The 102,692-nt window shown below is 36.2% G+C and overlaps 2 protein-coding genes across 13 annotated transcripts; both read left to right on the plus strand.

Annotated features, from left to right (window-relative positions):
* Positions 1-4,519: 4,519 nt before the first annotated feature.
* STEAP2 (STEAP2 metalloreductase) lies at positions 4,520-28,445 on the plus strand. Its single transcript, XM_065939865.1, has 5 exons — positions 4,520-4,727; positions 17,874-18,398; positions 20,813-21,340; positions 24,284-24,448; positions 26,530-28,445. Exons 2-5 carry the CDS (start codon positions 17,907-17,909, stop codon positions 26,815-26,817), a joined length of 1,473 nt encoding a protein of 490 aa, XP_065795937.1. The 5' UTR covers positions 4,520-4,727; positions 17,874-17,906; the 3' UTR covers positions 26,818-28,445.
* A 10,251-nt stretch (positions 28,446-38,696) lies between these two features.
* On the plus strand, positions 38,697-96,571 carry CFAP69 (cilia and flagella associated protein 69). 12 transcript variants are annotated; one of them, XM_065939852.1, is made up of 23 exons: positions 38,697-38,995; positions 47,462-47,521; positions 48,982-49,047; positions 51,588-51,697; positions 54,226-54,302; positions 57,000-57,098; positions 60,090-60,239; positions 60,341-60,518; positions 62,181-62,304; positions 66,810-66,858; positions 66,955-67,076; positions 69,838-70,054; positions 72,831-72,995; positions 76,047-76,165; positions 77,828-77,946; positions 84,411-84,492; positions 88,602-88,794; positions 89,867-90,004; positions 90,572-90,648; positions 92,125-92,322; positions 93,968-94,054; positions 95,343-95,447; positions 95,942-96,566. In XM_065939852.1, the coding sequence occupies exons 1-23, from the start codon at positions 38,876-38,878 to the stop codon at positions 96,110-96,112; spliced, it is 2,826 nt and encodes a 941-aa protein (XP_065795924.1). In that variant the 5' UTR covers positions 38,697-38,875; the 3' UTR covers positions 96,113-96,566. The 12 variants fall into 12 exon arrangements, with proteins under 12 accessions (XP_065795924.1, XP_065795927.1, XP_065795925.1 ...); XM_065939854.1 differs by lacking the exon at positions 38,697-38,995 and adding an exon at positions 39,896-40,169 and having other exon boundaries at positions 95,942-96,564; XM_065939855.1 differs by lacking the exon at positions 72,831-72,995 and having other exon boundaries at positions 95,942-96,571.
* Positions 96,572-102,692: the final 6,121 nt, after the last annotated feature.

Raw genomic sequence — 102,692 nt, forward strand, 5'->3', positions numbered from 1 at the left:
ATAGAGAAAAAAAGCCCAAGTTTATTCTATACTAATGATTCTCAAATTTGAGTAAAGTATGAACCCCTTTTTTAAAAAAAAGAAGGGAGAAAAACTCTCAATGGCCACATTATTGACTTAAGTTTCTTTTTTAAAAAACTACATGATTATAGTTTGTATCATATTTCAATTATATATTTGTATTATAGTTCAAATGCAAAACTTTATGTAAAATTCTTAGGATTAGAACATATGCATAACTGAAACCAAAACAAATGTGCAAGTTTGTTAAATAATATCTAACACATATACTAGTTAATGGATAATAGCCACTTTATATGTAGCAATTCATTTAACACCCACAAGAACTCTATAAGGTTGGAGACTATTACACTCATTTAATAGATGAGAAATCAAGATATAGCCGGTCAGTGGGGACCTGGGTTTCACAATTAATTATGAAAAATGATATTGTTGGACAGATATTAAATTGCTGCTTGCAAATTGAGTGTGATACTGACTGTACCTCTGTAGATCTTCTGGGTTTAACATACTTAAAATGAGCACTTGAAAATATACAGGTACCCCAATGTTCATAGCAACATTATTTACAATTGCTAAGACATGGAAGCAACTTAAGTGTTCATCAATAGATGAATGAATAAAGAAGAAATGGTATATATACTGTATGTACAGACAGAGAAATACTACTCAGCCATAAAAAAAGAATGAAATTTTGCATTCACAACATGATGGACTTGGAGGGCATTATGCTAAGTGAAATAAGTCAAAGAAAGAAAGACAAATTCTGTATGATATACGTGGAATCTAAAACATACAAGAAACTAGTGAGTATAACAAAAAAGAAGCAGAGTCATGGATAAAGAGAACAAACTAGTGATTACCAGTGGGGAGAGGGGAGGAGAGGGGCAACATAGGGGTAGGGCTTAAAAGGTACGAAGTATTAGGTATAAAATAAGCTACAAGGATATATTGTACAACACAGAGAACAAAGCCAATATTTTATAATAACTGTAATGGAATATAATTTTTAAAAATTATGAGTCACTATATTGTATACCTATAACTTATGTAAAATAAATTTTTAATTAAAATGAGTTGGAGAGTGACTAATTTCTCCCATCCCTTTTTTCTCTTCTGTCAGTTGTCAACTACATCTTGAAAAAGCACAAATTAATGTTATTTGGTCTTCACTTGAAGAGAATGTCTTTTTAGAAACTAAGTCCACAGATACATTTCAATTCATTTGTCCATTTTATACTTGGATTATTGTCTTTTTATTGCTCTGCTCTAAGATCTCTCATTAGACTTTGACAGGGTGATATTGCTGGGCACCAATGCCATGACAAATGCCAAAAAACATGCATTCTGAAATTGCATACTTGTACTCGGTTACAAAGTGGTCATCTATGAGATCCAGAATAAAATCTGCTTTTACTGAAATTTTGTAGATAACTAAAAATATACATTTTAAATGTTTAATAAAATACTGATATCAGAAATACTCCTCCCACTTACTATAGCAAAGAGCAAATTTTTCAGAGGTTAAGGCAGTATTAATTGCAGTAGCAAAAGAATAAAAAAATGTATTTTTCTAAAGCTCAGGGTAAAGAAAACATTTCTATACTAATATTATGGACTATAGCAATTAAAAATTATAAGCATCTGGACTATATTGATGTATGCAAAGTCATTCATGAAACAATGTTAGCCACAAAATATGTCTTAAACATATATACACTCATATATTCTAATAGATTTATAAATGTGTCTACATCATTTGTCTTCAGACAAAATCTATGAAACATATTCTTATAAATCTACCAAAATTTATTAATGTACTTATAAATGTATATAATTTTATTTTCAATCTATTTCAAATGTACTATCTATAAATTTATTAAAGTACATGAATATGCATAGACAAAAAATGTAAGGTAATGTTAACAGAATTTTATGTTTATTGGTTTCAGAGAGCAGTGTTTCACAAAAATGGTGCTATTTCATTAATATTCAGTCCTCAAAAAAGTTTGGGAATTTGTTGGGGAGAAGTAAAGGAAATGTCTTTTAGGTAGAAATTCTCAGAGCCTTTAATCCAATAATTTGCATTGTGAATCTCTAAAATAAAGAAGTTCATCATATTATTTATCTGTTATTATCTGTTATTTTAGTCTGTTATTTTCATCATGATTTACATTTATTTTACTTGTGTAAACAAATTTGTGTAAATCTCATTTGTACTTGTTCACTAATTTATTGTCCCCAAACCATCAATTCTAATGGGACAGGTAAGTATGTCTGTTCTTCACCATTCTCCAAGTGCCTTAGCCAGGGCACACAGCAGGAGCTCAATAATCACTTTTGTAGTGAATGTATTACTTGGAAGAGCATTTTGAGGGACTAGAGCTTGAAATTGCATACTTTGGAAATGACCACTCTAAAGTTATTTATTTGCATAATAACTTCAAAGAAAATACTGTGTGAACATCTTTAGGCCATTAGAAATCCATTTAATAACTTATGGCTGTGTACTTCAGTGGAATTCATTACTACTTCATGGAGCTAAACGGATTTCTCAGAGAGCACGTCATGACCTGGAAAAATCTTGCGAAATCATTTTTATAGTCTGCAACTCCAAATGACAACTGTAGTAAAAATGACAGTAACCGTGGAAGAAGAAGTTGAAAGGAATCATGTTTGCATCAATACCAGCAATTCTGGGGAACACATCTGGTGACATGAGATTTTCCATCGAGAATGTCTTATTTTAATAGTTCAAGTAGACATGTCTTCTGGAAATTGCAAATTACTGACTCATTGGTTCTCTTTTAGGATAAGTGATTTCACATATAACTTGTTTTTTTGAATAGTTCAAATCCATGTTAAGACAGCTATTAAAAATATATAAAATATATGTCTTACCTACTTGTTTGATACAATAACTTATAGTTTAGGATACTTAAAAATCCTTTGTTTTTAATAACCCTTGTAGAAGTTATATGATGCTATTGTATATTTTAAGAACATGGGAAAGCTAAACACTTCATCAACTACTAAGTTTCATGAATTTCCTCTACCTGCCCTATAGAAGTGTTAAAAATACGAATTTCATTATTTCAGAGTAGTGTTGAAAAAAATAATAAAAATTGATACGAAATTTAATTATTTTTTTCCCATTTACCTACGTGGAAAGAATTTTACCAGTTGCCAGTGCCACCACATCATGACACATCATTAACGGGTAACTCATGCCTAAACTTTTGAACTTAATATTTGGCTGTGGGGGAGGGGGCACATGTTAAGTCAAACAAAGAATGTATTTCCAAAGCAGCATTTGCAAAGGTTGATCCCAGTATAGACTGCAAAGGGGAAAGTGCAGTGCCCAATAATCGATCCAAGACCTGCTTCAAGAGTTTTCCCCCCTAGTTAATAAAACACCGGAAGAGATTATTTTTTAAACTTAAATTTGCTGAAATGGGGGTTTACTGATGTATGAAAACTAATTCCCCAAATTTGAGAATCTTCAGTAAATCGATGTGATATTTGAGAATAAAGATCTCTTGCTTCTGCCTGCATCTTCGGCACAAAAGATGAAGGATACCTGGCTATTTGGCAATCTGCGGGGTTGGGGGTGGGGGATGGTATTTACATAATCCTCAAACCAAAGGTAGCCTTACCGCTCAGGAATCCTCTGAACACTCAAGGCCATTGTGGCCTAGGCAGTTAAGTGGCTTTCCCAGGAACCCAGGTATCCTATCTCACCTGCGTTCCCCGCCCCCCCACTCCCGACCTAACCTTCTTTTTCTCCTCCACCAAGCTCAAGCACCACCAGCTAGAGTGAAGGTCAAAGCTAACAAACTGCCACGTGGTCCGCCAGCTCTGAGGGTTCCTAGCCCAGGGAGTTGTTAAATGTTGTTCATGAAAGGGCATTTCTGAACATTTTATTCCAAGGACACAGTCAAGCCAAAAGATGATTTGGGTGGGTAAAGGTGAGGGAAAGAACACGTACAGCATAAAAAGCGCAGTTTCTTGGAGACTTGTCAGGTACTGGAGTGGGGAGAGCGGGGGTGTAATTAAAAGCAAAGTCTAGACTGGAAAAGGCGGCTGTACAGCACACAAGCAATGGAGGAGAAAAGTGGGCTCAACTGTTCTAAGCGCCTTCAAAATGAATCCTGGCGGAGCCCTGCAGGGAAGCTCAGGCCACGGGTGGATACTCAGCGGCTCCCAGGAGGTGCAGAGGGAGGGGGAAGCGCCAAGCTGGAACCGTACAGCCGGCACTCCCCGCCGCTCTGCTTGCACTTCTTGATGGCCCACGTACTCCCGGGCTCTCCCCAGATCTTCCCCTCACCCTCTCCCAGCTCTCCGACTCCTCCCCCGCCGCCTCAGCTCTCCAGCCTAGCCCGCTAGGCGTCCCCGGTACCGCTCCGCGCTCTGCGCGCTCCCTGCGCGCAGCCCCTAGCGGTGGGTCTTGCGAGGCCGGCCTCCGCGCGCCTCCCTTACTTCTCCCTCCCTCCCTCCCTCCCTCCTCCTCGTGCTCCCCAGCCCTGCGCGATCCAGCTTGGGGAGGCGGGGAAGCTGCCCGAGCGCGACCGCAGCTGCAGCCACCCTGCAAGCCGCTAGCCGGAGGCACGGTCCCTAGGCCCTAGAGCCCGGGGAGGCCCCCGGGGAATCGGCACTGCTGGCGAGAGCTGCGAGGCCCGCCCCTGCCCGGCGCGGAGGGCGCGGAGGTGAGTCTTTCAGGGAGAGCGCTAGACGCGGTGGCGGCTGCAGAGTTGGGGGTCAAGATGCGGTCGGTGCCAAGCGCTGCATGCCTCTTTCCCAGGATTCTGCGGAGTCGGCTTTGAGCTTCTGGGGTTCCTGATCGCCTGCTACCTTGAGGCAGGAACAGAGGGAGTCTGTTCCACGGATTCCGTCCCCTACTTCCCGAGCTCCCAGAAAGTCCTGGGGTTGGTTGGGCCCAAGAGAAAGGAGGCGAGGAGGGACACTGTCCCAGGTAGGATGTGGCCCAAGGGAACGAAGGGAAAGGACGGACAGGTTACCTTCGCCTGCCTGATACTCTTCTAGCCACTTTAGGTTCTTGCAGCGTGTTTCACTGAAGATCCGGCAGCGCTGCTTTGCGAACGTGTATATCTTTCTAGTAGTCATTTTGTTTATTACCCAATGATGTGGCCGTGGTGTGTTTAGGCCATTATGTGTTACAAAGTAATTGGCCTCTTCTTTGAGTGACCTAAATTATCTAAGCCCTGTATTCATCCACAGCCAAAACTTGTTGAAAATTATGGCCTAAAAATCTCGCTCTTAAAATAGAGCAGAGAGATAAAGAGAATTTTTGTCGAGAGATTTCCAATTATTATCTTCCTTACTGCCTTGGAGAAGGATTGGTGTCAGTTTTTGCTCCTCAGGCAGTGCATTTTTTAGATAGAAAAACTTATTCCAGGTCATGGTTAATTATCACCCATCACCTTGAAAGTGGGAGAAGTAGAATTTCAACTCCTGCCCCACCCCCACTCTCTTGACTTTGATTGGATTCTAGTCCTGCTAACAACCCCCGCGCTGGGAACCTTTTTAGTTCTCTGCAAACCACATCCCCGCCACACCCACACACTTTTTTCACCTATATTATTTCTTCGCCGTGTTGATCTCCATTTATTTATTTTTTCTTTAAGTCTTTTATTGTTTTTTAGTCTGCAGCTGTCTCTCTTTGTCTCTTCAGAAGAAAAATACCCATCCTAGAGATTTTGCAGGATATTTAGAAACATAATTTGAAACAGTTTCTTTGTCTTAGCTAGTCAGACTGGGGGTGGGGATGTGTGAGGGGGTAGGGGATGGAGAGGTGTTGAGGGAGTGAGACAATATCAGTAATGATGAATTGAACAAATTGTTCAGAAAGGAAATGAAAGGCTATATATCCAGGTCACTGTGTATTATCTAGTGACACGGAAAACAGACTTATAGTGAGTGAGCATAATTATATTTTAGTACTGCAGTTTCAGTGAAGAACACATTCAGGGCATCGGGGAGATGCATTTATTCTGTGTTCAGTCAGTAACCATGACATTGACTTAACTGTGACATTGATATATCACACACTTTGGGCCTGTGGGCTTGCTGCCTTCATCAGCAAAATGAGGGATCTTATCTGGAGACCTATTACATCTCTTTTGTCCATGACATTTTTGGATGCATTTGACAAGGAAGAATATTTATCGTGTTCTTATGTACTATGTGTCAGAGACTGTGGAGGGAGTGATGGACAAGACAAACATGGTTCTACCCTCAGGGAGCTGATTTTCTGGCCAGGAAAATAGTAATGAGTAAAGAATAATTCCATAAGAAAGGAAACTTAACAGGGGTTCAAAACAAAACAAAATTGGAGTGAATCGTTTTACTGAAGAGATATGATAGCCTGTTCATAGGATGGGAAAGTGATTGGTCCTTTCTACTTCAAGAAAAGGGTTCTGAGACTGGAACATAGGAACAGTCATACAGGATGATAGTCCATTCAGAGCCTTCAGTTCAGGTTCATTTAGGTCAGAAAGGTGTGTGAGTGAGGGCTGAGTTGTGTCCAACTCTTTATGGCCCCATGGACTATAGCCTGCCAGGCTCCTCTGTCCATGGAATTTTCCAGGCAAGAATAGTGGAGTGGATTTCCATTTTCTTCTCCAGGGGATCTTCCTGACCCAGGGATTGAACCCATGTCTGCTGAATTGGCAGGCAGATTCTTGACCACTACCACCGCCACCTGGGAAACCTGTAGGTCAGAAGGTGACTGTAGTTCAAAATGCAACACGAGGCCATTGATTTTTGAGGTGAAAGATATCATCTGATCTACATTTTAAGACAATCTTAGCTGCTACCTGGAGAATGGTTTGGAAATAAGAGAGACCCATTAGAAAATGTCTGGAGAGTTCAGGTGAAAGATGAGAGAGATTTGGATTAAGCTGGTGTCATTGGAGAGAGATTTTTAAGAAATACTTAGGAAAACAGAAGTTGGTGTTGGGTTTTACGTTAGGGGTGAGGGAAAGCAAGGACCTGAAGTTCACTTCTAGGTTTCTGGCTTGACCAAATGATGGGTGTGTGTGCTTAGTTGCTCGGTGTTGTCTGACTCTTTGCAGCCCCATGGACTGTAACCTGCCAGGCTCCTCTGTCCATGGGGTTTTCTAGGCAAGGATACTAGAGTGGGTAACCAGTCCCTTCTCTAGGGGATTTTCCTGACCCAGGGATCGAACCCACGTATCCTGCTTTGCAGGATTCTTTACCACCTCAGCTACCAGGGAAGCCCAAATGGTGGGTAATGATATCATTTACTGAGGGGAGAAAATTTGGATGAATGTGAATAGATCTGAGTAGAAAAAGCTGTTTCATTTTGAACCTGTTGAGATGTCTCTGAGGAGATCATAACAAAAGCTGCTTGGAAGGAGAAAAGGGATGGTGTCCAGGCCAGAAATGGACAGACTGTCCTTTGATAGGTGAGATTGATAATGGTGAATTTAAGGTGAGCTGAGTTTTCAGATTTTTCTTTAGTAGCTTTCACCAGCTTGAGTACAGATAACAGTAAAAATGGATAGCTGGGTTCTTCCACAACTAGAGATTTGCCAAGTGGATGTGATGGAAAGGAACTATAACAGAATACCACTGCCTGGGTAGCTTAAACCACAGACATTTATTTCTCACAGTTCTGGAGGCTGGCAAGTCCCAGATCAAGACACCAGAAGATTCACTCTGGTAGGAACCCACTTCCTGGTTCATAGACTTTCTCTGTGACCTCATACGGCAGACGGGAAAAGAGAGCTCCCTGGGCTCTATTTTATCCTCTTGATAAGGGCTCCACCCTTGTGACCTAATCCCCTCCCAAAGGCTGTGCATACTAACACTCTCACATTGGGAGTTAGGATTTCGACATATAAATAGTTTGGGTAGGGTAATAAACATTTAGTGTGTAACAAGAGTCCCATCTTTTTAAGTGAGTAATGATAAATACACATTGTGAAATCTAGGATGGATAAACCAGTAGAGTGAGAAAATAGTAAACAGATTAGATTTCTCAGGAATTCCTATCTGGAATTATCAGTATGAGTATTTGACTAAATTATTGGAAGGCCAAGAGATAGTGCTTGGAGATATCTGAGGTGAGGTGGAGGCAAAGATTCATTGCCTTAGATGAAGGGAATGAAGCCATGAGACTGAATGGTTCATCCATTTGAATGATGAAGTGGTGGACATGACAACTGGTGGGGTAGAGAGGAATACTGTTAGTATTGGGGGCCAAAGTCACTAGTAATAATGAATAAGCCAGAAATCAGTAGATGATAACAGTGATCATAGGGAGAGGATGTTTAATTTTGCCGTGAGCTTCAGAGGAGCTTGGGGTTTGCAGGACAGAAGAGGAAAGGTTCAGTGTAGCCTGCAAAGTAAAAAATATACCAACCTCATTGCCTGGTCCCAGAAGATTACCTTTTCTTGGTAACACATGCAAATCAGCAGGCTTTGAAAGTCATCAAGACCTCTGAGAACAACAGTCCTCTCAGAGTTATTATCATCCAGCAATTAATGTTCTAGATGTTTGTGAAACAAATGTGGTTCTGTTTTATAAAATTAATGTAGCACAACAGCTGCCATTCAGCCAGAGGAATATCAAGGAAACTCCATCTAAATTGAAAATCTTAGGAGGTGATGTATCTGAGTGTAATAGAATTCTCTTAGCTTGATAATATACTTCAGGTGGAAGCAGTGACAAATTTCTTCTTCTTGGGCTCTAAAATCACTGGATGGTGACCACAGCCAGAAATTAGAAGACAGTTGCTTCTTGGAAGGAAAGCTATGACAAACCTAGACAGTGTATTAAAAAGCAAAGACATTACCTTGCCAACAAAGGTCTGTATAGTCAAGGCTGTGGTTTTTCCAGTAATCATGTATCGATGTGAGAGTTGGACCATAAAGAAGGTTGAGCACCGAGAATTGATGCTTTTGAACTGTGGTGCTAGAGAAGACTCTTGAGAGTCCCTTGGATAGCAAGGAGATCAAACCAGTCAATCCTAAAGGAAATCAACCCTGAATACTCATTGGAAGGACTGATGCTAAAGCTCCAGTACTTTGGCTACCTGATGTGAACAACTGACTCCCTGGAAAAGAGCCTGATGCTGGGAAAGACTGAAGGAAGAAGGAGAAGAGGACGACAGAGGATGAGGTGGTTGGATGGCCGATTGATCACCGATTCAATGGACATGAACTTGGCCAACCTCCAGGAGGTGATGAGGGAAAGGGAAGCCTGGTGTGCTACAGTCCATGGGGTCGCAAAGAGTCGGACATTACTTGGCAACTAAACAACAACAACATACTTCAGGGGTTAAATGCATACATCAAGTCAAAGGTCCACTCAGGAAAACTATGACCTTGAAATTTCAAGGAACCTATGTACTACTTAAATCATACTGTTAAATAAAGCTCACAAATTTGAAGTGTCATAGTGTTAAATATAAGCTAGCAATTCCCATTATTATATAGCTATTAGTCTTAGAAACAAAAGAATTTTAGGTTAGAAAGGACTGCAGAGCCAAGTACAACTTCTTTGTTTTAACAAAGGAAACTGAAATTCATAATAACAAGATGATTTCAGAAGCCTAGGCCTATTCTTTCTCCTTGACACCACACAAACAAAACTTTCTATAAATGCCATAGGCTTCTCATTTATTTAGCCTGTATCTCCTGTAATTAAGATCAAAAGAAAAGGTAGAGAAACTCTAGAGCCGTGCTAGTCCAAGTCTGGCCGATGAACAAGGACCACGTGTATCACCTGGGGGCTTGGGAGAAAGGCAGGCTCTCAAGTCTCCTCCAGACGTAGAGAATCAGAATGTGCACTGTAGCAAGATCCTCAGGTGATCCTGCCCACATTAAAGCTTGATAATCGGTCCACCTGGAAACCCTTGTCTGCTCATGATGCCTGAAGAATTGAGGAGAGAAACCCCTAGTCAGACAGAAGAGACACTCTTCCTGGAACACTCTGAAATTTAAATATTATGAAATAACAGGAACAAAGTACGCTGTGCGGTGGGATGACACATTTTAAGGAATGGCACAGTCCTTTCCAAAAAATGAAGAGAGGAAATTGCAAAATAGTGAGTGGACCTTCTGAGACAGCTGAGAGCCTGCAAGGGAAAGGGCTGCATTCTCCAGCTTCCAGCATCCAGGGGCCGCTGTTAGTCTCTTGCTAGGGTTACTTTTATTGGAGAAGGAAATGGCAACCCACCCCAGTATTCTTGCCTGGAGAATCCCAGGGACAGAGGAGACTGGTGGGCTGCCATCTATGGGGTCGCACAGAGTCGGACACGAAGTGACTTAGCAGCAGCAGGGTTACTTTTCATTATTACAACAACAATGTGAAAAGAAATGTAACTGAGCATCACAAAGCCATGTCTGTTATCTCCAAATACCCAAATGAGTATGTGGTTGAATCCTGCCTCTTTTAGTATAGTTGTTGTCAATCTTGGCTGCGAATTAAAGCACCTGAGGATATCGTTTAAAATCCTGATGAAAAAAACCTCTTAAAAAATTCAGGCTGAAACTTAGACTAATTAAATAAAAATCTGGGGTTCAGGGGTGGTGGTGACTGGGTATCACTATGTGGTAAAGCTCCTCAGGTCACTGGAGGGTGCAGCTGGAGTTGAGAACCACAGCTTTAGAAGGTTGTTCTCCATTGTGGAAAGAGGCAGTTCTGAGACTGAGATTCTGCCTCTCCACTTAAGCCAGGTAATAGGTGCCTCTATTATACCCGTACAGTATCGAGCAGAATCAGCAAAAGTCAGGCCACAATCTGTTGTGTGAAAGCCAGTGGGATGTTTAGGACATTGCAGGAATAAGGATTTTTTTTAAAGAAGCATATACTAGTTTAAAAAAAAAAACAGGCATATGCTCTCAGCAAGTTTTTATTAAAATTTGAGTAATAACAGTTATTGCTGGTGGGAATGTTCTAAAACTCAATTGTTGTGATAGTTACATAACTTTAAATATACTGAAAATCATTAATTTATACATTTTAAATGGGTAGATTTCATAATATGTAAATTACATCTCCATAAAGCTTTTTTTTAGTTGCTATATATGCTTCAATATTTATAATTTCATCATATTGTTTAGAAGACCAAGAAGCCAGTACTTGTTTACTGTCACTGAAGTGTTAATACCTAGCTGAATGCCTGGTGGGTCAGGCTCAATAAGACACTGGATAGGGGAATGGTTGGGGATGGATGGTGAGTATTCTTATGACCTTTGGCTGTGGACAGGTTTCTAAATTGATGTCAAAAATAAATAAATAAGTAAATAAATTGATGTCAGTCATCAGAGATCCCTACAGTTCACAGCACCCAGTGGACACTGGTGCCTTTTCTAACCTGTTTATGTTATGGCATTGAAAGGGGAAATGGGTTTGTGTAGAGGCTAGAGTGCTAGGCCTTTCATAGAAGATTATTTATTTGTAAGTTGCTACAACATAGGAAAACTTGTATTTGCTAGCCAGTAAACATAGGTGTGGGCTTCTCTGGTGGCTCAGTCGGTAAAGAATCTGCCTGTAATTCAGGAGACCCAGCTCTCATCCCTGAGTCGGAAAGATCCCCTGGAGAAGGAAATGGCAACCCACTCCACTCTTCTTGCCTGGAAAATCCCATGAACAGAGGAGCTTGGCGGGCTACAGCCCATGGGGTCACAAGAGTTCGAAACGACTTAGTGACTAAACCACCACCACCAAACATAGGTGTCCTTATCTCAAAGTATAATCTGCAACAAGTTATAAAATGGAGAGATTATATCAGCCATGATCTACCCTGCTATTCCCAGCTTCATTTGGGAATATGACGTACCCCCTTGTAATTCAGTTTGCATTGCTATGACAGTCCAGGTATGCACAAGATCCCTGACTCTGCTTGATGTAACAGGCTTCTTATAAGGTGGATGGAAGGATGTATATAGCATCTTCTGTGGCCTAAACATAGAGGAAAAGTGGGTGGGTGGGGAGGTCTTAGACAGATGTTGTTGCTTTAATTTATTGAAGAAGATCCTAAAATATTTTTATCAACTCAAGTTGTCGGACAATACATTTTTAAAATTGAATTTCTAGACTAACCTAAATTTAACCAGCAAGCTTTTTTGTTTAAAATGTTCCTACCATGAATTAGACTGCTTTCTTACCCTAGTAATTTCAACATAATAAACATATAAAGCTCTGTTTTGGTGATTTAGGACCTAGAAATATCATAAAATCATACCCATATAAAGGTGTATATTGAATACATACTGAGCCTAGGAAATATTTTGGGAGTTACCTGTAATTTTTAATATCTCATTAAAATTCAGGTTCTTTGAAAAGTCTGAAAGGCGTGGAGTTAGTTAAGCTTTTGCTATAGTGCTATTATATTTCTTTTCTGAAAATTCTTCAGTTGGTTCTAGAAAACATGAACACAAAAAGACACTCAGATCCAAGTATGAAATATTAATGAATCATTTGTAATTACCATAGTTTATAAACAGAATTTCAAAGAATAAATCTGCATAGTTTTAATAAAATTACCATTTCATAATTTTAAGAGAATGATTTTTAAATGAGGATGCATACAAATTACCCAAGAGTTTCAGCTGAAAGAATTTAATAATCTGAGTTAAGTGGATTTTAATATTCAAATGGTGAATAGTGGTTGGACTGCATTACATTAGGGCAGTTATTCTCAAACTTTGATGTGCATCAAAACCACCTGAGGACTTTTTATAACAGATTGCAGCGCTCCACCCCCAGGGTTTCTGATTTAGGAGGTCTGGAATAGTGCCTAAGAATTCACATTTCTAACCAGTTCCCAGTACTGCTGATACTGCTGGTTCAGGGACCATACTTGGACAACTGCTGTATTAAGAAATCACATTCTGATTTTTCAAGCAGAATTGTTGCTTCTGCGCTTGTCTAAAGGACTTACAAATTTCTTCCAAAAAATGAAAGCCTAAAAAAAAAAGATCCCACCTCTTCCCTCAAATACATTTTTTATTGTTATAAACAGTTGAAAGTGAAACTGAAAATTGCTCAGTAGTGTCCGACTCTTTGAGACCCCATGGACTATACAGTCCATTGAATTCTCCAGACCAGAATACTGGAGTGGGTAGCCTTTCCCTTCTCCAGAGGATCTTCCCAACCCAGGGATCAAACCCAGGTCTCCCACATTATAGGTGGATTCTTTTTTTTTTTTTTTTTGCAGGTGGATTCTTTACCGGCTGAACCACAAGGGAAGCCCATAAACAGTTGGGTTTTATGTTTATTTAAATACTGAGAGACTGTAGAGGTTAATTTTTTGCAACCCAAAGATTATGATAGTAAAATCTCTAGTTACATAAAATTAGATGGGGATATTTGATACATCATCTGAGGGTTAAGCAGACATCTCCAGCAGCAGGGAACTTGTCCAGGGTGCTTTCACCCCTCTCCCCAGAAAGGTTTTCTCTCCAAAAGGCTTAAGGAGCACTTTTATATAAGAGTTTCCAGTAAAATAAAAAGGAGGGGAGAGGATCTATATAGGACTGCCAACTCACACAACTTTTATCACTATCCTTTTATGAAAAACAGACATTTTGACCCCTAAAGTTAGTTAAGATATACTCTCAGAGGAAAGGACAATTTGACAAATTGAATAATTTTATGGAAAACTCCCTATTGTATCCATATACTTTTTAATTGCTGTTGACCAGTGATAGCTTCATATTTGGGAGACAGTGCCCTAGTGCCTTGAAAGTAAGGCCACAGAAAGCCAAATTTAATTTTGGGTCCTTGAGGTTTTAAGTTAGAATGAACCTGTAGTGTACCTCCCTTGAAACATTCTGTGTAATTCTGAGATTATTTTGCAGGTACAATTCATATATATAGAATGCTTTGAGGTAAGGAGACGCTATGTGACACTTTTCTCTCACTGATTTTCTAGAATAACTATGCTCTGGTCATACTATCTAATTCTTAATTATATGCTGATATGAGTTTGTTTTTCTTTCTCTTTAATCCAAGTATATCTTGTCTTTTCTTAAATGGAATATAAACTTAAGTGTAAGCACTGTGCTTCTCTTCTTTATCTCTTCTGTGCAAAGTACACAGTGGCCTGAATAAATTGATGCTGGACCACGGAAAAACAGATCTTTAGATTATAGTTGCATCACTCCTTGTCAGTGGAAATGTACCATGTAAGGTATCTATGACTCTTACTTTGTAAATAGGTAAACCTTTTTCAGCTGTTAACATTATTCACTTCTTATAACCCCATTAAAAAAAATATTTATTTATTTCGCTGCACAGGATCTTAATTGTGGCATGTGGGATCTAGTTCCCTGACCAGGGATCAAACCCAGGGCTCCTGCATTGGGAGCTCAGAGTCTGAGCCACTGGACCAAGAAAAGTCCCTTATAACCCCATTTTTTTATGGACATCACAGTTGTAAACTTCAGCTCAGCTGTTAACTAAGTGATCCAAAATGATGGCTTACAGAATTGAAAGGAGATTCATGAGATTTTTACTCTAGTGTCTCAGCACCCATAGTTTGTGCAGAGAAGGTGCTTTTTAGGTCTATGCACAGATGAGTTCCACAAGACCCACACATACTTCTTGCCTCTTTTTTCCTCCCCTCTAGAAGCAATATATACCTTCACGGTGTTTGCAGTGCTCCCACAGAAAACAGGTTGCTACCTGGGGGTTCTTTAAGAATTACCCAGCAATCAATCATGTTTTTTTTAATAGTATTAATAAAGTTAGGTCTTTAGTTGGTTTTGATCTAAAATTTGGATTTACTGATGATTGATTGATTAATAGCTATTAATCCAAACTATATAGCTTTGTCATTGTTGTTCAATTAGTTATAAGTCATGTCCAACTCTTTGCAACTCCATGGACTACAGCATACCAGGTCTCCCTGTCCCTCAATTTCTCCCAGAGTTTGCCCACTTTATAGCTTTGGATTTACCTAAGACTATCTGAGCTATGATTCATACTTTATTTAGAGTTAGTATTTCTTTTGGAGAATAAAACTAATGGGTGACTTTTGGTGATCTTGATAGTTTTAAGATATCCCATACAATGTTTGCACTGCAGTGTTAGAATTAGCAGAGGTCAAAGGCCTTATATGTGAAGCTGAGTTGTGTTAACTACAAAGTGCACTGTCTTTGATAAACTGCTAAAGTTTTCTAAGCCTTTGTTTCCTCATCTTTAAGATGGGCGTAGTATGTACTTCACAGCCATCTGAGAATTAAATAAGGTAATATATGTGAAAATATTGCAAACTACGAAATAGTATGTGCCATTATCATATGCTTACAGCAGTATACAAATAATCCATCTCTCAAATCCATTAAAAGTTTTTTTTTCTTATGAATGTTTTTACATTACTTAAAACTCTGATGAGAAGAGTCTCATTTATTAGACCAACTTCTATTTATAGGCATAGTCATACTATTAAAGGGTTCAGTTAAAACTTGCCATTAGAAATACAATATGAATAAGGCCCAGACATGTTAGGACAGAGTCATCTATTAATATGTATAAGATACATGGTATTATGAGGTTCCCAGAGATGACATTATTAGGCCCTAATGTATTTTTACTTGCTCACATTCTGATTTACAGAAAGGGTTTGAACTTACTTTGTAAAATAAGCAGATCAGTGATACTGTTTTTATTTTTGCTTTCATTTAAAAAGGTCTTGATCATCATGATTCTTGGATTTAAAGATTTTGCAATTCTTATATTTTGGGAGATGCTACGATCTCTACTCAGAAGAACTTGAAACTGGGATATAGGAAACTTGGTTTCCTGTGTGAGACTCTAGTAACTCTCTTTACCCTTAGATAATATATATGACTAGGGGTAGGTCAGTCAGTTCACCTTGAATTGTTTAATGAAATGAGCATTGATTTAATTACTTCTGGTTTCTTTAACTGCTTCTGATTCTCTAAATACCAGGAATATCTCTCAGAGGATGCTGACAGTTTTGTACCAACTTGGTGCCTCTGACACCCCCCCACCCCCGCTTTTCAGGGTGTGTGGGATCACCCCAAGGGAAAGCAAATGCTAACTTGAAAAGTGTGAAATGAAACATGTAATAGATTTAAAAATAGTGAGTTTTCCCCTTTCCCAGGACCCAAGTTAGAAATTGATATGTCTAGGTAATGCTAAGGAACAATGACATGGCTGAAGAAGGAGAATATACTAATATGAACACAACCATCTCTCTTCTACCTTGCCTCTGCCCCCATATCTTTCTTTAATTCCTTACAGGCACCCAAATGACATATACCTTGCTAGATTGCCTGGGTTCTAATCCTGGCTCTTCTAGTTTCTCTTTTGTGACCTTGTACAAATTATTTTCTGCATGTATCAGTTTCTTCATCTGCAAAATGGGCATGACAATATTAGTACCTGTCTCATAGGGTGGTTGTGAGGATGCAGTCAGTTAATCTGTAAAGCACAGAGCTGGCACGCAGTGTATGCTATCAGGTAATGTTATGTATGTATCAGGTAATGTTATTATCTTTCTAAAGATTAATTTACTGATATATTTGGAGTCATTGAACATGTTCCATTTCTAGGGTAAAAAGTTGAATTTTCCTGGCTCTAGTAATTTGAAATTCCAGTTACTAAAAACCAGAAAAACATGTTTTTTTAAAAAACATTCCACCTGTTCCTGTAAAATCCATTAAGTTCTCTGAAGAGATCCACATCTGCTATTAGTATAAAAGAAATTGAACATTGCAGATAAAATGGAAGAGTGTTTTTCATTCAGACCCAACAGTGACACTGATTCATGGCCATCTGACTTGTATTCTTGAGCAAGTTACTACAAATATGAACTTTCCAGGTGTTAGTCACTAAGAAAAGAATTTGACAGATTTTCTTCTGGAAAAAAATATTCAAGGCAACTGATGCAAGAAAGGAAGAAAAAGATTTCATAAGTATTGTGTAATTTAAGACCATAAACATATCACTAACCCCCTTTATACGGGAAAACTTTCTCAATGATAAGTTAATGAGACATAAGGTGGATGATAGAAGTCTATAGTATTTAATTAATTCTTTATTATATTTTGATGGCTACTTTTCTGAAAACGGTAAACCCCAGATTTCATTTTTTTTAGTAGCTGATTTAGCTTATTCTCATTTAATAATAAAGCTCTTACTAGCTACTTACTAGCTACTGAGGTAATCCCAAATGACTTTAGACAGTTTGGGGTTATAAATGGTTCTTTGGGTTTTACTATTGTTTGTCTGTCTTCTCTTGTCTCATGCGCTATGATGAATCATCACAGTCCTTCTTTACCTCTACTGGCATTTCTGACTTTGCTGCCTCTGGTCTGCTGAGAAACTGAATTTTCACACTGGTTGCAACTCTGTTTTTTAAAAAGTTCTCCCTTGCTGAAAACTTCACTCTCTTTCCTTTTGTGCTCTAGAGCCTTGCTGTTCAAAGAGGGGCCCCACAGACCAGCAACATTGGCATCACCTTATTAAAAATGCAGAATCTTGGACCTCACTCTAGACTTACTGAATCAGAATCTGCGTTTTAACAAGATTCTCAGATGATTCAAATGCACATTAAAATTGGAGAAGCTCCAATTTAGCACATCAACTTTGTGACAGTTCATTTTTCTATTCAACTTTGTGACTTCATTTTTCTATTCAACTTTTTGACAGTTCATTTTCCTATTTCGAGATCCATTTCTGGCTTACAAATTGTGTTTTGTGGTGTTTGATGTTATATAGTTTGCCAGATTGTTTTACCTCTAGAAACAGGGATGTTGTTATAACATCTAGAAGTGTATTCATGTTTAGTAATAAGTAATTGATGAGTGCTTTATTTTCTCTCCCCTAGGATATTCCTGGTGAACTTGGAAGAGTCCATATCATGGAATCAATCTCCATGATGGGAAGCCCCAAGAGTCTTAGTGAAACGTTTTTGCCTAATGGGATAAATGGTATCAAAGATGCAAGAAAGGTCACTGTGGGTGTAATCGGAAGTGGGGATTTTGCCAAATCCCTGACCATTCGACTTATTAGATGTGGCTATCATGTGGTAATAGGAAGCAGAAATCCTAAGTTTGCTTCTGAATTTTTTCCTCATGTAGTAGATGTCACTCACCATGAAGATGCTCTAATAAAAACAAATATAATATTTGTTGCTATACATAGAGAACATTATACCTCCCTGTGGGACCTGAGACATCTGCTTGTGGGTAAAATCCTGATTGATGTGAGCAATAATATGAAGGTAAACCAATACCCAGAATCCAATGCGGAATATTTGGCTTCATTATTCCCGGACTCCTTGATTGTGAAAGGATTTAATGTTATCTCAGCTTGGGCACTTCAGTTAGGACCTAAGGATGCCAGCCGGCAGGTATGTATTTTTACATTTTATTCTTATTTAGCTGGTATTTTATACTTAGGTAGACAAATACATACCTAAAAAATGAATTTTGGTGCTCTCCCATGATTATCATATTGAAAACTATGTGTGAGCTCCTGAAGATTTGTGTTCTAACCTTGTAAGGACATATTTCTATCCTCAAAATGATGTAAAAAGCTGAGAAAATAACTTAAACTTTCCTATCATAATCAGCTAATTGAAGAAAAAGACAAGATTTGTAGATGAATAATGGGCCGTCTCCTTGCTTCCTCAAAAATTAAAACAATCTCAAACATGTCTTTTTTCTTTGCCTCTCTTCCTCCCACCCTTTCTTCCTTCCTCCTCCTTTCTTTGCAAACAAAAAGATGTAAACAGTGTTTGCCTATTTGGTAAACAGTGTTCCAGCTCTGCTTTTATAAGTAAACACATAGAGTAGTGCACCTTAAAAATCTTTCAAAAGTGTAGTTATGCATTATATTGGAGCAAGACGATAAAATACTTTTATTATTTTTGCCCATAAAGACAGTTGATTAGATGTCTTAGAAAATAAATTCGAGTATTTACATCTCTGTATGCTGCATATCATGCTTCCCTGGTGGCTGAGCAGTAAAGAATCTGCGTGAAATGCAGGAGACACCAAAGACATGGTTTCGAACCCTGGGTGGGGAAGATCCCCTGGAGAATAGCATGGCAACCCACTCCAGTATTCTTGTGTGGAGAATCCCCATGGACAGAGGAGCCTGGCGGGCTATAGTCCATGGGGTCGCACAGAGTCAGACATGACTGAGTAAAGTACAGCACAGCACAGCGTGCTGCACATGAGCGCCATGATAACTGTTTATTTTCAGGTGTTTAATTTGGAAGACCTAGTAAAAGAATACAGACTTTCCTACAGACTGTTCTGAAGCCTTTTTTTCTTTTGCATATCCACCAAGGTTTAGCAATGGATCAAATCAAGTAAGAGATAAACCAGAATTTAATCCTTTGCCCATATTAGTGATAATTTTAATATTCAACAAGATAAATTATGGAACAAGAGATTCTTCAATGTGAAATACAGAGAGTTTCATCTGTATCTTGTGTCTTTACATATGTTTGATTTATTCTTTTAGGTAAATTATAAAGTTTTTTAATTGTTAGTGTTTTTCCCCAATGAATTAAATAAAAAAGTTTAATTCACCATTGTCACACCTGTAATAAACTGAGAATGCTTTTCCTTATTTCTTTGATATATATCTCTCTACCTTCACTGTTCCATTTTAGAAGTTCTAACAATATAGACTTTTTCATTTATATGGCTAATGTTAGATAAAATTAATAATCCTAAGAAGTCTACATTCTTTCCATTATATAATTAGGTTTAGCAGGCAAGAATTTCAATGTGGTCTGTTCCAGAGCACGTATATAAACATCTTTAAGGATATATTTAGGAATTTGTTTTCCTTGAACATCACTCAGAGATTTTACAGCAAACTTTTTCTAACACTAATCCAGGTTCACTCCAACATGAACTTGGTGTTCAACAAATATTTGTTGCCTTCTCAACCATATTACAATATATGAGAGCATTTGGTAGCTTGAAAGCCCACCCTCACCCCTAGTGATCTCGATCACATCAAACAGCAGTTACTTTTACTATTTAAATTAACTAAACCTAATAATGCCGTTTCCCCCCCACTAAATATATTATCCTCATTTAAAGATGAAAGAATTTCATAATTCTGACCAATGAAGTAATACACCTGAGATTATCCATAGTTTTGGTGAATTGGTTTCTAAACCAGAAGGTAAATTTTATAAATAGTATAGCATCATAACATAATTTAGAAAATTTTAGTTGCAAATTCAACCATCTCATTCAGTATGCTCATTCAGCATCTTTTCCCTTGCTGAACAGTCTTAAAGGGCATTGCTTGCAATCACTCTGCTTGGCAGAATCACTGCAGTCCTAGAGCTAAGCTGTCCACCAAAGCCTGGAGAACCAGCCCCAGCCCACGCCCTGCAGGAGTGTGGGAGCTGGATGGGGGAAGGGCATGGCCAGCAGCTTGAATTTCACCTAGACTACTGAAGAGAAGACCTTACCTTATCTGTTCAGAAGCACGTGGTTTAGAAATCTTTCCTCCTGCCTTCCTTCCCCTGAGGACTTGGTCCCAGGTTCACGCTAGATTTTTCTGCATTTTCATTTCATATCATCGAAGCTAGCAAGGACTTTGTTGTGTTTTTACAACACTATCTTAACCTATAAATAAATAGATTAATAAGTTAACAAATGCTTTATCACCTTAGTTTTTTGTATCACTCCAGGTCATCATATGTGATGCTCCATGAATTAAATGGAGCATGTGATTGTTACCATTTTTATAAGCAACAATAGTAATGATGAGTCTTCTGGTTTTTTCCCACAGGTTTATATATGCAGCAATAATATTCAAGCTCGACAACAGGTTATTGAACTTGCCCGTCAATTGAATTTCATTCCCGTTGACTTGGGATCATTATCATCCGCCAGGGAGATTGAAAATTTACCCCTGCGACTGTTTACTCTCTGGAGAGGGCCAGTGGTGGTAGCCGTAAGCCTGGCCACATTTTTCTTTCTTTATTCTTTTGTCAGAGATGTGATTCATCCCTATGCTAGAAACCAGCAGAGTGACTTTTACAAGATTCCTATTGAGATTGTGAATAAGACCTTGCCCATAGTTGCCATTACTTTGCTGTCCCTGGTCTACCTGGCAGGTCTCCTGGCAGCTGCTTATCAGCTTTATTATGGCACCAAGTATAGGAGATTCCCACCGTGGCTGGAGACCTGGTTACAGTGTAGAAAACAGCTTGGATTATTAAGCTTTTTCTTCGCTTCGGTCCATGTTGCCTACAGCCTCTGCTTACCAATGAGAAGGTCAGAGAGATACTTGTTTCTCAACATGGCTTATCAGCAGGTATGGAGCATGTTTGATATTTATCTGATGCTAGTAAAATACTTGATTAGTATAAGTTATAAAAACTAACATTTAAAATAGTGTAAAACTTTACCTACTTTGTAATAGAAATGTTGGTATATTTAGGGAGGGGAAAGAATTATTCTTTAAACAAGGTTTTTGCATAAGAATTATATGGCTAATTCAGAATAATTTATAGTTAAAGCTTCTGTCATCCCTTTCTCTGCAGAATAAAAGCAGAGAAGTGAAGAGTTGGGTTTTATTTTCCTTTTTTGTTACAACTGCAGTGATTACTTTCAGCATCAGTTAATTATTTTATAATTGGCCATGTTCCGTGAAATAATAAGGCAGCTTGGCAGCTTTTAGTAAGCACATACAATAAAATTAAGCCTAGTGAAAATATAAAAAAGAATAGCAAGTCGGGATTGCTGGGTTTTGTTATCAAAAAGCAAGAAAGGTACTAGTTCCTCAGGTGAAGCTTTTCTAACACTTAACTCTTAAAGAAAATCTCAGGGAGAGCCTCGTGGAATTGGCTTGATGATGGCATAGACTATGATTTTCCTCAACAATTTCCATTCAGTAAATATCAGGGGTTTCATTGAAGCTCTTTGATGTAGCATTTTTCACTGAAGCTCTTTGATGTAGCATTTTTCAGTGAAACTTGAGCACAGTATACCAAACAAACGTGTAAGAGCTTTTGCATTTTATAAGGAAACAAAGCATTATGGTCCAAGTGTGTAGCATCCAGTAATTACACTTGTTTCAACAATAAAACCTAAAATAATTTGAAAAAAAAATTACTAGATTGATGTTCTTTAAGCCATTTTCTCTAAAAACCACTTCACTTAAATGAATGGTAAAGCTTTAATATCTACTCTACCAGCTTCCTCACCTCCTTCAAGTCTTCAAATTTGTTGACACAAATAGTAAACAATCAATAATCAGATGAGAAGAGAGTTTTATTCACACCAAGCTGGACTATAACCTGGGAAACAACCTCTCAGGAGCTCTGAGGGGACTGCTCTGAAGCGGCAGGGAAGGAGCCAGAATGTATATGAATTTTTTAGCTAGGAAATAAGTGTGGTCAAGCATACATCCTTGATAAAGGATTACTTCTAATCACAAAGAACAGATATTTCAAGTTAATAATTTCAGTGTTTTTCTATGTATTGGAAGATGCAGGAATCTGGGGTCATTGAAATTCTCCCAGAGGTATGCATCTTAACTATCTAGGGGCCTATATTTCATAGCCCAGAAAGCCTCATCCTTCTGTTTTCCTCCTGAATTCTCCTCATGGCCCATTGTGAACTGACAGTGAATTGTGATTAAACCCTTTGTAAAACTTGATGGTGGGCAGCATTCTTTTTTCATGGTAAAGCTGATGTACATTGTATGTTTGTACATAAGACAGGTTGTTCTTAGTTATAAAGTTCAAACCAAATCACATATGAGCCAGAATGACTTCCCCATACCTCAGAATGTGAAATTTTTTTCCTTCAAGTCCTTATCTCCTCAGCGAGGCCTTCACTGGACACTGTTTTACATTCTGCCACATGCTTCTGACTCAACCCTGGTACTCCCAGCCTCTCCTACTCCCCCTGCTGTACCTTCTCTTTGTTCAATAGTATTTTCCACCTTCTAACACACTTTGTATGCTTTATTTACTGTTCTCTGCCTTCTCTCATCAGAATGTAAGTTCACAAGAGGAGGACTCTGTCCATTTTGCTCACTGATATATGCCTAATGCCTGGAATTGTGCCTGACACATTGTAGACACTCAAAAAACATACTCATGGAATGAAGTGGTGAATTGGGAGGGCAGGCGTTAATAGATAGATACAGGTTGTAGTCTCCGGGTATACTGGGATATGCTGTTATTCTGTATTGTTGTATAGACACCAAATAAGATAGTAAGAACATTTTCTCTACAGAGGAGCTCTGTGGCTTCTTTCAGAATGTTGGTATTGATTGCTTCAGTGAACTAGTGGCTAAGAAATAGCTTTTCTCTCTTTTTTTCTAAACTCAGGTGTGGTTACCTTGTATGGTTCAGGTATGGTTACCTGAACTAAACTTCAGTTTGGTTACCTGGAAGTGGACAAAAAGTCAAGTTAGTTAGTTAAGTTGGAACCTGTTTTCCTTGAATAGATCAAAGTTTCAACCCAAGGAATCCAAACCTTGATTTGTACTCTAATTATATTGTTTGCATGTAAACAGACAATTCTAAAAGTAGTTCCTATGCAGAATCCGACGTATTCAGAGTTAAAGTCTGGCTTGATTATATGTGCATTATCAATGTAAGGGGAAGACATTTGGAAAAGTACTGAATGAGGCAACTAGACAGTTGAAAAGTATACTAATGAGGTCATTCAAGTAGATAAATATTTGTGCTCCGTTCGGCTTTATCCTCAGGGCAATTTCAGCTTCCTGGGGAAAAGAAGGTAAGAAGAAAGAGGCAAATCAACATAAATATTCTATGAGAAGGAAGGCACAAAGTTTAGAAGACCCCTGCTTGGATTCTAAGTTGAACTAGAATTGTCTAGTTGAACATTCAACCAAGTTGAAACCAACTTTTAAAAATACCGGAAAATTAACTGCCACTACTTCTTTAGCCTCCCTCTGGAACCAAACACTTAGTATTTCAGTGTTGGGACTCCAGAGTCCATGTCAGCACAATGTATTACAAATGTGTCAACTACCCTTATCACACATGGGTGAGGAAGGAAAGGACCTTAGTCCTCTTTTTGTTTAACTCTCTCTTCTCTTTCCCACACACCTGGAACAAATACCATCCAGTAATAGACTCTCCATAACAGTTCATTAAATTGAATTAGTGCAACTTAAATATGTCTGTATATGACGTATTCTTAGGCCAAGAGTGAACTCTGTGCTGAATCAGTTAATGTTCTACCAAACAAAGGAAATTCACATTTGCTTTCTTGTTAGGTTCATGCAAATATTGAAAACTCTTGGAATGAGGAAGAAGTCTGGAGAATTGAAATGTATATTTCCTTTGGCATAATGAGCCTTGGCTTACTTTCCCTCCTGGCAGTCACCTCTATCCCTTCAGTGAGCAATGCTTTAAACTGGAGGGAATTCAGTTTCATTCAGGTACATGGTGTTTGTTTGGTGAGGGGATGGGTGGTACAGAATTTTAATTACAGTTAAGTACAGTTAAATTTTAAATGTGTTCCTTATGAAAGAATGCCTCTGGGACTGCTGTTTATGCAAGTAGCTCGTGAAATATATGCTGCTAGAGGCCAGTTTAGGACCATTCTGATTTAGTTAGTAAAAGACCAGTACAGGACTTTACTGGAAGGTTTTGATAGCACTGCCTACTATGTTATAGATAAAGGTTATTTTAAAAAGGAATAGAAAGTGGAAGGTGAGTCAGCTTAGATCAAATTTAATACCAAAGTCAATTTGTTATTGGCCAACTCAATGGAGACTTAATTTATATTCTGAGTCATCTTAATCTGTCTAGAAAAGTTTCATTAGTTGTAATTCAAGTGGAGAGAAGCTCAGTCTCAATATTTTAAAGGAAATGTGTATATATACACAAACATAAGCAATAACAAAACTACGTTAATGGATTATGGCAAGCAACCAGCCTTATGAATCTTGTTAGTATATATATTTGGCACATCAGTTGTATACATATGTATATGAGGGATTTCAAAATAACATTTGTTGTATGATAAGTTAAACATTCACTTTCTCTAGTAATAGCTATTTAATGAACTTGCATATTTTAAAAATATGTAATTCAAATTTAGACCCTACCTAAATTATCATAAAACCAGTATTGGCTGTATCCAAATGGTTTATAGCACAATATGCAGATGAGTGGCATCTGGTGGTACACTAACTTTTGGTTGTTTTGGGGTTTTGTTTTTTGCCTATTTGCTTGTGTATTTTTTTTTTAAGTGGTCTAAAAACCTCATTCAGAATAAGGGCCTATCCCTCATCTAAATTAATTTTTCGTTTTTGAGGGAAATAAAATGTGAATATTTTCCCAACTGCTAGTTTAATACCACCTGAAAAGAAATATAAGGCCCTCTGATAAAAGGTGCTTGACAGGTGCAAAGTATCATGATAAATTTAGATGAGTAATTACAAGCAGAACAATTTTCTGCTAGAGTTAATCCTTCCCCAGTGAAGTTAGACATTACATTATTATGCTGATAGTGTGCTACATTTTGTGTAACATAGACCATTTCTCAAATAAGCAGTTAAATATAATATAGGGAACCCAAAATGCTGAACTTCTTGATTTTTAAACTGTAAACTTTTTAACAAAATACTCTAAAATCCATGGCTGATTCATGTCAATGTATGGCAAAAACCACTACAATATTGTAAAGTAATTAGCCTCCAACTAATAAAAATAAATGAAAAAATAAAAATAAAAACAAACAAACAAAAAAACCCACAAAATACTCTAGCAATCTCATTCAATATGGTCAGTAAAACCATTTGAAATGCTTTTTATGTTACACATTAATACTATAAGATTTTTCATATTTATCTTCAAGTTATATGTGTGTATACCTATAAGAATGCTCAGCATTTAATTATATACATGTGTATATATGTATACATGTATTACATATATAATATACATTTTAAAAAGTATACACAACTGGTAGAAATGTGGATAACCTTTAAAAGAAAGTTTTCCAGTTTTTATCAGTATCCTTAAGGAAAAGCCAGATGTTTTGACCAGTAATCCCACTATTAGAAATCAATTCTAAGGAACTAAACCAAAATATAGAAAAGGGCTTAAAGTGACATATAATAGTTGAAGAAGGTAAAAAACAGTAAATGATCAACAAAAAGGAATGGTTAGGTAAATTATAGCATATCCATTCAGTAGAATACCTTTTAAATTAAACTCATATTTTCATGTTTAATAACATGAGGAAAGGTTCTAGATGTGATAAATAATCAGAATATTAGAATATAAGCAATGTGGCCTTATTTGTGTAAAACGAAGTGTGCATATAAATGTGTAAGAAATATATGAAAATATTAAAATTGTTTAATTCAGTAGATAACAAAGAGTAACTAAATAATTTAAGATAAAGTTGTGTTTTCAAAATATAAACATAGTATATCTGGATGGATTAATTCATGAGTTTGAATAATTTTGCTTCTTATTCTGTTTCTCTTTCTTCTTCCCCTGTCCCAAGTCTACCCTTGGATATGTAGCTCTGCTCATAAGTACTTTCCATGTTTTGATTTATGGATGGAAACGAGCTTTTGAAGAAGAGTACTACAGGTTTTATACACCACCAAACTTTGTTCTTGCTCTTGTTTTGCCCTCAATTGTAATTCTGGGTAAGATTGTTTTACTCTTTCCATGTATAAGCCAAAAGCTAAAGAGAATTAAAAAGGGCTGGGAAAAGAGCCAATTTCTAGAAGAAGGTATTGGAGGAGCAGTTCCTCATCTCTCACCAGAGAGGGTTACAGTAATGTGATGATAAATGGTGCTCCCTGCTGCTATATGAAGTTCTCCTCATGCCATTATTTTTATGACTTCCTTTATCTTCACTTGCAAGTGCACTGTCAAACTGCTGTGGGCTGAAACCTGTTCAATGAGATCTCAACTGAATTAATGGTAGAATTTTCTTTAAATTTGTTTTCCCTAATGTCACATTTTGCTAATATGAACTTTTATAGTCAATTTATGTTGAAATATAGGTATGTTTTGTTTTGTACAATTGTAATGCTATTGTTATTTTAATAAACTTTATTCCATAATCAGGCAGAAATATTTGTAGTTAATAGTGTAGCTACAACATAATATTAAAAAAAAAAACTGTGCAAACCAGCAGAACTTTAAGTTTTAATATAATGTGATGGATATTTTTTCCTGAAGCTTAAGTAAGGTTCTAATTATTATTCAGCTTAAGAAATAGAAATGCATAACATACATTATTTTTAAGAAAGGACACATTAGGTTAGCATCTAGGTAAGGGTATATGTTAATATCCCTATATTTCTTTCATAAGATAGGGTTTGAACCAATGTGATTTGTGAGCAAACACAAATTAAAGAGACAAACTGAACTTAAAATTATATTTAAAACGTGTTGTAGACGTGAAATATATACTGATAATGTGTACCTCATGAAAAGTTTTATTCTTTATCTTGTTACAGAGCAGTTTTATTTGCATATTAATATACTGGAGGGAGAAGACAGTAATATATGGCCTCCAAAGTTGATTTTTCTAATTTAGTAACAATCCTTGGAATCATATAGTTATTTTTAGTTAGAGGGAAAGCATTAAGTTTACATACAAGTAGTTGTTTATCAGCTGATTTTTTCTGTTGTACCTTAGCCAGTCATATTCTGAGTGATATAGGATTTTACTGACATTCACTAAGGGATTATAACATGCCAGGCACTGTTCTAAGCACTTTACTTATATTTTCCCATACAGTACTTAAACAACAACCCCTTGACAGAGGTGGTTATTATCCTCATTTTACATATAAGGTTACTGGATGGAGGATAGAAAAGTTAGGTAATTTGCTCAAGGTCATGCCAGAGCTAGTATTCAGGTCCAGGCAGTCACATTTCAGAGGCTGTGGTTTTAGCCACTAGGCTGTGTGGCCCCTGCCCCATCCCCATGCATTCCAATCTAGATGTTTCCTCTTTGGTATAAAGGCACTGACATTCTTTACAGTGCAGTCATGGGTGTCAAAAGATATGTGAAGATATAATTGTAAATTTATCCTTGCCTGGGGATATAATTCACACTTACCCTAGGAAAGAACCTTGCCTGGGACAGGACCCTAGAGATCGATGGCAGTCCATACACCTCTGTATGCAGTAAGGGACTCCAGTAGAGGTAGGACCGTAGTAGTAACTAACAGCGGAGGTCCTACAGAGTCTTAAAAAGTCCCTGTAGATTTGGTCATCTCTTTCTCTCTCTTGAGATGTCCTCCTGCCTGCTCAGCCATTCGTTAGGGAGCAGTTTGCAAGTATGAAGGATATTTAGATGAGTGGGTTAATTATGAATCTGCTCTAAAGACATAGACTCATACAAATTATTCATGAAATTTTTCAGTTCTGACATTCCACATTAAAAATTGCATTTTGTTCATACTTTGGTTAGAAAGTCCTACATTTTCCCCCCATTTGCTCTTTCTTCATTAAAATAGAAAGTTTCAGACAAGATACAATGATATGTATTCCTCTTCCTGAAATTCTCACATTTTAAAACTTACCCAGTAAGGTTCTACTGAAACCAGCTGCCAAAAAGAAAAGGACTTTTAGTCAGTAGAAGCTACCTTTCCCACCAATGGCTCGCTCCCTACCACCATATCATGTCAGTTTGGTAAACTGCTCATGTTTCTCTGATGTTCTCTTCTTGGTGAATTTTAGTAACTTGTACTTTTTAATTGAGCTTTTCATTTTAATTGTAGCCTTTCTGTCTTGATAATCATTTACCTGTTAGTTCTCAGCAGGGATTCAGTTGGGTGATAACTTCAAGGTAATACCTATAAACTATATAGTGGACTTGTGAAATTAACTACATATTTGTAATTATTTCTTGTCCCTTCAGTTCCACTCCCTTTAAGCCCACACTTTCACCAGTTAATGTGAAAATACAGTGAAATATTTTTAAAACTTAGATTACTATTGAAGTATATTTATATTGTTGCATGTATATATTAATTAGCTAATAAGATTAAAGTATCACTGTTACAGATAAATGGGGCCTTTGAAAATATGAAAAAGCGAAGTTTATGAAGTGTATATACGATGTAAAAGTTGTTTGGAATGGTAATATCTTCTTTTCAGTACTACAAAGTTGACATAATTATGAAGTTTTAGAATAAATATAATATGTGTGTGTTCAGCCACTAAGCCATGTCCGTCTCTTTGCAACCCCATGGACTGTAGCCTGCCAGGCTCCTCTGTTCATGAGATTTCCCAGGCAAGACTACTGGAGTGGGTTACCATTTCCTTCTCCAAGGGATCTTTCCAACCCATGGATCCAACATTGGCAGGTGGATTCTTTACCACCTGATCCACCTGATCCACCTGATCCACCAGGGAAGCCCAAGCGTAATATGTTCATTATAATTCTAAATGTTTAAAAGCTTTTCTCAAAGTGGAAAAATACTGACTTTTAATTGCTTTACTTAAATAACTTTTAACTGCTTTATTTTACTATTTCCTACCTGATTACTTTTCTTAATTATCATTTCTCATAATCATTCTTTAGAAATCATGACTCTGACCTCAGAAGTATGACTGAATTTTGCTCTTGATAGATGTGAGAAAGTAGTGGAAACTTTAAAGTAGAAGGCTTGTTTTTCCTAAATTATATTTTGAGAAGTGTCCCTGAGAAAATTATAAGAATGTAGAAAATATATATCTAGTTGTGAAAGTGAAAGTTGCTCAGTTGTCTCTGACTCTTTGCAACCCCATGGACTATGGAGCCCATGAAATTCTCTAGACCAGAACACTGGAGTGGGTAGCTTTCCCTTCTCCGGGGGATCGTCCCAACCCAGGTATTGAATTCTTTACCAGCTGAGCCACATGGGAAACCCTAGTTTTAATCCTATGCAAAATAATTAATTTTTTTCCTAAAAGGAAATTAATTTTTGGGCTGAATCATGCTACCTAGCTTTTATGCGCAGATTTCATATGTCTCCTCTATTAAGGATATTTAAAATCATGTTTAAATAGGAATGTATTCATGTTAGCATATATTTTTCAAAGCATATATGGAAATTAGCCTAGATTGTCCACAGGTAGAGATTTTTATTTAAATTTTGAAGTATTTTAAAGTATGAATAAATTATATTTATAGGTATTTATCAAAGATAATTATTTTGTGCTACATATGGGATTGGTTAATGCGCTCCAATGTTAAACTACCTGATTATATTTCTTATAAATTAGCATAATTTTGAGTTGATTAAGGGGTTTTACTTTCAAAATTAATTTGCTAATAGTAGCCTAATATGTATTCACCCTTACAGTGAAATTATGAAAATTATTTGTGTAAAAGGGCTTTCGAGAATATATCATATCCAATTTTTTAATTGTTTATCTCTTATTAATGTGATAGAATCTTAATTATTTTTAATTGCCTTTTGCCATTAAACTGTTTCATAAAAAATTCTGTACATAGAGGTTCCCCCTGCCAAAAAAGTTTTTATTTGTGAAATTTAAAGTTTCTTATGTGATGTTTTAAACAAAGTGCCATCAGTGTAATTCATAAGTATTTCTTTAGGAATACTATGAACACTGAACCTGTGTTGGTCTATAAAATCTGTTTTGAAAGAAGTATTTAAACAGCCTAAAATGTTGCATTGAAATTATTTTGTAAGTTCATGACTTAAAGTATTGTAACACATGGTATAATAACCTGAGCCTGGTGTTAAGATTTATATTTGTGATGTGTTGTCATGAAAATGAGCTGCTTCACACTCCGGTGTTCATAAGCCACTAAAGCAAATTCTGATACATATTCAGTATGTGTAATTGCTCTAAATGAAACTGTAATAATTTTCGTTGGAAACAATTTGTTCATACTTTTGAACAGTGAGTTTTATAGGAACTAATAGGTTCTTCGATTTTGTTTTAAGCAAACCTCTAAAGTGCTAATATTCAGAGATTCTGTCAATATGTTACCAAAAAACCTTTAGTTTAGCTGAATACATGTACACACCATAGTCCCCCCCACAATGGTTTCATTCTCTGTGATTTCAGTTACTTACAATCAACCATGGTCTGAAAAGATTAGATGGAAAATTCTGAAAATAAACAGTTCATAACTTTTAAATTGTGTGCCATCCTGAATAGCATGGTGAGATCTTGGGTGTTCCCACTCCAGCTGGCCTAGGATGTGAATCAGCCCTTTGTTCACCATGTCCTTCCCCTTAGTTACTTGGTAGCTGTCTTGGTTATCAGATTGGCTGTTGTGGTATTGCAGTGCATGTAATTCTTATTTTACTTAATAATGGCCCTGGAGTACAAGAGTAATGACGCTAGGAATTCAGATATGTCAAAGGGAAGTTGTAAAGTGTCCCCTCTAAGTGAAATGGTGAAAGTTTTTGACTTAATAAGGAAAGAAAAAAAATTGTATCCTGAGATTGCTAGGATATATGGTAAGAATGAATCTCCTATCTATGAAATTGTGAAGAAGGAAAAAGAAATTCATGCTAGTTTTACATTGCACTTCATACTATGAAAGTTATATAGTGTGTGACAAGTGCTTAGTTAAGATGGAAAAGATATTATATACAATAAGAGATTTTGAGAGAGACTACATTCACATAACTTTTGCTATAATATTTTGTTATAATCTTTCTATTTTATTATTTGTATTTTGTTGTACTCTCTTACTGTGCCTAATTTATAAATTAAACTCTCTCACAGGTATGTGTGTATAGGGGGGAAAAAAAACAGTATAATATATAGAGTATGGTACTATTAGTGGCTTCAGGCATCCACTGGGGGGTCTTGAAACATCTCCTGTGGATAAGGGGAGGACTACTGAACAGATATATATATATTTTTTAACTTCCCAAATCATTGGATTAACATCATGCAGTCATCCAAAATTGTCTCCCTGTGTCTAGTTACCCTACTTTAAAAGCTGCTGTCCATCACATTGCTCAACAGCCCTCACAGTTAAGTCTTCATTTGTGACTGAGTGTGGACCAGTGAGATGTAGAGGTGCAAATAAGTGAATTCTTAGAAGTCTCTTCAAAGAAAGCAGCATGTGTTCCTTTATCTTATTCCTCTGTCTTGCTGCCAGATCTCTAATATAAAAGGAACTCTTGCAAATATTCAAGAAGGCCAAGGCCAAACCCTAAGGAGGGCATGTTAGAAATTAAAAAGGTCTTGACTGCTTCACTACTTCAACTGCCTTTTCCTGTATTTAAGCCATTGTAAATTTGGGTTTCTTTATATGAAATCAAAATTAATACATCCTGGCCTTCAGTTCTTTATTACAATACCGTATAACACTGTTTGAATAAACTAGATTGCAATAATTCTTATGTTTAAAAGTTTGTAAAGGATAGTGTGCAGTTCACATTAGAACTGATTTTCCATTGTTAATTAATGATACTCATTTTCCTGCCTTTATCTTTCATTGAGTATTTTGTATCTGCTTAGAAAATAGTCTTCTTTATAATTGTAATAGATATTTGCTAAAACTCCATAATCTCCAAAATACTGTTATCAAATTATATGCCATGTTTTTATATCATTCTCATAGATCTGCCTTATAAATATATAAATAAAAACCTACTATTTAATGTGATTTAGTTTCTTTTTTGAAATGTTATGTACAAACGGAGTTTTGTTTCTTACTGAATAATCATTCCAGTATTTGATGGAAGCCATCTATACTTTTCTGACTGTTTCTTTTTAGAAGCGTCCAGAAAGCATTCACATAATTGTTTTGGGTTTGGGGGGAGTTTTGTTTGTTTTTATCAAAGCAGACATTTAGAAAAACATCCATCTAATGAGATGGTATTCTTAAAAGTAATTCACTTCACTAGCATTTTTTAAGTATCTTTAAACTAGGACTGAACGCAGTATTCAAGCTATATTCTATAAGTTCCTGATTTCAGGAACTCTGTCTTACTGCTATATTCCTTTGTTGTTGTTCTGTCACTCAGTCGTGTCCTACTCTTTGTGATCCCATGGACTGTAGCACATTAAGCTTCCCTGTCTTTCACCATCTCCTGGAGTTTGCTCAAACTCATGTCCCTTTTGTCAGTGATGCCATCCAACCATCTCATCCTCTGTCATCCCCTTCTCCTGTCTTCAGTCTTTCCCAGCATCAGGGTCTTTTTTAATGACCCTGATGGTCAAAGTACTGGAACTTCAGCTTCAGCATCAGTCCTTCCAATGAATATTCAGTGTTGATTTCCTTTAGGACTGACTGGTTTGATCTCTTTGCATTCCAAGGGACTCTCAGTTTGAAAGCATCAGTTCTAAGCACTTGGCCTTCTTTATGGTCCAACTCTCACATCCATACATGACTACTGGAAAAACCATAGCTTTGACTATATGGACCTCTGTTTGCAACTGTATTTCTAGTGTCTAGTAAAACATGGTCCTGCAGAAACCAATGAGATAGTATGACTTGCCTCACTTTTACAGAAAATTATGTTATTTATCAGCCCATATCTGCGCAGCCATGCCTGCATCCTCCTGCCCATACCCTCCCCATCACCATCTCAACTTCCTATTTTGCCTCCTGGCCAGTGGTTAGAGCTGCCCTGTGGGCCCAGAGAGGAGTCATTGCTATTGCTGCCACTGCCACCATCACTGTTGTACTGATCTTCGTGCCTGTGCACAGGCTCTGTGGAGGCTCTGGCTTCCCCTGCAGCTGCCTGAAAATGTGTGGGTATTAATATCCTGAGAGTAGGGTTCAGAGAAAATACAGGACACTCAATCAAGTTTGAATTGCAGAGAAACAACAAATAAGTGTAATTCTGTTACAAATACTGCATGGGTTTTCACCTTTAAATCTGGCCACCCTACTTCAAGGATGAACTTTGATCAGAGTTGCAGCATAAGAGGGTGCTAGTAGGTAAATTCTCCCTTCATTTCCCCAGATGAACTGTTCCAAAGTTCAGTAATTCATAAGGCCTCCATGAAAATATCCTAAAAGACTGAGCACTTATTAATAACTCCATTGTTCCAAAGCTATGGCAGCTCAGTAACACCTATATTTGTACATCCTCCCACGGCCTGCCTCACTTCCATCTTTTCCTTCTTTCTGCTTAGCAGAGGCAGTGCCCCCCCCCCCCGCCCCCCGCCACCACCAACTGGCAGAAGGGGAAGGTTTCTTGTTTGTGGAAGACTCTAGGGAACCTAGGCTAGCACAGTAATTTTGGTAGTAGATTCTTCAAATGGAAAATAAAATATGATGATTTTCCCAAAGTCAGGCATAGGGCTCTGGCAGACTCAAAATCCAGATTGGTTGAGAACCTTGAGTGGATACATCTCCCAGGGATGGATTCACATTGATAAATTGTTAATTGTGAATAAAATAAATTTATTCACAATGATAAATTCACAGTGATAGATTGTTAAGTCAGAAATATCTGAGAAATATCTGGACTTCCCTGGTGGCTCAAATGGTAAAGAATCTGCCTACAGTGCAAGAGACATGGATTTGATCCCTGGGTTGGGAAGATCACCTGGAGAAGGGAATGTCTATGCACTCCAGTATTCTTGCCTGGAGAATTCCATAGACAGAGGAGCCATTGAGAAATATCAATGTCCTAAAGGCAAAGAAACCGGTATTGCCTCAACTAAGCACATTCTACTCTTTAATCTGTTTTTTATAAGAAGTCTAATTATAGTCCAAAGGATGTCGGGATCAATTACAGGCTAAATTATATCCCCCTAAAATTCACATTGAAGTCCTAACCCCTGGTATCTCAGAATGACTACATTTGGAGAAAGGGTCTTTAAAGAAGTAATTAAGGTAAAATGAGGTCATAGTGGTGAGCCCTAATCCAACATGATTGGTGTCCTTTTAAGAACAGTAAGAAGAATAGATAAAGATACAGAGGGAAGACCATGTGATGACAAAGGGAGAAGCCAAGGAGAAAGTCCTCATAATGAAACCAATCTTGGACACCTTGATCTTGGACTTCTAGCTTCCAGACTGGGAGGAAATAAAATTTCTGTTGCATGAGCCACTCAGTTTGCAGTATTGGTTCCCACAGCCTTCAAAGACTAAAACATGGTTCATAGAATCAGAACAAGTCAAGTTAGTTACAGAATTTGGGTAATTAATGTCACTGGAATTTGTTTGTCCAATTAGTCCTACCCCACAACAAAGACAGTTCTCTCCTGGGGTTACTATAACCTCCCACCATGTAAACACAATAAATAGCTTTTAGTTCTCAAGGTTCAAGAAAATTTTCAGTTCATGGAACTATGAACTGGAACTATGTCATGGAGCTTTCATCAGATAAAAGTTGCTCTTTATAAATTAATTCATTTATTACCATTTACTTCGATGCTCCACTAAACATGAATAGCTCTTGCAGCTTCCTATTTAAAAATCACTTGCAATTTGGATTATTAGTACACTTCATTAGAATGGTTGACAACGGAACAATGGTTGACTTTGTCTTTATGTTCCATGTACTTAGTATCAAATTTAATGATTCTGTTAGAAGGAGGTAATTACTTTTGTTTCTTTTTTATGCTTTGTTTCTACAACACTCAACTTGAAAGATTTTTTAAAACACTAAAATAGATTAAATTTCAGCTTTTATGTATTTTTTTCTGTTACATAATTCCCCTACAGGGGACTATAACCACACTTCCCATGTGCTATAAAATTTTTCTGTTTAAAATAAATTACTCTCAGAAACAAATAATACTTGTGTGAACATTTAGAACATTTGGCACTAGGTTATTGACTACCAGATTCATATATAATCTAAAATGTTAATTAGAAACATTCTTAATTCATGCTAGTGAATAATTAAAATTTTACTAAATATTGTTAATTAGGGTGCAAACAAGTATCAAGAAAAAATCAGAAGAATATTTATTTCCTAATAATACATTTAAGTTAAAAATATATTTAGCTTTCAATGTTACTTTTAAAAGTGGTGCATAGTTCAATAAATTATTAAAACTTGTAGTTAATCTTTAAGTCTACAGCAGCTTTTAAGAAATTATAATTTGTAATTCAACAGAAATGTTAAATTCTGCTGAACTGTTACCAGATTGAAGTATTTTTATTCTCTATGTATGTCATCTCTCATGCATTTCTCTACTATTAATTTATCTTTTTGCTGAAATAATTTACCATTTCAATAGCTAGCCATTTAACCCCACATCCTTCTGTGTTCTGCTGTCATAAAAATGTCTTTTGTGTTCTTACCAGTTTTTAAAAATCGATACTAAAGAAGGATCAATGGGACTTCCCTGGCAGTCCAGTGGTTAAGACTCTGCTTCCAGTGCAGGTGTTAAGGATGCTGGGGGTGGTTAGGGTACAATGTGGAGTTAGGGACATTGACCCTGACTTGCATGAAAACCCAGGGGTAACATTACAGTTAACCCTCTGTATCCAAGGTTCCATATCCATGGATTAAATCCACCAGATTGGGACTATAGTCTGTATTTATTGAAAAAAATCTGCATGTGAGTGGACCCCACAGTTCAAACCTGTGTTCTTCAAGGGTCAACTGTACATGCAATCCCTTGAGCCCTACCCCGACTTACTAAAGCAGACCCTGGAGATGGGACTCAAAGTCTTTTAATTAGCTCTCCAGATGATTCTCATGCACATCAAGTTTTGAGAAATACTTCTCTAGACACTATGCTGAGGGCTTGGGGTGTAAAAACCTGGGTAAGTAACTCTCCTTGTTTTAAAAAATCTCAGTCTAGCAAGGAGTCTGCTGAGCCAGTAAATACCATTAAATGTGTGGAGAGTACAAAAACAGAATGACAGACAAAGCAGCACCTAAAATAGCAGACTATATAGAGAAGGTTTCCTAGAAAAGGTCACATGAACTGAGTTTCATAAGGAGTTAGACATTGGAGGACAGTCACGGGTACAAAAGATACAAAGGTAATGCAGGAGGAATTTTGGCACCTGTGTAAAAGTAAAGTAATTCAGTCAATATGGCTTGAGCATGGGGTGATTGAGGATTCTATTCTGATTGCTTCTCACCTGTCAAAAGATAAAAATCATTAAAGAAAAAAAAATTACAGTTAGATCTATTAACTTCCCAGTAATGGACTCACTGATGGAGAAAAGTCAAAAGTTTTTAAGTGCTAGAAAGGGGGAGTTCATGGGATTTGTACTAATTAAGGATGGGAAACTGCTACTCTGGATATGGGACAGAATGAATATATAGGTTGGTACACAACTGGTTAAAATAAAACAAAAATCCTATTGTCCGTTTGTTAGTCTTCAGTTAAGTCCAGTGAAAAGAGTCTGACTTCCCAGGGCCATTGCGGTTTGTGGGCTCTTATCACCTTCAGTCTATTGTGGTAAATCACAAAAGTCAGTTGACATCTCCTAGGTAAGCTCTACTTTAAGTGGAAAATTTTCCTTGGCAATCCCTTCTCTTCATCCTTCCTCATCTTGAGATGCCAGGATGAACACACAGAGGATCGCAAGTTGTTGGGTTATCAGCTTTCCAACCACCGTCTTAAGTTTTGGTGCCATTCTCACAGGATTCCACTCTGTTTATCCAAGTGGTTTCAGTCTCCTCTTGATGTAGTGTATTTACACAGTAATTAAGGTTATGTTAACAATACACTTGACACACCCTTTGCACTTTCTCGGGTTAATAGCAACCTTAGACCTACTGAACTACCTCTAGGTGTAAGGCCTGAGAGGAACTCTAAAAGCACCAATGAGTAGCTGTAAAGATTTAAAAAAAAAAAAAAAAAAGAATGCTGAAAACAGAGCTAGGGAGTTTCAAGAAAGGGTGAGTGGTCAACAGTGTAAAATACTATAGACAAGTATACACCAAGATGAGGACATGAAAATGTACACAGTCTTTGACCACAAGTGGTGGTAACCTCAGTAAGGGCAATTTCCGAGGACCAGGGTTAAACAGAATTGAGGAAACAGGGACTGGAAGCGTGCAGTACTCTTTCAAAGAAACTTGATTTCTTTGGCTGTGACTCACATCAAGTGCTGCCAACCCCAACCTAGGTTTTTCATTTCTATTTGTAGAGCCAGAAATGTCATATAGATCATCTTGCTTATTATATGCCAAGCACCACTTTACAAAACCATCATCTGATTCAGTCCTCTCACAGCAATCCTATTGATGAGAAAAGTGAAAATTTTATGAGAAAAGTGGAGTTTCCAGAGGTTAACTTGCTCTAAAATCAACGGTTTGACTCGAAAGCCTTCCAGCATTGTATACAATGCTTTGGTGCTCACTAAAGTACAGAAGAGGTAAACGGCTAGGGAATGTAGGTAATACTGGTCTCTTCTTAGGGATGAGATACACTTCTCAGCTTCCAATATTAGCATTCTATCATTCATCATTCCTGCATCCCACATCCATCCCTCATTCCTCCACCAGCCCATTCTTGTTTTAAGAAAGCCCAGAGCAAACTACAAAGATTGAGACACACAGCCGCAAAGATTAACACTCCACTGTTACCTACCGAGGTATTCGCCCCTCTTACCTCTGGAACGCTGGCAAACCTAGCCACTCCAGAGTTTAGGGTGTAGATAAGGGTTTGGGGTAGTTTGGATCCTCCGGCTTCCGTAGGAGCCCTTTGGGCAGCTTCTGGCTCCGCCCCTAGCAACGCTTTAGCTTGTTAGCAACCTGCTAGCCTGAAAGCGGCAAGGTGTGCGGGTGGGCTGCAGGGGCGGAATGCGAGTGACGTCGCGGCAGCTGAGGCCACGGCCGGACCCCGGGACTTTTCGCGACTCTAGCCGCTCTTAAGCGGCTTTCACTTTTTGGTGGCAGCCTCTTTCGGTCTCGCGGCTGCGGGCACAGTGTAAGAAGGAAGGAGACGCACCCATCCCTCGTTCCGCAGCCACGGCCATGTCCACAGCGGAGGCCTCGGAAACCGCCGAGGCCCGGGATCCCAGCGGCAGGATCAAGATCAGCAGCCCTCGCCAAATCCCGATAGTCGGAGTGGTGACGGAGGATGAGGAAGTGCAGGTATGGCCAGGTGTCTGTGCTTTGGAGGGTGTCAAGGAGTGGGCGGGGGTTGAAATCTGGGGGCGGGGATGATGCCTGGGGGCAGTGAGAGCGGAAGTGGGGGCCCGAGTGGAAACCAGGGCAGCCCACGGGACGCAGGTTCCAAGGGCAAAGCTGGTCCTTCGAACTGCGCTGCCTGCGAGGGGAGTTGGTTGTCGTCAACCAACCTGTCTGGGGACTTGTGTCTCGAGGTCCTCCTGGGTCCTCCCGGAGCGTCCCAGTAAATTGAGTAGCCGAGGTTTGGAGAAGGCTTTGAAAAGTGCGAGGCTACGAAAGGCCTGAGAGGGAGGGAAACATTCTTAGCGAAAATTTGATTTGCATTGGGCTTTTATATGTAGAACCCTGTTATCGCGTGCTGTTCTTGACACAGGGGTAAATCCTCACGTGTTTGAATTTGCTGCTACCAAAACCTGCATCTGGAGGGGAGGAAAATACTATTAAAATTAGAAATTAAACAACATTTTCATATAAAATTGGATTCTGGTTTGGGAGGGCGTTGGAGAGAATTGGGATTGAATAGAATTGATTCTATTGTGCTTGTATTTTTTGGTTTTTAGTTACTTTTTGTCATACAAAACTAATTCTAATTTCTGTTGAGAAATTTCACTTCAGAACCCTGTGGATCTGTAGCAGGGGTCTTTAGAAACTCCAAGGTGTTTTTTTCATACTAGAGTTCCATTGCTTCTCCCCAGAGAGCCACGATCAAGCCCTATGTTAATGTGAATTCTACAGAGGAATCCTGCCCTACCTCCTCACACTGATGATGTGGGGCCACTCTGGGAATTCCTGTTGAGGCCTCATAGGCTCAGGCTGCGTCAGGAACCCTGTCTCCTGTGTCCACATCCTGGAGCCTTGAAGAGTTCCTTAGGAACGGTTGGTTGACTGGGGACCTCTGCTGTGGTGGGAATAGGGTTGCACCCTCTGAAGATGGACAGACATTTAACTCATGGAGCAGCAACACTTTTGCATGAAGAGGAGCAGGTGTTGAGGGAATTTACCTAATCGATTTTGTGGAAGTAGTGCAGTCCAGGCAGGAAGAAGAATTTTGAGGAGCAACAGATGTCCCTTCACTCCCAAGGCTGCAGAGGGGCTCAACACTACCACTGTTCTCCCAGGCACCTGGCAAAGCTGAGAAGTAGGTGAATTTGGCATCTGATGGCTCTCATTCCTTCTTTACTTGGTATTACAAAAGGGGGTGGGGTGCAAAGTTATAGGAGGCAGGCAACTGTGGGTTAAAAAGGAGAAAAAGGGGGAAATACTTTTAACAGACTATTGCCAGTCAAGTAATGCAGAACAAGCATACCTGTGTATATATGTGTATATTTTCTCCCTTCCCTTTCCCTTTCTTTTTTTCTTTTTCTTTCATTACTACCTCTTCTTACAGGGCGTAGGATTCTCCTCCAGGTAGAAATCAGTTTGTATTGATTAAAGTTCCTACCCTGTTAATAACTGCTTCAAAAAGGCAGTTTCTACCAAAAGAAATGAAATTGAATAAAGACTTTAAAGCTGAGAGAAATGGTCACTCAGCCTTCTTGGTTTTTGTTTGTGGTTACTCTTACAGATGAGGGCCCTACAACCATGAGAAGCTACCACGAGTCACTTAGTTTCTTTACTGGGAGAGAAGTCTAGTGCTCTTTTTGCCATTAAAAATGATAACCTTTTAGACCTCTACCTTGGAACTCTAAATGTTTACAGTCTTTTCAAATCATTCCATATTTGCAACCTGCAAATGACAGAACAGTATATCCTAGTTGCCAAAAGTGAGAGGCTAGAGTTTATCTCAGTTCATTAAGCCAGCTTCATCATATACTTGAGAAATCACAAATTGTTCACCTATTGTCTAGGTTCCATTTATTTTAACATTGTTTTTTTCATTATAAAGAATCAGAAGCCCTTTGGAACAAGTGATTATTCAAGGTTTAACATGCATTTGGAGCACCTGGGGAACTTATTAAACTATTTTTTTCTGATTCTGTAGGTCTCGGGTGGAGCCCTGGATTCTACTTTTCTAACAAGTTTTCAGGTGGTGCCTGAAAACTTGTACTGGTTGAAGGATCCCATTTCCCACTCAGCAATACTTTGAGTATCATAGCTGAAGTATGGTATGAACAGTGTGACAGTTTCAGAACAGCCAACTCCTGGAAAGCAACAGGAAATGATTTCATGTGGATTGGATTATAAATCAAAGTAAACAGTAACAACAACAAAAATTCCAATCCTCCCCTTGCCAGGTCAGAAGATGTGGTACCAAATGGGGCTTTAAAATAACTACTTGCTCTCCTTTCCTGCCACCAGAGTCCCTCAGTCAATCCTGGATTAATGTCAGATCCTTTGGGTCGCACCTCTTTCTCTCTTCCCTTCTGTTCTCCACAAACACCACTTTATCATCCTTCTTCCTCCCTCTGAGTTCCACCTGTTCTTTCTTTCAGGCTTCCACAGTAGCTCTTTATTGCTTCCCTCATCTAATATCATTACACTGACCAGATCACTCAACTCTCTAGGCCTGTTCCCGTTTTTATAAAGTGAGCCTGTACTAGATGAGTGTTCCCCAAACTTGGGTGATCATCACAGTCATCTAAGGAGCTTTTTTAAAAATGTACAAAGCTGAGTACTGTAGAGTTTCTCAATCATAATCCCCAGTGTGGAGCCTGGGACTCTTAAAAACCTCCCTCAAATGATTTTAGCCTCGAAACCTCTGAACTCGATGTATGTAAAGTCTTTGCCGTCCTATGCGTCAGGTCTTCTGTCTGCAAGGTTTCCTAACGCACAGCCTGTACTTTATCTCTGCCATGCCGTCTGCCCAGTGCCACCTCTGTGAGGGCAGAAACCTTCTCTGTTGTTTTTTCTGCAGTGTCCCCCGTTATCCCCCAGTAGCAACCAGCACAACACCTGGTACACAGGAGGGGATATTAACTCTATGTGGACTGAATGCCCTCCCCTGATTTTGGAATTTAAATCTTACCCTACCTTCAGGTCCTACCTCTCCGCCATAAATTATCCCCAATAGGAAGCACTTCCCATTCATTTTCACACTTACAGACCCTCTTCTCATGAGTGGGTATAGTCCCCAGCCTGAATCACACAGTTTCTTACCTAATGATCTCTTGTTTTATATTTGTTACTATTTCATTTGTCTTGTTTTGTCTCACCCATTAGCGTATGGGTTCCTTAAGTGTAGGACATATATCTTAATACTTACACGTCCTTCCCCACTCAACTCTGAAGTCAGTGTATATATTTAAATCTTCCTAAGTAGCTTACAAATTCTGTGTTCCAGCCACATTGGCTCCCTGGCTTCCCCTCAACCATGCCAGCTGTACTGGGCCCAAGGGTCTTTGCAATCGCTGTGACCACTGCCTGGAAGTTTTCCCCTTGATATCCACGGCTTGTTACCTTACCTCCTTCATGACTGTAGTGAAATGTTACCCACTCTCCTCTTTTGCTGACAATTGCTTGAGCATCTCAGCACCGTTTACTCCCATTTCTCCAGAGCATTATCACCTTGCAGTACACTGTATAACTTACTGTCTCCCCCAAACCATATCACTTCCTTATGGAAGCAGAAATTTTGTTTTATTCAATACCATGTCTTTAGCACTTAGAACAATATCTAACACAGCAGAGGCACACAATAATATTTGTAGGTTAAATACATTATTGTAAACAGTTGACTTGAATGGGTATCATGGCTGAACTTCCTTGCCCAAATTTGTTTTCCTTCTGAGAGCCTCTGAGAACTTACACAATTTGTTGGTTGAGGTCATACCCTGCCACTATCTATAATTCTGCCATGTACTGTGTACTTAAAGTGGCCTATCCCTGTTGTGGAGTAATTGCTAGAAGTAATCTCTGGGTCAACTGAGGTGTCAGACAAAGAACTAAGGTGCAAAGAACCAGTGTTTCTGCATCAAACAGCTCTGCTAGCCCATACAGTTACTATGTGACCTTAATAAGTTAGATCTCAGTTTCAACAACAGGGATAATGATGCTACCTTCATATTGTAGATTTGAGATATGTTAATTAACATATAAAGTACCAGACACATAAATGGACCATAATAAATGTTAGTTCTTTCCCTATAACTAGGTATCAAATAAGCAGGATTTTCCCCCTTTGAAATGTTCATTGGTAAAGTGGGAAAATAAGTTCATCTTATGACTTGAAGTAAGTGGACGTATAATTTCCTTCAAAGCAGTTAATTAAATGAGCTTTTGATCTTAAAAGATTTTGTTAAATGTTTTTATAATTTCTCCATAAAATCTTATGATGACAATAACAGCAGTTATTTTTATATTTACATTTTTACATTCTCTTTTGCTGCTACATTCTGCTTGTGTGATCTCATTTACCTAATCTCTCCCAATTATTACTTTAAGCCTGTAATTTAGAAATCTCTGCCCCAAATTTAACTCATCTCCAGCCTCAACACAAGCCTCTTCCTCTAGTGTCCCTGTTTCAACAAATGGTGCTACCATTTATGTCATTCCTCAAGCCAGTCAGTCATCCTTACCTTTTCCTTCTCTTTCCTGCCAAATCAAATCACTCATTAGGACCTGATGATCCTGCCTCCTTGATGCTTTTCATTCCACTCATTGTTGTGTATCCTAGTGGCCACTGCTTTAGTCAATGCCTGAAGTCACAGACTAGTCTCCCACCTCCAGTCTAGATCTTTCCAGATCAGTCTGTACTCAGCAGACAGAATTATCTCTTTATTGTTACATTCCTCTGGTTAAAACCTGTGGAAATCAACAAAGATCACCCTAATGAGAATGAACACCGACTGTTTATACAGAGCTTACTGTAGAAAGAGAGTCAGCCAGCATTACTTACATTAGGCAGAGACTCCAAGGGAAGCTTCACTGTGATAAAAGGGAGGCTTCTGCTTTGCTCTTGTTGTTGACTGCATGATTGATTTGAGAAGCATACTTGACTTTTTCTGGTTGGCCCTGAGTGGCAGATGGGGTCAAAAAATAGGGAATGTGATGATCATTGGCCAAATACTGACTTTTCTGAGCCAACAGCTGCAGAGGTTGTGGTTTGACTCCCTAGGTTGCTTGCTGCAGAGGTTGGAGGATAGAGTTCTATTACCAAGTAAAATCTGGCCATTGCCTATTTTATCCAGTCTCTCAAACCATTCAATATCTTCTGATGAGCCTTATCATAGTATATACAAGACCACCTGTAAACTGGAGTTAATAGTATCTACCTCACAGAATTCAGTTAGTAAATTAATTTAAAGAGCTTACAATTGTACCATCATTCTTATTATCACTAAGATTAGTATTCACGATTTGACCTATGCTTACCTTATCAGCAGCATCTGTAGCTTCTATCCCTTGCACTATCCTCTCCTACCGTATGACTCACCAATCCTCCAAATGCCATGTTATTCTTGTCTCCAGGCCTTAACACATGCTACTCCCTTTGCTCCCTCTCAAACCTTCAGTTGATCTCACAAATCCTATTCAATCTCACTCTGCCTTCAGATTGCTTCTTTCAAAATCTCTCCCAGATTCCCACCCCTCCTCCCCATGCCATTCTGTCCCTCTCTGTATAGTTCTGGAATGCACCTCTCAGCATTCATGAACCATTTTGTAGCATGTTATCTATATTACCTATATCTCATCCCAGATTGATAGGTGCTTGAAGTCAGGGCACATGTGTTCCTCACAACTACCATTTCTGAAATGTAGAAGCTACTTATAAATATTTATAAAAGGAAGAAAAGGCTAAGGGAAGGAGGGAGAAATCTTAAAAATATAACATTTGCCATGCAAATAAAAGACCAAGTAACATGAAGTGATAAGATAAATTTAAGATAATATAAGAAAAAAAAATAACATAAGATAAATCTATGCCTTAATCTTTACCACTCTTCTTTCTTAAAAATGTTATACCTTGGAGAAGGAAATGGCAACCCACTCCAGTATTCTTGCCTGGAAAAGTACATGGACAGAGGAGCCTGGTGGGCTGAAGTCCATGGGATTACATGACTGAGCATGTGTGCACGAGGGTGGAGGGAGATGGGTTGGTAGCAATAAAGTGGTTGAACTAAAAAAAAAAAAATGTTATACCTGGTCATTTGCAGGGGGGAAATTCTGATAATAATACAGATTTTAAAAAGAAAATTCTGCACTGACATTTCATTTCAGTATCTTTTCCAACCCACAAAACTGATATTGCAAAAAATCAGAAAATAAAAATTCACTGTACATTTTTATTTTTCTGAGAACACAGGGAGAAAAAAGGACAACTGAGGTGGTGGCAGATGGCACTGTTAAAACCCCAAATCTTAAAAGGCAAAATTCTATTTATCAAAAAAATTGTAACAGTAAATTTAATAATTTAAGCAATTTAATAGTAAGATGTAACACTGTTAATAATAATCATAATACCTAGGATAAATAAGTGTACAGTAAATCCTTTTTGGTAATTTTTAAAGTAAAAATCATATTGAGTAAACTCAGGGACTTATTCTGCAGACAAAGTTAGAACACTTAACTGAAAATTGTATTTGAATGATATTTCTGAAGATCAGAACATATTAGTTTGTAATTGTGAAAGGAAAGGAAATTCTAGACCTAAGAGGCAATGAAACAATGACTATGTAGAAATATGGAAATGTATGTATACAGACTTAAAAAACAGAATATAAGATGGTGTTAACAGTAAGTGAAATTATGTTAAGTATTTATATGTGGGAAAAAAAACAGAAAATAAAATATAAATATATAAAACAGAAAATAGTATATAAAAATAACAAGATGTATTTTGATGATAAGAATGGAGGCAACACATGAACTGTGTCTCAAAGGACCTGTGAGAATTAACCAAGGAAACGGATAGGATCGTAACAACAATGAAAACAGAGGAGAGGTGAAGGGCATTAGTGGAGTCATTGAAAGATTTAGACGTGTTGTGTTCAGATTTGAGTGTTATTGTTCTGACCAGAAGGTAGAGGACAGTATTGAAGGGTGCAAGGCTGCAGGTAGGGAGAACAAATAGCAGGAAACCTTCACAACTGAGTGAGAAATAAGAACTGAATAAATCATTAAGATGGAATGGGCCAACTACCATAAAACTCTTAGAGGAAAACATAGGCAGAACGCTCTTTGACATACATCACAACAAGATCTTTTTCGATCCACCACCTAAAGTAATGAAAATAAAAATAAACAAATGGGACCTAATTAAACTTAAAATCTTCTGCATAGCAAAAGAAACCATAAACAAAACAAAAAGACAACCCTTAGAATGGGAGAAAATACTTGCAAACAAAGCAACTGACAAGGAATTAATCTCCAAAATATACAAACAGCTCATGCAGCTCAACATCAATAAACAACCCAATCAAAAAATGGGTGGAAGATCTAAATAGACATTTCCCAAAGATGACAAAAAAAAAAAAAAAAAAAAAAACACATGCAAAGATGCTCAACATCAGTAATTATTAGAGAAATGCAAATCAAAAGCTACAATGAGGTATCATCTCACACCAGTCAGAATGGCCATCATCAAAAAATCGATAAACAGTAAATGCTGGAGAAAAGATAACCCTCTTATTCTATTGATGGGAATGTCAATTGGTACAGCCACTATGGAGAACAGTATGGAGGTTCCCTAAAAAACTCAAATAGAGCTACCATATGAGCCAGAAATCCCACTCCCAGGCATATATCCTCAGAAACCCATAATTTGAAAGGATGTAGCACCCCAATGTTTATGGCAGCACTGTTTACAACAGGCAGGCAGGACACGGAAGCAACCTAAATGTCCATTGACAGATGAATGGATAAAAAAAATGTGGTACATATATACAATGGAATATTACTCAGCCATAAAAGGAACAAAACAATGCCATCATTGTAAAGCAACTCTATTCCAATAAAAAAATTTTTTTAAATGATGGAGTGGGCTCAATAAATCTATAATATGTGAACTCTGTAGAACTTGGCGCCGTTCCTGTTTTCTGATATGGGTGATGTAAGACTGCTGGGAGAAAGGATACCTAGTTCAGGAAGGTGCTCTCCTACCTGTAGTTTAGAAGCTAGTCTTAGGTATATCTGCATAGGCCAACTCAGTGTATACGATGTGTATGCATGAGATGTATAGTATGTATGAAATCATTTTATTTCTCAAGAGATGGAAGTGCTATTATTCCAGATGCTCTCTTGGGCCTTTTGGAACTGTTGAAATTTAAAGACATTGAGACTGTAAGATAATACCAAAATTCAAGAGAGTTTTTTTTTTTAACTCCAGAATTTATTTACTCCTATAAGTCTCAGGTGCTTTTCATTCTCCCCTCACTCTGTTTTTGTCATAAGGTATTTTTAAGTTGCCAAGAGATAATACCATATGAAAATAATGTGTTTGATGTGATTTCTTGATTCTCCTGATATAGAATACTGTGAATTGTGTGTTTTTAGGGTGCCTTCAAGTCTATGGACCTAAATCGTGTCATCAGACTCTTCGAAGAGACTGGTAAAGTAAGCTTTTGGAGAAAATTTCTCCATTTCACTTAGAAACTGTGATTTCCCTAAAAGGTAATATGTACTCCCCTAAATATAAGTCCCATTCCTCCTTTTGTTGACAACACTTCACACAGTATATGTCTTCTGTTGAAGAACTGTTTAAATTTAGTATGAATATATTTAACTTGGTAGGTACATATATACAAATATAATATATACATATATTATGTGGGTGAATATAAACAGAAATCATAAGAGTAGATTTGACTCATCTAGCCTTTTTTCATGCTTATTACCAAGTAGGATCTGGGTGCAAAGGTAGGAAACATGTATCATGATATAAAAATTTTCTGATATGAAATTAGGATATATGCATACTCATACACAGTCATAAGTAATTTATTTTGAGAGAACTCTCATACAGAATGTAATGGAAATAAAGACACAAGACTGAAAACTGAGAGTTTAGGCTTTGGCAGAAAGGATAATAAATGCATATGCATAAATGTTTATAGGACACTCTGCTGATGTTACTCAAGAATTGACTGAATGCCTAAAAAGTCATTATACACTAGAAAATTACTACAGGATAAAGACTGCATGCTTTCAGTTTGTGGGAAATGGGCTGACCATGGTTTCAAAACAATGTCCTGTGATTAACAGGTGCAAAAATTTAGTCATTGTCTTAACATTTTTTAGTCTCTACACTTTTACATAGAAAGAAGAAAAAACACAATAAAAATAATGCCTTTATAAGAACAATTTCTTTTGTTGGCTTTGATTGTTATGATAGTTATTTTTAATTGTGAATATATCTACAGTTTTTTAAAAAAGGAAACCCAACTACATAGAGTTCCTAATAGCTTGTTAATTAAGGGTAGCCAAAATATATGTGTGTGTGTGTGTGTGTGTGTGTGTGTGTGTGTGTGTGTGTATCTTTTGTTTAAATTGACTGAGATGTTTAGTTTGAGCCATTACATTATGCGTATTTTAGGTTAAAAATACAATTTCTGGAGTCAGATGGTCAAATCTGACTTCATATATCATACATATTAGCTGTATGATTTGGGATAATTAGTGTTTCAGCTGAGTTTCCTGTTCCAAAAAAGAAGGGTAATAAAAATACCCTCCTAATAAGGTTATTTTGAAGATTAATGAAATGATATCTATATATATTGCCTAAATAGTATTTGGCATAGAAAAATGCTCAACATACTTCAAGTATTATTAATATTTCTGGAAACAGTTACTGCTTTTATACTAATCTAGTTTTGATTTGCAATTTCCTATTTGAATATAAATTATAGTTTATTTTTACCTTCACTATTTTAGGAAACATTTTATAATGCTTACATTATAATATAGTAATTTAAGAATTACTTGATAATGTGTCTACTTTCTTCTTACATCAAGGGAAAATTTAAAAAATCTCAACAGAATAACGCAAAAGAACTAAAATAGATAATTTGTTTTAGGATGATTTGGAAGAAAGACAACTTAAATCTGTCAAGAAATTGGTGCAGTGTTATCAAAATGGATTTGTATCCTTTACTTATATGTGTATGTTTGTTTCCTTTATCCTAAAATGGAAGGCTTTTTATTAGGAAACATGTTTCCCATTGCTGCTATAACAAATTCACAGACTCAGTGCCTTAAAACCACATGAATTTTTTGTTTGATAGTCTGGAAGTCTCACTGGGCTCAAGGAGAGGTGTTGGCAGGGCTGGCTCCTTCTGAAGGCTCTAGGGGAGACGCCAGTCCTTGCCTCTGCCAGCTTCTAGAGGCAGCCAGCATTCCTTGGCTTCCTGGGCCCTTCCCAAGAGGTAGCGAGGGAGCACCCCCTCACCTCTACTCGTGTCATCACTTCTCTGACCCTCTCCTGCCTCTCCTTTCCTTACAAGGACCCTGCGGTTGTATTTGGCCTACCTGTATAATCGTGGATAACTTTCCCATCTCAAGGCTTTTAATCACATCAGAAAATTCCTTTTGCCATATAGTAAGAAAGGTAACATTCGTAAGTTCTAGGGGTTAGGATGTAGATATCATTGCTGCTGCTGCTGCTGCTAAGTCACTTCAGTCATGTACCACTCTGTGCGACACCATAGACGGCAGCCAACCAGGCTCCCCTGTCCCTGGGATTCTCCAGGTAAGAACGCTGGAGTGGGTTGCCATTTCCTTCTCCAATGCATGAAAGTGAAAAGTGAAAGTGAAGTCGCTCAGTCATGTCCGACTCTTTGCGACCCCATGAACTGCAGCTTACCAGGCTCCTCGTCCATGGAATTTTCCAGGCAAGAGTACTGGAGTGGGTTGCCATTGCCTTCTCCTGAGATATCATTGAACAGGCCATTATTCTGTTTACCACAGAAAATATCTAACATTTTATGTCTTTTACAAAATTATATTTTTACCAGAGAATATAAAGTGGAAGAAACAGTATAATGCAATATTAACTGTATAGTGTCAGTTTCTATAGACACAGAGAGACAGTGGATATAGTTAGGAGGGCCAAGTAAAAGTCTTGTTTCCACCAATTTACTTGAGTATTTGCACTGTTGATAGACTTTTAAATTTTTTCATCCTTATGAAATAGGGATAATAGCTCCTCATGAGGTCATAAGGAAGACTAGATAACACACCAGCATTGCTTGATAATCGTCAAAACATTCTATAAATGTGTTATTCCCAATGAATATACCACCATGATTAGAATATGTAGAGACCAGTGTGTTTCAAAACTATGTGTGATTAAGAACCAGTTTGCTGCTGGGAGTTGTTTTCTTTTTTAACCTTTGCATATACATGCTATTGTAAAATGCAACAGAATTGTCACAGGAAACTCACTTTCTGTAGTTATTTTTCCATAGACCGGTAACATACAGTTCCAGAACTGGCATGTCCCCAACCACAGTTACAGTAGTATTGATCTAAATAAACTTTTAACAGTTGTCCAACCAGGTTTAAAGAAGATACCAGTCTCCAATTTAGCTTGTTTAATATTTCAAAACATCTTAAGCCTACCATTTAGGGAAATGTGCCTTATAATTTTATCTGACTCTTTTCTCACCTTATTTTAGCCTTGTTTTATAGGGATTTGTTTGGTCAGTCAGTTACTGAGGGCTTATGGATATCAAGCATTGTTTACTGGTAGCCAAGAAAGTCTACTAGCAAGTTGATTCCTTTTCCTATCTTAACCTGCTAACTCAACACCTCCATTGTTTTTTCTTCTTCAGGCCAGAGAGTTGGTGGCAAATGGCTCTGTTTCTGAATGTCTTTAGTAGTCTGACTTTAGACATTATAAAACTTAAAGCAAAGATAGGTTAGAGATGTATGTTAGTCATTTCCCTAGGAAGTTAATTGAAGTTTGTATTTCTAATACATCCAGCTCACCTGTCTTTTTCAGAGAAGCTCCTAGAAAGAGACTAGAAGTGATCATATTCAGTCAAGAAGTGCAAGTCACAGTTACCATGTCCCCTTAACTATTAAAAAAAAATTGAAATTTGTTTATGTACCAATTGGGTTTTTTAAATAGATAAAATAAAAGTTGCTTTTACCTGAAGATTTAGAGAGGGTACATTTTGCTTTCATAAACTAGTCTTAAATAAAATTTCAACCAATATAAACCTTATAAACAAGAAAAGGCAACTGAGTAATGTTAGTAAAATAATGCAGGAAAGTAAGGTAGGTTTGGGTTGCTTATTCCTGAGCAATGTATGTTTTGTATTTGGGTGGAGATGAAGGAGATAATTGAGCCATTAAGTTATTTTTTTTCAAAGTGTTATTACTCATTGCCAATAGTTATTACTCAACTGAGTATGTGATACAGTAGTTGGTAATCAGATTCTAAAGATGTGGTGAGAAACGAAAAATATTTTGAATAAGAGGTTACTAAGACAAAAATTAAATAATATTCCTTAAAAAAATGGTTCTGTTTTTCTCTACACTTCAAAATTAGTGTAATTAAAATAGGGTCAACCATATTTAACAGAATAGATGGAAGTTCTATAGACTTTCTTGATAGAAATACCATAAAGAATATGTTAATAAAAATCTTAATTTTATTTCTTAACTAAAAATATTAAAGCCCCTAAGGGATTTAGCACAGATATTTAAAATTCTGAATCTATGCGCAGAAAAAATTAAAACACAGCCCCATTTTATAGAACCTGCATATAATATCATAAAATTATGTGGGTAAGTTTTTAAACTTTATTTTACATTAGCATGCATGCAGTATTTTGTGTTTTATCTTACAAAGATATTATGCATTATGGTGTAGCACAGCAATATAGAACTCAGGAAGCTTCACTTGATCACTTGGTTCCAGCAACTGATATCTCAAAGGTAGTCCACTTTACTGTAGTCTGAGATTGCTGGCCACAAGAACTTACTGTAAGTATAATAAAATATTTTCTCATAATAAGTTACCTCAAGTGAATTAAAAATGTGAAATGTAAATAAGAAGTTATAGTATTTTTAGAGAATCCTTGAGAAAATTTATGGATAATACAAATTTCTGTCTAGTTTCTTTTCTGTCTCTTTGAAAAATTTGACTGTCAAAGATATGAGAGTCAAAATGTTTTATTTGATCTTCCAAATTTGAATAAAGAATGATTTATCACCAAATTATTTTGGGGATTTTTTTTTTAATGTAAATTAGAGATCAGAATTATAAAATTTATATATTCCATCCTCTGTACTATTGTTTCAACAACCATTTGGGGGAACAGCCATATAGTTGCTAATCAAGATGTATATTAAAATACTTATTCCCAGTTTTCAATATAATCGGTAGAGAAAATTTCTTTAAAAAGAGATAAACTTTTTGACAATTGAACCTTCTAAACTTTTCTACCAATTTTAACTTTAAAAAGTGAGTTTCTTTTAATTATAAATAATAGTATTTATACATAGTAAGTATATCTCTCACTTTTAGATTTAGTAGCAGTAATATTTGCAATTTTGTTACTAAGTTCATTTAAGTGTTTTGATATCTGAACAAATGATTGAAATAATTTATTGAATGTCCTTACCATGCCTTTTTAATGGAGTCCATGGAAAATAAAGAAATAAATTATTGCTCTGATGCTCTCAAGGAACTGTAATACACTAATTGGAAATTATTTTTATATTGATGTGAGATAATATTATGTAAAATAGTTCCAGCTTTTGAGGCCATGCAATCTTAGAATACCGTGTTCACAAGCATTACTTACAATATCAGTGTTCCTAGAGCACTCCACCAATAATTAGTTCTCTAGGAAAGCTGTGACTGAATGTTTCATTGCATAATATGAGAAATCTTTAGAAATGCACTCTTCACTTATCTTCATAATTAGTTCATAATTGTCCACATTATTTATTTTTTAAAAATTTCCTAATTTCTCCTTTTATCGTGCATTTTCCCATACCATACCCTCACTTGATTCCCTTTTCAAGTCATTTTGGGGATATAAAAACACTGAAAATTTAAAAAGTAAAAACAAGCCCTTCTGTTTTGGTCTCTAAGTAATTCATTTTTCTCAGTGCATCAGAAGCATAATGCTTACTTTTCTTCATAATCTTTTTGGTGGGAATCTCTTCTGATGCTTTATCCTTTAGGTTGTTTCCTTTAGTAATAAAAGGAAAAAAATATGACAAGAAGAATTCATTTTAGAGTTTTTCACTTTAGAGACTCAACAATGAGCTGGGTGACAAGTAATAAATTACTTCAAATGAAAAATTCTAGAAATGAAACCTAGAAATACTAGAAAGGAACCTTGACATTTACAAAATTTTCCTTTTCATAGCTTGACCTTGAAATATCTTTTAATTCTAATTGGCCTATATATATATATATATATACACCCATATGTGATAATTCCCAGTGCTGTTTTTCAACCCCTTGGTTAATTTTTCTTGAAAAACATGATTTAAAAGTACTATATGTAAGATACATTAAATATCTTTAAATAGCATATAAAGTTCAAACTTGGAACTCCTGAAGTACTGAAATAGTTGATATTTTTTATTTAGGAAGTTACTTTTATCTCTCCTCTGACAGACTAATGACATAGGTTCAAGTGCCCTATCTTTTCTGATTTGTGAATAAATAAATTATTTTCAAATAACTTTGGTTGTATTAGTTGTGAAATATGATTCTAATGTAATTAATATTTGTTAAATTGAATTCTTTAGTGTCTCAAAAAGTATATTTGTTATTTTGTGGATGGTAACTAATCCAATTAATAAGGAAAAAGTCACTAACCCTTAAGAACAAATAGACCATTGATATATTAACTGGAGTTTAAAAATTTCAGGGAAAAAAACCCTAAGCAGCCTTTAAGCTATAGGTAAAACTAGACCTGTGATTTGTATCAGCTTTTCTAGTGTATTCCTAATTTTGATAGAAGTACGGGTATAGTATTATCTTACCCTCAGAGAGGAAAGAGGATTCTTAAGTTTTGTATTTATGTAGTATTGCAAGATGGCTTTCTTAACTCTTGCCTTTTATGTCCATCTCTCTTCATTTTTATAAACTGATTTTATTTTGTTTTATTTTATTTTGGTCAGCTGGTTAGAAAAACAAAATTTTTTTAGTAGTTTATTCTCCAGGACTAAAGAAACAGGATATTTATCCTCATTTAATCTTTAGAAGAGAAATTTTCCTCTTATTTTGCAAATGATTCTTCAGTGAAGGACTTCATTAAACATAATTCATATATTCTTCATTCTTATTGAAGCTTGCCATTTTTGAAAAAGAAAGCATCAGATGAAATAACATATGCTGAAGATACTGCTAATTCAGTTGGACTTTTGGGTGAGTTAAGATGATTGGACCACTGACAAGAAGGAAATCTCTCTCTCACTGAGTTTCACTAAGAACACTCCTTCTCTTTTCTTGTTTTCTGGTTGGAGATTAATCATACTGTGCTTGGTGATATTTTTTGTGTTATCTTCCACTTGGGTGTTTCATGATACCATCAGGATTTTTTTGTTCCTTAATTATAAGGACTGGCAGATACTTCTTTGTGCTTATATGTCTTGATGTTATGTATTTAGTTTGTTGAAATGTTTAACATTTTTTTTAAAAATCAGAAGTACGTGTTCCTCTCAGTAATTAGAGAAATGTTTTCATCTTTGAACTCTAATAACTGCTTGAATCTAATTGATTGCTGGAATTGACTGAGGGCCCGATTATTCATTAAATAATTTAAAATCATAAAATGCTGGAATATTGGGAACTTTAATATAATATACATAAAGATGCCTGTATTTTGTATACAAAAATATAAAAAAAAAATCACAGGCAGATTTTATATTTGGGCTTATTGTTCAATTTTCTAGAGAAAGAAAATAATATCTTAGAAATGAGATCAAACACTGTGGCTCCTTGAATCAGCCTCTGAGTCATGACATCATGTTCCCAAAACAAATCCTAAATTAAATTTATGCTTATTTAGTTTTTGTTTGTATAGTAGAAGTAAAATAAATACAAATTAAAAATAAGTATTTACTGTATATTTATGTTCCTAGCATTATATTCCATATTGAAAGATGACAGAAACTAGCATAGTAAAGTACTAGTATCATTTAAAATTTTTAACATAGACACTAACACTTTTATGTCTAAATAAAGTTTCATAGTCTTTATCTGTAGATACTTTGGGAGAAATTATTGTGGTCTACAGTGGGTGAGGAAGGAAATTAGAATAAACATGCGGAGTTAGATAAGATGACCTCAAGGAACAGGCAGGTTGGAAACTAATGGGAAACTTTAATTCTGTGAATCTCTATCATCAATAGAAATTTACAGTGAGAAGCCACCCTGGAAATAGGATATGATACTATTAATGGATAAAATGTGTAGATTTGGTTGATAGCATTTAAAAAAATCTCTGTTGCCCTTATTACTTTTAAATATGCATTTGTATAGCAAATACATAGCCCTTTCTTACTGTGTCAGTTTGCTGTTTGTTGAATGCCTGCCCACAGAGCATGTTATTGCCTCATTTGAGGGCAATATGAACTCTTAGCTAAAATATGAACTCCTTTCACTGATTACTTATGATAAGAACTGCCATTCTGTCCTTTATTAATTGCTGGAAATATGAGTTGAAACTAAAATAATTGTAGTACAAAATTTTGAAAAAAGGATATTCATTTTTACTAGTAATTTCCAGTTTCTACTATGTGCTATTTATAAAAGTGAATAATATTACTTTTTCTCCTAAATAATAGATATTTTTCCACTTAACAGCAGGATTCTGGAAACATAAAGGGAAAAGTTGGTACTCTGCCCTGAGATTGTAAAACAGGAAACCGTGAAAGATGATCTGAATTTACGGGAACTAAAATGATAGTAAAACAGACAAGAAACCTTAGCATTTCCCGTAAACTTGGTTTGGCTAGTTTTGTTGGAAAAGTTTATTTGTTTCTGTTGCCTAATTTGTTTCAAAACATAGTTTTCAACCACAAAGGAGAGTACAGAAAAATTAAGAAAATAATCTCAAGCCTGTCTTTTTCTTTTTTTCCCCCGTGTTTTTGCAGATAGATTCTCCTAAAGCTAGGCGGTTTCCTTCATGCTCCCTCCTCCCGTCCACTTGCTTACCCACTCACTGACTACCCTCAGAGATAAACATTATGCAAGAACTAATGCAAAACACAGATCTTCAAGGGGCATCTAATTATCTCTTTCCCTCAGAGAATCCAAGCAGATCTTTTTCCGTCCTGAAGCTGATACTCCTGACTGCAGTTGTTCACAGGTGCCCAGAAGGCATGGATCATTTTCAGAATCCCACTGATCATTCTCAGATTCTCTTAGGAATCATACTTAGAGGATTTCACCAGAGCAAATGCAATCCAGTTTGAAGTATAAGCTGAAGCCAATTCAGAAGGTGTTTAGATATGACTGAAAAGGAATCTTCCCTATCCTCCATCCCCGCCACAATAACTTGAACATAAAATTATTACCAGCAGGACAAAGAATGCCTAGAAACACTATCCCCCAGTCTGTCAATAAACTGAGGGGGCAGAACTCAGCTGGAACTTTTCTAAGCAAAAGATACATTATTAGAGGCAATAGATTACTGACTCTCTAGCTAGGGAGGAAAACTCTCAGCCCTTTTCTCAGGCTAACTCATTTAATTCTCACAGCAATCTTTAAAGTAGTAACTATTTCTATACCAATTTATGGGATGAGAAAACTGAGGCACAAGTTTATACAGGTAGTAAGTGGTCAAGCAGGATTTAATCTTAGGCAATCTTGTTCTAACTGCTAATTACTATTCTTTTCTTCTTGGAAAGGAAAGGCTGAGTTGATTGTTGGCCAAGTGGTACAAGGATAGATAGAGTGTTTTGTGTGTATGTTTGTATGTGTGTATGTATTTAAAATTACATGATCCAGTTTGAATCTCTGATGATATTTTAATAATCATGTTACTAATACTTTATCCTTAAAACTGTAAATAAACATATGTCATTGTTATTAAATAGCATTCATTCATCTTTCTGACAGGTGACTTAATGAAAATACCAAATTCTGAATTGAGGATTCAAATTTGTAAGTGTATTATTGACTTTTATCATGCAGAACCACCAAAAAAGCATATTACAGGTAAAGTTTTCAATGCTGTTTCAGTAATAACTTATGTCTTTATAAAACAGAGCATTCTCATTTCTCTTTGAACTTGTAAAGACAGAGTGGGGATCATAAATGCAACACAACAAAAACAGGCTCTTTTGGCAGTCTCAAGCTCTTCAGTCATTTTAAACAAAAAAATTATATAACTTTTCTCAACTTTAGATATTTATTCTGATGCTAAATATTTATAACAGAATTTTTAAGGTTAAACCCAAACTAGTTTAATTATAATTATTACTATTAATGTCATTTAATACTGTTGATAATATTATTATTCTCTAACATTTATAGTGTTAGATCCCTAAAGCTAGTAACATTCTCCACCACTTCTGGAAAAAGAATTCTGCATGTTACAGCTAAGGGATCTTAATATATAATGATAAAATGAGTCACACTGAAATGGGTAATATCAAGATAGGGGGCACTTGCAATATGGAGGATATAATGTTACTTTAGGTTATATTTCCTACATTCATAGTTTCCATAATTTATAATCAATCTAGGAAAGGAGAGAAGATATAAAATACATTTTAAAGTTCTCTGTTCCTTAAGATAGGTGAAAATAAGACTCTGGTAGGAAAAAAAAAAGATTACTTATAAATAGGGGAAAATGGGAAGACAGCTGAAGTGAAGAAATGAGTAGAGAGATTAACTGTCAGATTTGAGCTATCCATGAGATAAACAGGAGGAAGTGTTTGATAGATAGTAGACCCTGAATACTAACAGAAAAACAGGTTTAGAATTCACCCAAATAGAGATGAAAATTGAAACCATCTGGATGCTTGAGTTTTTCCAGGAGATAAAACACATAAATCAGAAAGGACCAAGAATAACAGTGTGGAGAGGGCCCATACTGAGATCCAGGGGAGAAAACGATCCAAAGAAATTGGCAGTGACAGAAGGTTCAAAGTGGAGGATGAAAAGCAAAACATTGTCATGTCTTATATGCCAGTGGATAAAATATTTGATGAAGGAAGCAGTAGTCCTAGTGTCAAATACTGTAGAGGCTTCTGTAATGGAAGAGTCAAAGTACCAATTGATGTGATATCTGGAAAACTCTAGTACATCTTTGGTGGAACTATTCCCGTAAATAGAACAGATACAAGATCAGAGAATGAGAGGACTGTGAGATAGAGGCAGTGAATGCAGACTTACACATTAAGATCAGATGGAGAAGAAAAAGAAGGAAGATGCAGAACAACTCCACTGGTAGCAAAATCAAAGAAGATTCTTGGCTTTGTTCATGATTTTTAGGATAGGAGAAAACTTCATTTTCCCCTATAAGCAGAGGAACAAGAAGCTAGTATTTGGAAAATGAAGAAATTCCCAAAGCATGAGAGGATGGAATTAAGAGTACAAGCATAAGGTTAACCTAGGCAATATATACACTGTCTTTTTAAGATAGAAAAAAAAAGGGGGGGAAACAAATGATGTATAAGGTAAGACAGAGGAGTTAAGGTGCAGAGAAGTGAGGCTGATCTTAATTTAACTAGGCTCTGAATATTGGAAACCTTAGGCAGTGATCTCAGTAGCTGTCATGCAGTTGGCTTCAGGTGATGGCATGGCTGGATATCTCGGACCACAGCTGAAAAGTCATCAGTAGGGCAACTGTATGAGACATATCCCTGGGGACAGGAATCGGGTTCATGAGCCTTAATACTACAATATCCTTCTATATAAATGTAAACTATATAAAGATACAGTAAGCATTAAGTGCAGGCATGCAACCAGGCTATTATGCAAATAAAACCATGATTTGGGAAAATATTTTATAGAATGAGAAAAGGCTTACAATAAAATGTTTAGTGGCTACAATTGAATATAAAATTCTACATATAGTGTATTGTTAAAATTATATGATACATTAAAAATATCAGTACTGTAAGAAATGTACCAGAATGTTAAGGTTGTTATCTCTGAATGATGAAATTATGCAACTTTTGGTTTCCTCTTTAGACTTTTTATACACCTAAAGTGAGTCAATAGGGCATACCATAGAGAACCCATCACAGGAAAGGACAGGGCCATGTCTAGGGCTAAAGATCAAATTCATAAAGATGAAATAACAGACATCTCAGAACCATGGCAAAGATCTAGTTGGTCTCAAAAGTAAAGAAATCAGGGAGATAGGTAGTATATCACTACAAGAGAAAATAGCTGCATCTCAAGTGAACAGGTACCCTCTGCTGTATATTTAATTTCTCTCGAGTTGAGAGATTGTTGGGCAACCACCCGTGCAGCTGTATCAAAGGAGAGGTGGTAGTGTTTCTCATGGGAGTTATTATCACCAAAACTCATGCTTCCTTAAAATACCATTATATTTCACTAGCATTTATCAGAATAGCATTATATTTTCATTGCCAAATTACATCACCAAGTTGCATAATTGTGGTCCCTTGAAAGCACTAAAGTCGTGCATTGACTTGAATATGAATATATTTAGTATTTGTAATCATGCCATTTTCATTTATGGAAAGGTATATCTAGACACAAGAAATAATGTTCATTTTAGCATTTAAGATATGTCTCCAAAACTGTGGTCCTATTTCAAATTCTACACTAGGGATCAGCAAACTATGGATCCAGAGCCAAAACCAGCCCTCTGTAAATAAACTTTCATTGGAACACAGCCATGCCCACTTATTTTTATACAGTTTATACCTGCTTTTGTGTTCTGGTAGCAGTGTTGAATATTTGAGAGAGAAACCTTATAGGCTACAAAACCTAAGATACTTGTTACCTGGCCTATTATGGAATAAGTTTGCCTACCCTGTGCTATACCATTTTAAAATGCCATATCAGTTCAGTTCAGTTGCTCAGTTGTGTCCAACCCTTTGCCATATACTTTTAAAAAATTTTTGTTGCCGTTGTTGCTGTTTAGTGATAAATTACTCATTCCTTTGTTTAATGTAGATGATTTCTATGTGAAATAGTTGCACATATTTATTCACTAATTGTTGTTAGGTTACCAGCAGGCTAGTTCCTCATATAAGATTAAAATGGCTGAAGTTGGAGGACTGGCAAAAACAATGGTTCAGTCATTGGAGTTGCTTGAAAATCAACTTGTTGAGAAACTTTGGGTACTTAAAGCTCTGCAACATCTCTCAACTTCTGGTTTGTATATTATGTACATAACTGAACACTTCATTCTCAACTATTTTTGTTTTTATCTAATAATGTTGAGTCTATAAAACAATTTTAGAATTTATTTTCAGAAATTAATTGTACTTTAATGGTGAAAGCACAAGCAGCCAGTGGAATCTGTGCTCACCTCAATGACCCAGATCCCTCTGGACAACTTTTATTTCGTTCATCTGAAATACTTTGGAACTTACTGGAAAAATCTTCAAAAGAAGAAATCATACAACAGCTTAGTAACTTGAAATGTTTGCTGTAAGTATATAGGGTTAGATAGGAATGTTTTTAGCCTTAAAATGATAGCTGGTGCATAACTAAACTCTTCATTTAAATTTGTGTTCAATTAGGTTTTTGATTCATATGATGGCTATGTATCAGGACTTTTTTTTGTACCATGGTATAAATATATTTGCATAATAACAAGTCTTTTCTTTCTATGTGGAAGACATTTAAAGTAGCTTGCTAACAAATGTAAATGGTGTCCTTGAGTATATATAAAGTAAAATTAGATATTTAAAAGGACTATCTCATTTGTACATTTAGTAAACCTGTTTTTGAGTATTTACTCTCTTCCAGATATTGCAGTAAGCATTAGCAATAAAATGAGTGAGACTTTAAGTTACTTAATAATTTATTTATCAAATAATTACTGTCTGCTCTGTGCCAAGTTCAGTACTAGGCTGTGGAAGTAAAACTAGAAACAGTATAGAGATGGTCTCTGCTTTCATGGCACTTGTATTATGTTAAGAGAGACAGACAAGTAAATAGGCAACTAAAAGAGAGCATACTAAACATTATGAAGGAGAATTATTGCAAGGTTCTTCATGTTCTCCAGAAGAGGGTAGATCAGTGCATTTTTCTTTGCAAGTGACAGAACCCCCAACTCAATTGATTTAAACCAAATAGGACATTTATGAGCTCATGTAACTACGGAGTCAAGGATAAAACTGATTTCATGTGTAGCTGTATTCAAGGCTCAGCAAATATCAGGACTTGGGCCCTCTTCATCTCTCTTCACTGTTTTCCAGTGTGTTGGCTTAAGTCTCAAGATCCATTTGGTTAGCTCAAAGAAGTCTAGGATCACACCATCACAACCCAAACCAAGCAGAAGAGAAGCTATTCAAAAGCTCAAAGAAAATTTTTCTGAGTTCCTGCTAACCTGGTGCTGGCCATATGCCCATTCCAGAGTGAATTACTAGTGACAGAAAGAAGGAATGCTCTAACTAGCTTCCTTTTAGTTAAAGACAGCATCACAAGACCAAAAGTCGGGAAAGAGTGACTGCCTAAATAAGACTAAGGATATTGTTATCATAAGAAGAGCAAGGAGGTCCTAAAAGATAAAGTGACAAATGCCCGTTGTACAGGAAACCTAACCCATAATTGGAGAGTTAATGAACACTTCATAACAAACTCTAATCTGGTATCTGAATGCTAAATGTGAGTTAGCAACACAAGAATTTTGTATGTAGACAGCACCCTAGACAGAGGAATAGAAGTGAAAGCAGAATTTAGCAAAATTGAAAAATTTAAAGAAATTCAACATAGAGCAGAAAATACAGGGTAGAATAGTGAAAGATGAAGCTAATAATGTTAGCAGGGATCACAGCATGGAAGGCCTGATAAGTCGTGGTAAAGAGGTAGGACTTTATCCTGAGAACAAAGGAAAAAGCCCTTAAGTAATTTTAGAAAAAAGAATGATGTAACTGAATCTTTATTTTAGAAAAGTCGCTTTGACCACCATTTATAGACTCGATTGAGAGATTCTTATTTGCTCCCTCAGTGAATTACAGGTAGATTTGGAAAGAGAAAAGATTAGAAATATTTTGAAATGAATAAAAAAGGGAGATTTTGGTGGGAAATACTTAAGGAGTATTTCTGTAGAAATATAGCTTTAAAGATATGATTTTATTTTTTTAGGGCTTTGAAGGAAGTATTTAAAAATCTGTTTATAAGAGGCGTTAGTCATTATGATCGTCAGCTTAGAAACGACATATTAGTGATCACAACAATTATATCTCAAAATCCTGGGGCACCAATGATTGTAAGTATAAATCAAATTGCATTTTAATTTTAACTGTGGAAGCGATGGGTGTAGGGGGGAGGAAGGAGTCCTAAACTGTGTTGTAACATTTATGTGAAAATGAAAGTCACTCCGACTCTTTGTGATCCCATGAACTGTCCATGAAATTCTCTAGGCCAGAATACTGGAGTGGGTAGCCTTTCCCTTTTTCAGGGGATCTTCCCAACATTTATGTACTTTGTTGTAATACCAGGTTATAATATCATTATGGTCACCAGTATACTTGCACTCTGCCAATTCTTCTTTTTATCCCTTTGGACAGTTGAGATCTTCCTCGTGTACTATAATTTACTCACGTATTTACTATTCATGATGTTTTTCATCTCTTCCTGATGATATGAATTTCTAACTGTTATCATTTCTTTCACCCAAAGAATTTCCTTCACCATTCCTTGTGATGCAGATCTGATGACTGCTAGCAACAAATTTTCTTAGCTTCTTGTATCTTAGACTAGCTTTAATTAACTTTAATTCTTGACATCTGTGTTCACAAAATATGGAATTCTAGATTGCAATTTTTATTCTGTTTTAGCACTTTAAAGATATCATTCCACTGTGTTCTGGCCCCCATTGTTTTCTATAAGAAGCAGTCATTATTTCAAATTGCTGTTCTATGTAAAGTATTTTTGGTTTTCAGCAGTTTTACTATAATGTGCCAAGATGTGATTTTTCTCTGTATTTACCCTGTTTGAGATTCATACATCTTCCTGAATATGTTACTGTTGTTCAGTAGCTTAGTTGTGTCTGACTTTGTGACTCCATGGACTGCAGCACACCAGGGTTCCCTGTCCTTCACCATCTCCTGGAGTTTGCCCAAACTCATGTCCATTGAGTTGGTGATGCCATCCAACCATCTTATCCTCTGTTACCCCCTGCTCCTCTTGCCTTCAATCTTTCCCAGTGTCAGGGTCTTTTCCAATGAGATGGCTCTTGGCATCAGGTGGCCAAAGTATTGGAGCTTCAGCTTCAGTATCAGTCCTTCCAATGAATATTCAGGGTTGATTTCCTTTAAATTTACTTATTAACTTTGATTTAAATTTCCTGAATATGTAAATTTAAGGAAAAACCAGTGATTCAATGGCTCAGATGCTAAAGAATCTGCCTGCCATGCAGGAGACCCAGGTTCAATCTCTGGGTTGGGAAGATCCCCTGAAGAAGAGAATGGCTACCCATTCTAGTATTCTTGCCTGGCGAATTCCATGAACAGAGGAGCCTGGAGGATTACAGTCTGTGGGTCTCAAAGAGTCGACACGACTGAGCAGCTAACACTTTCACTTTCACCTGGAGAATTTGGGACCACAATTCTTTAAATATTTGTCCAACCTGCTTCTCTCTCTCCTGTCCTTCTGAAACTGATTATAGTTATGTTTGATTTGTTTGATATTATCCCACAGGTTGCCTGTGATTGCCTCTGTCTTCTGGTTCTTCAAACCACTAAGATTACAGGTTTACCCTGAATTTTAGCATCTCTTTAAGGTGCAAACTAGGGCCTGGCCTCAGTCTAAAAGTCATTTTTTCATTCATTACCTATATAGCTTCCTAGTCAAGGCTGCAATATGTATGTGGACCTATGTTTCTGTGGAAGCCCTTGGTCAGCCAACAAACTATCATTAACATCCTTGTAAACACTTGGGTGAATTCCATGAATGTGAATCAACAGATATAACATCTTCACATTTTAAAGAACATGTGGATATATCTCTGGGCTTTCTATTGTGTTCCATTGATCTATATCAGTACCATATATACCATATATACTGTATACCATATATACAGTACCATTGTGCCAGTACCATACTGTCTTGATGACTGTGGCTTTGTAGTAGAGCCTGAAGTCAGGCAGGTTGATTGCTCCAGTTCCATTCTTCTTTCTCAAGATTGCTTTGGCTATTCGAGGTTTTTTGTATTTCCATACAAATTGTGAAATTACTTGTTCTAGTTCTGTGAAGAATACTGTTGGTAGCTTGATAGGGATTGCATTGAATCTATAGATTACTTTGGGTAATATACTCATTTTCACAATATTGATTCTTCCAATCCATGAAAATGGTATATTTCTCCATCTATTTGTGTCCTCTTTGATTTCTTTCATCAGTGTTTTATAGTTTTCTATGTACAGGTCTTTTGTTTCTTTAGGTAGATATACTCCCAAGTATTTTATTCTTTTTGTTGCAATGGTGAATGGTATTGTTTCCTTAATTTCGCTTTCTGTTTTCTCATTGTTAGTGTATAGGAATGCAAGGGATTTCTGTGTGTTAATTTTATATCCTGCAAGTTTACTATATTCATTGATTAGCTCTAGTAATTTTCTGGTGGCGTCTTTAGGGTTTTCTATGTAGAGGATCATGTCATCTGCAAACAGTGAGAGTTTCACTTCTTTTCCTATCTGGATTCCTTTTATTTCTTTTTCTGCTCTGATTGCTGTGGCCAAAACTTCCAAAACTGGTCAACCACTTGTAAAAGAATGAAACTAGAACACTTTCTAACACCTTACACAAAAATAAACTCAAAATGAATTAAAGATCTAAATGTAAGACCAGAAACTATAAAACTCCTAGAGGAGAACATAGGCAAAACACTCTCCAACATAAATCACAGCAAGATCCTCTATGATCCACCTCCCAGAATATTGGAAATAAAAGCAAAAATAAACAAATGGGACCTAATTAAACTTAAAAGCTTTTGCACAAGAAAGGAAACTATAAGCAAGGTGAAAAGACAGCCTTCAGAATGGGAGAAAATAATAGCAAATGAAGAAACAGACAAAGGATTAATCTCAAAAATATATAAGCAACTCCTGCAGCTCAATTCCAGAAAAATAAATGACCCAATCAAAAAATGGGCCAAAGATCAAAACAGACATTTTTCCAAAGAAGACATTCAGATGGCTAACAAACACATGAAAAGATGCTCAACATCACTCATTATCAGAGAAATGCAAATCAAAACCTCAATGAGGTACCATTAGACACCAGTCAGAATGGCTGCTATTCAAAAGTCTACAAGCAATAAGTGCTGGAGAGGGTGTGGAGAAAAGGTAATCCTCTTACACTGTTGGTGGGAATGCAAACTAGGGCAGCCACTATGGAGAACAGTGTGGAGATTCCTTAAAAAACTGGAAATAGAACTGCCATATGACCCAGCAATCCCACTCCTGGGCATACACACCGAGGAAACCAGATCTGAAAGAGACACGTGTACCCCAATGTTCATCGCAGCACTGTTTATAATAGCCAGGACATGGAAGCAACTTAGATGCCCATCAGCAGAAGAATGGATAAGGAAGCTGTGTTACATATACACTATGGAATATTACTCAGCCATTAAAAAGAATTCATTTGAATCAGTTCTAATGAGATGGATGAAACTGGAGCCCATTATACAGAGTGAAGTAAGCCAGAAAGATAAACACCAATACAGTATACTAATGCATATATATGGAATTTTAAAAGATGATAACGATAACCCTATATGCAAAACAGAAGAAGAGACACAGATGTACAGAACAGACTTTTAGACTCTGTGGGAGAAGGTGAGGGTGGGATGTTCTGAGAGAACAGCATTGAAACAAATATACCATCAAGGGTGAAACAGATCACCAGCCCAGGTTGGATGCATGAGACAAGTGCTCAGGGCTGGTGCACTGGGAAGACCCAGAGGGATGGGATGGAGAGGGAGGCGGGAGGGGGGATTGGGATGGGGAACACATGTAAATCCATGACTGATTCATGTCAATGTATGGCAAAAACCACTACAATATTGTAAAGTAATTAGCCTCCAACTAATAAAAATAAATGGAAAAAAAAAATTTTAAATATGGATCTTAAAGTAGTAGGAATATATAGTTGCAAGCTCAAAAGCCCAAAGTTTGTCTTATAAATTCTTCCTAATGTACATATTAGGTAGATATTCCTAGAATATCTCTGACAGGAATGAGTTCCCTCATGCTGAAATGTCTGCAGTTCTCGTCATTCTTCAGGGCTTTTCGGGTTAAATAGGAATTGTTTATTTTCTCTTGACCAAACCTTTCATATAGGAGAGTGGTTGATGTCAGGATGGGGAACTGGGGGGTGTTAAGAAGAAAAGCTGTGAAAATAACTATTTTATTTCCTTCTTTTGTTAATTGAAGCTATGGATAATGAATTACATAAGTAACTTGTAGAAATACATATTTAGGTTCCTAACAAATTTTAAACAGCATCTTATAAAATATTCTTAGAATAATTAAAAATGTTTCTTAGGACATACAAAATTAAGTTTAATATTAAATAAATTACAGGTATATCCAGCTATATGTTTTTATTTTCTTGCTTTCATCCCTTCCTATTATTAGTGCTTTATGAATTCAAGTCAATGACAAGGAGAATGTGACAAATATACTTAAATATTAGGTAAATATGGGCATCTGTAACCTAACTTCCATATAATTAATTCATCCATCTGTTTCTTTTGTGCATTTTTATTAGGAGTCTGGCTTTACCAGGGATTTGATATTATTTGCAACATTTAATGAAGGTAACAAACATAAAACTTTCGAGTTATAATTATCTTAATATGTCTTATACATCATTTCAGCTTTTATTTTCCTTTTCTTTTTTTTCTCCCTCACAGTTAAAAGTCAAAATCCTTTGGTAAAAGGTGTTAAGGTTTCTAATTCCTATGAAGATTTTGAGTTGAAGAAATTGCTATTCAATATAATTGTGATCCTATGTAAAGATTTATCTACTATACAGGTAAAAAGTAATCAAAGCAAAAATTAAAATTGTCTCACTTTGTAGTATAATTTTTTTAAAGTCACAACTGCAAATCTTTCATCAGCCCATATGTTTACCTTCAGTTCAGTTCAGTCGCTCAGTCGTGTCTGACTCTTTGCGACCCCATGAGCTGAAGCATGCCAGGCCTCCCTGTCCATCACCAACTCCTGGAGCCCACCCAAACTCATGTCCATTGAGTTGGTGATGCCATCCAACCATCTCATCCTCTGTCGCCCCTTCTCCTGCCCTCAATCTTCCCTAGCATCAGGATATTTTCCAATGAGTCAGCTCTTTGCATGAGGTGGCCAAAGTAGTGGAGTTTCAGCTTCAGCATCAGTCCTTCCAATGAACAGCCAGGACTCATCTCTTTTAGGATGGACTGGTTGGATCTCCTCGCAGTCCAAGGTACTCTCAAGAGTCTTCTCCAACACCACAGTTCAAAAGCATCAATTCTTTGGTGCCCACCTTTCTTCACCATCCAACTCTCACATCCATACATGACCAATGGAAAAACCATAGCCTTGACTAGACGGACCTTTGCTGGCAAAGTAATGTCTCCGCTTTTTAATATGCTATCTAGGTTGGTCATAACTTTCCTTCCAAGGAGTAAGCGTCTTTTAATTTCATGGCTGCAATCACCATCTGCAGTGATTTTGGAGCCCCCCAAAATAAAGTCTGACACTGTTTCCACTGTCTCCCCATCTATTTCCCATGAAGTGATGGAACCAGATGCCATGATCTTAGTTTTCTGAATGTTGAGCTTTAAGCCAACTTTTTCATTCTCCTCTTTTACTTTCATTAAGAGGCTCTTTAGTTCTTCTTCACTTTCTGCCATAAGGGTGGTGTCATCTGCATATCTGAGATTATTGATATTTCTCCCGGCAATCTTGATTCCAGCTTGTGCTTCTTCCAGCCCAGCATTTCTCCTGATGTACTCTGCATAGAAGTTAAATAAGCAGGGTGGCAATATACAGCCTTGACATACTCCTTTTCCTATTTGGAACCAGTCTGTTGTTCCATGTCCAGTTCTGACTGTTGCTTGGTCACCTGCATATAGGTTTTTTAAGAGGCAGGTCAGGTGGTCTGGTATTCCCATCTCTTTCAGAATTTTCCACAGTTTATTGTGATCCACACAGTCAAAGGCTTTGGCATAGTCAATAATGCAGAAATAGATGTTTTTCTGGAACTCTTGCTTTTTCGATGATCCAGCGGATGTTGGCAATTTGATATCTGGTTCCTCTGCCTTTTCTAAAACCAACTTGAACATCTGGAAGTTCACGGTTCACGTATTGCTGAAGCCTGGCTTGGAGAATTTTGAGCATTACTTTACTAGCGTGTGGGATAAGTGCAATTGTGCGGTAGTTTGAGCTTATAGTATGGTGATTAAGGCTTCAGTCAGGTAGACTCAAGTTTCTTTGCTTTCTAGTAATGTGATCTTGATTAAGCAATTTAGCTTCTCTAAATTCCAGTAACCTCAATTTCAAAATGGAAAAGATACCTATCTCATAAAATTATTATGAGGATTAAAATAGCTAAGAAAAATTTTTGGTAATGCCACTTTGAGGAATATACCAAAAAATGCTCAGGAAAAAGCCTTTCTTTACAATTAATTTCTTTACAACTTAATTATTCATATCAAAAGCATGTACTCTGTAGAACCTAAATGTATTTTCTGAAATGCCATATAGAAACTTAATAGAATGTGTTTTATTATTACAATGGAGTATCATATAACCATTTTAATGACAGTTACAGGGTCAAATGGCACAGAGACTGTGGTAAATTACTTAAAGCACAGATGTAAGCAATGGAATCAGTCCATTGTTTTCCTGTCATATGTTTGTGTTTGTGGCTCAGTAGTGGTAGTGATAATGAATATGTGTACTATTACAGTTCACAGATTATTTCAAAAAAGTTATTCGTTTAATATAGCAATGCTAGAACTAATAGTTATTTTTGCTTTCTCAGTTCTAAATCTTGTGCTCTTTCCATGTGGAATAATATAAATTTCAGAAAAATTCATAGATGCTGTTGTGAAAATGTCTTTGTAGGATAATGCCAGATGAAAAGAAAGTTGAATAGAATATAGCACATGGTGTGTTACTATCTTATGAACCATAAATATGTATCAATCAGAATCAACTATAATATTAACTTGATTGTGTCATATTATCATAGCATTGTACTTTTTATTGAAATCATGGATTCAGTACAAACTAAATAGAGTATTTATGTACGTTCTGTTACCTGTGCTTAAAAATTAGCCACAGTCATGATCATAATTTCAGACAAAATTGATTTCTTGAAGTGTACAGTTTCTTAAAGTATACAGCTCAAATATACAATTGAATTTCTAAAATGTTTCTTTTTTAGGAAAGCAAGGAAGGCAGAAATAACCACCAGCTTATTTGCCCCAAATTTTTGACTCTTGTGGTTTTATCATAAGCAGGAGCTAAACTGCATATATAAGTAATATAGATTTAAAAATTACTACTTATTATGTATTATTGTCAGCCATAGAGTGCATAGCCCAGAAAGGGGAATCATAGTGAACTGTTGTTATTATTGAGTTTGGTTTTTGGTTTTTTAGTTTTTGGTACTTAACATAGCTTGGAATCTTTAGGAAGGAAATATTTTGAAATCATCAGTAACACATCAAACTGGAAATCTGTTATTAAATTTCCTTAGATTAAATTGTTTTAATTATGTTTCTAACATAGTACTTTTGCCTTTCTCATAGCTATTAATTGATGGCAAAATTATTTTGGCTTTGTTTACCTATGTTAAAAAGCCTGAGAAACACAAAATACTTGAATGGTCTGCAGCACAGTATGAAGAACTACAGCTGCATGCAATTGCCACTTTGTCATCAGTGGCTCCTTTTTTAATAGACGAGTACATGTTCTATACGGGAAATGCTCGAGTCCTTGAATTTCTAACATGGTGTGACAATGATGGTAAGTGGGCTTTCAGATTCCTGTCAAAATTTCAGTTTACATATTTCAACTGAATAAAAGTGAAAGTGAAGTCGCTCAACCATGTCCAACTCTTTGCAACCCTATGGATAGTAGCCCGCCAGGCTCCTCTGTCCTTGGAATTTTCCAGGCAAGAATACTGGAATGGGTTGCCATTTCCTTCTCCAGCGGATTTTCCCGACCCAGGGATAGAACTTGGGTTTCCCACGTTGTGGGAAGACTCTTTACCATCTGAGCCACGAGGAAATCCTTCAACTGAATGGTGGTATACAAAAAGAAATACAATTAAAAGGAGAACTAAAAATGTTGATCTGACCTTCAGTGATTTTATATATTTAGATGATGTTTTAAGAAAAAAGTCTGAGATTTCATTTAGAATCAGACATTAGTAAATGTTAGCTATACCTGATGCTTACCTTTCAGTAAAAGAAATCATTCATTTAAACTGATTTAAATTTTTTGACCTATCCAATAATTATAACAAGTCCTATAATATTGTAATTAGTCATTCAACAAATATTTATTGAATGCCTCCTAGTTACCATATATTGTTTTATCTGCTAAAGAAACATTTATGTTCAAAATAATAAAATCCTACCTTCATGGAGCTTCAAATCTAGATCTCTAGCCACAGGTTGTCTGCTAAATTAACAGAGCCATGATTTATATGACTACTTCATTTCAATTCTCATAATTCTTAGAAGGGAAATAAATATATTCTTTAAAAAATTATAAGGAAGATACTGCATTCTTTTCTGGTAGTAACTTTGCTTTGGAAATAATTTTACATGGCACATTTTCATTAGGTCAGGAATAGCACTAATTTATCAATGAGGGAGAGAAAACAATGACTTATTTTTTTCTCTAGCTTTTAATATGATGAGTTATTAAATTTAGTCATGTTAAATTCAGTTCAGTTCAGTCACTCAGTTGTGTCCGACTCTTTGTGACCCCATGAACTGCAGCATGCCAGACCTCCCTGTCCATCATCAACTCCCAAAGTTTGAGTCAGTGATGTCCATTGAGTCAGTGATGCCATCCAACCATCTCATCCTCTGTCATCCCCTTCTCCTCCTGCCCTCAATCTTTCCTGCACTTTAAATAAAACAATTCTCCTGCATCTCCTTTATATCATTTATGTTTATAGAAATCTATAAGACCAAAAAAAAGGTAATGCTGCTTAACCAAAGGAAGCCTGATGGCTAACAGTTATTGAGTACCTACTGTGAGGTAGGCCTTAACCCTTTCAACAATATTAAATCATTTAGGCCTCAAAACAAATCTAGGAGTTATAGGTTCTGTTATTAGCCTGGTAGGTCAGTGGTTAGAACTTAGTCGGAAGAGTTCAGTAACTTGTCCCTTTCACATAGTAAGTAGCAGAGCCAGGATTTAATACAGGGAGTCTGGTCCCAGAACCCACATTTTTAAACCTATACACAATACTGAGAACAGTACTTTGAACTTTTTTTTCTAGCACGAAACAAAAAGATACCTCTAAAAGAGCCTTTCTAAGAATGCATATTATATCCAAGAAAGAGGACTTCTCTTGTTACTTATCAAGACTGACCATAAAGCTATAGTAATTAAAATTATATTGTACTAGGCTTGGAATAGACCAGTGAAATGGAATATATGGGAGGTGGGCATTATCAGAGATGATATTGCCAATCAATGAGAAAAAAATAGTGCTCGGGCAGTCGGCGCTCTGTGAAAAAAGTAAAGATTAGATTCTTTTAACTTGTTTTAAAAAATCAATTGCAAAATGAACTAAAACCCTAAATGTGAAACACTGTAAAAATCTTAGAAGAAAATATGGGAGATTATCTCTATGATAACAGGGTGAAAAATGATTTTTTTAAAAAACAGAACTTAAAGTATTTATAAGATTATAAAAGATTATTAAATGTATCAATTACTGTAAAATAGAAATATCTGTGTGACAGAATGACAGAATCTGAATAAGATAACAATCTACTAATTGAGAGAAGATATTTATTCACCCCTCTGACTGATAAACAATTGGAATTCAGGCTCATAAAGAACTCATAAATATCAAAAGGAAAATAACTCAGTAGGGTAGACAAAGAATAAGGTTTGCCAAGAAGATTCTTCAAAATATTTGGAGAAAATCTCAAATTAAAAAAAAAAAATTAAAAGACATTCAACCCCATTGCACTACAGAGGAAATGTAATTGCTCTGCAAATTAAGATAACAGTGAACTACCATTTCACATTTAATAGATCAAGGAAAAAAATCTATTTCTTAAACATTGTATTCATATAACCACTTTGGGAAACAATCTGACAACTTGAGTAGAACTCCATGTGGGTGTACACTACAGGATTCTGGTGTCACAGGCAAAACACTTCTTTGTGGGAACAAGAGGACATGAACTAGAATGTTCATCTTAGCAGTTTGTACTAGTGAACAGATAAACTGTTATTTATAATGTGGATGTGGAAAACAGTTAAAACTGAGTGATCTAGATCTACTTGTAACCATGTGAATAATTTTAAAAACATAATGTTGCATTAATAACAAATGACAAAAATACATGCAATAATGATACATTTGAGTAAAATTCAAAAACATGTATTTGTATACAGGAAATAGAGGAAGGGAATCGAATCACATTTACTTCTCTAAAAAGAAAAACCCTGAAGTATGACAAAATTTTACCATCTCTTTAAACTTATATAGACAGAAATGATGTCTAAATTTCTTGATGTAAACTAAACTATTAATATTTTTCTACAGATTCCTTCTTTAGTCATGGTAACAGTTTTCATGGTGCAGGTGGCCGTGGCAACAAGTTTGCCCAGATGCGTTACAGTTTAAGACTCTTGAGAGCCATGGTCTACCTTGAGAATGATACTATAAACAAGGATCTGTGTGAAAAGGGAGCAATTCAGCAACTAATAGGTAAAACATAACATGTTCCTGTCCTGTGAAAGTAGGATTCTTATAAATTAGAAATTTTGTTTGAAATGGTTTTCTATACATTTATTTTGTCTGATAGCTGACAAACTCCTGATTTTTGTTTCATACTATGGATATAAACTAGCTTGTCTTTACTGAAACACCATGATTACTTATCCTTTAAACATTTATTTAATTCAGATATGGTTTCATTTAGGATTATCTTTATCCTTTTTTTAATGGACTATTGTTATGTTTCATTCTTTTAGTAGTAAGATCACCACTTTTTGGCCAGGCCTTTTGGAGTCATTTTAAAAGAGGACAGCATTACACTTTGCAGTGCATTTGACATACCAGAACACTGGTACACTGGTGTATTCAGAAATTTACATATTCTTTCTGGTGTGAAATATCAGGATATCCTTAATTTTTAAATTAGAGTTGACAATGCTAAGTCACTTTATCCCCCAAATTCATACATGTGCACTCAAAATTGAGTTCAAAATTGAGCTCTCAAAAAATTGAGAACCCCTAGAGTTAAAACTTTATGCCTTTTATTATTAAAAAAAAAATAAATAGTTCTCTGGCCCTAACCTTTCCTGACTTTGAGAAGTAAGAGTTATATTAGTCATATTCATGTTCAGTGATTGCCACATGGGTAAGTGATATAATTTGCTGGATGTCAGTTTATTATAAATGCTTACTTAAAAACTTTCTTGTCTGTTAAGACAAGTGCCCACTCTTCCATCAGTAGTGAATTAGGGTGAAAGTGAAAGTGAAAGTCGTTCAGTCATGTCTGACTCTTTGTGACCCCATGAACTATAGAGTCCATGGAATTCTCCAGGCCAGAACACTGGAGTGGGTAGCTGTTCCCTTCTCCAGGGGATCTTCCCAACCCAGGAATCGAACCCAGGTCTCCTGCATTGCAGACAAATTCTTTACCAGCTGAGTCACCAGGGAAGTCTGGATAGGGGTGGTACCCTCTAACAATAATACAAATAAACAAAATGAAGATATTGAAAAAAGGGCTAGGCAAAAACATTCACTTTATTGATGAGTTTACTTAGGATGATCAAACCTGAAAGTAGATTTTATCTCTTCTGTGCACATTTCATTATGCAGAACTCAGTGTTAAGGCCCTAGCCTAACAGGATGAATACAGTTTTCCATATATCCAGGAAGAAGTCTTAATCTTACCTGGGTGGCAAGAGGGGAAGGAAAAGCAAATAACAAGGGTTCTTTTCTTCTTAGGACCTCATCCCTTTAACTTGAAAGAAATTGATCTTTATTATGTGAGTAGCTAGAGGTAGGGATCGCCTCTTACTGAGTCTAACAGAGGGCTCCGTAGTAGTAATAAACTCAGCAAATAGTAATTGCATTGTAAACGCAAATGTTTATACACCTGTTGTCTAGGCACTGATGTCATAAATATGTATAGAGCAGAACTCTCAGGACCTCCCTTAATGGAAACAAAAGGAAAGATATATGTCATAGAAAGATAGTATGAGTTACCCTGCACCATCAGTAAATCACCTAGTGAGTAATACAGAGAGTAAATGCCACAGAGTAGTTTTCAAGGCTGGGCAATCTTAACAGGAAACTTTATGACTTAAAGTGTGAAGGTAAGGCTGTTTCAAGAGGGAAAAAGAGAAAGAAATGGTCTTTCACACAAGGGGACAGCATGAGCAAAAACATGAAGCCAAAATATACATGATGGTGTGTTCAGAGCTAGTTTAAGTGGAGTCAAAGTTTTATGAAGATAAATAATATGAGATAAAGTTAATTGTTTAGTCAGACGCCAAGCTAGAAAGAGTATTGAATGGCAGATAATAATAGAGTTTGAACTTCATCCACTTTAAGCACGGGGAGCTATTAGTAGTTTGGATTAGGGAAGTTATATATACAATGCTATTTTGGAAAGAGGCAAAAGGAAAGAAATATATCTAATGATTTAAAATAGGACACGGAGAGGGTAAATGTAGGGAGTTAAAGGATAAATATTAAGAAAATAATTCAGTATTAACATAACTTTTATTACAGATAACAGGGAAAGTGACATACCTGTACACAGATAGGAAGAAGAGGAGTTAATCTAGAGAAGAGAAGCCGACCTGAGGCAAGCCAAGCTGGGTTTCTAGACGGTGTCCTAATGAGAGAGCATAGGCCTCTGTCCATGGCATACCTTTGCCCTGGCCTCCAGCACACTCAGCTCGCCTTCCTAGACTCTGATCCTTCACCTGTAATTCAGTGTAACAGGACCAAGAACTGTCCCTTCAGGGACAACTATGGAAATAGGCTATGGTTTCCATGGCCCTTTTACTTTGAAATATAGCTCCACACCTTGCTGTTAATGCTAATTCCCTTTGATTCCCTTTAAGTGAAGAAAAGTGACTTTTGTTCCTTATATAAAGTTTAAAGGAGAAGTCCTTTTCTGAAGCAAAATGTTCTTGTGAATGACATTCCATCAGTGTAAAGTGACTGTTTTCAAGTTTTTTAAAATTTTGATTGGAAGCAAGGAAGAACTTTTAAAGGACACAAGAATATTGCTACCTAAGTTGTCAAAAATGCCTTCAGGTAGACATAAGTAGACAACACAGAAAGAAGTAACAGAAAAAGAAAACATACTTAGGGCACTCTTCCACCTTTACTTAAAATTGACCCTGTTAATCATAAGGAAAAGAAGAGATGAGGCAAGCTAAGATCGGTATTTTGGTCATATATTTGCAAAGGCATGTGTCTTTGCCTCATGAAACTGCATATTTTTAAACAGTTTTGTTTTCTTGGTGAAGTATCAGGTTGTAAAAGGCTGCTTTTAATGATATTCAAATAATTATGTACTAGAAATTCGATATATATCAGAATATTGATTGTATTAAGAGCTCAAAGAATCCATTTATCATCTGTCTACAGCTTCTAGGAAATCATGCAATGAAAATTACCCTTTTAAAAATAGTTCTTCTAGTTGAAATTTTATAAGAATTTCAGAACAGTAATTGATCAAAATAAAAATACAGTGTTCAGTAACTTTACATTCTTTAACTTTCTTCAAATCAGGAATCTTTAAAAATACAATAAGCAAGTATAATGATAAGGAAGAGGCCATTCTTCTGGAAATTCAGTCTGATATTTTACTTATTTTATCTGGTCTTTGTGAATATCATATTCCTGGGAAGGTATGTATGCCTGTGAATCAAAGTTTTGTTCAGATCTTTCAATCACATGACATTAGGAACTATTTCTTAGTAAATGTCCATAAATGTTGGTGTTTCTTAATCTTATGAAGATTTAATATTCTTTTTATAATTAGAGTATAATTACATAAAGTATATAGATCTTAAGTATATAGTTTGATTTTGACAAATGTTATCTTTTTAACCAGTATCCCAATTAATATATAGAATTTTTTCTCTCTATAATACTTCCACGCTGCTTAACAGCCATGCCCCTACTTGCCTCTAGGCAACCCACTGTTCTGATTTCTATCTTCATAAATTAGTTTTGCCTATTCTTTAACTTTATATGAATAGAATCACATAATTACCTACCTTATTATTTCTGGTTTTTGTCACCCAGCACCATGTTTCTGAAATATATCCATGTTGTTGCATGTATCAATAATTCATTCCTTTTTATTGCTGAATAGTATTTCATTGTATACCAAAATTTGTTTCTCTATCCTTTGGTGATAAGCGCTTGGGCTGATTCCATTTGGGACTACTGTCTTTAAAGCTTTAATTAAGGTTGCTGTACTAGTCTTTTTGTGGGAAAAAATGCTTTCATTTCTCTTTGGTAAATACCTGGGAGTGCAACTGATGAATCATAAGCTAGGTGTTATGTTTTGAAGTAACTGGCAAATAGTTCTTCAAAGTAGCTGTACCATTATAAATGCTATTTTGTGTTTAAACTGGGTTCATACCTAAAACTAAAAGTTAAAAAAGAGTTTAATTCCTTTTGATCTTTTTAATGCCTTAGAAAACTCTGAGTCTCAGAGATTAATAACTTACATAATAATACAGATTTGGAAAGATAAAAATTAAAAATTATGAAGGCTTCAATACAGTGATTTGAGGGAGAAGCAAAAAGAACAGTAAATACATACTTAGCTCCAAGCTTTGGTGAAACTTCTTATATTCTATCATCTTGTGCCTATGTTCTTCTGGAAAATACTCATAGTCTTGCTTACTGGGACCCAGAATAGAATAACAGGACTATAAGAAAGGTACTTAGTATGGGACAAATATTAACTGGTAATAACTTTATATAAATTATTAAACGTTTTAACTGCTATTGATTATTTCTGTCTTGGAAACATTAGAAAATCTTCCATAATAGAATTTTAACCCCTTAAATTAGTTGTTGCTATCTGGTATTTATCTTACATTATGTTAGACTACATTCACTACAGTGTGAAAAAAAAAACCATGGGACAAGTCTTATGGTTTGTTTTTTTTTGTAAAGAAAGAGAAAGAGGAAAAATATAAATGGGCATTAAGTTGGCATATTGATTGGTATCCTCTCTTAAAAAATAATCAACTTTACAATAATTTGCCTTAAGTTCCTGAGAAAAGTGAGTAAAAATTTGAAAACAAAACAAAACTGTATTACTGTACTATTTTCCTTGTTGAGATAATCCCATGGACAGAGGACTCTTGTGGGCTACAGTCCATAGGGTCACAAAGAGTTGTTCATGACTGAGCAACTGAGCATGCACATATACACTATTTTCTTAACAATGTTGTATTTTCCTAGTTGAAAAGTTTTATGGGACAGGATGAAATGGGAAATAAAATGATTATTTGTTTATTTCAAGAAATAATTGTAAATAAATCTCTTAGGAAATTTTTGGAACTGGAGGAGTGGATATAATTCTTCATGTAATGAAAACAGACCCCAAGAAGTTACAGAGTGGATTAGGCTATAATATACTTCTTTATAGTACATTGGACAGCATCTGGTGAGTATGGCTGTACCCACAGTAAAAGAAAATTACCTCTCTAGCTATGTATCCGTTTTCTTCCCTTAAAACTGCAGAAGAAATACAAGCCTTTTTGTTTTCAATAGTCCAAAAATGACACTTACAAGTATACCTTAGAAAGTAGTCTTGTCCATCACTCAAATATAAAAACCATTCTTGTATCTAAACTTAGATCCTTATATTTGTGATTTGAATGCTTTTCATTTTGGCCTGGCCTGGGAAAACACAAGCATCTACTGTTACTCATATAGTATTCTTCATATCCTTTTGAAGGATATGAAGACTCCTGAATTCCTCATTCATCTTATCTTAAAGAGTTGAAAACCAATTGATTAGGTATTTCCTAGTCAAAATTATTTCCCAAAAAGTTTAGCATTCCAAAGGGCAAATCATAAATAAACTGCTTTTTTTAACATCAATTTATGAAATTTTGTCTTGGGGGAAATTACTTGAGTTTCATATATCATTAACACTTAATACATTTCTTTTGTTCTATTTGGGTGGAATTCATGAGAGTCACTCCACACACATTTGTTTAAGAAAAAAAATAAAAAAAAACCCTCATGACTAGAGACCTAATAGATGTATGTAGATCATTCTACCAATAACAGCAGAAAACACATTTTTAAAATCACTGTAATATTGTGATTTATAATTTAAAAATTTATATTTGGTCCATTTCTAGTACAGAACTCCCCAAACCCTTGTAATTTCTTAGTAAGAGCAATGGGAACATCTTTTGTTACAATATTTGGTCTTTTCTTTTTAGTTCCTATAATACTTTCATAGTAATAAAGATGAAGGTAGTATCTTTCTTTATTCATAACAAGCCACTTTCAACTACATCTGAATTTATGGTACTAAGGTGATTTTTGGAAAGCCCCTAGATAAACACAGGATGGGAGCCTGGTTGCCAAGGAACTAACTATATAGTTACTTAAAGATTGTAACTTTCAGCTCCACCCTCAACCTCTAGGGAGGGGAGAGAGACTGAAAATTGAGTTTAATCACCAATGGCCACTGATTTAATCAGTTATACCTACACAACGAAGTCTCCATAAAAATCCTAAACTATGAGATTGAGGAACTTCCAGGTCAGTGAACACATGGAGTTGCTGAGAGGGGCATGGAAGCTCCAGGCCCTTTGCCTATATACTTTGTCTTGTTGATCTCTTCCATCACTCTGTTCCCAAGTTATATTATTTTACAGTAAACTGGTAATAAGTAAGCTATTTCCTGAGTTCTGTGAGCTACTCTACATCTGGTTGGTCAGAAGCACAGGTGACGACCTGGACTAGAATCTAATTTTGGGGGCAGGAAAGCAGCATAATCTTGTGGGACTGAGCTCTTAACCTGTTAGACTGGATGCTAACTCTAGGTAGTAGTTTCAGAATTGAATTGAATTGGAGGATACCCAGTTGATGTCCACTGCAAATTGAAGAATTGTTTGGTATAGAAAAAACCTACACATTTGGTGGCCATTAGTGAAGTATTTAGAGTAGTTTTGAGAAGAGACACGGAGATTTTTGTTTGTTTGTTTTACAAGCACATGTGGTGCATTCTCTAGGGTAAGTCATATACAAGGTCACAAAACAAGCCTAGACAAATTTAAGAAAATGGAAATCATTCTTTTCTGACTACAACTGAGTTCAACTAGCAATAACAAAAGGAAACCAGAAAAATTCACAAAAGCATGGAAATCAAACAACACACTTTAGTATAATCATTGGGTCGAAGACAAAAACAAAAAGGAAACCAGAAGATTTCTCAGGGCAAACTAAAATGAAAGCACAACATACCTAAACTATTAATAGAAATATACAATCTACCAAGACTGAATCAAGAAACCCTGCACAGATCAATAACAATAAAGAGATTGAATCCATAATCAAAAACCTCCCAACCAAAAAAGTTCAGGTCTGGAGAGCTTTGCATTTTTATCAAAAATTTAAAGAATTAATACTAGTCCCTTTTAAACTCTTCCAACAGATAGGAGAATAAAGAACATTTCAAAACTCATTTTTTGAGGCCAGCATCAACGTAATACCACAACCAGACAAAGACATCATAGAGAACCGGGAGATCCCTGGCATCCAGGGGTTAGGACTTGGTGCTCTCACTGTCATGAACCTGGGTTCTAGTCCCTTGTGGTGAAACTAATATCCTGCAAGTCAACCAGTGTGGCCAAAGAAAGAACTACAGACCAAAATCCCTGATGAACATGGAAACAAAAATGCTCTGGAAAATATTGGACTGAATCCAACAGCATATTAAAAGGATTATACACCATGACCAAGTGGAACTTATCCCTGGAAAACAAGAATAGTTCAATATATTCATATTAGTCAATGTGATACACCACATTAATGGAATGAAGGACAAAAATCACACAATTATCTCAATGTATGCAGAAAAAGCATTTGACAAAATTCAACACCATTTGATGGTTAAAAACGCTTAGTAAATTAGGTAGTGAAGGAATTTACCTCAACACAATAAAAGCTTTATGAAAAAGTCACAACTAATATCACACTGAATGGTGAAAAGCCAAAAACTTTTTCTCTAAGATCAGTACAAGGCAAGGATGCCCACTCTTACCACTTTTACTCAACATAGTACCGTAAGTTCTACTTGGAGCAGTTAGGCAAGAAAAAGAAAAGAAAGTATCCAAATCAGAAAAAAAGGGTACAGTTTGCATCTGTTTGCAGATTACATTGATCTTATATGTAGAAAACACTAAAGACTCCACCAAAAGACGGTTAGAACTAATAAATGAATTCATTAAAGTTGCAGGATACAAAATTAACATACAAAACTACTGCATTTCTATATACCAGTAATGAACTATACAATAAAGAGGAAATTACAATCACATTTGTAATTTCTAAGAATAAAGTTCTTAGAAATAAACATAAACAAGGGGTGAAAGACATAGTGGTACAATCACTATGGCAAGCGATATGGAGGTTCCTCAAAAAATGAAAAATAGAACTACCATATGATCCAGTAATCTCACTTCTGGGAATATATCCTAAAGTATTGAAATCAGTATCTTGAAGAGATAGCTTCATCCTGTGTTCTATACTGCGTTGTTCACTGTAAATATTCACTATTCACAATAGTAAAGATACAGAAACAACACAAATGTCCATTAGATGAATGAAGAAAATGTGTTATGCACATGCAGTGGAATATTACTCAGCTTTAAAAAAGAAGGAAATCCTACCATTTGCAACAACATTGGATACATTATGCTAAGTGAAATGTCATTCACAGAAGGATGCCTCATACATAATTTCTCTTAAACACAGCATCTAAAATAGGCAAAAGTGTAAAAATAGATAATAGTATGTAGTATGATGTAGTATGTAGAATGATGAAGTGAGGGAGGCATGATGTGTTGTTCAGTGGATATAAAATTACAGTCATACAAAATCAGTAAGTTCCAGAGATCAGATCTGCAGTACAACACATTGCTTATAGATCTACTCTAGAATATAGTGGCTACAGTTAAGGTAAGAAGTTGTATACTTAAACATTTGTTAAGTGAGTAGATCTCATATGTTCAATGGTCTTATTCCCACCCCACCAAAAAACACCACCAACAAAAACCCACAAAGGGATATAAGGAAACTTTAATAGGTGATGAATGTTTTTATTACCTGGATTGTGGTGATTGCAACACAAGTATTTGCATATGTCCAAACTCACCAAATTATATACAGAAACTATATACAGATTAAAAATTCCAATTATACTGCAATAAACATGAGGGTGGTAGGGAAACTCTGATGAATATTACTTTCCATAGGATAAAGTAACTAGATTTATTCCCTAGAAATTCTCTCGTTTTACACAGAGCTATAATACTCAGCTTTCTTCCAGATAAACATGGGCAATGGAGCTAATCAACTATCTGGTTTCTTCTTTACTACAGAGAAGAGAAGGATATAGTGGTAACATGATAACCTGATCTTTAGTTTCAACAGCAAAGTCTTATTGACCAAAGTGCTGTATTAAGCATAGTAAAAAGTTCAGACGTGAATATTGAGTACCATCCTTGCTATATGCCAATACTTGGGATTCAGTGGTTACTGTGGGAAATGATTTGATGTTTTATCCCTTTTTTATTTGATATCTCATAATTATACTAAGATAAAGATAAATGGCTTTATCTGTGTATTTTACTAGAGCACAACTTCAAATACCTTTGTATAAATTAGTAATAAATAAGTTGGACATGAGTTTTAGCAAACTGGGAGATAGTAAAGGACAGAGAAGCCTGGTGTACTGCAGTTCTTGGGGACGCAGAGTTGGACACAACTTAGAGACTGAACAACAGTAACAACAAATTTCAGTGTTTAATTGGTAATAAAAGCCGTCAGATCTTTTTCCTTTTCTTAGAAACTTAAATGGGAGAAGTTCTCATCTATTCCTTTGGATCATGAAAGGACTTTAAATATTATCAAACACTTATAGTTCTATTGAGATATCATATTTCCCCTTCATTCTGTTTACATGAATCATCACATTGTATTTCTTGAATAAGCCTGACTTGGTTATGGTGTGTTATTTCCTTTTTTTTTTTTTATGTTGCTAGATTCAATTAGCAAATATTTTTAGATTTGGGGGAAAGAATATCATGTTAATGTTAAGTTTAATATTTCTTTTTTATTAATATTCCCTGAATGGTTTTGGAATCTAGTTTGACCTCAGAAAACAAGTTTGGAAGTATTCCTTCATTTTATTTTCTCTAGAAAGAGTTTGCATAAGATTGTTTTTATGTCTTTCTTAAGTAATTCATGGAATTCACCAATTAAGTTGTCTATGCCTGGAGTTTTCTTTGTAGAAAGATTCTAAAGTATAGGTTTCATTTCTTTAATGTGTATATATCTGTTAAGATTTTCTACTCATGCATAGGTTCTGATGTCTTTTTATAGGGACTTAGTTATTTTGTCTAAATTTTTGTTATTTCCTGCTATGTGAGTGTTTATAATATCCTCTTAGTATTTTTAATGTCTGCAGGATATAAAGTGATGCCTTCTTTTCCTTTCTTGGTATTAGTCATTTCTGCCTTCTCTCTTTTTTCTTTTTCCTTTTTTTTTTTTTTTTTTTTATTAGTTGGAGGTCTCTCTTTTTTCTTGATGGGTTTCACCAGGGTTGATCAATATCGATATTATTAGTATTTTTAAAGAATCAATTTGTGTGCATCATTGTTTCTATATTATTTTGTTTTTCTATTTAATTAATTTTGTGGAATTTTTTTTCATTCAATTTCATCTTTTCTATTTCTTGAGATAGATGCTAGGATCATAGATTTTTCAACTATTTTTCTGCTCTAAAATATCCATCTAAGGCTGTAAATTCACCTGTAAAGCCAATGAGTTTCCATATTCTCTTATCATTAAATTCAAACTGTTTTCCAGTTTTCATTGTGATTTTCTTTTCAATCTTTGGGAAATTTATATTATTTAATTTCTGAACATAGAAGGATGTTCTATTTTTTTCTGTTATTATTACAATAATGCTATGAATTAAAGAGGCAAAAGACGCCATGATCGGTGTGAGAGAGTTACTACCTCAAAAGTGGGAACAAAATAAGTGTGATTCATACCCATAGGTGGTAAAACTTGAAAGTACATGAGTGAAAGAGGCCAAGCTGATGGCCTTTATGTACCAACTCTCACAACCACCACCACACACAACTACCATTGCAAACAGCCAGCAGAAACAGGTCTCTCTTTTTTTTTTTGCAAGAGGGAGCCATGTTAAATAATTATCATATTATTGCTGAATCATAGATAAATAAATAAATACCATGTTAAATAGAAAAGAGATTTAGATTGACCCCAGCAGGCTTGCCATTCCTGGGAAGACTAGAGGGCGATTGGGCTCAATTTACCACTACCACCAGCAGTGGCTTGTTCAGCCCATGTCTATTGCACCCCAGGAAGACAGTGAAAGGAGCGCTGGCAGCAACTTCAGTCCCTCACTCCATGTGAGCTGCACAGGTTTAGAGCTGTGCTGCAGGCACTTCAGCAAATAATCTCATGCCAAGATAAGATGTAATTAAAAACAATAAATAAAGCAAGTATTTCAGGTATGACAGCACTGTAAAAGACAGTAAATGAATAAAGCTTGAAGAAATAGTTAATAGAGCAACCAGAGGAGACCTTTAGGAATAATTAATATTGGGAAAACAAAGGAGAATATTGCATCACAGAAAACAGGCAGTAATGAAAAACAATTGAGATTAGTTTTTAAATAGTTGAAATTAAACTACACTGGCAAAGTCTCTTCAAATTTCAGTTTTTCAGCAAAGAAACTGATTTGAGAGAATGAAGAAAAATATTCTTTTAAAAGATATCTTTGATAGAAATAAACTCGCAAATTGAATCTAACAATAAAGCCTTGTTAAGTTATTACCTTCCTTTTTATTTAAGGTGCTGCATTTTGGGATGTTACCCCTCAGAGGATTACTTTCTTGAAAAAGAAGGCATATTTCTCCTTTTGGATTTATTAGCAGTAAGTATAATAACTGTTTAACAAAAATTAAATATGTCTTTATTAGCTCTTTCCAAACTGAGTATCACAAAACACTACCCTGTGATTAAATGTGCCCCCAAATAGTGTTTAAATGTTTGTTTTAAACAAAAATCAAAAAAAAAAAAATAAACAAAAATCCCTCCTGGAGTTCCATAATGTGCATTGGCATAATAAAGAGTCTGAAAATTCCTTCAGTGAAGAAATTGGTTTACTTAGATGAATTTTCCCAAACACATGACAGCAGGGAATTTGTTTTATGTGGATTTTTCCCCACAAAATTAAAGAAACAGCTAGACTACTTCAAAATCAATAATCATTTACTAATAACCTCTAGCTTTACAAACAAGGAAAGATCAACATTAAAAAAAAAACTGTATGATTTGTAGGTAATGTGAAGACTCTAGTGTGTCATAGAACGATCAGAAAGGCAGATGAGAAGAATGGCAAAGACTCATTTATCCTTACAGTAATCCCCTCCTAGCCTCAATTCTAAGTGGGTCCATAGTTAAGATGATAAAAAAGAAAAGGTATACTTTTGTTTCAGTAAAACTCAGAGATATTCTCATGCAGAATTCTAGGTATGTCACTGCCTGTGATTGCCACCATTCTTGATATTATTAACAGAATAACGAACCTACTTTAACTTAGCAAAGATACTAAAGTTATTTGTGTCCTTTCAGCTCTCTGAAAGAAAATTAGTTGACACTAGAAATGAGAGCAAAATTAGATGACACACAGCACACTCATCTCTCTGAAAAAAAAAATTAGCTGACACTAGAGATCATAGCAAGCTCATTAGATATAAAACACTACAAACAAAAAATAAGTAAATAATAATTACAAAAATAAAAATAACCCACCTTGAATGAGTCATAAGCAGAAACCCTTTGAAAGTTCAGAAAATTGAGCATAATGGAGGATGTATGCACAGCTCTACTTAGGCAATCCTAAATGACATATATCTCACCATGTTTCTCTGACTAGAGTATATCTAGAAGCACATGGCCAGTGTCAGGGAATTCTCAAAGCTACAGAATTAATTTGGCATATCTTCCTGGAATGTGGCTTCTACTTAATATTTGGAAGTGAGGAATGATATTATGCACATATATATATTAAGTAATTAAATTTTATTTTAACATTATATAGAAGACTTAAAAGACATTTCTTACTTGTATTCATTCTCCTTCACCATTAGGGTTTCTGGATGGAAAGACATGAAGACTGGTAGGAGAAGCCATATAGTACAGTGATTGTGAGCACAGACTGGAATCAGTCTAATTGAGGCCTCCGGGAATTGTTAGCTGTGTAACTTTGACAAATTATTTAACTTCTCTGTCACCAATTTTTCATCTATAAAATAGAGATAATAGTATTATTTACCTCATGCACTGTTGCTAGGATTGTATGAGTAATTATGCACATGTGTGTATACATATACATGCAGTGGTTTGAATAGTTCCCAACATATTTTTGCTGTGTTTTCTTGAATGTAATTATTAGATTGTCCTTAATGTGTATTAAACCAACCAAGCTAATTATAAATTACAAATATACTTGAATGAAGTTTCTATATAAACTTCAACCATTGACATTTGCCTCCCTCCTAAAAGTGAAGTATGTGGTGGTAGTTTTAGTTGTTAAGACATATCTGACTCTTGTAACTTCATGGACTATAGCCCACCAGGCTCTTCTGTCCATGAGATTTCCCAGGCAAGATTACTGGTGTGGGTTACTATTTTCTTCTCCAGAGAATCTTCCCAATCCAGGGATCGAACCCATGTCTCCTACATTGCAAGTAGATTCTTTACTGCTGAGCCATCAGGGATTCCCAAAGTGAAGTAGAGGAATAATTGATTGAGGATTGTGCTTAATACAATCTGTTAAAATATTTATTCAGTGTGTAATAATAACTGCTCATAAAGGTTAAATATTACTGAGAATTTACCATGTGACAGTGTGTGTGTTTGTTGCTCACTCAGTCATGTCTGACTCTTTGCAACCCTATGAACTGTAGTCCTCCAGGCTTCTCAGTCCATGAAATTCTTCAGGCAAGAATACTGGAATGGGTTGCCATGCCCTTCTCCAGGGGATCTTTCCAACCCAAAGACTGAACCCAGGTCTCCTGCATTGCAGGCAGATTCTTTACTGTCTGAGCAGCCTCATATAACTCATGCGTGCGTGTGTGCTAAGTTTCTTCAATTGTGTCTGACTCTTTGCGACCCTATGGGCTGTAGCCCTCCCGTCTACTCTTGTCCATGGGATTCTCCAGGCAAGAATACTGGAGTGGGTTACCATGCCCTCCTCCAGAGGATCTTCCCAACCCAGTGATTGAACCCGTGTCTCCTGTAGCTCCTGCACTGCAGGAGGACTCTTCACTGCTGAACCACCAGGGAAACCCCATTTAAGTTATAATAACTCTCTAAAGCAGGTAATATTATCCATAATTTAATCAAACAGGAAACTGATAATGTTTATAATTCAGACAACATGTTACATGTTTCTTTTGCCATAGTCTATTATCAGTACACTGTAAGAGTTTCTCAACCAAAAATGAAGCCATGACTGTGTGGACACCTTTGCTCTATTTGAACTTCTCGCAAGCTGGAATCAAGATTGCTGGGAGAAATATCAATAATCTCAGATATGCAGATGACACCACCCTTATGGCAAAAAGTGAAGAAGAACGAAAAAGCCTCTTGATGAAAGTGAAAGAGGAGAGTGAAAAAATTGGCTTAGCTCAACATTCAGAAAACTAAGATCGTGGCATCTGGTCTCATCACTTCATGGGAAATAGATGGGGAAACAGTGGAAACAGTGTCAGACTTTATTTTGGGGGGCTCCAAAATCACTGCAGATGGTGATTGCAGCCATGAAATTAAAAGACGCTTACTCCTTGGAAGGAAAGTTATGACCAACCTAGATAGCATATTAAAAAGCAAAGACATTACTCTGCCAACAAAAGTCCGTCTAGTCAAGGCTATGGTTTTTCCAGTGGTCATGTATGGATGTGAGAGTTGCACTGTGAAGAAAGGTGAGCACCGAAGAATTGATGCTTTTGAATTGTGATGTTGGAGAAGACTCTTGAGAGTCCCTTGGACTGCAAGGAGATCCAACCAGTCCATCCTAAAGCAGATCAGTCCTGGGTGTTCATTGGAAGAACTAATGCTGAAGTTGAAACTCCAATACTTTGGCCACCTCATGCAAAAAGTCGACTCACTGGGAAAGACCCTGATGCTGGGAGGGATTAGGGGCAGGAGGAGAAGGGGACGACAGAGGATGAGATGGTTGGATGGCATCACCGACTCGATGGACATGTGTTTGAGTAAACTCCGGGAGTTTGTGATGGACAGGGAGGCCTGGCGTGCTGTGATTCATGGGGTTGCAAAGAGTCGGACATGACTGAGCGACTGAACTGAACTGAACTAATACCTAAATTTTAGTTTGCTGAAAACTATTTGTAGAAAAACAGGAAATATGCTTAATAAGATAATTTTTCTTAAGTGCTGATATACTCTTTAATGGTTTCTGAGTTTCAAACTACAAAATTATACTTCATTTTGATTTATTTTCACATGTGACTGCCACTTGGAGTTACCATCAGTTAGTCTCTTAATAACAATGAGGTTACAGCGAGGATGTCTTAAACTTTAATAAACCAGGTAAATTGTAAAGATCCTATAATTGCAGTCTGTGTATAGCACAAATGACCTTGCTCCACTTAATTTCAATATTTCTTTTTCCTATTCAACTAAATCAATGACATTTTGGTTCATGATGTGTTTATGACTTCATCAGAATTATATCCAATCTTTTTATTTCTATTTTTTAAAAGTCCCTATTGTTTGAAAATGAACTCATTACAGTGGTATCTATTTTAACAGGAGATGGTCACAGATCATACTTAAGAGTCTTAATTTTATAAGGCAATCATTTAGGAAAAAACCTACTGATTAACACAAATATTTCTCTCTTTTTTAAAAATATTTCTCTTTTTAAAGACAATAATTCTTAAAATTTTTATTTTTTATTTAAAAATATTTATTTATTTATTGCAACATTTTTCTTTTTCTGTTTCCTTGCAAAAGTTGAACCAAAAAAAATTCTGCAATCTAATACTTGGAATAATGGTTGAATTTTGTGATAATCCCAAAACTGCGGCTCATGTCAATGCTTGGCGAGGGAAGAAGGACCAGACAGCTGCTAGTCTTTTAATTAAATTGTGGAGAAAGGAAGAAAAAGAACTAGGAGTAAAACGTGATAAATATGGGAAGATTGTTGGTAAGTGTATTTGTATTTGTTTGTAGAAATAATTAGATCCGTATTTTTAAGAAGAGACATTAGGAAAGTATGGGGACGTCTACCTCTTTGTTTGAAGTTCTTTTCACAGGGGTCTGCAGAAGTTGCTATCATAAATTATGAATGATTGAAAGAAAACTGAGTAAATTAGTAGCAGGTTCATGTTTTTATAGAATATTTTCAGGAAATGGTATTTGATTGTATTCTTTAACTTGAAAAAAGAAACTTAACAGGACTTCCTAAAGAACTTTCTTTGAGTTATCTGCTTTTGTATATTCAGTATATTCAGTAATATTTCATTTACCAATAAAATTTGAGATATAAGTAGAGTGCTTAAGAACAATTTTTATAGTATTTTGTACATTTCTGTTGATTCTTATTTATAGTTTACTTTTTATGTAAAGGAGGAAACTTTTCTAAATAAAAATAAACTGATGGTCATAAATTTAAATGACTAGACTCTAAATTAATGAAGTTTATAGTACCAGAATTTATGTTTCATTTATCTATTCTATAGTGCTATATTACATTTTCTAAACCTCTTATGATTCTTATTATAATTTCATATGTTAGTATTGTTTATTTTTAAGTGAAAATACTTCCCCTTTAACTCCTGGTAATTTCTCTCTTCAATCCATTTTTATTGTATTCTAACTTCTAACCCATAACATTATAAAATAGTTTTTATATTTATACGATAACATATAGAAACCAAAAGCAAACAGGAGATTAAATCATTGTTAAACTGACATGTTCAGTTTCTGAATCTCAAAATTAGAAAAGTTTTTTATGTGAAAGTTTCACTTCTAAAAAGGTAATTTTGTGAAATTTTTATACTTTACATAAATAGTAAAAAAATTAAAATTTTCCAACAGAATGGGGAAAAATTGCTGATTAGTTATGCTTTTAAAAGAGAAATCATGTATCAGGCAGTACTGTATTCTGTTACAATATTTTTGTATATTTTATGATGTCTAAACTAAAATCTTAAAATTGTTAATTTACTATAATTTTTATCTGTCCTCTCTATATTTTTATGATATCCAATGATTAGATACAAAGAAACCTCTATTTACTAGTTTCCAAGAAGAGCAAAAAATCATACCACTGCCTGCTAACTGCCCAACTGTTGCAGTTATGGATGTTGCTGAGAATATCAGAGCAAAAATTTATGCTGTGTTGGGTAAACTAGGTAAGAAGTCAAATTCTAAAGTGTCTCTATTTCTTTGCTGAGTGTTGTGAATTGATTTCACTTTGGAGTCCATTTTTCAAACATGATGAAAAAAAGTCCCTTTATATAGACAAATGCATATTCTATTGTTATCACAATGCACCAGCTGCCCCCTTGAGCTCTGGATTTGGGGGAAGGCATCAGTATTTTTTAAGCTCCCCAGGCAATTCCAGAGTACAGTCAGGATCAAAGACAGTTAGTTTAGATGAATAGACTTAAATACTAGAATTCTGAATCACCTGAGGACTTAACTTCGCTTCTTATTAAGAAAAAAGTCCTCACTCTTCAGACTATAAAAGTACAGTATCATGGTCTGACCACAGCACAGAAAGTGTTCCTCTTTTAATGACTACATGAGGATGACCTGGCAGAGGTTTGTTACAGAAGGAAGTCAGAAGTTCACAGAAGTAACATTTTCATGAATCAGGATGAAATCAAAAGGAATCATTTGCATTTTTATGATAGATATATGCCTTTTAGAATTACTTGCTCTGTTAAAGTAATTCTCTCTTTATAAACTTTGTTTAGATTTTGAAAATTTACCTGGCTTATCTGCTGAAGATTTTGTCACTCTATGTATCATACATAGATATCTTGATTTTAAAGTGAGTATCTTCTTAGCCTTGTTATTAAAATCTAGTATGCAAGTCATCAGTTGGAAAAGATCTATTCATATTTGTGAGCAATAATTCACATACTATGTAGCTTTTATTTTTCATTTTACATCTGATACTATTCAAGGAGCATACAGTTAATTGATTGGGTATTTCCATGGGATAAGATTTCATCCAACTTTTAGTTTATAAAGGAAGATAGACATTACTGACATAGAAGCCTAACAGAATCTTTAAAATATAATTTCTTCTCTTTAAGAGGGTATTTAGAGCTAGAATTGGGACTTCCCTGGTGGTCCAGTGGTTAAGAATCTACCGGTCAATGCAAGGGACACGGGTTCGATCCCTGGTCCGGGAAGATCCCACATGCCACAGGGCAGCTAAGCCCGGTGCTGCAACTACTGAGCCTGTGCGCTAGAGTGAGCCTGTGCTTTGCAACAGGACAAGCCACTGCAATGATAAGCCTGTGCACGGCAATGAAGAGTAGCCCTAGCTCTTAGCAACTAGAGCCCACATGCAGCAACGAAGACTCAGTGCAGTCAAAAGTTTAAAAAATTATTTTTTAAAAAAGAGCTAGAATTGAATGAATTATTACTTATTAAAATAAATTATTAATACTTACTAAAGTGTTGTTTTGTCATTACATTATTCAATGGTCAAATATCAATTAATAGTCCTGGGTTGCTTACTTTGCTGGTTATATACTTTTTGGTAAATAAATGCCTTTGAACTTTTAGGAAAGTCTTTTCAAGTAAACATTCTCTTCTAATATTAGTACTATGTATTGAATGCTGTAAATGAAGAAATCTCTATTTAAAAAGGGAAAACAAGGCTTAATTTTACCCATATCCTGGATGCATATCTTTTTCCTCTAAATTTAAACATACTCAAATGCAGTAATTTCCATATATCCCAGTATATGAGGTGGAGCTACAGCATGATGAAATCAACATATTAAGAGTTTTAGGTCAAGTATTACCTTAGCTAGAAGATGAGGGACAAGGCCCTATTTCTCAGGTGACTAGGTACCAAGATTCCAGAAATCTCCATCTTCACTGTTCTACAAATTCATCTTGACTCAGCCTTCAAATAGGGCTTTAGGAAAGAAAACATCAGTACTTCAGGAGGATGAGAGTAAAGCAACAATTTGTGCAGCTGTGAAAACAGTGACTATAAAGGAGAGAGCAGTGATGATGGCAATGAACTACACTTAAATAGTAGAGCCTTCTCTGTGAATACTTATCATTGAAAAACATTAGGTAAGTGATTCCTGAATACTCAAATGTAACTGTTGCCCCAGATCATTCCCAATGCCACTTACTCCCAAAGAGTAAGCTAGGAAAAGCTGGTTTAGTAAGTGTTAACTTTGGAATGATCTCTCAAATACATTTTAGGTTACCTAAATGTGTATCATTTATTTTTGGTTAATTTAACTTTTTAAAACTTTTTAAAACTTTGCTATAACAGATTGGAGAAATATGGAATGAAATATATGAAGAAATAAAATTAGAAAAGCTAAGACCAGTTACCACAGACAAAAAAATTTTGGAATCTATTACAGCAGCATCAGAAAATATTGGAAAGATGGTTGTTTCTCTGCAAAGTGAGATGATTGAAAGCCAAGCACGCCAAGATGTGCAAAATGAACAAAAAGTATATGCAAAAGTAAGCCAAAATAATTTCACTGTATAAACTAATTGGAATTATCCCTAAGGTGTATTTGCCTTACTTGTGAATGCTTCAGCACTTAAGAGTCATTTTGTGATTTTCTTTTATAGTTACTTTCTGTGTCTTTGTACAGACTGAAAGAAAACATGGAGTGAATAGCTTGAAATTCAACTACTGTACTCAATGCTGGTCTATGACATAATTTTATTTCTAAAGGCTTACATTTCCATTTTTGAAATGTCAGAGTTTCAAAAACTGTGGTCTATTTAAGTTCACACATTTAGAAAATTCCGACAAACGGTGTATCTCTGTGACTGTAGGTTTAATCTCAACGAGAAAGTCGGCCTTTGTCCCTCGCTCTGTGACAGGCCCTCATTAGTATGCCAACCATAGGCACATCTCCTCACCTCAGTGCCAGATCACATGCTATGAGCCCTCTGTAAATGCACTCTCTGACTTTAGCTAGTCAGAAAAAGCCTGTTGGGAAAATATAAGCCATTTTTCCCCAAAGCTTTACACAGGTGAGAAACAACACATCTGAAGTTTTTGAGCAAATAGATTAAGTGACCAAGTGAACTTGTCCACCAATGCTGAGATGATATAGACTCTCCATTGCTGCTTGGTGATCCTTTATGACTAAAGTAAAATATTTAGACCTCTTAAAGGTGATTTCCAAAAGTGTTTTTCTATTGCCTGATCTACTATTAAATGTTTATATTTTCAGTCTAGTGGAACTTAGCATCCATCTACAAATTCTGCTCCATCTTAAGATACCTCCCTTCTTAAAACTTTTATTTGTTGGAGAGTTTTTATTGCAAGGATGCTGCCATTTAAGCCATTCCTTTGATCTTTAGTGGGGTACCCCTGTTGGAAGTTCTGCTTCTCATTAGTTCTATTGAGTGGCAGTATTCTGCTGTGTGGACTAGCTATTGCTGATTTGCTGATTATCGTTGATTTGTTATCATGGCTCTGACCCCACTTATTTTTTAGCAGTTGTTTAATTAAATACTCTTAGGTTCATAACTTAGGCTTAATTATATACTATATACCAACCAAGGGCATGTGTTTTCTGATTATATATTTAGTGGAGAGTCTGTTGAGAACCATAGTCTTTGTAGTTTGTCAGTAGTATTTCCCTAGACTGTAACTCCACAACAAACTCAGCACTCACAAAATTGCTTATCTTGCTGAAGTCATAAATTAGAAGATGCTTCACCAATATAATCTTGCCTAAACTATTATCAGTGGCAGCAGAAATCTCTTTATTTTCTCCTGTGAATTTGCTGTTGGGTCATTTATGTAACTTGCTCTGGATTATACTCTGTTTTTGCAAGTAATACTTATTTAAAACAGTCTTGCTGAGAACAATTATTGTTATTCTCATATTTTATATTTTTATAACAACAGTTTTTCATTACATTTCATCGGAAGCAGTTCAAACCTTGGCTATATAGTGAGGAAAGGATTTTTTTTTTTCATTTTAAGACTTTCGTTATTTAAGTTGTTAAACTCTAATCTTTTTGCTAGTTGGCCTTAAAATTTATGTTGGCAAAAACTAGCTCTTTCTTCAAAATAGAGGTGTTCAAGCCCTTTGGTATCGTTTCATAGAAACTGGAACTCTTAATTATCTTTCTCATTTCAGATACAAGCCACACACAAGCAAAGAGAATTGGCTAATAAATCATGGGAAAATTTCTTGGCCAGAACATCAAATGCTAAAACTTTAAAGGTAGGATTTTTTAAATATTATGATATCCACAACAAACAGAATTTTTCAGGGAAATATTCATTCACCTTTTTCTGTTGATCTTTCTGTGGGATACATACACTGTTGATCCTCATTTGCAGCTTAGGATGATAACTGAAACTAAGCGTTTTTCACAGTTTCAGAAGATACCACTGAGTTTCATTTGACTTAGCAGGGTGAAACAAGGATGGTGTTCCTGGTTTGCATAAAAGAGATGAGAGTTAGTCAGGAATAAGCAGAAGTGTGCTCCTGCTTTCCATTCTGAGCCTTCTTATTCACTGATCCTTTCTGTAAGAAGCAGAGAGAAGGACACAAAAAACAACTGTCCATATTGCCCTCTCGATCAAGGATGTTTTCCCTGTGGCCACCACAAGAAGCATTAAAGCTTAAATAGGAATTTGATATAAACACCCCTTTGGGAAAATGTGATAACCTGCTTCAGCAATAAGCTTGAAAGTAATCTAAAAAGTTTATAATGTTAATTGTTCACTTGAGATATGTAAGAACACCATAGAGTTCCAAAATCTCATTACTTTTTTCCAACTTTTCCATTTGTGCTTGGGATACACTTTTACATAATGTTATAATTTTTCCTCTAAATATGAAATCATTAAATGATATATTAGCCCACGAAAATAGTGGAACCATATTAAGATGGCAAAACCAAAATTAAGAACAAGCTTATTCAAGATACCATGTCTACCCCTTCTCATGAAAAGTTCTTCCCAATGATATTTACAAAATAGCCCCATAACTACCTGTACTCTTAAGGAAGAGTTTATGAAAACCCTTCCACACAGATCAGTTGTTACCTAGGATTTCACCTGTTCTAGTGCCTCAACTATTGAATTTGAAGGTAGCTACAGCAAATTATATAGTTTGCATTATTCTGAACTCTTGAAACATTTAAGTGTACTGGATTAGTATTTGTACAAAATAATTTGAAAACATGCTTCATCTATTGTAAATTTAGTAGTTTATTCAACCATGTGCAAAAAATTGAGCCTGATTTCTTTAGGAACTACTTTATCCCTTGGTCATATAGTGCCAGTACCTCTGGAAATCTCAGCAATATTTTTAGTTGTTTCCTGCAATGTGCAAAGGATATAACTTTCTAATAACTATTTTCTTAGCCCAAGTGAATAAATGCTGGATCTAGTGCTAATAAATTATAAACCAGACACAAATATATTTTGTATACTTCTTTGTAAGTACCATAGTTAATGCTTTAATAAAAATTTTATTTTCTTTCTAATTTAAAAATCTTCAGAAAGCAAAAAGACTTCAAGAGAAAGCTATAGAATCCTCTAGATATGGTGAAAGACCACCAAATGCAATATTTCACAGGACAGATATTAAAGGCCTTAACGCAACAGTAAGAATTTTTTTCTCCATAACTTTTCTTAATAGATATTGAATTTAGTTCTGAAATAATGTTATTTCCATGAGGTTCTGTCTCATACTTTTTCTTTTTGTTGTTAAAATGTCAAGTAGTTAAGGCATGTTTATCCCTGCCCTTACCTAGTGCTGGTTTAGACCAGACCTAGCCCTCCAGGATTCCCAAGAAACTGCTGTAAACACTGGTCAAAGTAGGGCTCTACATCTCATTGACAGGAAGCATGCAGTGCCTCCTTTGCTTGGCAAGTAGATCCATGCCATATGCCAGTGTTCTTGGTGTCCTCTTCTGGAAATAATTTGGCCCTGATTGCAAAGGCCCCAAAGCCCTGATTTTTCCATTATTACACACTGCCTCCTAGTTACTATGTGCATTTTGTGTCTTTTCCAAAGTTAGCTAAAGGATGAATAGATTTCCCTCTTAGTGAAAATTTTTATAAATGGACTCTTAAATGTTTAATTTTGCTTTTATAGGTGCCCTTTGGTGGGGTAGTAACAGTGGAAAGCACTCCTGCCCGATTAGTGGGAGGACCTCTGGCTGATACAGATATTGCTCTTAAGAAACTGCCTATTCGAGGAGGAGCCTTACAGAGGGTGAAAGGAGTAAAAACTGTGGATGAGCCAAAGAAGAGTGAGCCCACATAAAATACTCTAAAAGATTTTTGAAATAAATTCCACTTACAATTTTTAGCTAAATATCCTTATATATAAATGTAAAGCAACCATTTTAAATATTTTAGTAAAATATTATTAAAAATAAAAGTAAGGGCATATAATGTATTTTTATTGAAAATATCAACATATACTTTGAGAAAATTTGTCATCAATTTCTTTCTAAAGATTACAGTCCTCTTAACTGAAAATTGTAAAACATATTGTATCAGTTAAGATGTGACCAGCTCCAACTGGTTTGAGCCAAAAAGCAAAACCAAAAAAAACACAACAAAAATCAAATATAAAACTAATTAAAACTACAGGTATTGTTGGATCCCAGGAACTGAAACTCTGTGAGTAGGCTCTTCTCTTTTCCTAGAAGCTCCTGAATTATATTCTCCCAGGTTGATATCCAGTAGGAAAGAGTGCATACCTACCTCTGAACACTCTCTGCAATTGTCTGCATCTTGGGACATCTGACTGGCCACACGCCCACTCCTGAACCATTATGACCTTAGCCAGATCTGAGAACTGCTTACACCCAGAGCCTGAAGGAGGCCAGTCCCATCTAAAGCATATGGGTAGAGTGGGGAATCAGGATAAGTACGTAAGTTGTTATAAATATATATAAGTATGGGCAGCAAAAATTTTGCAGCAAATATGTTGGTCAAAGTAAAAGTTCTTCTCCTATAAAAACCAAATGTTAGTTATAAGCTAAACAATTTTTTAAAAATTTATTTATATTTAATTGGAGGAAAATTGCTTTACAATGTTGTGTTGTTGTTCAGTCGCTCAGTCATGTCTGATTCTTTGTGACCCCATGGACTGCAGCACACCAGGCTTCCCTGTGCTTCACTATCTCACAGAGTTTGCTCTAACTCATGTCCATGGAGTCGGTGATGCCAGCCAACCATCTCATCCTCTGTCACCTCCTTCTTCTCTTGCCCTCAGTCATTCCCAGCATCAGGGTTTTTTCCAATGAGTCAGCTTTTCACATCAGATGGCCAAACTATTGGAGCTTTAGCTCCAGCATCAGTCCTTCCAATGAATATTCAGGGCTGATTTCTTTTAGGATTGACTGGTGTGATCTCTGTGCTGTCCAAGAGACTCTCAAGAGTCATCTACAGCACAGTTCGAAAGCAGAGTTCTTCAGTACTCAAGCCTTCTTTATGGTCCAACTCTCAGATATGTACATGACTACTAGAAAAACCATAGATTTGACTATATGGACCTTTGTCCGCAAAGTGATGTCTCTGCTTTTCAATATGCTGTCTAGGTCTATCATACATTTTCTTCCAAGGAACAAGTGTCTTTTAATTTCATAGCTGCAAGTCATTGTCCACAGTGATTCTGGAGCCCAAGAAAATAAAGTCTGTCACTGTTTCCACTTGTTCCCCATCTATTTGCCATGAAGTAATGGGACCAAATGCCATGATCTTTGTTTTTTGAATGTTGACTTTTAAGCCAGCTTTTTCACTCTCCTCTCTCACCTTCATCAAGAGGCTCTTTAGTTCCTCTTTGTTTTCTGCCATTAGGGTGGTATCATCTGCATATCTGAGGTTATTGATATTTCTCCCAGCAATCTTGATCTTGTTATTCATCCAGCCCAGCATTTCACATGAGGTACTCTGCATAGAAATTAAGCAGGGTGACAATACACAGCCTTGTACTCCTTTCCCAATTTTGAACCAGTCCATTGTTCCATGTCCAGTTCTGACTATTGCTTCTTGACCTGCATGTGTTGGTTTCTGCCATACATCAACATGAATCAGTCATAGGTATACACATGTCCCCTCCCTATTTAAGATCCCTCCCACCTCCCACCCCATCCCACCCCTCTAGATTGTCACAAAGCACCAGGCTGAGTTCCCTGTGCTATATAGCAATTTCCCATTAGCTATCTATTGTAACTCTTAATATATAAATAAATCCCAATGATACTTCTCTTTAATGGGGAGGGAAAGGGGGTATGGAGGGAAACATTTTTGGTGGTGGAGGTATCTTGACAAATAGAGGTAGATCCCTTAATATTGGATATAGAGCAATAAGTGTCTGTGTCCCTGTGTGTCATTATGTGTTTCCAAAGCCTGAAACCCTATCAACCCCCTTCTTCACTCAGGAAGCTGCAAATTTGAGTTCATGTCCAGGGCTGGGAGAGACAAGAATCTGTTTCCTCAGAAAGGAAAATATGTTGGAATTTGAGTCTACTCTCTAGGCCCATAGGGTGCACATAGCAGTGTACTGGTTAAATGTATAACAACCAGCTCTTCAAGGGGAAAAAGCTCTTATATATAGTGTTTGCCAATTTGCATGATATAAATATTCCCAGGATGACAAATTTCAAGCTACCAACATGGTGCTATTGAATGCAGAGTTGGGAAGACGTGCATAGGATCCACTTGCATCATCAAATAAAAGAGGGTTCCAACACCCCCACTGGGCCCACCCTCTCCTACTTTCTCCTCCTCCTTCCCCTTACACTTCCTCCTCCAACTCACATTCCTCCAGGAATTTTTCATTATTCCCTCTGTGAGGATAGTAGCATTTGCAATGAGAGAAGAAATGGCAGCTATTGATGATGTTCTAATTAGAATGAGTTGCCAGTGACCTCTCACCCTGGCCTGGCTGCCCACTCTCCTGTGGTTCATAGAGGTACATAATATGCATCAGCTTATCAGTGAGCTTTGTCTTCTGTTGAATCCCTTTCTCTATTACCACCACCCCCAAGAGGACAGCAGAAGGCAAAATTTGTTCCTCTTCTTCACAGGCAGTCGTAAGCACGAAGGTTCCATGTAAAGGGGAGTTGGGGCTTCCCAAGTGGTGCTAGTGGTAAAGAACCTGTCAGTCAATGCAGGAGACTTAAGAGACATGGGTTCAATCTCTGGGTCAGGCAGATCCTCTAGACAGGCATAGCAACCCACTCCAGTATCCTTGTGTGGAGAATCCCATGGACAGAGGAGCCTGGAGGGTTGCAGTCCAAAGAGTAAAAAAGAGCTGGACATGACTGAAGCAACTTAGCATGCACGCAAACATGCAAAGGGGAATTACTGAGATACAAGAATGGATGTGGAAAGGAACATGCAACAGTGAGATGGCCCATACAAAAAGCACCAGATACACTTTGGGTACATCTGAGATGCGTACAGAACGGAGATGAAGTGTCTGTGACTAAGAGAAAGGAATGTTTACCCCATTTTGTAGACTATAAATTCCTTCCTCAGATTCCAAGCTCCCTAAAGACAAGACAGAAACCATATCTCATTCATTGTGGTAACCAACACCTTAGTTAATTACTGAATAAGTGTGATGGTAGCCCCAGTTCCTGGCAGCCTTTCCCTCAACTTATGCAAATACAGCAAAGTCCTGAACTCAAACGGAAGGTTTAACCACCAAAACACTATACAGGGAATGCTAAACACAGACACGTTATGGTAGTTCAGATGCATTCACTTCACAAGAGTGGTAGACTTTCGCTAAAATGAGGCATAAGTACTACTACATTAATATGACCAGAGAGTAGAAATAGAATTGCTATTACTTGGGTGAATATCATTTTTTGTATATAGTACAACTTGGTATCTCCAGATTTATTAGGACTGACTGTAATCAAAAATCTGTGCCTTCTGTAGAATTTCTCCCTGTTGTTGTAAATCTCACCCATCAGGAAGAGAAAAGGTAAAATAAGGCAGGTTATTACCTAGCAGCCATTTAACAGAGGAAGAAATGTATGTAGATGAAGGGTAGTAAGGTTGCTTAATCCAGACACTTGTACTTGGTAGACAGACAATATCCAAGATCCCATATTATCGTTCTAGGCACCCAGCAGTGAGCCAGCAAATCAGTCCCTCTGTCTGACATTGTCACTAATTCTAACAAGTCTCTGTCTCTCCTCACGTCTGTGCTCCCACTACATCACTCCTGAGCTCATCCAGCCTGGCTGAAAGGTAGATAGTATATTTCCTTCCATGAGTCAAGTGAGACAAAATTTTAGCTCCCAAACTTTTGCTAATAAACTAAATGAAAAAATAGTCAAGAAAATAAAAATGGAGTTTAGGAGCCCAGATGAAAGTGGCTTCAACACTGTTCAATAATGAGAATTTTACCACATAAGGGAGGAGTTCATTACATGATTAGATCCTTTCAGCCAGTGCTTGCTCATATTGGATGAAAACCAGTGAATAATTAGGTGAACAACTATTGTTCTTCTGTTCCTCAGTCTGTTTCTGGAACACAGGGTACATTTCATATCACACGGTAAAACTATGATATTCACCCTAAGTCTTTGGGGGTCAAATATCCAGTTTATTTAATCATTCCAGACTATGAATCTGGCCAGCTCTTTCTGAAGTGCTGAAATGTGTTAGTATTCCTCTATACTGAGACCAACAGAACCAAGCAAAAATTTACAGGTTTAACATAGATACATAGAGGGTATAAAACTAGTGCCTCTCATTTTTACTCACCTGCGGTCAACACAGCCTAAGCTTACATCAGTCATTGGCAGCCATGTTTCATGACCACTTATATTTATGTAGATAGTTCTTTTTCAAGGAAATGTAACATAACTTCCCATTCCCTAAAGTGTGGGTTATCCTTAATGCCTTGCTTTAAAGAATACAACATAGAAAGAGAAGGAAAAATAACTTTATAGTCAAGAAATCTCGTAAATACTACCTTGCATACTAAGTCACTTCAGTTGTGTCTGACTCTTTGTGACCCTATGGACTGTGTAGCCTGCCAAGCTCCTCTCCCTATGGGATTCTCCAGGCAAGAATACTGAAGTGGGTTGCCATGCCCTCCTCCAGGATATCTTCCCAACCCAGGGATCAAACCGGCATCTCTTATGCCTCCTGCACTGGCAGATAGGTTCTTTATCACTAGTACCACCTGGGAAGCCCAAATACTACCTTAACCAAGGTTAAACACCATCTGTGGGGTATGTCATGTAGACAGCATGTACCCTTGATATGAAGTGTTGAGAACAGTGCTTTACCTCTGCAGTTTTCATCCCCCAAAACCTATAACCCTCGTCAAAACCTGAGAGAAACATCAGGCAAACCCAAATTGAGGGACATCCTGCAATATTCCTTGGCCAGTATCTGGAATTATCAAGGTCATCAAAAACATCTTCTTAGAGTCTAAGGAGACATGACAACTCAATGTAAATGGTGTCCTGGATGGGATAGGGTTGAGTGGGGAACAATTCCATAGTTTTCTTTTCCCTTATTCCAAATCATCAGACTGGAACAGCAAGAGGACATAAAAGGGGGAAAATTAGTGGAATTCAAATAAAATATGAAGTTTAATTTAGAATGTATCAATACTGGTTCATTAGTTATGACAAACATACCAGACTAATTTAAGATGTTAACAATATGGAAAAATGGGTGAGGCGTATGTAAGAACTCTCTGCACTAACTTGCAACTTTTCAGCAAATTTGAAATTATTCCAAAATAAAAAGCTTATTTAAAGTTAAAAAAAAATCTATAGGAAGAGCAGAGGAACTTTAAGCATAGGCACTCAGTAAATTAACCATTGTATCACCTCATGAAGAAATATTTTGGGAGCAATATTAGATGGTTTTATTTGTTTTGTTTCTCTGTGCTTTGAAGCATGTGGGATCTTGGTTTCCCATCTAGGAATCAAACCCATGTCTCCTGCAGTGGAAGCAAGAAGTCCCAACCACTTGACTTCCAGTGAATTCCCAATATATGTTTTGCTATCTTTTTTCCCTCCTCAGTTTTCAGCACTCTGGAAAATCACTGGTTTTGAATTAAGCTATAAGAGTTCAGCATATACATAAAGCTGTGAAACTGATTGAGTCTTTACCATACCACCACTGCAAGAATGGGTGGGTTTGGGGTTTTATTTTTTGGATCATTGTCTTGTCTGACTTGTCTGATGATTTGGAATAAGGAAAAAGAGAACTATGAATTTTTCCCCACTCAACCCTATTCTGGCTACCATTTCTCTTTTAAAAAAAAAAAAAAAAAGCTTATTCATAAAAGTGATTTTGAATTAGTAATATTATTTCCTGCTGCATCTTTGTCCCTTAGCAGTGACAACTCTGGGAGCAAGGATTGTGTCTGGATGCTCAGCAGTGTACCTCCAAGCTCAATGAATTTGTGTTGGATGAATAAGTGAATGATGAAAAAAAATTTTTTTCTTCTGTATACAAATGACATGATTTATGCCCAAAACTGGGGGGATTTAACAGAGCATTATATCTAAGTACCATCAAAGAGACTTAAGATGGACTGCTCTAAAACCAGAATGCTTAGTTTAGGAAATATCCTTATTTTTAACTTCTTTAATAATCCAAGGTAGCATGTAAATTTAACTAGGAGAACTAGGAAACCATTTTCAGTTCATCTGTTTTGGAAGGTTAGAAATTAATTTTATTAATATTAAAAAGCTCATCATTGCTGCAATAAAATTTTTATGACAACTAGGATTGCTGACAACTGGTTGAATAATTTTTTAGGCTAAAATGACATGATCTTGCTTTATGGCATTCAAATTCTGAAGTTCCAAAAGAGGACTGTTTTCTAAGGAAAAATCATGACCCCA

Source organism: Muntiacus reevesi, chromosome 6 (genome assembly GCF_963930625.1).
Source record: "Muntiacus reevesi chromosome 6, mMunRee1.1, whole genome shotgun sequence".
NCBI lineage: Eukaryota > Metazoa > Chordata > Mammalia > Artiodactyla > Cervidae > Muntiacus > Muntiacus reevesi.

What these genes read in the sequence shown, in the direction of transcription:
- STEAP2 (XM_065939865.1), top strand. Translation starts at nt 17,907, where the DNA reads ATGGAATCAATCTCCATGATGGGAAGCCCCAAGAGTCTTAGTGAAACG. An exon ending in TCAACATGGCTTATCAGCAG is followed by an intron (nt 21,341 to 24,283) that starts GTATGGAGCATG and finishes CTTTCTTGTTAG; the next exon opens with GTTCATGCAAATATTGAAAA. An exon ending in GGGAATTCAGTTTCATTCAG is followed by an intron (nt 24,449 to 26,529) that starts GTACATGGTGTT and finishes CCCTGTCCCAAG; the next exon opens with TCTACCCTTGGATATGTAGC.
- CFAP69 (XM_065939852.1), top strand. Translation starts at nt 38,876, where the DNA reads ATGTCCACAGCGGAGGCCTCGGAAACCGCCGAGGCCCGGGATCCCAGC. An exon ending in TAAATATGGGAAGATTGTTG is followed by an intron (nt 88,795 to 89,866) that starts GTAAGTGTATTT and finishes TCCAATGATTAG; the next exon opens with ATACAAAGAAACCTCTATTT. An exon ending in TGCTGTGTTGGGTAAACTAG is followed by an intron (nt 90,005 to 90,571) that starts GTAAGAAGTCAA and finishes AACTTTGTTTAG; the next exon opens with ATTTTGAAAATTTACCTGGC.